This window comes from Haliotis rubra, unplaced genomic scaffold (genome assembly GCF_003918875.1).
Source record: "Haliotis rubra isolate DU_JTF1 unplaced genomic scaffold, ASM391887v1 Scf447, whole genome shotgun sequence".
In the NCBI taxonomy this organism is placed as follows: Eukaryota; Metazoa; Mollusca; class Gastropoda; order Lepetellida; family Haliotidae; genus Haliotis; species Haliotis rubra.
The window spans coordinates 796,374-929,272 of record NW_025767132.1 but is presented as its reverse complement, the minus strand read 5'-3'; the positions used below and the strand labels follow the sequence as shown (position 1 = coordinate 929,272).

The following is a 132,899-nucleotide window of genomic DNA, read 5'->3' as shown; positions in this document are numbered from 1 at the left end:
TGGCAAAGTTCATCATCCAGCCTTACATATGTCAGGATGTTAAAGCTGCTTAATGTTAAACCTGTCCAATTTCTGGCCTGAATTCAATGATTTTTGTCGCTCAAAATATAGTTTGGGTTGATGTGATCAAGGCAGTCCCAGTCATGCATGGAATTAACCCATGTCCCCCTTTTTGTGAAATAAGAGTAAACTCCCATGGTATATGTATGATTTAAAACTTTCTCTATTAATGCAGAAGTGCATTTTGTATAGCTTTGGTGAAATAGACATGATATAACTCTTACAGCTCTGTCAGTGCAGCAAATCCATATATTCTTGTGCCATATAGATATGTTGGACAGGAAAAAAGTATTGAAGCTTCATGCAGTTTTATATTTTTCTGAGAAGTTGCATGTATATACAGTACATAAGTCACAGATTTGCCTAGGGCAAATGTTTCTAAATTGTCCTACAGGTTATACTACACTAAATGAGAATCGCTTGCTCACTGAGCTTAGATGCGATGTAAAACAAAATGAAGAGATAAAGACATGTGACAGCTGTGATTGGATGAAATAGTGTAAGATGTTTATGTTTTTAAAAAGCATATCCAACCAGTAATTAAAACTGACCACAATTTTAAGTATTCAGTGCTGTGGATTTTCATCACCATGACTTATGCTTTATTGTGTGTACAGATATTTTCCAGTAGGTGACATTTGGTGCGGATCTGGGGTTGATGTGTTCCGCTCCTGTGCTCGCAAAACGAGCCGGACAAGTTGGCCAGATAGTGTGTTTTATGGTAGTTTAAAGGCCAGAGTGTACCCATGTGCACATGGAATGGCTGTTGATAGCCTGGATTATTTTAAAAAAATATAAGGCTACTATAGAAGTCTATGGGAAAACATTTGGTGTTGTGTAACCTGTAGGGTTCGAAAGCACTTTTCAGTAATTCATACTTTACATGATTTCCTGTGTTTATTTCACCATGGAAACATGTTAGCATTAATGTAGAGGCAAATTTAAAGGTACTGGGAGTAAAGATAGGGCTGTTTTGAGTGGAATAGATTGTTTTAGTGTCCAGAATATGAACGCTGCTTCGCTTTGTGGTCTAACAGTGGGAAAAGACCCTCACGGTGAGTCTTACCATCAAGTAGTGGTTCCCTGGCTTCTAAATTTGTTGGAACTGATGAATTTGACAACAAATTAGGTTAAAATCACCACTGCCACAACAATGTGAGTGTCTAAGTTAATCTCCTGAGGGTCAATTTGAAGTCAAATGATAAGAATATCATGAAATTTGTTCACTGCTGACAGCAGAACATGTCACAAACCCTTGTTTTAAATGCAAACAGTGTAGCATATGATCAATTCTTTCTGCCTGTCCCCTTTTGAATATGCAACGACCTAATTTTCTTTTCCTTTTTTAAAAATATACCCCTTTTTTCACCCATAGGACTTTCAAAATGAATTTCTGTTTTATTAACAACTGTCTCATTGCTGTTATAGATTTTATGATTTGACATTTAATGTAATCTCAACACTATTTTCAGCTTGTAGAATGCCTGTTGGTGAATGGGGAGGTGTATCTTCACAAATACAGCAGAAAAAGAAGCCTTCACATCCAATGTGGTATTTCTCGACATACCGGCCAAGTCTGTTGTTAGCAGTGTCTAATCAAGCATACCCCTTTGCTTCGATATGCTTCACCGCCTTTGTAGAAGTTGCAGTACTTGGACATGTAGGTACATATAGTACATTTAAGTGTCCCAGTCCAGTTAAGGCACCAAAATGTCTCACTACCAAATTCCATCACTCGGTCATCCCTCATACATTAGAAATTTCTGACAGTGTCCCCTTAATGCCTCAGTGTGTAGTATTTCAGCTTCCCAGACATGAAATAAGGGCTGTGCATCAATCCCAGAAGCTGCTTAGATGTAAATAATAACAACTGACCCTTGTGGAATGTAATATTATGGGTCTGAATTCACATTTTATTGACATAAGAGTGTTCGATATCTTAAAATTATCTCCCTGTTTACCCAAATACATTGTGTCTTTTCTCTAACCCAGTAACCCATAAATTACTGCAGAGAAGCTCTGTTTTTAGCTGATATTGTCAAATACTGTTAATTGTAATTAAAAAATATTCAGTTTAGGCAGGGTAACCAATAAATTTCCAAAGTTATGTGGATTTTTCACTTTGTTCCCTCTGAACTGGCTTATACATGAAGTTGGCAAGTGTAACAGCCTCAAAACAATACACAGTCAATAGTTTTGAATTTCTGGAAGTATTTCAAAGTCTTAGCTTGATGAATCAATAGATTCAAGTGTAAGTTCTTATCATGCTGTGGTCTAAAAGTGATTTCATCTGTTGAAAGGGTCATTTGCCTTGATCGACTAACAGGCTGCAGGGTACTGTGGTCAGTGTTTCAGACTGCTAGGCATAATCCAACCCCTCACTTATTACATTCTGGCAAAGTTCATCATCCAGCCTTACATATGTCAGGATGTTAAAGCTGCTTAATGTTAAACCTGTCCAATTTCTGGCCTGAATTCAATGATTTTGTCGCTCAAAATATAGTTTGGGTTGATGTGATCAAGGCAGTCCCAGTCATGCATGGAATTAACCCATGTCCCCCTTTTTGTGAAATAAGAGTAAACTCCCATGGTATATGTATGATTTAAAAACTTTCTATTAATGCAGAAGTGCATTTTGTATAGCTTTGGTGAAATAGACATGATATAACTCTTTACAGCTCTGTCAGTGCAGCAAATCCATATATTCTTGTGCCATATAGATATGTTGACAGGAAAAAGTATTGAAGCTTCATGCAGTTTTATATTTTTTTCTGAGAAGTTGCATGTATATACAGTACATAAGTCACAGATTTGCCTAGGGCAAATGTTTCTAAATTGTCCTACAGGGTTCGAGCACTTTTCAGTAATTCATACTTTTACATGATTTCCTGTGTTTATTTCACCATGGAAACATGTTAGCATTAATGTAGAGGCAAATTTAAAGGTACTGGGAGTAAAGATAGGGCTGTTTTGAGTGGAATAGATTGTTTTAGTGTCCAGAATATGAACGCTGCTTCGCTTTGTGGTCGAACAGTGGGAAAAGACCTCTCACGGTGAGTCTTACCATCAAGTAGTGGTTCCCTGGCTTCTAAATTTGTTGGAACTGATGAATTTGACAACAAATTAGGTTAAAATCACCACTGCCACAACAATGTGAGTGTCTAAGTTAATCTCCTGAGGGTCAATTTGAAGTCAAATGATAAGAATATCATGAAATTTGTTCACTGCTGACAGCAGAACATGTCACAAACCCTTGTTTTAAATGCAAACAGTGTAGCATATGATCAATTCTTTCTGCCTGTCCCCTTTGAATATGCAACGACCTAATTTTCTTTTCCTTTTTAAAAATATACCCCTTTTTTCACCCATAGGACTTTCAAAATGAATTTCTGTTTTATTAACAACTGTCTCATTGCTGTTATAGATTTTATGATTTGACATTTAATGTAATCTCAACACTATTTTCAGCTTGTAGAATGCCTGTTGGTGAATGGGGAGGTGTATCTTCACAAATACAGCAGAAAAAGAAGCCTTCACATCCAATGTGGTATTTCTCGACATGCCGGCCGTCTGTTGTTAGTAGTGTCTAATCAAGCATACTCCCTTTGCTTCGATATGCTTCACCGCCTTGTAGAAGTTGCAGTACTTGGACATGTAGGTACATATAGTACATTTAAGTGTCCCAGTCCAGTTAAGGCACCAAAATGTCTCACTACCAAATTCCATCACTCGGTCATCCTCATACATTAGAAATTTCTGACAGTGTCCCCTTAATGCCTCAGTGTGTAGTATTTCAGCTTCCCAGACATGAAATAAGGGCTGTGCATCAATCCCAGAAGCTGCTTAGATGTAAATAATAACAACTGACCCTTGTGGAATGTAATATTATGGGTCTGAATTCACATTTTATTGACATAAGAGTGTTCGATATCTTAAAATTATCTCCCCTGTTTACCCAAATACATTGTGTCTTTCTCTAACCCAGTAACCCATCAATTACTGCAGAGAAGCTCTGTTTTTAGCTGATATTGTCAAATACTGTTAATTGTAATTAAAAATATTCAGTTTAGGGCAGGGTAAATCCAATAAATTTCCAAAGTTATGTGGATTTTTCACTTTGTTCCTCTGAACTGGCTTATACATGAAGTTGGCAAGTGTAACAGCCTCAAAACAATACACAGTCAATAGTTTTGAATTTCTGGAAGTATTTCAAAGTCTTAGCTTGATGAATCAATAGATTCAAGTGTAAGTTCTTATCATGCTGTGGTCTAAAAGTGATTTCATCTGTTGAAAGGGTCATTTGCCTTGATCGACTAAACAGGCTGCAGGGTACTGTGGTCAGTGTTTCAGACTGCTAGGCATAATCCAACCCTCACTTATTACATTCTGGCAAAGTTCATCATCCAGCCTTACATATGTCAGGGATGTTAAAGCTGCTTAATGTTAAACCTGTCCAATTTCTGGCCTGAATTCAATGATTTTGTCGCTCAAAATATAGTTTGGGTTGATGTGATCAAGGCAGTCCCAGTCATGCATGGAATTAACCCATGTCCCCCTTTTGTGAAATAAGAGTAAACCCCATGGTATATGTATGATTTAAAACTTTCTCTATTAATGCAGAAGTGCATTTTGTATAGCTTTGGTGAAATAGACATGATATAACTCTTACAGCTCTGTCAGTGCAGCAAATCCATATATTCTTGTGCCATATAGATATGTTGGACAGGAAAAAGTATTGAAGCTTCATGCAGTTTTATATTTTTCTGAGAAGTTGCATGTATATACAGTACATAAGTCACAGATTTGCCTAGGGCAAATGTTTCTAAATTGTCCTACAGGTTATACTACACTAAATGAGAATCGCTTGCTCACTGAGCCAGATGCGATGTAAACAAAAATGAAGAGATAAAGACATGTGACAGCTGTGATTGGATGAAATAGTGTAAGATGTTTATGTTTTTTTAAAAGCATATCCAACCAGTAATTAAAACTGACCACAATTTTAAGTATTCAGTGCTGTGGATTTTCATCACCATGACTTATGCTTATTGTGTGTACAGATATTTTCCAGTAGGTGACATTTGCGCGGATCTGGGGTTGATGTGTTCCGCTTCCTGTGCTCGCAAAACGAGCCGGACAAGTTGGCCAGATAGTGTGTTTTATGGTAGTTTAAAGGCCAGAGTGTACCCATGTGCACATGGAATGGCTGTTGATAGCCTGGATTATTTTAAAAAAAATATAAGGCTACTATAGAAGTCTATGGGAAAACATTTGGTGTTGTGTAACCTGTAGGGTTCGAAAGCACTTTTCAGTAATTCATACTTTACATGATTTCCTGTGTTTATTTCACCATGGAAACATGTTAGCATTAAATGTAGAGGCAAATTTAAAGGTACTGGGAGTAAAGATAGGGCTGTTTTGAGTGGAATAGATTGTTTTAGTGTCCAGAATATGAACGCTGCTTCGCTTTGTGGTCTAACAGTGGGAAAAGACCCTCACGTGAGTCTTACCATCAAGTAGTGGTTCCCTGGCTTCTAAATTTGTTGGAACTGATGAATTTGACAACAAATTAGGTTAAAATCACCACTGCCACAACAATGTGAGTGTCTGCTAATCTCCTGAGGGTCAATTTGAAGTCAAATGATAAGAATATCATGAAATTTGTTCACTGCTGACAGCAGAACATGTCACAAACCCTTGTTTTAAATGCAAACAGTGTAGCATATGATCAATTCTTTCTGCCTGTCCCTTTGAATATGCAACGACCTAATTTTCTTTTCCTTTTTAAAAATATACCCCTTTTTCACCCATAGGACTTTCAAAATGAATTTCTGTTTTATTAACAACTGTCTCATTGCTGTTATAGATTTTATGATTTGACATTTAATGTAATCTCAACACTATTTTCAGCTTGTAGAATGCCTGTTGGTGAATGGGGAGGTGTATCTTCACAAATACAGCAGAAAAAGAAGCCTTCACATCCAATGTGGTATTTCACATGCCGTCCGGTCTGTTGTTAGCAGTGTCTAATCAAGCATACCCCTTTGCTCGGATATGCTTCACCGCCTTTGTAGAAGTTGCAGTACTTTGGACATGTAGGTACATATAGTACATTTAAGGCGTCCCAGTCCAGTTAAGGCACCAAAAATGTCTCACTACCAAATTCCATCACTGGTCATCCTCATACATTAGAAATTTCTGACAGTGTCCCCTTAATGCCTCAGTGTGTAGTATTTCAGCTTCCCAGACATGAAATAAGGGCTGTGCATCAATCCCAGAAGCTGCTTAGATGTAAATAATAAATAACTGACCCTTGTGGGAATGTAATATTATGGGTCTGAATTCACATTTTATTGACATAAGAGTGTTCGGAGATCTTAAAAATTATCTCCCCTGTTTACCCAAATAATACATTGTGTCTTTTCTCTAACCCAGTAACCTATAAATTACTGCAGAGAAGCTCTGTTTTAGCTGATATTGTCAAATACTGTTAATTGTAATTAAAAAATATTCAGTTTAGGGCAGGGTAAATCCAATAAATTTCCAAAGTTATGTGGATTTTTTCACTTTGTTCCCTCTGAACTGGCTTATACATGAAGTTGGTAAGTGTAACAGCCCCTCAAAACAATACACAGTCAATAGTTTTGAATTTCTGGAAGTATTTCAAAGTCTTAGCTTGATGAATCAATAGATTCAAGTGTAAGTTCTTATCATGCTGTGGTCTAAAAGTGATTTCATCTGTTGAAAGGGTCATTTGCCTTGGATCGACTAACAGGCGGCAGGGTACTGTGGTCAGTGTTTCAGACTGCTAGGCATAATCCAACCCCCTCACTTATTACATTCTGGCAAAGTTCATCATCCAGCCTTACATATGTCAGGATGTTAAAGCTGCTTAATGTTAAACCTGTCCAATTTCTGGCCTGAATTCAATGATTTTTTGTCGCTCAAAAATATAGTTTGGGTTGATGTGATCAAGGCAGTCCCAGTCATGTATGCATGGAATTAACCCATGTCCCCTTTTGTGAAATAAGAGTAAACCCCATGGTATATGTAAGGATTTAAAACTTTCTATTAATGCAGAAGCGCATTTTGTATAGCTTCCTTGGAAATAATAGACATGATATAACTCTTTACAGCCTACTGCTCTTGACGACGTCGCTTGAATTTACGAATCTCATTTTCTTGTTACAATGTAGAAAATATAAGATTTCACGGCAGGATTTTCCGTTACGAAATGATTAAGCTGGTTTTAGTGATGATGAATACTTTCTCTCGGAAACGGGACATTTTCATTGTATTTTTAATATATGCTTGAAGATAAAGGTGTTAGACCTACTTGTGAATTTGGTCAAAACAAAAGTCTTTACAATCACTAGAATGTCGCCACGTCCAGTGAGATTTGTTTTCACTGATAAACGATATGTTACTCCTGACAAACGGCAATTAAAACAGACGGCATTTTGTGGTTACTTCGGGTGCCAAAGAGTAGATTGTACGAGCGACTCTTTTAGTTTGTTATATTACCTCCCTTAGACCGTCGTATTTGTGAGCCAAAGGTTTTGATTGTGAATGCATGATCTGATACGTTCGTATGGTTTTTGCGGCACCGTCACGATTCTCTGGAGTCGTACGGAATAAAACCACGACTAAAAAGTTCATTTTGAATGTTTTATTGAAAATGAATAATATCAGAAATAAAAACTCATTGTGCTACAGTATCTCAGTTAAACGAAGGGAACGGGTACGTCATTGCTGGTGTCGGGTTCAACACCATAGCGGCACGCTCTGAGTTCTTTCCCTTTGTTGGTTCTACCGGCTGGTTACATTTGCAGGGTTTAACTCCAGTTCCGTGGGAGTGTCTACATTCGCATCCTCCATCGGACATTGGACCTGCTCTCTTCTTTGTCTGTCTGTCTGAAGTGATTTCCGACTGATTTTGATTCCCCCTATCACGGACCTCACTGTCCAGGGAAGACGTGGATCCTTGACCAGAGTCCTCATATTCAGGGGCGCACTCTTTGTCATGCATGTCTATATCTACCGTGACTTCCGGTTCCGGTTCTCTCGCAGGCGCGCTGAGTTCATGGTTGCCAAGAAGTTTCGCGTTGTCGGTTAGGTTCCTTCTGCGTTTGAACAGACGGCGTAGACAGTTTTTTGATTGCCAAAATATACTGAGAGAAAGCAGAACCCAGCCAAAGATACATCCAATTCTCCAATCTGAAACATAGAGGCATAACTGAATCGGGTGAGATAAATTCTCCACAACACAACTCATTCTCAAGGTTTATGATGCGTATTATTTGTGCATTACATGCAACACATCATGGACCACATGTCCTCCCGTTTAAACAGCTACATATATCTTCGCAGATATCTAATATATTTAGAATTTCATACGATTTGTTGTATTTTGTAAACACCTTCAAACATATAACAAAACATGAAGACGACGAGAAACCATAACGTGTTGTCATAACAAATGGTGCATAAATCGGGAGTAGCGGCAGTCTAAGTAAACTTACGCTCAGTATTATTCGTAACACTGCTATTACTGAGTCTAACAAAAACCTAGTAGAAGGTCGCGTCAGCTAACCTTTTGGACTGACCAATCAGAACACAGCTTACCAAATCGCGAAAGGTAACATTCGCACATACCGTTTGAACATTTACCTCAAAAACCCGAAAGATTCCGAATGCTATTTCCCGAACGATCGCTTCCGAGTGATACACGCAGTGAGTAAACAGTCGCTGAACATAGCGTTTTTGTCAATATTCAAGGATGTCATCTTGCAGAAATATAAGCTAATAGTAACCATGTCATTAGAAACCCCTAAGCGTATATACTGTAGGTCAAATATCTGTGTTTTATGCGGATTTTCGTTTGTTGATAGATCAGTGTCAGCGACCAGGGAAGAGAAAATCCAAAAAACGTTTTGTAAGTCCCGCCGAACCCTAACAAGTAGTCGTTGTCTGATTGGTTAAATCCGTTCGGCCGTCTCGCGTTTGATTGGACGGTCGTAGGTCGCTCAAAGGTTGGCTGACGCGACCTTCTACTAGGTTTTGTTAGACTCAGTATAGCACTGTACCGAATAATACTGAGCGTAAGTTTAGACTGGGGGTAGCGACAATATATGTTACAGTCTCTAACCTGACCGCTAACATCCTTCTTTACATGACTACCACCCTAGTCACTGGCATTCAGTATCGTACCTGCAATTACGTTCTGGAGATACTTTATCCTCTCGGAGTGGATTTCACTGTTCCCGTACATCGACTCCTTCGGTGACTTCGTTTCGTTCTTAAGCACAGCAATTTCGTTTGCGAACTTTCGATTTTCCTTTTGCGAAATTGCAGCTTTTTGCTGTGAGTCTTTGATTTGTGCATTGAGTTGTGTATTTTCAGAATGTGTTTTGTTCAGATCTCCGCTACACTGCAATGTCTGTGTTCTGAGATTCTCGTTTGTTCCGTTTAATTCCGATAATCTCCTTTTCAACTCCACCTCAGCGCAGTAAGCGCCGCAGTCAGCGGGCATGGTGGCCTGGCCACATTCGCTCTCCCTGTCCGAGCAGTGGAAACATCTCTCTCGTTCCTCCACACAGTACTGTCGCCCTGCTACACAGTGATCCCGGTAACACGTAAACCCGTGTGTGATTCCAGTATGCATAGAAAATACAACGAAACATGTCACGTATAACACCAGCCGCACCATCTTGGGACGCAATATCTATTCTGTGGTGCCCAAATTGAAGTTGATATTTTCTTGTGTTCTAGCATGAAGTAGTTCCGATCTCTTCTAAAAGTGTGTAGTCAACATGACCGGCGCTACCTCTCATCAGGTGTCGACACGAGATCTTTCTGTGGAATGGGAAACGGGTGTAAAGTGAACTACATTTTATATGTTGTAAAGAGCCAGGAGGGGAACCCCACTTCTAAAAATAACCAGCAATCTATTTATAAGGCTTACGACGAGCCAAGAAATCCTGTCACGTTGATAAAGTTGTTGTGTAAGCGCTTGCTCCGCTTCATGATTAAAGCTTAAATCATCAGATGAGTTTTAGTGCATCCTAAACAACCATGAAAAGATGCTTCACACGCGCAGTAATAGGTCATTACTAAAGGCTCTTTTGTAGTTGAAAAGGATTTAGATTATCACTTCCATCACGTCAGGGGCCAATCATTTGGTTATTGAAAATAGTTTTATTATCTAAATATATTTACCACATGCTTATGTTGGAAAAAGGAATTAAACCCCAAGACATTAAAAAAGACATAAATGATTTCAAAACTAATACAATATCATATGTAATATTTTGTAATATATATTAGTTTAGGAATATGTTTGAAGTCCAAGTTCACGGGCTGTGATGATGATGGATTATATAAAATATTTGTACAATATACGATATATGCATAGAAACACAATAACTCACTCTCTCAGGTGGCCCCAGTGTGGGTAGTGTGATGGAAGGCATATGGAATACAATGTATACAACATAATTCTTGCAGTTGCAGTTTAACAGAAATTCTGCCTATGCTCAGCACACAATGATATCAGCAATCAGATGCTACCGGTGTGTCAGCCCCGTGCAATAATTTTGTTTCCGGTTTAATATAGCAGTCAAGAGACCGTCAGATCATTTACAAAGGGTTAAATAATATTTATCATATAATTATTAATTTATTAATAATAAGATAAATATTGTTTAATTGGAGGAGAGATCCACATAGTATTTCACACATATTATATGATAAAGAGATTATACAATTTGTACTCAAATATGTATTCACGCAACGGAAATAACCTCAGAGGATGATATTTATTGATAGACCAAAACATACTTCCACGGGTGATAGCGCCTGTGTATAGTGGACGAAAAGGGGCTTCGCTGTATCAACTTCCAATGACGGCCGTCAGAAAGCGATGTCCTCACTCTGCCACAATACCTACCTATGAGATGAAAAGATATTTTCTAGGAGATATCGCCATAACGGTATTGCTTCAAAAGTGCTTTGGAAAGCATTGCACATCTGCGTACTGTATAAACCATGTTAATTCTGATCCTTCCAATACCCGGTTGTCATGGTGTCGTAACACACGTTACTGGACTCTTTGTCACTAAGATCAGGGCTAGGATTGATCTTCAGTAACCCATGCTTGTCGTAAGAGGCGATTAACGGGACCGGGTGGTTTGGCTCGCTGACTTGGTTGACACATGTCATCGTATCCCAATTGCGTAGATCGATGCTCATGCCGTTGATCACTGGATTGTCTGGTCCAGACTAAATTATTTACAGACCACCGCCATATAGTTGGAATATTGCTGAATGCAGCGTAAAACTAAACTCACTCACTCTCTCTCACTTTGACTATAGTTTACCATTTACACTCAAGCCCTTGTGCATGTACTGTTTACGAATTTCTTACCTAGTACATGTCTTGGTTTTCAACAATTCTCCACTTGTAACTTGACAATGGGTTCTTGCCAGTGGGTAATGAGTACCTTTGTCATAGTACGTAGCGCATACCTGTCCACATCATGAAGAGTGACTCATACCTGTGCTTGCTTGATCTAAATACTGAATAGGCCAGTGGCGCACCTCAATCAATTTATATCGCCAGCGAAGTCTCCGCGCCTCAATCCATTTATATGGCCAGAGAAGTCTCCGCGCCTCAATCCATTTATATCGCCAGAGAAGTCTCCGGGAAAACCCCAACGGAGTTGTTATTGCATATCATAGGTGAGGTGAGGTTGAACGTCGTACTTGTGGATATTTCGCTCATATGACGACCTGCATGCGTGTGTATGTGCGGCTGCTTGTTCTAGCTCAGTCTTAAGCTGGTTTTATAGTGCTAGCTCACTGAGATACCATGCCGCAGTAAAGCATGACTACACCACTCAGACACATACAGACTCCGAGCCGACCAGTCCTTGTTGTACCCATTAATGCCGAGCGCCAGGCAGGGACCAACAAGTACCATATTTTAACCAGTCTTTTCGTATGAGGCGGTCGGGGATCGAACTCGCGACCTTCCGCTCTCGGGGCGGACGCTCTAACAACTACACCACGGAGGCGGTTCGCATGTTAGCATGTCATAAGTTTCTGATTGTTTTCAGATTATGTATATGACGTAGTTATGTTACATATACTGTGACAAAAGGTATTGGATATTCCTTTGTGAGTTGATATTATTTAGAAACCAATTTGTATAATTGTATATGGATTTAGAAATAATTATTCCATTCACACCATGTTTTGAATTACGTGCAAACATGCCAGTTCCGTTCAAGCATTTTTCATGTTGTGAACGTGAATATGGTCCCGGTAACTAATTGAAAAGTGTAGTGAAACGTGTCGGTGTGTTTCTGTACATTTCAATGATAAAAATCTGACTGAGAGTCGTTCTGATATTGTTTTAGACTCAAACGTGTTTATATGCGGCGTCAGTCACATCAGGAACGCGACGTACAATTGGCATGTTGGAAGTTGGAACAAGACAGGGCATTTTGGCACAAACTCTGAATGTTTCACAACCAGTAACTAGCGGATTACAACTGTCAACCACAATACCGACTCACAGATTACGTTAAAGGCAGACGTCGATCTTAGTTGACCAAAGGCCACAAATGGCGCACAAGACCGTTTCATCAGACCCACTGTGTTACGAAACTGTGATCAGAGGGCCACTCTAATTGGAGATGAGTTTCAGAGCTACAGGTGTTTGACTGAGCGGGCAGCCAATTCGTACACATGCAACAGAAGATGAAAGAAACAAACCATGAAACCACGTGTTATCCCATAACTGCAAGACGTCATGGTGTCAGAAACGGCCTCCCTCGACCAATCGTCGTTGGGCAAACGTTTTGTTTTCGGATGAATCAAGGTTTCCTTGAAAGAGGTAACAGAGCGTGTCGAAGACGGAATGAACGTTGTCATTCCCTTAAGATCAGACAGAATGACCGTGTTATGGTGGCTCAGTAAAGGAGAGGGGTGGGAAAACTGTGACTGGCAAAGTACGGACTTATCACTGGTCGGTACTACCATTACAACGTCCTGGAGCCACACGTGGTGCGCGCCAACATGGACGTCGTTTTGGATTTCAGGATGACAACGCAAGAGCAAGAATTTTTTTACTGAATACCTCAACAGGACAACATAACCACCTTACCATGGCCCGCACTCAGTAAAAACTTGTCACCCACGCCTGGGGTATCCTTAGACGGCGCGTACGTCTGTGGTGTCCTTAACCTACAATGGTCTTAAGTGCACAGTAATCATAAATAAACATGAGTGGGCGGAGCTTATGTGACCGTCACACGTGTTTCGTAGGCACTACTTCTCACTTGAACACGAAAGTGTCTCTACTTCTACTGAGTCGTGTAAAGTTGAATAGCGTGCAGTGACAATCAACAACCTACAGTTTCTTCATGAACCATTCTCAGCGAAACTCGACGTAAAAGGCTACATGTATATGTCGGTTATAAATCGTAGTTGTTGCGACATTTGCACCCACGTGTATGCTTTGTGTGTGTGTGCGCGCGCGTGCTTGCGTGTGCATGTGTGTGTTTGTTTCAGGGCGACGTAGCTGTCATGTTTTCTCTTTAATCATTCTGGACATTTTAGAACTTTACAACGACCTTTCTACTGGCCAATGTGATATCGTCCTCTGCTGGTTGCCGGGTCACGTCGGCATAGCAGGTCACACAAAAGCCGATGCTGCAGCTAAAGCAGCTCTTGACAAGCCCTTATCTCCACTGCTGAACTAGTACAGTGATTTCAAACCCACTATCAAAAGCTATACTCGGGACCACATGCAAAAGAGGTGGGACACTCAAGTAGGAAGAAATGAACTGAAGCCAACAATTGGTTATACCTACTTGGGTTGTCAGTCAAGACGTGATGAGGTAATGTTACGAGGATGTCGTATTGGCCACAGTCGGTTTACACATGACTATCTGCTGAAAACGGATGGGGATGGACCCCCCATGTGTGTCTCTTGCGATGAGGTGTTCACCATCAAGCATATTCTGCTTGACTGTGTGGACTTATCGTCTGCAAGGGACTCACACTATGATGCAACAAATCTGAAAGATCTGTTCTCCCGCGTGCGCGCTCATCTGATAGTGAACTACCTGAGGGAAGTTGATCCGTATCATAAATTGTAACTGTGTAATGTGACTAACAAATTGCCTGCCTGTAAATTTAGTGCTATGCCTTTTTTTGTCTTTAAATGACAATGTAATGAATATATGTTTTTGAAATAAAACTCATTTTGACTCTGTACTTACAATGTTTATTAATGCAGACTTGTTCTCGTCACTATATGGCTGAACTAATGCCGATGTGACGTAAAGCCCAACTCAACTCAACTAATACCCATTGATACGAAGGAGGCGAACGTGTTGGAATAAATCTATTATTACGTTCGAGTGAGATGCCCTTCATTATCTTATATGCCCAACTATTTAACGCTTCTTTTCTTCTGAACACTCATGCTCAGGTAACACTTCACATAAACGGGATATCATTCATGGTATACAAACCAGTGAAGATCCGGGTTACAATTGATCTTCAGTAACCAATGCTTATCGTAAGAGGCGACTAACGGGATCCTGTGGTCAGGCTCTCTGACTTGGTTTACACTTGTCATCGTATCCCAATGGCGTAGAACGATGCTCATGATATTGATCACTGGATTGTCTAGTCCAGATTCGATTATTTACAGGCCGCCGCCACATAGTTGGGATATTGCTGATTGCGGCGTTAACCAACAAATAAACCAAACCAATCAGGGTATACAATGTGTCACAAAACAGTCACGTCTAGACCACATCATTCTGTGTCGGTTCAGTTACACTTTCAAGGTCGTCGACACAATATCAGCTCTGTAGCACTTTATATACACACCGGCTAATCCTTAAAGGCACATTCTACAACAAGGAGCAGCATCTGTGTGAAAAAGGTAATCATTAATTACTAGACTGACCGAGATCGTACATTTGAAGCGCAAGGCGGTGACAATACTCTACTTGTGTGACGTGAATGAAAACTTGCCAACTTCTTAAATTATCACTGCGAAAACCGTCATGCTTCGAAATAGACATTGGGCATGCCCAAGGCGCACCTAACGACTATCTGGCTGACAGGTGTACCTGACCTTGACCCTATCCTGTATTAATGATATTGTGTCTGAAAAGTAAATGTCACTGACTTCCTACTGGTAAACCTAATGTAAATGTGTTTGTGTTTGTTTATAGTGTTTGCCTACTGACAAAGCACGCCCGCGTTTTATCATGGATACCCAGCTATGACACAGTAAACTGTTTCTGAGCCAGCAGAGTACACTTGTACACTTCAAACACATGACTGCTCATGTGTACCCACGTTATGTACCAGATGATACGTGTTGAAGAAAACGTGTGAAACCCATTCTTTGTGCTCCCCACCACGATATGGGGAAACTATTGCTAGGAGCTAACTATGATCACTCACACAACCACCTACTCGCTCACTCACATATTCACATTGGAGTTATGGCCATTGCGATTTCCGTGTCTAAACTATCAAGGGGTGTCTAGACCTAGTGACGTTTCTCAAACGCCACTATGTTTTCTTCATCTAATATTGTTGCCTATATCTATCAGAGACGTACTGATAGTGGCTCAATGCCACCAGAGACTGTTGACGTACGAATTTGTAATAAATTATCCAATTTTGAGCCTTTCTCCCCACAAGAAGTTGAGAAGATCATACTTTCATCAAAGAAAACAACTTGTTCCTTGGATCCTATTCCCACATCGATGTTGATGGTTTATTTGGATGAACTTCTTCCTTTCATTACTAATTTGGTGAATTTGAATATATCCTATGGAGTTTTTCCAGACTCTCTCAAATCTGCTATTGTGAAGCCTCTTCTCACGAAAAGCGATTTAGAACCTAACTATCTGAGAAACTATAGGCCTGTGTCAAATCTTTCATTTATCTCCAAAATCATCGAAAAGGCTGTGAATATAAGACTTAAAGATCATCTCACAGAAAATGGACTTATGGATGAGTTTCAGTCTGCCTACCGTGATAACCATAGTACAGAAACTGTTGTTGCGAGTCATGAATGAGCTCAGAAATCGAGTTGATGATGGGAATATTGCTTTTTTAACACTCTTAGATTTTTCCGCAGCGTTTGACACTGTGGACCATAAGCTACTACTCTCAAGACTTCAGCTGGAGATGGGAATTACAGATGTTGTGCTTGCCTGGATTGCGTCATACCTGTGTAATAGATCACAAACCGTCGTGATCAATCAAGAAGAGTCTAAATGTTTCTTACTATCGTGTAGAGTACCTCAAGGATCTGTGCTGGGTCCTGTGCTGTTTGTGCTTTATACAACTATTCTTGATTATTATTATTAATGAGCACCATAACTGCCCCAGTATCATACAGGAATCGAAATATTACCTGGATTGAAAATTACCACTAGACGAGGAGCACAACACCTCTTTCTGTCTCAGAATGCAAACATCTAAACTTAAGACGAGATGGAGGCGGTAGGGTAGCTTGTGGTTAAAGCGTTCGCTCATCTTGCGGAAGGGCCGAGTTCGATTCCCCACATGGGTGCAGCCCATTTCTGATGCCCACCGCCGTGATAGGTTAACGTGAAATATACTACTCAAAACAAGTTAAGGGTCACAACAGGATGACCTTTAAATGTCAGAGGGTCATAGAGCTTAGTGCCAGATTATACATTTTATGACAACTTTTCGGTAGCTGCACTAATTGCTGCGGAGAGATAAGCTACGTATTTTCGGCTGGGAAAAACATGGCTGATAAACGCTCGCTAATAGTCTGGCAAGAGTGGTCTCCCTTTGTGCATCAAGAGAGACTGTCCATCCATTCCCTCAAGTACACTTAGACAATAGCACATCAACCTGCTTGCGCGTTCAGTTTGTTTATAGTGTGTGCATGATTCATTTAGGAAATTAAAACCGGCAGCATAACATTTCCATCTATATTCCTGCCCATCTAAATGCCAAGGCAAGGCGTCTAGTTGTAAGGCAAAGAGCGTGATAACCTACTTTTGCTTGTAATGATCGACCTGTTCTGACAGTCAGTACTGGTTTTGGCATTGGTATTTGGTCAGTAAACCTGATCTATCATTTGGTCAGGGTGTGCTAAACTGAAACTGTCCATGGTCATAGGAAACAGAGAAGTTTAAAAAGCCTTAGATTCATTTTCAGCTTCCTTACTTTAAGCCAAAGAAAGTTACTGATTGGTCCTGTTGTAGTGAGTGAATATTTCTCAACACCACATCAACAGTTTTGCAGCAATGCGTGGCCTATGTTGTACTTGACATAGTAGTAGTAGTAGTAGTAGTAGTAGACTTATAGTAGTAATAATCATTTGTCATCAACATCACAATATATTGCATGTTAAAATCATTTTTATGCTCCGCCCAGCATACAGCTACACACAATGTTAATTTCTATTCATGACATGAAAGTAATGTGCTCCTTCTGTACATCACAGATACAGAACTATCTTCTGTCTCCACACACCCAAAAAAAATCACAACCATTACCCACTGAACCTACCATATATTAAGGGACCATTCATAACCTATGGCAACGAGGGGTGATGATTTTTATGGGGAAGCATGTACAATGTGAATTACACCCCCACCCCCACCCAATTTATGTACAAAGTAAGTGACCCCCCTGCATGTCATGTACAAAGTCAATGACACTCCCCCTTGTACATGTGTGCTAAATTGATGATCTGCCCTACCTCCCCAGAACAAAATGGGTGACCACCGCCATAAAGTATGGCCAGTACTTAAGGTACATAACTCTCCAGCACACTTTCTGGCATTAGACAAATGGTCTCCTCTACACTCATAAATAACCAGATAACACCAACGCAAGACTGTTGCAGTTTTATTTCACTGAAGCAATAAAATAATTTCAAGGAACATCATATCATATCCTGTTATCTTTAAAAACAGTTTATTAATAAGAGTAACATGATCGAAAATTGCGAGTGAATGCCCTCTATATCTTCCTGAATACCAACATGGCATGGATGTACAACAACATAGGCACTGAGCATATAACATTCTTGGAGAGGCCCAGAGATTTCTGTCAGAGTCAGAATGTTCTTTCAGAAAGTTTTTCAAAACATACAAAATGACAAGAATTATTTTTTAACCCACATGTTGCATATATCTGTCAGAAAGTCCAACATGGCCAGTTTGTCTGTTTGGGGGTAATTTTGATGCCAAATTAGATTTCATAAAATAGAACCCAGCCTGTCAAAATGCATATGGTAACAGTTGGTCCAGCCGTAACTTAAATTCTTTTATGGACACAAACTTCATCAACCTTGAAATACTGCCGTTTTTAAAATCAGTTTGATTTGTGTGTAAAGCTGATGTAAAAGCTGACCAGCCCAAACTATAATTACTCATGAACTTAAAGACAAACCTTATCACCCTAAAAATATGGCTACCCTCTTCACATTTTGTGTTATTTGTAAGTGAATAGAATTTTAAAGGCTACAATGACCTCACTTCAAACTTGCCTCTTGGCAAAATGTCCACATTATCAGTGTATGAAATAAGCCAAAAACTCAGCCCGACATCTGGGCTGGTAACTTCAAAAACTTACCAGCCCAGAAGAGATTTAACAGGTCCTTCTTAAATACTAAATAGACAGTGCCAGTGGACATGTTATCTGAAATTTTTTCCCCCTGTCCATCGGGCTGGCTAGCTGTAAAATTAGACCATCCGGCAGAAATCTAGCCCGTCTCGGCCGGTCGGCCGGGCCTTATTTCATACGCTGACATTATGATGAAAACACAGGAAACAGAAGAGGAAAAACTCATGGCTACTGCATTAATAATTACAGGGACATGAATAAAGTGTATAAATTAACAGGCAGAAGTAATCCTTTTTAGCCTCTGTGTAAGGAGTTTGTTACATGTATATTATTTACATATTGTTCTAGTCCAAAACTGTAGCTGACCTGTATACACAGTCAACAATTTCAAATGTTTTGATAGCAACAATTATCTTAATGTATAAATACTGAGAACTAAACTGACACTTACATTCTATCGATATGTACAAGATATGAAATGAAGAAAGATTTAGCTGGCAGCAACAATTAGAATTAGCTTCGAACATATATAAACAAATTCTGTAGTCATCAATGCTAGCAACAACTAGAAGTTTCCTCATATATTTCAGTTTTTAAGGGAAGATGTTTACTGTGAGTTCAATTTGACGATGCTTTTAGCAATATTCCAGCAATATCATGGCATGGGACCCAGAAATGGGCTTCACACATTGTACCCATGTGGGGAATTGAACACAGGTCTTCGGACATGTGAGTGAATGCTTTAACCACTAGGCCACCCCACCACCTGGGATGTTTACAGATACTGTCAGACACTGGACATGCAGGCTATAAGGTAATTCAATTGACACATGTGAGCTGAATGTATACAACAATCTTAAAACTAATGATTGTTAACTATAAGTCTTTTGTAATGGCCTGGAAGATGAGAATATTATTGCACAGACACTAGACGTGTTGATTGAAACAATGATAATGTCACATTGTAGATTGATTGTATATTATCAGTTACTAGTATAATATAATCCCAATACAATCACTGGCAGAAATTGGTTGCCTGGCAACATATTATATATAATCCCAATACAATCACTGGCAGAAATTGGTTGCCTGGCAAAATATTCAATAACATTTAACAATTATTTCATTTCACACCCAGGACAGACATCTAAGGGAGACAAATCACTGAGTACATAGTATTCTTGAGTAGATACAATCATAATCATGATAATATGTGACCAATTGAACTGGGGTTTTCTTCATGTTTTTCTTTTTAATTTTCAACATGTAGAAACAACATATACAAGACAATTTCATCATTCAAACACAATTTACATTTGTGGCACTGAATGGTATCCATATGCCACTGATTGCTTTCACCCATGTCCATTGCAATAACTGATCATATTAGTTGAGAGACATACATGGCATCAGCAGTTGAGACACTTCCCCTGTTTAAGGACATCCCCCTTAGACATATTCCACCACATCATTCTGGGGATATCACGAATGGGATTCACACATTGTACCAATGAATCTCACACATTACTGGTCTGATAGAAATAATACACAAAATACCAGTCATTATATTTTTCCAAACTTAATTAAAATAGAAAAAAATTATACTTGCCCTCATGCAACTGATTAATAGAAGGTAAAGGATGTTTCATCTCTGCATATCATTTAAACATGATTAATAACATCACTGTATTATTACAAGTACAGAGGCAGTGATTATTCATTCAGAATAATCATATTATCTGAATAGTCAAAGAGGAACTCTTTTCTTGATAAAGGCAAATATGGCATGTTTTGCTTCATAATATGTGAAAATGATCTATAAAAATGTGATATGAGCTGTGCATGAGCTAGAGTAAAGAGGTGATTAACTGAAAAACATTTTTTCACTAATTTTTCTTTTTCTGTCTGTATTGAAAAAATAAGACATAAAATGTTTGAATTGTTATCATCTTCTTGCAAATCAGTCATGGGTTAACTTTTCAATGGTTGGTTTTGTCTGGTAACAATTGATGTCAAGACTGTCAGTCTTTCAAGCATGTAACTTTGCCACTATGACCGTTAAGCATTTATAAATATTTTTCAGAATACTGGTAACCCCTAAGTCATAACAGACATGGCTCACAAGATAAACTACATTATTCAAAAAGTCATATAAAATTATAAGGTGATGGACAACAAAATGTTACGTTACTGTATGTGGAGAAATTTTCAAACAGTATGTAGCTGTGGTCAGAAGTCTCATGTGGTTATTAGCTGAAACACAACACCTTAAATACAGGCAATATATCAATTACAATGAGAAATATATAATAGCAACAAACAAAAATCACAACAAAATATAACAACGAAAACATAATAGGTGATTACAAAATAAGGACTGCAGGTTACTAATCCAGCAGTCTAAGTAAACTTAGCCTCAGTATTATTTGTTACACTACTATACTCAGTATAGCAGTGTAACGAATAATACTGAGGCTAAATTTACTTAGACTGACTAATCCAGCATTACGAAACACACACACACACTTAGAATTACTGACTTATTATTATTTTCCTAAATGCATATTCACCTATTTAGACAACTGCTAGAAATTTTAAAAGGAGTCTGAAATCGTTTTATAAAACAGAAAGACATTTTCATTCAACATGGCTCTCAACCTGCAATTAAGGGGAGGTAACTCTAACGGACTTTTCACCCAAACACTTCTGTTCATGTGTGATCAATTAAATTCTTGTTTTCAAAATTACTTTGCCAACATACCAAGAGAAATAATAATAATCTTGGTTGATCTGAGGTTTATTTCTAACAAAATATAAAATCCACTGTTTCCTGAACAAAAGCTCTCGACAGTAAAAACAAAAGAGAAACAAATAAATATCAACAACAAAACTAACTATACCAACCCTTCAACAACAGAAAGAGCAGTCAGACATATATTTAGGGAAGGTTTATTTTATGCGGCGGCACCATGCAGTCAGATATACATGTGGTTAAATAGAAATAATGTCAGAACTTGGAGGTAGTTTAATGTCATGAAATTTTCTTTTCAACATGACTCCAAAGTGTAGCAAATGAGGATAATACCAGAAATTAAGGAAAAGATACCTCCTAAATGAATCAAATAGACATTCTAGCAAGCCATTTTACAATTGAAGAGGAGTCAAATCTGCAACTCAGTTGTATTATCTATCCCCTGGCCTCTTATTAACTACTTGGTTCAAATTGGTGACTTTGTGGTCATCGTAAATTTGATGAACATTTAGAATTTTAAGATTTCATTTATTCTCAGTATTGGTGGTTGAGTGAAAATACAAAGTGTTTGATTCTTCAACGTTTTTTAAATGACATGGACCTCCTTTAATTTTGATCTATAGCTCTGAAATTTAATCAAGAATAAATAAAATATTCTCAAAAAGTTGATTTCATATGACTTTTCTGAATTTATTGATCAGTGGATCAAATAACAAACTAATGAGTTTCACTTTATGCTGCTGTTTGCAATATTCCAGCAATATGACCGCAGGGAACATTGAGACATGTGGGAATATACCCAGACCACTAGGTTACCCCCTTAAGCAGGCCAGAATAAACAAGAGAAAAATGTTGATGTGGCCGAGCAGGACTGATTGCTTCATAATTGCTTTTTATACCAATGAACATAACTAATGAGAACATTTTTGATGTTATCATATAATTCCCTAAACTCATACCACAATAAAAAATCTTAATTACATAAATAAGATTAAATAAGATAAATCTTCATTACATAAACATTATAAATAAAAGAAAATAATGAGCACTATGTGATGATGAGAACACATGATTATCTTTAATATACAATACAGATGTAAAAGAACAAACTATACCACAGGAACCATTACAAGGGCAAAGGGTTTACTAGGTTCCTACAGGATTTAAACCATGGAACATCAGATCCTTGGTGCGGTGTAAGGGAGGTAACTTTTCAGAAAGAATGGTACTGCATGAGATAATTAGGATTAGTGAATAGTTTCTGAAAGGCAATTTATATATTTAGTCAATTTATATATTTAATCAGTACTTAGTTTCAAATCAGCAAGTTTTAAGAGCCATAAATCTTATCCCACCATGTTGCTGATTGTTAACGTGAAGCTGGTTGGAGGCATGTATCGCTGGAGAAACCCGTTAATACATGTGCAGCCCTATCAACTAAGGATCCCAATCCTTGTAGATACTAGATTGACAAATACGAGATACGACAACACATGGTTACAAAAATTACATGCAAACAAAGGGAAATCCAAGCACAGGTATTGGCGTAAAATAGATTCATGGTACAAGATTAATATCATTGTGTGTAGCATAAATAAACTCTAGACACTGAGAAAATCTCTTGTCTGCAAGGCACCATTGTAGTATGTGACACTGTCAGTACACACTCAGTAAGAAATGCGCTATCACTGTGTTGAGTTAAGGGAATTCTGTAGGCACACATTTTGGTGCCATGTACCATACTTACTGGTCTCCTGGATGTGTTTAGATAAATAAAAATAGATGTGTACTGACCACTGACCAGATATCGCCATTCCTTTTCTAAGTTACATCTCAAATATTTGGAAATTTCAGTTTGCTGTCCCACTTCATTTCACTCTTTGAAGCTATGAACAAATGCTCCTTTATATCTGCATGAGAAAATGCTGCAGTCAATTTTTGATATAGTGCCAAAAAATTGAGAATACTGGGAGCAGAAACAGAACTGTGACTTACTGAAACAGTTAATACCATTTTCTTGTACAACCTGATCAATGAACCTCTGTAGTTTTAAAAATTTCATCTCTTATAATTTCTATTTTCACATTCACATTTATATTCATGATACTGAAATGAATTGTCTTATCAATGCATCATCTGTTAACAAAAATAAGTAAATATTTCTCAAATTCTATCTTCACATGTTCATAAATATGTAATTTTCTGACTAAAATTGATATTTTATACTTATCCTGACTCATGCTAATTATGCTTGTCTCCTTCCTCTTGCGAATGATAGTGGAACACTTGAAATCCCTTGAAGTTCCCTTTTAAAAAAGCGGACGTAAAATCACTCACCCAAGAGTAGCATCCCTTTCCTCCCTTTGGCACCCAAATGAACACATGATCGCCCATATTTGTCACTCTCTCCGTATGTAAGCCCGACACCCGGATTTACAGGGAAATCCAGAGTGCCATAAGAGGGGAGGTTGGGAGGGCTAACCTCATGAGTTAGGATAAGTATAAAATATCAATTTTAGTCAGAAAATTACATATTTTTCCTTATCCTGACTCATGCTAATTATGCTTGCAGAATCTGTCAGAAGCAGTGGTGGGTCAAGCCACATTCTGGATTCACTGGTTGTAGATTTACGTCCTGTATTACCCCCCCTTGGGAACTTATGACGGCACTGTTGAAGATTCTTTCAACTTCTCTCTGATGAGTCTGGGGGGACCACAACTTGTCAGATTTCTTCCGAAACTTCTCCTGACATTTTCGTGTGGATTTTAGATATACTAATATTCCATTAGTTATCTATTGCAACTCCATCTCTTGATGCGTGCATCAAGTGGAAATGCGACCCTTCTTCATGTACGAGTATGTCCTATACAAGTACAGGGTCTATCACTCATGCTAGTCTGTCCTAGACGTGTGCATGGACTTTAACCATTTGCTCTCCAGAGCGTTGGTTTTCACAAGTCACTCGATAAAAGGGGTGAGATTTTCTCAGCGCCTTTGTGGAACCGTTAGTTGTTGTGCTACAACAAGTGGCCCAAACTGGTGAATGCCTGAGACGTCTTCGGTGGCAATGTCTCTGAGGTAGTGGTTGGCAAACACCGTGTTCGATCTCCAAAAGCAGCCCTCCATTATAGTTGTAATCGGGCAGTTTCCATGCAGAGCAAGTCTCGACGTCAGGGCTCTGACTTCATGTGGATTGGAGGTTCGTGGAGGCTCAAGTCCTGCTGCTTTATAGGCCCTTAGTATAACAGCTCTCATCCAGATCGATGTTGTTGTCCGAGAGAGACTTCCGTGGGCGTCTCAGTGGATAAGGGGATGAATAGGCGCTTGAATTTTCGTCTCCTTATTTTGTCCTTTGTAGGTAGACTTTTAGTGCTCTGACAGGGCATAAGGATAGATCCTGTGTATCCTGTGGCCCAAGGACTGTAGAGAGTGCTGGGATGTGGAACTGTCTGTCAGGCTGGCCGGGCAGTTGGTTCTTGGCAATGAAATCCCATCTCAGTCCTAGATGTACGATGTCACGATGTGATGATTCAAATCGTGTTCGTTCGAAGTCCAGAGCATGTATTTCTGACGTTCCATAATCAACATCATCTGGTCTGTAAACTGTTGCATGAACAGTCCTGGGTTGAAGTTCAGCGTTGCCTGAAGAGACTGCTGCAGGGATGATGCATCTGATACTGAAGAGACGTCATCTAAGGCTTGCTGCCCTCGTGAAGAGTTGACGCTGCTGCTATCTCTGGTACCCGATGTCTGCGTTGAAAGGTCTTCTGTCAATGTCTGCGCTGATACCAATGTCGATGTAGCTGTAGAAGCAGGCTTCGTCTTCTTACTGACAATGGTGACTTCAGGTATGAGGATGGGTGGATAATCATAAGCATCTGCTTCTTCCGGAGGAACAATCTCGGCTGAGAAAGACCTCCTCTTCTGTGTCGAGCTGATCTTAGACTTTGCTGAAGTCTTCATGGTAGTAGCCTTCTTCTTCTGCGAAGATGAAGATTTGGCCTTCTTCATCTGCGATGAGGTCAGCTCAGTAGACGATCTCTTATGGCCTGCGGCATTCACCCCTGGTACATCGACCTGCTCCTGAGAAACGTTCAGCAATTCACTAGAATTATGAATATCTGCAGCTGTGGTTAACACACGGTTATCAGCTCAATCACTCAGTTTAGACATGACTTGTGAATACCTACGTACCCAATCCTTAGCACATCTATGGATGGAAAAAAGGTAATTAGTAAATTCAACAAAGGTTAAATTTACACAAAATTTATAGCGAGAGCTGAAAGAACATGAAACAGTGCAATTAGGACATAATAAATGAGGGTCAGCTGCAGACACTCGGTACCTACAACGAATACAAGTTTTCATGAAATGTAAACATGAAGAAAACACATGTGTAACAATGAAAAATTTAAATAAAAAATCCAACCATAATGTAGAATATAATCCTAAAAAACGTATACAGCAATAATTTTGATGTAAGGTCCGAAAATATAAAAGGATATGTGCCGTATAGGGACCCAGGTGCTCTCACAACTGTCCTCAAGGGCGAAGAAGGAGAGAGTGACAAATATGGGCGATCATGTGACCATTTGAGCGCCAAAGGGAGGAAAGGGACGCTACTCTTGGGTGAGTGATTTTACGTCTGCTTTTTCAAAAGGGGACTTCAAGGGATTTCAAGGTTTCCACTATCATTCTCAAGAGGAAGGAGACAAGCATAATTAGCATGAGTCAGGATAAGGAAAAATAACACAATTCACTGTGTAGTTAGTAATATCTCCAGGTTAAGTATGTCTGAAAAAGATGTTCCCATAGTTAGGCAATCAGATCTCTATTGGAGAAGTGACAGACATGAGCATCGCCCTGGTATTGTATGTTAGTCATGTAACACCCCATGTCCTTTCTGAAGCTATATTAGAATATTTCTGTATGTTTGATATTTCGAAACTAGATGATATTGCAGATAAAAAGTTTTCCCTCATCATGAAAAAAGAGCAAAAGTAAATATTTGCATGTCACAGATATCTGGTCATTAGCCAGATGACAAAATAAATATTTCTTTTGGCCAGACCAATTCTATTTCTTGTTTTTCGAATCCGCCGGTCTTGTTTTGTTTGAAGAAAAATAATAATTCTTTTTTTTTTAAATTCCAGCTCAAAAAATAAAATCCTAATGTTTTTAATGGCCAAAAGAGTGAACTTACAAAAATGTTTTTTTTAGATTGTTTTTTTTTTGCATTTGTCCCATATACACTTCATAAATTGCCAAAAGTAAAATATGTTTAATATTTAATAGGAATATTACTTTGACTGATGATTTTTTATTTTCCCTCCTGTCTTAGGTTTTCTGAGGACAAAAATCCGTAAAACAAGAAATATAAGTGGTCTGGCCTTGTCAGACTATACAAAATGAATAAGTAATTCCACTATTATGTAACTTACAAGTTAGAAATTTAAAAGTTTTGAATGTCAGTTTCAATCAGTGTCAGTTTCAACCAATACTCGCACACAGAATCAACATCCTGGTGTTACCCTGAACATGGCCTCTACATGTATTCTAGAAAATTTGTTTTTGTTGAAAACCAATCATATACTATGATTGCTCTGTATTGTATAATTTTAAAAATAGAATCATATCAGATGAGTGAATTTAGTCAGATAGCAACATATTTCGACTCTCCAGAAGATGCTGAACAACCACCAATCACCTACCATTAGATCAAGACATGAGGTGTTTCCATAACTCGTGTATTTGACTTCTTTCCGATTTATTGAAAACAAACAATTATTAACATTAAAAATAATCTATGAGCTTACAAAACTTCGACAGAAACAACAATGTTCATTTTTGACTAGAAATGAAGTGAAACACTATATGACTACTAGAACTGTTACCATGGTAACAGGAATATCTGTTACAACTTTTGGAAGAGAAAACAAGGAATTATACAAATAAAAAATAGGACCTACACAAAAACAACAATTGTACTACTTCACCTGTCAACTTACTGGACAAAATCCTTTACTTCAGTTAAAGGTGTCTGCTGTTAAAGGTATCTTCATCTCAGTTTTTTCACAATTTGACAAAAATAGATTGAAGAATCATAAACTAAGCATCAGATTGGCAAACTTGTTCCAAAAACATGTAATACACCCTTAAATAAATATTAACATAATGTTGCTTCTTTCTTGTGGTAGAATACCTTCTTATAACAGCTCTGATTTTACAGCATCATTGCCATGGTTACTTCACTGGATGGCACAACAATATCACAATGTTACAAATGGAACCTTATGGCAAATTCTTAAGGGAAATATCTAAAGAACAACTTTTGTCTTAATTAGAAAAAACAGCACACATCTATATCTTGAAATATTCTGATTTCTTCAAAGTTTTACCCATAAGCCATAAAGGATGTAAACAAAGTTAAACTACAATACTATTCTAAATTATTCATTTTTGAAAAACAGTAGAGATGATCCCATTGGATAATTGGTTGCATCATGCACAACATGTTTAATTCATTAATCCAGAATAAAATACACTTCAGCCCAAGTTACTGCAGGCACAGTTGGCGAGAGAGTGAGTTTAACACCTCTTAGTCTTACAGCAACATTGCTTCACAACCTGTAACCATGTCGGGCATGAACCCTGGCCTTCTGTGTGACAGTATCAGTGGGCGAGATAGAAGACATGTTCACTCATACAATACCACTTACATACCATATTACCAACATTGTTTAACTGATACTGGCTCAAAATAGCCTCACGGCTGTAGCTTTTCATCAGATCCCTTCAGTTTTATAAAAGGAAGTGGTTCTAAATCAATGTCTTCCCTTTCTTGAAATCACTGGTGCAAGTAGCAATATCTTGCCTTTAAAGCTTGGCTTGGCTGAATCTCAAATACATAGAGGAAATTTCACTTACATCCAAATGAAACTGTGATCCTGTTGCAATGTTTATAACATTGTCTCAGACTCATAGGTTTCTATGTTGATGTTTTCCACCACCAAATGGTTTTGGATAACACACATCTAATCAATAATGATAAAAACACTGACTAGTCCCACAGTTGTCTTAGGCATTCTAATCTGGCAAAACATTAGTGCACACACATAAAATCTTATTTCTTACAAAATACTATTAAAAAACATGTACACTCTTTATCATACAAATCATTGATACACACCTACATTTTCTATATTGCACTCAAGACATCTCACACACACTGATCGATTTAAGCAGCCGTAAGAAAAAGGCTCTTGACAGTTCGAGGCCTACATTTGTCCACATCAATCCACACCATGCATACTTGTGTGTTCCACTAAATATCTTAGGTAATGACCAGAAATTAGTTTGGTTTTCATGGTAGATCCAAACAGGAAACAAAACCAACAAACTCATTTGATATTTTTCCGAGTCTCATGAATTATAGACCAAAGATTAACCTACATCTTCATCTCTACATTTTTTCAGGTAGCAAAATAACATCATGTTGCCAAATGCTTCTACTTATTTCAAGCCCTCAAGTATCATAACGCAATATTGTTAGGAAAGATTCCTAATAACATGTAACATCACAACAATGCTACATTATATAGATATTATTTGGTAACAATGTTACATCATAATCACATTACTTACTATGTTATAAATCACTGTGTTACATTGTAGTTACAGGTTATGTGTGGCGTGTGGTCCTGTGCACAGAGCGCAGGTCACGAATCAGTTGAAGTTACGAAACGTTGAGCTCGGATAGTCCTTGGATGGGTGACCGTGTTTGACAGCTTGACTCCTGAGAGTTTCTAAGACTTCCATCCCCACAACGAAGCACATGTGATACATGTGGTCTCACCTAGGCAAGTGCGTTTGTTCAAAATTGCCTCTGTTCACCCAGCAGAAAATGGGTACCCGGTTGGATAAAGTCACGTGACTATAACCTTCTAGCGCCTAACAGGCAGCTTGGGTTATCCGGGGTAATAATAATCAGGGTGTTAGTGCTTAGAGCATGCTTTGTTGCGTGGAGATTAGCGCATTATAAGACTTCTCATTATTATTATTATCATTATTATTGTTACTGCATAACATGTTACTTCATAACCATATGGCCATGCCAGACATACTGAACTTACTCAACATTGGAACACACAAAGTAACCAGAGCTGACTTAGCCAGATACTGAAATTCTATATTTGGTACAGTAGAAATCCAATTTCATCATTTCTTGACAGTGCAACCATTTCACACCAAAGAAGGGTACACCTGAATACAGGAAACTAATATTGATGACACCACGGCATGCATACACATACATACAGATTTCATGTCCGAATTAACATATAATTTGAATAGCTTTTATGATTATGAAGTAGCTTATTGAATATATGCTGTAGAGTCATCAAAAATCATATAAAAACTGAATGGTATCCAAACCACCATACTTTCTTTCCAAAACGCTAAATGCAATTATGCTGAAAAGTGAGTACCATCGAAACAATGACACTGTATACAGGGAGTAAAACACTAGGAGAATGAAAACAGACCAGAATGCAATCACTTTATAAAGGTATCTCCTAATAGACTCTTCACTAACAGTTTCAACTGTGTCATAGATCATATCTTTTGCTTGGTTCTCAAAGGGAGAGAACTCTCTTTTTTCGTAATATAAGCGAAGTTGTTCTTCTTTTTCTGACCACCGATTTTGACACCAGTTGACAAGGTCATCAGATGAGGTAGGGAAATCAACAACTGGTGTGGAATTAACATGGAAATGTATTTCTTCAGGGAAATTCCCAGTAAACACATCAAATTCTCCAATTGGCATTGTTTTGGGATATCCGATACTGACGTTGAGAACAGAATCTAGAAGGTTTTCTGAAAAATTGAGAAAATACCGTAAGGTTAGAAATAAAATGACAACATAGCCAGTGAAACTCTAACAAAAAATGTTGACAAAATGAATTAACATTTCATGTGAGGATAGAGTGAGTGACTTTAGATTTATGCTGCACTCAACCATATTCCAGCTATATGGCGGGGTCTGTAAATAATCAAGTCTGGACCAGACAATCCAGTGATCAACAGCATGAGCATCGATCTACACAACTGGCATACAATGACATTTGTCAACCAAGTCAGCGAGCCTGACCACCTGATCCTGTTAGTCGCCTTTTACGACAAGCATGGGTTACAGAAAATCAATTCTAATCCGGATCTTAACTGGTAGGTGAGGATAGAACAGATGTGAGGGAATTAAACCAAGTACATCTGATTACATATACTGGTATTACCCACAGTATTAAATATTCTTAAATAACCAATTAGGATACCTTTCACATCAACAAAACTGGTCCATATCATAGCTGGGGACAGCAGCAATTTGCTTTACGCATTACTTGACCATATCAGAGCAGTGAACAGCAACAATTTGCTTTACACCTTTACGCAATACTTGACCATATCAGAGCTGGGGACAGCAACAATTTGCTTTACACCTTTACGCAATACTTGACCATATCAGAGCTGGGGACAGCAACAATTTGCTTTACACCTTTACGCAATACTTGACCATATCAGAGCAGGGGACAGCAACAATTTGCTTTACACCTTTACGCAATACTTGACCATATCAGAGCAGGGAACAGCAACAATTTGCTTTACACCTTTACGCAATACTTGACCATATCAGAGCAGGGAACAGCAACAATTTGCTTTACACCTTTACGCAATACTTGACCATATCAGAGCAGGGGACAGCAACAATTTGCTTTACACCTTTACGCAATACTTGACCATATCAGAGCAGGGGACAGCAACAATTTGCTTTACACCTTTACGCAATACTTGACCATATCAGAGCAGGGGACAGCAACAATTTGCTTTACACCTTTATGCAATACTTGACCACAATTTGCTTCACACAATTATGCTGACACAGTACTGCGAAACATATATTTGATACAATATAGTGAGACAAATTTTAATTTGCAATGACAGCTTTTCCATCGACTTGTTGACACTTTGTCCCTTGCTGAAACTACTAGTCTGTGGTGCGTCTATTTCAGTTTTAATTCAGAATTCCATGGCAACTTTGTAGAGATGATAAACTGAGATATTCCTGACAAAAAGAAACCTAAGATTGCCATTATGTACAAACAGCATGATATTGTTAAAAAGCTCCAGTTTGACCACTGTTGCCTTGTTCCATGGACAACACCTAAGTCTCAACAATGCTCTGTCCTCTCTTATTGTTGTCTTCAGGTTCTGTCTTGGAAGATGTTTACAGCATTGGTTGCCATGGGTTTGTTCAAGAGTCTTGAAATGATGGAAGGATTGTGCCCAACTTGATGTCCAATTTGTCTGAGGGACATTCCTGCATTTCTCATGCCAATAATTTGCCAACTTGTAGCCTCGGACAATTTACGACGTGCCATGACAATTATGGTACTGAATATTCAATCCAAATTGAAAAGAGGGAGTGGGACATGTTATCAGTAAAAACTGCTTTACGCACCGTTGCACATGTTTGTAATATCTACACAAAGCAATCATGCTATACAGCAAGATGCAAAATATTAATAAATCATTCAGAAAAATGGTGGTTTCTTTATTCACAGAATTGTGAGAATTCACACTTTATGAATTGAGTGTTCTTAATTAATTTCCATATGTATGGATCTGGCTTTGAAGAAAATTGTCCTTTGCTTTACAATATAATATTGGAGCAGATTCATGAAAAGATGAAGGTCATTATTTTCAGTACATCAAAAAGACATAAATAGACATGAATACAAACCTTCCTTCATCTGTTGCACAAGAAACACGACGCCGGTTGTTCGAGGGTGAAGGACGTATCTATATTTAGGGAAGCCATTCTTTTCTGCAAACTTGTCACTCTTTGACAAAGTATTTGCAGTGAAGTCGGTACCCTCAGGAAACAACAGAAACTGAAAAAGAATAAATGTTTTTTTGGGTGTGATTTGTTTTCCGATTTACCAATTCTTTTCTTGATCTTATAATGAAAATATTTTGAAAACGGAAGACCTCAGACCACATTGCAACTAACAATGAATTATCCAGGGCTATATGATTATGCTTCAAACTCAAATTGTATTAGAACTAATATGATTATCACTCTTTCCTAAAAAATACAATACCCTCATAAATGTTTCCATGTTTACCAGGCTTATTTATCTCAAACTCATAGAGCCATAAGTGTGATACTTTACTATGAAGATAATTCTTAATCTATTTTTTCCAAATTAGTATTGAATATTGAGTGAGTAGGTTTTCATGCTGGACAACCCCATCATAACACACCAAGGTACACCAGTGGCATCTCCTTCACATGATGTGCTTATGTGGGGAATGAAACTAGGTTGTGAATGCTTCTTTTGCTTTAACCTCACTGGCCCATAATATCCTAGAGAATTTACATCATGCAAACATGGTACATGTCTTCACCTGCAACCTGTAGTCAACCTTGTGGAAGTATTTCAGTGCCGCTGTTATAACTGGCTGGTCTGCCTCCCACCGTCGCCGTAAGAACAGGAACGCCGCACACTGCATAGCCCAGCCTGAGGAACAGATGACATGGCATGGATTGGTATACCTAGTATTTTACTAGACAGCTGCTTAAAAAAATGCAAAATGCAAAAAAATCACTCTAAATACTTATAATGCCGGTATAATCGCAGAGTCTGAGGAACAGATAAAATGATATAAGACGAGTATGTGGATGGCAACTTCTTGTTTATTGTATAACACAACCTTTCTGGGCTACTTCTTGTCCCTTCTTCAGGTGATTGAAGAAGGGGCAAGAAGTAGCCCAGAAACATCTTGTTATAAAATAAACAAGAAGTTGCCATCCATATACTCGTCTTATACATTCACCAACTTCTAAATGCCTCTCAAGAATCTCAGATAAAATGATAGTGACTTGGGACATTTTTGAGCATTAGGACACTTCAAGGCCAGGAACAGATGTCATTGATTATTGCTGTACATATTCTACATGTCCCAGCCTGAAGTGAAATGCCATTGATTGGAACATAATCTAATAAAGAATAGTTACTTTCAGTTGCTGGACAGTTGCCTTGTTTTGTCAGGAGACCATAATTACCATGATTACATACTACGTTGAGACACTCTATTTTACATCTCCCAGCCTAAGGAACACACCAAGATCTTTCTTTAAGTAATTACCTTAACAGAAATTCTCTCTTAAAATGATTTCACTTCACATTTACACTTTTGCATGAAATCTCTTGTTGAAAGATGCTTTGACAAACAGCACACAAAACATGTCTGCCAAGCTAGATATCTTGAAATCAAAAGTATTAGTTTATCTAAGTGATTTGAAACCTCTGGTTATCAGTTATATGGTTATAAGAATCTACCTGGTCCAGGTACAAACTTAAGCTGGTCCTTGAGTGAGATCTTGTAGTGCATGAGGGAGCCACAGCGGAGCTGGTAGGACATGAGGAACAGCCAGTCAAGTCGTGTACGATGGTTCATCAATATCAACACGCTGTCTGTTGGCTTGGAAGGTCGACCTTGGATCTTGACCTTCACACCCAGCATCAACTCATACATGGCCTGGAGGAGACAGAAACATGGTTCTTGTAAATCACTGCATTTTCTGTCAGCTCAAGGGGAACTTAAGAGAGGTACTTCAGTGTTCAAAGTTTAAAACTGAGGCATGACCCTTAGCCCCTAAATAAACATTCTGTCAACATGTTCCACACTTAAGTATTCATAATTTATAATAATACTAATAACAGCTATTTATACAGTGCCAGTTTCCAGGCACTTGTGCATGCTCAAGGTGCTCATACAGTATTACCCTCGATAACCCAAGCTGCCTGCAGGGTGCTTAAACAGTCACATGACCTATCCCACCAGGTACCTGCAATTTCAGCAAACTCTTTTTGCCGAGGGTGAGGCCACATGTGTGATGTGTGCTGTGTTGTGGGGCAGGACTAGTCTTAGAATTTCTCAAGAGTCAAACTAACAGGGATATGTGATATATTGGCTGCTTTTAGCAATATTCCAGCAATATAACGGCGGGGGACACCAGAAATGGGCTTCACACATTGTCACGATGAAGACCCATGTTAGATTCCCCACATGGGTCTTCAGCGTGACGAGCGAACGCATTAACCAGTAGGCTACCTTATAGAGGGGGCAGCTGAAGATATCTGAGCCTAGCTACAAAGGATTTACAGTTATGTATTGTAACTTAACAATTTGAACGCATTAATATATACTCATACAATATTTACCACGCTTACAGGCTGCATTTGAACCAAATACACAAACTGCAGCAGTTTGATGTAGTAATGGCTACAATTCATGAATGTGACTTTAAACTCATTGAATATCATCCGTAGTCATCAGATTGGATGCGGTCATTTTCCCACTTCTTCCAAAACCAAGAAATGACTGATGGGCAAATAATATGCAGATGATGATGTAATTTCTGCTGTGGAGGATGGTTTATGCCACCAAGAGGAGGCCTTCTACACCAGTGGGATCAGGCACTCCAGCATTGGTGGCAGACTGCAGACAATGGAGGGATTATGTTGAAAAGAAATCATCGACCAACCCCATCACTGCACTTCATTAGGTTCAGAAGTAACCTGGTAACACAAAGAGTGTACTTTCCTGTATGATTAAGCAGTTGGTGTATTGATCTCTCAGCAAAGCATCTAAATACATGGAATTCGTGTGGCAACATCTGTCAGCTCTATGAATGAAATCAGTGAAATGTCCCACTTTGAGCATGGCATTCAAACATACCATAAATGTTGTATAAATCAACCCACTCCAATAAGCCCCCACTGATCAACCTCTATAGTCTATAGCGATCTGTAAGTATTCTTAATTAGCACCCAACATTCTTTGAAAAACAGTCAATACTTAGAGTAAGGTACAGGGCACCAGTAGAAGGCACATAAAGTTGCCCAATACTATGGGAAACCAAGTTTGTGCTTTACCTCACTTTTTCAGGAAATTATATTTGTATTAAATCATGAAGCTGATGAATCTCATTAATGACAAGACAGGTACTTCAATAAGCAGTGTTCGCTGTAGGTTTTGTACTAGTGCGTGCAGTTTTTTTTTTATAAACATGTAGTCCAAATCTTTTGCGTGTGAAATTTGCATTACAATAACATCATTATCACAAGAAGTAATTATATTTACAAGCTTTGACATACGTTCCAGTGTTTGAATATAATGAACGATCATGATGTGTGTAGTATTTGCCACCCTGAAACGCAGGAATGCCATAATTTCTTGTAGTTTCATAATAAAGGAAAACTTTCTCTTCGGCATTTCCCCCTTGGCAATGTCATAGACTGTGGGCAACATCACTTTTTAATTTCTGAACAACTTGATGAAGATTTAAGCCCATTAATATAGAATCGGTGAGTGCGTCACTGGATTAATCATCTATCCTGCCCGCACTGAGAGCTGTGTCTTTCTTAGTGCATGTATCAGCATCAGATCTACTAGTCAAGACAAACCATAACATGGACGCCTGTCGTTTTGACATGATGACTGCGTGGTGTCACATCACTTGTAAATTGCAGATGATAAAGATCAAACAATGTGTTGCCCAATCATAGCCCCTGTTGGTTGTATCCCATTACCCCTACATCCCAGTACCCCTACAATTAGTTAAAACAACACACAGCATTTACCTGTCTGGCATAATGAACTTACCCATGGGAGCGACTAAAGTGTTGTGTATACAACTTAGAAAGGATTAAGGTCTTCTTGGTTAGAGAAAGTTTGTTAAGATGAAATGAAGTAAATGTTAAAATTGACACTGAGATGAGACAAGTAATTTGAGATGACTTAGTATAGTAAAGTGTTGTGTATACAAACTAGAAAGGATTAAAGTGTTCTGAGAAATGAGAAATGAAATGAAGTAAATATTGAATTGACACTGAGATGAGACAAGTAATTTGAGATGACTTAGTATAGTAAATGTTTAGAAACAAACTAAAGTGTTCTTGGTTAGAGAAAGTTTGTTAACATGGTAAATATTGAAATTGACACTGAGATGAGACAAGTAATTTGAGATGACTTAGTATAGTAAAGTGTTGTGTATCAAATTAGAAAGGATTAAAGTGTTCTTGGTTGGAGAAAGTTTATTTGAGGGTTATAAATTTTGAAATTGACACTGAGATGAGACAAGTAATTTGAGATTGTGTACAATGGAAAAAACTAACATGACATCAACATGGCAACTTGCAGAGTTTGTTATGTCAGAGTAGCAACAAGTCCTATTTGAGGTTATCTACACACTAAGAATGTCGAGACAGTCTTGTCTACACTGGAAGTGTGTCATAACTGCAGAGTCATCCAGTCGCCAATGTTTTGAGGAATGCGATAGCCAGAAGGTCAAAATGTTTTGAGTTTGTCAGCAACCTGAGGAAGAGAGCGAGGGAGGAGTCAACATCGATGCACACCCTCTACAACAATGAGATTACGAACTTGGACGAACTTAACCGGCCGCTTGCCCCATCCTGTGTCCAGACAGACTTTGAGCTGGCGGAAAATTCATGCTATAGAGAGAGAGTTTCCGACTGCTGAAGTGAAGGGTTGCTTCTTCCACTACTCTCAGGCCATTTGGAGGAAGGTCCAGGATCTGGGACTTGCTGTTGCTTACAGAGAGGATCTGGAAATATCCAGATGGGTAAGAAGAGCGGCTGGACTACCCCTTTTACCCCAGAACAGTATCCAGGACACGTGGGTTGACGCCATTGACGACGCTCCCGATGTACCACGACCAGGAAGATATCTGTGTATTATATTCATTTATTTGTGTAATTAAATCCATAAATTAAAACATTAAATCTTGTGTTCATGTGTTTGGGCTAGTCCATTGTCCAGGTAACAGGTAACAGGAAGGGGATTAGCAGTGCATTGGATCGTGAACTTTGTTGTTATAAGCTGTAGGGGTAATGGGATGTAGGGGTAATGGGAGGATACCCCCCTGTTACAACGACGCGATTCAAGGCGGCAGGATATGTTCTGTTTTTAACAATGGGAATTTCCAGGCTTCGATTTATATTTTCATCTATGAGCAGCCTAATAAATTGTTTTAATTGCTGTTTAAAGGTACTTTTTAAAATTAAGTAGATCAGAATCTGTGCACAATATTTTTTGCGTGTTTTTATGATTTTTTTTGTGTGCGTTAACTCAGAGTCCAAAACTGAACTCATGGTATGTTAACTATGGTAGTACATTACCTGTGTCGGGCTTAAGTAACAGTCACTAAAACCCACACAGAATAATCATGAAGGTAAATGTAACTGATACATAAAAACTGTGGTCTTACAAACAGCTATTGCTGTGAACATGCCTAGATACTGGAACATGCCTAGATCCTAGAACAGGGTACTGCCCTGGTACTTCATTGAAATCAATGTTCATGAAATGCAACCCCAGATAGCATTCGGACGTTGGCCCAACGTCTGAATGCTATCTGGGACAGCTGTACATATTCATTTTAGTACTTCCTCTGCCTACTGTACATTCACTTCATTGATTTCATTCTACTGCACATTGTATGGACAAGTTATGAACATTAACATATTGTCACACAATAATAATTTACTTAAGAATATCTATAATGCGTCTTTGCAGGCTTCATATCCTGCTCAAAGTGAACAAAGGATATTCAAAGCACACAATCTGATTATTATTACCCCTGATAACACAAGCTGCCTGTGAGGCGCTAGAAGGTTAATAGTCACATGCCTTATCCCACCGGGTACCCATATTCTGCTGCGTGAACAGAGGCAATTTTTAACAAACTCACTTTCTTGAGGTGAGACCACATGTATCACATGTGCTTCACTGTGGTTCAGGACTGAAGTCCTAGAAACTCTCAGGCTGCCAAACGTTGCTCAACAAGAACTGATTTGTGACCTGAGCTCTATGCAAGGACCACACACCACATCTGCATGGTCCAACAACAGGAGAGATGTTCATGTTTCTTTCAGATCACAGATTCATGATAATGTTCACAGCATTTGTAAAAACAAGTATAACCAAAACTAAGATATAACTAATTTGAATTCCATTTTAATTCTATCAAGTGGATGGCTCTAGGCAAATAATATATGGCACGCCTAATATTGAAATGGCATGGATGAAGTATTTTCAATGTGCCCTGGCGGCATGACTACACTTATAAATATAATATACATCATGATCCATTTAATGTAAAATATGATGACTGACTGACTGAGTTTGGTTTTACGCCGCTTTTAGCAATATTCCAGCAACATCACGGCGGGGGACACCAGAAATGGGCTTCACACATTTTACCCATGTGGGGATTCATCTTCATTTAATGGAAAATGGAAAATGTGATGAATCCAGTCAACTCAAATGATTGCACTCCATCATACTGTTTATTCGTGGCACTCTCAATCTCACAGCTTAATATGGGCGTGGTCATGTTGAATGCCAGAGTGCATAACATGAAATCCAGTTTTGGACGTTACCATAGCTTGTGGGTTAGTTGATGGGTCCTGGACAAATGAAGCTGAACTATACTTGCGGTCATGATAATGTTCATGAAATCCAGCTCTCAGGTTTACATGTTTACATGATGTTTACTGATTCATTAAACAAACTGAAATGACATAACTGGTGTGATGTTTTAAGTTTAATTGATCAACAAAAGGTATGGGCACATCTTTCACAAAGGTACACCTAAATTATCTGTCTGGTGCCCAATGGCTTGCTCCAACCATCAGCTTCTGGGTTAGATGATGTCTTCAGAAACCTGTAATGCTCCAACCATCAGGCTTCTGGGTTAGATGCTGTCTTCAGAAACCAGTCCTGCTCTATCGTGCTTCCAGGCTGGGTGATGTCTCCTACAACCTGTAATGCTCCAACCATCAGGTTTGTGGGTTAGATGATGTCTCCTACAACCTGTAATGCTCCAACCATCAGGCTTCTAGGCTAGGTGATGTCTCCTGCAACCTGTAATGCTCCAACCATCAGGTTTGTGTGTTAAATGATGTCTCCTGCAACCTGTAATGCTCCAACCATCAGGTTTGTGTGTTAAATGATGTCTCCTACAACATGTAATGCTCCAACCATCAGGCTTCTGGGTTAGATGCTGTCTTCAGAAACCAGTCCTGCTCTATCGTGCTTCCAGGCTGGGTGATGTCTTCAGCAACCTGTAATGCTCCAACCATCAGGTTTGTGGGTTAGATGATGTCTCCTACAACCTGTAATGCTCCAACCATCAGGCTTCTAGGCTAGGTGATGTCTCCTGCAACCTGTAATGCTCCAACCATCAGGTTTGTGTGTTAAATGATGTCTCCTGCAACCTGTAATGCTCCAACCATCAGGTTTGTGTGTTAAATGATGTCTCCTACAACCTGTAATGCTCCAACCATCAGGCTTCTGGGTTAGATGCTGTCTTCAGAAACCGGTCCTGCTCTATCGTGCTTCCAGGCTGGGTGATGTCTTCAGCAACCTGTAATGCTCCAACCATCAGGTTTGTGGGTTAGATGATGTCTCCTGCAACCTGTAATGCTCCAACCATCAGGCTTCTGGGTTAGATGATGTCTCCTAAAACCTGTAATGCTCCAAGGCTTCTAGGCTGGGTTAGATGATGTCTCCTGCAACCTGTAATGCTCCAACCATCAGGTTTGGGTGTTAGTGATGTCTCCTGCAACCTGTAATGCTCCAACCATCAGGTTTGTGTGTTAAATGATGTCTCCTACAACCTGTAATGCTCCAACCATCAGGTTTGTGTGTTAAATGATGTCTCCTGCAACCTGTAATGCTCCAACCATCAGGTTTGTGTGTTAAATGATGTCTCCTACAACCTGTAATGCTCCAACCATCAGGTTTGTGTGTTAAATGATGTCTCCTGCAACCTGTAATGCTCCAACCATCAGGCTTCCAGGTTAGATGATGTCTCCAGCTACCTGTAATGCTCCAACCATCAGGCTTCCAGTATAGATGATGTCTCCTACAACCCGTAATGCTCCAATCATCAGGCTTCTAGGCTAGGTGATGTCTCCAGCAACCTGTAATGCTCCAACCATCAGGTTTGTGTGTTAAATGATGTCTCCTGCAACCTGTAATGCTCCAGCCATCAGGCTTCAGGGTTAGATGATGTCTCCAGCAACCTGTAATGCTCCAACCATCAGGTTTGTGGGTTAGATTATGTCTCCTGCAACCTGTAATGCTCCAACCATCAGGATTCAGGGTTAGATGATGTCTCCAGCAACCTGTAATGCTCCAACCATCAGGTTTCCAGGGTTAGAAGATGTCTCCTGCAACCTGTAATGCTCCAACCATCAGGCTTCAGGGCTATATGATGTCTTCAGGCTCCAACCATCAGGCTTCCAGGTTAGATGATGTCTTCAGCAACCTGTAATGCTCCAACCATCAGGCTTCCAGGCTAGATGATGTCTCCAGCAACCTGTAATGCTCCAACCATCAGGCTTCCAGGTTAGATGATGTCTTCAGCAACCTGTAATGCTCCAACCATCAGGCTTCAGGGTTGATGTCTCCAGCAACCTGTAATGCTCCAACCATCAGGCTTCCAGGTTAGATGATGTCTTCAGCAACCTGTAATGCTCCAACCATCAGGCTTCAGGGTTAGATTATGTCTCCTACAACCTGTAATGCTCCAACCATCAGGCTTCAGGGTTAGATGATGTCTCCAGCAACCTGTAATGCTCCAGGGTTAGATTATGTCTCCTGCAACCTGTAATGCTCCAACCATCAGGCTTCAGGGTTAGATGATGTCTTCAGCAACCTGTTCTTGTCATACAGGACCAACTAGATCAGATGGTCACGCTCCTGTCCTGACAATGTGACCTGCTGGTGTGGAGTGTTGGTCATGACATCACTTACTGGATTGTCTAGTCATGACTCAATTACATACACATGATACAGCTGTCGTCCTTAAGCTGGAACATTGCCACATGTGACGGTGAACTGGGTGGGTGGTGACACTGACAGTTGAACATCCAACCACAAACAGGCTGTAGCTAATCGCTTACTAATCTTTGTTGTTTCCAGGACACCTTTCACAGTGGAGCTGAAACCAGTATAATCACGACAACAGTCTATCACATGTACAGATTCTGTCAAAGTACGCTGAACAGGTTTCTCATTTCCCTTTATCAGCTTTCATGAACCTTCAGCTTATCATGCTTATGTGAACTCATAAAACGAGAAATACAACAAGACCATAATCCCAGCAAAGCCTCTTGTACGGCTTAGGCTGTTTGGGCACTTGGGAAATAATTATGACAGATCTACAATCACTCAGGATAAGTACCTATTAGATCAATTTCAGGCTACAAACTGAGGGTGTTGTTCTCACATTTATGTATGCAACATCCTATGTAAATAACCCTTCACAGTCTGACCTAGTCCAGATACGCAGTTAGGCTGTGATCTTTGTTAGCATTGAATGGCCAAACTGATACTTATTTAGAAGGAATAAATAATAATGACTATGAATGCAGCGTGAAAAACATGCCAGTAGTAATCAGACTTACACTAAACTGCTATTCACATATTAATTATGCAGCATATGAACAGGTTAAGATTAAAGATAAGCCTACATTCATTAAAGTATATTTCTTAATAAAATTTCTTGATTAAATATGTTGAACATGCAGTATTTTTCAGGGTACGAACAGTCCCTGCAGTCCACCTAAATCTTTGAATACAGACTATGGTGATAACAATTAAACAGAGACTTAGTTGGCATTCACAAGAATTAGATCCTGTTTAGTTACAGCAGTAATGGGATCATCTTGGGTAATGATTGGCATCATTCATTTTTTTCTTGAAGGTATAGTTATGTAACTGCCAAAACACAGAATAAAACATTGAAAATGTTTTAAATAAAAATAAAAATATTTTTGATAGCAATTCAGCTAATCATATGTCCACACTTACACACCCATTGCTATATAAAATACCAAAACTGTATGTACCATGTTGATCTTTCCAGTAACAGTTATAATTGAATTACAAGAAAAATGGCAAATATAACATTTTCAATTGTTCAGTACGTACAAACAGGTGAACATATCAATGACAATTTGACTTGGATCATCCATGCAAAGCTTTTAGCTAGTTTAGCATGTCAGCATGTGCATTCCCTGTAGTTTTAGTGGAGACAAGATGATGTAAGATGGTGCACATGCAACATACTTCCTGAATCACTGCATATCAAAATGAAACAATGCATAAATGACCAAGTGCTGTGCATCATAAGCATGATGGCGTGTGCCAAAATATGATCGTTGTATGTTAGGGGAAATGTTAGTAGATCAGGATCAGAATTCTGTCGGCACTTTTTAGACACAATTTGCCATGTTTGCTGAGATTATCCTTGCCAAGTTTCACCAACTTACTTCCTTTTGCCTTCAATCTGTTCACATTCAGGATATTCAGCAAATGTGAAAGGAGATGCTACGAGCAAAGGTTGTATCTTATCCAAGATTTGTCCATTTCCATTTATTATTCAGAGTAATAATAAGTGTCAAGCTCCTAGTCTAGATTATTACCATGGCTACAGATGACTTGTCATGAATTAACACAAATAATAAGTTACATTAGGTTTAAATATACATGTAATCCATAACAGTAAGTTGGTAACTTTTAAACTCACAATACTTAGATATATAAGTAAGACTTTTACAGAGTCCTTGTCAAAATACAACTGCATAAAGAAAATTATTTTGACATTTTGAAAAGAATCCCCAGATATATATCTATATGCATGATTGACACATGACTTGGCAGTTTCATGTATTTGGAACATTTACGAGACAAAAGAATACAATAAGAAAGTCGTCATTTTACAAATGTGTCCCTCTACCAACAACACATATACACGATGACTACGTCAGCAGCAATAGAATAATAAAGACACAACACTATCGGTGACGATCAGTGTATGCCGCATTTATCACGAACTTAAAGGCACATGCCGAAAAACACCAACTTACCACTGCAAATGAGAACCACATATACAGGAAAAAATCCAGAACATTCCTTGCCCATTTTGGCTTCAGTATTATCAAGGGAAGGAACGGCATCAATAGCACTATGGAGCCAAAAAAAGCTTGAAAAATACAGGATCGTTGTGAAGACGATTCCTCCCGCTAGATTCTTCGCTCTCGGCATGACTACTGTTTCTTGATTCACCACCAGAATTCAAACGCAAACAGGATGTCAGTTGGAACGAACATTAAGTCATGCTGCCCCCAAACATACGATAGATGCTATTGATACCATCTTTACAACTGTGAATGGTTAATAATTCAAATCATATCTGTAGCCAATGCAACCATCGAACCTTCCATTGATTTAAACAAGGTGAAGAAATAAGAGTGACCTCCCCTTGTCCTGCATATTAAGCAAAATGCCGATAAGCTCAGGTTTCAGCAAGGCCACATTCCGGCGTTCGCATTACATTGTCGACATTTAAAGGTTCAGATTTGACAATTATTTTTAGCAGTGCGTATATACCTAAATATCCATTTATTTATTTTTTAAGAGAAGCCGAAGACACAACATTTATATTTCGTATTGTTTTCAATATGATCTTCAAAATTGTGACATTATTAAATAATCACATATTTCGTTGCAGTGTGTTACAATGTATATTCAGTTAAGATGATACAATTATACTCATAAAAGTAACCTATTCACATTACACATGTGCCACATCACACTTTAACATTTTCTGAACGCCAACAATGACATAATGCCATAAAGAACAAAATATTAATTTGTTACAAAGGATTTCTAAAATATGAAGATATAATTTACAAACGTTTCGCATGGGGATTGAACATATAAGTACAAAACAAAGCATTGCATGATATCTTCTACAAATACTTCGACACAATTAATATCTTCGATAACTTAGTGACAGAACCTTCTTAAAAGGTGGAATTCCCTTCCAGGCAATCTCAGGAACATTCAGGAAACATCAGACTTTAAGTGTAATTTGAAGACGCACTACTTTGTCACACCTCGTTTTTTTTCTTAAAAGCGCCTTTAAGCAGACTTTCCTGACTGGAAACAAGTACTATATAAACATTAACTAATTGGTATCATTGTAACGTTGTATCTTGTGAAGCCTTGTCGTTCAATTTATCCCCATAATATAAATGTGCCATTTTGCTGATTGACTCAAGAAGCTGTTTACTAGAATTTCCAAATGAACAATATTTTGACATCACAATTATTTTATCTTCATTACTTATACTGCCATGTATGTATGTATGAATGTGTGCGTGCGTGTGCGTGTACGTGTGCTTGTGCGTGTGTGCATGCCTGTAATACATACATATAGTAATTTAAAAACTGAACATACTGCACTGGCTACAGGGTAGATTAAAGCCGCTCACTGACAACAAGGTAGATTAAAGCAACTGACGCACTGGCTACAAGGTGGTTTAAAGCCACTAACGCACTGGCTACAAGGTGGATTAGAGCCACTGATGCACTGGCTACAAGGTGGATTAAAGCAACTGACGCACTGGCTACAAGGTGGATTAAAGCAACTGACGCACTGGCTATAAGGTGGAATAAAGCTGCTCACTGGCTACAATGTGGATTAAAGCTGCTCACTGGCTACAAGGTGGATTAAAGCAACTGACGCACTGGCTACAAGATGGAATAAAGCTACTCACTGACTACAAGGTGGATTAAAGCTGCTCACTGGCTACAAGGTGGATTAAAGCAACTGACGCACTGGCTACAAGGTGGAATAAAGCTGCTCACTGGCTACAATGTGGATTAAAGCTGCTCACTGGCTACAAGGTGGATTAAAGCAACTGACGCACTGGCTACAAGGTGGAATAAAGCTACTCACTGACTACAAGGTGGATTAAAGCTGCTCACCCGCTACAAGGTGGATTAAAGGCACTGACGCACTGGCTACAAGGTAGATTAAAGGCACCGACACCCTGGCTACAAGGTGGATTAAAGAGCCACTGATGCACTGGCTACAAGGTGGAATAAAGCTACTCACTGACTACAAGGCTAGGTGGATTAAAGCTGCTCACCCGCTACAAGGTGGATTAAAGCCACTGACGCACTGGCTACAAGGTGGAATAAAGCTGCTCACTGACTATAAGGTGGATTAAAGGCACTGACGCACTGGCTACAAAGGTGGATTAAAGGCACTGACGCACTGGCTACAAAAACTGAAGAAAAACAAGACGCCTGGCTTAGACTTGATTTCAAATGAGCACTTATCTTCAGCCGTGCCAAAGCTGCTCCCATTTTATGTTGAATATTTTAACGCTGTACTTCAGACTGGAATTTTGCCCGAAGCATGGCTTACTGGTACTATCAAACCTATCTATAACAAAACTGGTAATCGTACGGACCCGACTTATTATAGACCAATCTCTATCTTAAACTGCTTTGGTAAACTTTTTACTGGCATCCTAAACGATAGATTAAATAAATTTTGTGATGATAACGATATAATATCGCATGTCCAATCCGGTTTCCGAAAAGGCTTCTCCACAACAGATAATATGTTTATTATTCATAATTTGTTAAATCATTTGAAGAAATGTAAAAAGAAACTCTTTTGTGCCTTTATTGATTTTTCTAAAGCATTTGATAAGGTTTGGAGAATTGGACTGTGGACCAAATTAAGACAAACTGGTATCAAGGGGTAAAATACTGACTTTAATACAAAATATGTATAATGATATTAAATCTTGCGTGATGGTAGAATCTGCAAGATCAGATTTCTTTGACTGTCATTCAGGAGTTAGACAAGGAGAAAACTTGTCTCCTCTTTTATTTTCTTTATTTCTAAATGACTTAGAATCCCATTTAGAAGAACAAGCATGTGTCGGTATTGAATTAAAAACAAATAATGATGAGTTTATTATTTATCTAAAATTGCTAGTTCTACTTTACGCTGACGATACAGTCCTCTTAGCTGAAACTCATGATGATTTACAACATACACTGAATAAATTCGCTGTATATTGCGACATATAGCCGATCTTGGTATGAAGGCATCAATAGCGTTACTAAAACGTGCCAGAAATGTTAAGTTACCACTGGACCTGCTCCTTTCTGCATTTGATAGATTAGTAGTACCAATATTGATGTATGGATGTGAAATATGGGGACATGAGAAGACTGACATGATAGAAAGAGTACATCTAAAATTTCTTAAATTAGCAACTGGTTTAAAATATAACACCCCTAATTTCATGGTGTACGGGGAGCTTGGTAGGGAACCTATTCAGCTTCAAATTTCAGAAACGACTAATCTCGTACTGGTGTAAATTGACATTATCAGATCCAAATAACAAAATAGCAACTTTCATTTTCAATATATTACTAAACAAAACAAAACATCGAATAACTATGTCTGGCTAAGTCATATTAAACATATTTTCTGTAGGTGCGGATTGCCTGACGTTTTTGACAACCCTCATCTATACTCAAATTCATGGATCATTTCAAATGTTGAATCTATCTTAAAGGACCAATTTTACAATCGTGGACGAGCGATATGCAAAACTCCTCTAAATGAATATACTATAAAGTTCTGAAGCGCTCTCCAAACTTTGAACAATACCTACTTCTCTCAGATGCTATTTCTAAACCGATCCTAAAATTTAGAACATGCAACCATAAACTTCCCATAGAAACTGGGAGATGGCAAAATATACCAAAAGAACACAGAGTTTGTAACTTATGTGACTCACATTTGATCGGAGATGAGTTCCTCTATTTGTTTAAATGTAATTATTTTGCAGACATACGTAAATCGTTGTTAAAAAGAACCTTATAGTTCCTGGCCAAATTTATCGAAATTCCGTCAACTGTTTTCAAGTTAAATATCTACCCTTAAAATGTATCCAAGTTCATCAAGATTGTTTTGCAAACACTTTAATTGATGCATCATTTAGTCATCTTGTTGTACATTCTTATGTAACATTCTTCTTTGTTATACTCATGTACCACCGATGGTGGATTATTTTGAGTAATAAACGTGTGAAGGTAGATTAAAGGCACCGACACCCTGGCTACAAGGTGGATTAAAGCCGCTCACCGGCTACAAGGTATATATTCTTCTGAGTCACTTACTCACTTGATATTATGTGTCGCTAATCAAGACAGATAATAGACAGTGAACATACATACTATCATTGCCTGACAAGTTGAATATACATGTATTCAGATGATAGGAAGCGAGTGCCAGAACATGAACAGATATCAAACTGTGGTTATCGTATCACCAGACTATATTGGCGGTGAACAGTGCTTGTCGTATCACTGACAGACACTAATACACACAATAAATAATCCTAGCACGAAGAGGATTGCAGCAGCATGTGGTTTCACATACACATCCACAATGCTATCCCAGCCACACACACCTGTCGTTGTGCCCAGGAAATGGAGATCGGTTCTTCCAGTTCAACTGATCTCTCCCTAAATCATAACTGGGCTCCTTCCATAGTGGTCAAGGTCGTTGGAACCTTGAAATATTTCTCTTTGTCTATGCCACACCAGGGAAAGAGGATCTGTAAAGTCTAGACAGTATCTGGACTTTATCAGTTAAAAGCACTGAAGCCAAGTCCTGGCCTGACCAAAAGATCTTCAGTCTAATCCAATCGTGACTTCTTGTGAATTCAGGTCTGTGGGGTGCAAACGCATGTCTTTTGTGAACAGCCACACAGACAATTTTAAAACTTGAGGATCTGACTGACGACACTCATTTGATTTTGTTAATTATCATCTAACTTTAAACTTCGAAATTTTCCATCTACTGGGTTTCGTTGTTAATAATATTATCCAGTACTTCATTGCTCTTATCTGACTGTCAACAAACATTACAATGACCGGATTCAACTAGCACATCCTTTACTGACCTACACAAAGATAAATGAAAGGTATCTGACAACGTTTAGCGTATCGGCTCCTCTTTCAATTTCAATTTCAAGACCGTGTCAATGTTCATCACGGATCTAGACGGCATCAGTGCGTGACGTGTCAAACCTCATTTCCACGTAAACGAGATTATTCTTTCCATTTCCCACTCTGTGGCCAAGGTGCTAACTGGAATGTGACTGGAATGATTGGTATCTGGCGGATCTGCATTCCACACCATTCCACCTGGGGCGGCTTTCGTGGAGCAATACTATTTAGACTACTAGGTGTATATTTTGGAATATTATGTATCTGTGTGACTATGACAACTGTAGTACTCTGTAATGGCAATGTACATTCTGATATCACGAATAGATTCTCTTCCGTTTTCCGTGAATAATATTTAACCTCCATGTGAATGAAATTATTCCAGAATATTTACACACAGAACTTCCGTACAAATGATAGCTTTTGCCGCGGTTACTAAAGAGAATACAACCCTGCTTTTATGACCGTTTCCGTTCGTTGTTCGAATTACCGGTATATAGTTACATTTAGAAATTTATGAATTTCCAAAACATACTGCTCTATTTAGGTTGTTCAGCTATTTGAATTAGGATTTAGCCATATAATTTACTCGTTTAACAGTCCTTGTAAGAATAATACAGACATAGCAATATTGAGGTTATGAAGAAAGAAGTGGGATACGCTGTCACATGATTTCTTACAAACTTTGATCGGTAGTGTACCAAGCCGCATTCAATCGTGTATATGCAGGACAAGGTGGTCTCTCAAAGTACTGAAAAGACACTTAGACTGTAAGAGAATCATATGTCAAAACATTCATTCAAGTAAAACTTCTATGGTTTATATACATGTATTAGATATTTGCTGAAACAACTTTCTCAATAATTTCTGGGAATATTATATAGTTGATCTTCCAACAGTAAAGAGAAAATCAAAACCTGATTCATATGGTTTCAGAATATTTGTTTAAACCATATGAATCTGCATCAGGTTTTGTTTTGCTTTCAAAATCATCTAAAATCAGCTTTCTTTTCTCTTCTGCTATCAAATCTGACATGCCAACAGAGGAAGCCGTCTGCTACACCAGGGGAGATAACTCTTGACGTGGTTAGGTTCATTCTTAAGCATACAAGAGTTGCCTCCCATATGGAATACCGCCCATGAATGAATAATGCAGGTGTCGTAATAATAATATAATGTTGATACTCAGTGGTAATTTATCACTTGATAACATGTATGTAGGTGTTAAATATTGATTGTAAACAAATAGTGAGTGTTTTCCGCAATCTGATTAGTTAATTACCCTTGTCGAATAGTGTTCGACATACCTGAAAATTATGGCCTAATAACCGCACATTAATACGTTGGCATACCGTACTACTTTCGCTGCATGAATTTGCATAATGGAGGAACATTACCACCTCAATTTCTTTCCCAGGGATTTTGATATAATCTTTGAAAGACGACTATGTCTTGGAAGAATTATTCAAAGATGATGGTGTATACAATCACATAGCACATGGTCATATGTGATAAGATAATAGTAAAGTGATTGAAGAGACATAAAATAATATCCTTCAATGATGTTTATTCACAAATGAACTGCTCTGCAAATCTCAAGCATTCGTGTATTTAATTTGGTACAATATTCTAAGTTTAAAGATTATTATTCAGTCAAAGAATAAGTTATTGATACTTGTTTCTAGATTATTATTATTTTTCTTTCATAATTTTATTGTTTTCAGAGATGTTTTATACAGTCTATTCTGAAATCTCAACAAAGGACATTCAGGTTGCAATACAACAAGAATATGATGTACAAATTATGTGAACAGATCATGACATGAAGACCAAAACTTATAAAAGGCGCTGATATTACACTCCATTAAAGAAGAGCACTTTGTTATCATATAATAATGTCTAATTTTGTCTGGAAAACATGGAAAGGTGGCACAATGTTTTTTAATCTGCTTCCAAAAATTAGGTTTTTAAAGATAATAATAATAATAATAATATTGAGAGGGTCATTGTTTTTTGTATGGGAAACCGAGCAATACCTGTTTTCATGATATTTTGATATTGACAAGAGCTTTATGATTTAGCCAGATTTCAAGTTTTTGCCAGATATGGTTGACTTTATTGCAAGACCAGAAAACGTGATCGAGTTTCTAGATTATGATCTTCCAAAAGACACTAATCCCAGCACTCCGGACGTTTCCACTTCCATTGGAAATTCCAGCGCTAACGCTGACCCAGCTCTTATTGTTTCGTTAAATGATGTAGTGAGTGAGTGAGTGAGTATGGTTTTACGCCGCTTTTATCAATATTCCAGCAATATCACGGCGGGGTACACCAGAGATGGGCTTCACACATTGTGCCCATCTGGGGAATCGAACCCGAGTCTTCTGCGTGACGATCCAACGCTTTAACCATAGGGCTACCCCACCGCCCCTTGAATGATGTAGGTATGAATAGGGGCTATATTATGGGGCTATATTATCGTTAAACGATATTGCTGATGTGCAGTGGTTATCGAACAATCTATTGTATTGTATCGTACACGATAAAATATTGTTATCGTTCTGTTTGCTGATACTGGCGATATCGTTGTTGTCGTATGCATTAAAAGATTACATTATGGTGACAGTGTTGTTGATGGAGAGCACGAAGTAATGCCTGTCTCAAAACTTTACTACTTTTGTGAAACTCTGGAGCACGGGTATGGCGCCGACAAACTAGAAACATTATCATTTAATGGCGGTATAGGTGCTAAACGATCGTAAAGTCGTACTGTAAAGTGTAGGTGGTGATACAGTACTACTGAATTGTATAATTCATTATGTTGACATTATGAACTATATAGTACTTTATCACTACAAAGGAATCATTTTCTCAACATTTTCTTCCAAATTACTAGCTTTATCTCGGATTACATACGATGATTTGGTTGAGTTTGTGTCAAAGTACCCAGCTACCCCTATTTGTTGGACTTTCAATCACTAGCCGTGAGATTGTTATTATGTACTATTCTATTTTTTCTAATGTTTGTGCAGCCTAACATGGAAAATTACCCTTCATTACGTATATATGGTCTTTAGGCCAACAGTACAACATGTGTAAAACAGTAAGGTAAAGACATGCATATACGCCACACTGAGAATGTAGATCTTACTACAATTGATACGATTATGTGCTAACATGGAAAATACCATAGGTGTGTCAAACCTGTAGTGGCTGAGCCATTGCCCTCCATGTACAGCGGATGATGACACTGTTGGAGATATAACGAACGCTTCAAGTGGATCCAATCGGGTTTCCCCTGCCGCTAAATTCCGTCCTAGCATTTCAACAAATATCATATTTGTTAAATCTGTTAAGTTCTTGGACTGCTTTGTTGGGCATTTCGCGAGTACATATATTTCAATAATAAATTGCTGAATCATGAATACTGCTCCACCCCTTTCATTGTACAAACTACACAGTATATAGCTCTAGATATAAAGCAAACACGTTTTGTGAGGTTTGGTATGGACCTCATGTAATATAAGAATATAATAAGAAATACCAAAATATTCCAGCCATTAACTCAATACTTATTGTGCAAACGACCGAACTCTGTTTTTAATAGCGATTAATTAATGGCAAATAGAAACCTCATAAACACGAACTCATCTGAGACATTATCGAGTTGTCCAAAGTTCGCGACTAACTTCAAAGCAGTTTTGCAGAACCATGTTGCATTGTCTTAAAATTTATAACGAATAAATGAACAAAGAAATAGTCCTCTAGAAATAAATATGTCTTGAAAAATAATGTTTGAACCTACAATCTGGCTTCAATAGACGCATGCCAAATATAACTACAACCCACAACGGATTCAGTGACGCTGTATCTGAAAGTTATTACCGAAATTCTAAATGTAGATAGGCAACTCACTTGTGACGAGATAAGAACAAACCTTAAAAAAAACCTCCCCAAAGAACGAAGCACCTATAATGAAAGTCGAAAAGATATTGAATTACATACTACTGTTATAATTGCTAGGTCGGACATGACCTTGAAACAGACACCCCTGCCTTGACAAATGGAACTGTCTCCGGGTCCACTCAAGCTGAAAATACAGTGTCACCTGAAATCGTGTTACAGAGTTCATCTGACATGGCTACGAGTAAATTCATTCATCAGATAAGGTCTCATCGCAAATGTCCTTCGCTTTAACCATAATTTCCCCCTAATTGCATTACTCCCCTTGATTCTCTGGTTCACACTTCGAAGGTAACGTATGTTCTCGTGTGACATGTGTCTGGGCTGCGGCCCACGCACAACAGAGATCACAGTATCGATCCGCTGCCCGAGGCAACCACGACTGGTAGGAGAAGCAAAACAGATATAAGGAAGAGAGGTCGGGATAGAGGGGTGGGGTAGAGACGGAAGAGTGGGCAGGGAGAAAGTGAGGGACAGAGGTGGTCAAGTAAAGATAGGGAGATAGTCCGGGTGGATGGAGCCAGAAGACGAGGTAAATAACCGTTGATGCGTATTCCGGAATGGTACAACAATAAAGCACTGTCATCTGTATGGAAAATACCGTGTGTTTATTCCATTTTTACATTTCATAAAATCAGGAAAAAAAATTCTATTCCCTGGACAATGAATTGAGCTAGCGAGGGATTATCCACTTATCACCTTGTGATTGTCGGTCTGTCCAACGATCAGGCATGCTCTCAGTGACCACAGTGAAAGCCACCATTACATATTGGTCATCGCCCTGGCTGAAGTGATATGGCACATCAGTATATCGCCCACTCAATGTACAACACGGAAATAGATTTAAACGATGCTTGAAATCTAGGAAATCCAAGAATGAGTTTCACATTAAGCATGTAGTGTTGACAGTGTTAGGCTGTGCGTGCAGACATCCCCCGAAACCTCCATCCAGCCCCAGCTCTGCATGTGGTTCCTCTATAAGGATGGCTGTTAAGCGAATAACTATAGTCCTCGAGTGAAAAGGATGGCTGTTGGTCGAACTGAAAATGGCTCTCGTGTCAAAAGGATGGCTGTTGGAAGAATGAACCATGGTCCTCATGGCCGCCTGTTGGGCGAATGGACTTATCTGTGTTGTTTCCAGATCTACGCTGGCGAGTAGGGAAAGCCATTCCGATAGCGCTTCTTGCACGGTTCAGCGTCATCTGTCTCTGTAAGTCTATGTTTAAGGAAGGGCATTAAGACAGGTTTAGTGCTTTGGTTGCTTCATGGAACGCTGCTCGGTGGTTAAGGCTGAAAACAATCAAAGAGATCGAAAAAATGACAGCTATCCTTTTGGAACTGCTACACGTAGATACTTGTGTATATACACGTGTGTGCTCACTTAAGATAAAAACATCAACAGTGTGCAAGTATTGTCTCAGTATTCTATCTTAATGTATGGCAAGGATCGAGTGTGACTGTACAAGGAAACAAGACAAGACTGACATGTTCCTAACAGCTCCTTAATGTCAGTGCATGTTAACAAGTTCAAGTTGTACATGGAACGATGTACATGCTGCAGTGCTGAAACTGAGTGTGGGCTCCATATTAAACCATACTGATTGGTGGTTCATGTTCACATTCATGAGTACACGAATTCATGTTCACTATTCACGGTGAAGATATGGTTGAGTACTTGAAATGTTCAGTAAAGTTCATGTTCACTTCATTACAATTATAACAGATGCTCTGGCACATTCATATTTGGTATTCACAGTACAACCAGGTCATAACAAATGTTTAACCTATTCACAGTCTATATATGGCAAGTGACCTAACAAGATCATGTTGTATTCCTTCAGATCCATTCTAGCTGATGGTCACACCGTCAAATGTCACATCCAGTATTCACGGTACAAGGCGTGCAAGTTCGCGTTCATTATTCACAATTTGCTATTTCAAGTTCTCGTTCGGTCTGACAGTTAAAGCTTGTGAGCGAATAATTCACAGTTGAACTATAGCTGATCTTCGAACAGGTTCACGTTCGGTATTCACAGTTGAGTTATAGCTGATGGATGAACAAGTTCGGTATTCACAGTTGAGTTATAGCTGATGGATGAACAAGTTCGGTATTCACAGTTGAGTTATAGCTGATGGATGAACAAGTTCACAATTCACAGTTGAGTTATAGCGCATGGTCGAACAAGTTCACGTTCGGTATTCACAGTTGAGTTATAGCGCATGGTCGAACAAGTTCACGTTCGGTATTCACAGTTGAGTTATAGCGCATGGTCGAACAAGTTCACGTTCGGTATTCACAGTTGAGTTATAGCGCATGGTCGAACAAGTTCACGTTCGGTATTCACAGTAGTTATAGCGCATGGTCGAACAAGTTCACGTTCGGTATTCACAGTTGAGTTATAGCGCATGGTCGAACAAGTTCACGTTCGGTATTCACAGTTGAGTTATAGCGCATGGTCGAACAAGTTCACGTTCGGTATTCACAGTTGAGTTATAGCGCATGGTCGAACAAGTTCACGTTTGGTATTCACAGCTGAGTTATAGCGCATGGTCGAACAAGTTCACGTTTGGTATTCACAGTTGAGTTATAGCGCATGGTCGAACAAGTTCACGTTCGGAATTCACAGTTGAGTTATAGTTGATGGCCGAACAAGTTCGGTATTCACAGTTGAGTTATAGCGCATGGTCGAAAAAGTTCACGTTTGGTATTCACAGTTGAGTTATAGCGCATGGTCGAACAAGTGCACGTTCGGTATTCACGTTCATGTAACTAACCTTCACGCTTTATTCCCACAAAGGTTTCTTGTTTACCTTTTACACAACTGACTTGACTTGTGCAAGGTGTTTGTGTTATTTGTCTGCTCAGGTTAACGAAGTTAAGGGTTGGTGAAAGAAACAAATGATACTGATGATAATCCTCATATACATGAAGTCTTTTCAGTATAATTATTGTATTACGTAACGCGTCCAGCATTATAAAATGCGCTCTTGTTGATGCCCCGCGTCTATTAGTTGTAATCCAGACATTGACTCGTGGCTCCAAACTCAATTTAGCCCTTTAACGACTCCCGTAGACAATATAGCTGAAGGCTTTGTCTTCATCATTTTACAATTTGGTTGTGAATGATGGCTGAATCTGCTCTTGCCCAAGCATTCTGATCCGAGTCTCATCAACAGCAGACGTGTGGACGACGCCAGCCTGTCTTTGGGAATCCCCACGACATGAACGGCAACCACAGCAGCATATACAGTGGAATCCTTTCTTAATAGCCGGCACAATCAACCACAGGGAGGGCGTAACTGCAGCGTTTGCAAACCCACTGTACTTCAGTAGGTCTGGGCAGTATCCTTTGTTGAAAAAAGACATGATGGGAGTGCAATGAGCTGGTAACCACATCACAATGAAAAAGAGGGCAACGAGGGTACTTGCAGTGGTGTGGCTCATCGGGTTTTCTACAAATCTCTCACTGTACCGTCTTTTCAGCATACACATAATGACGACGTTGGCCCAACAAAACCCGAACACGAATGCTGATGGTAGCAGGAATCCAAACACTGAAAAAATCCATTGTTCCGACTGTCCCAGTGTGCAACTGTCCTTCTTGTTCCCTTGCAAGAAATCCAATAAGTTTTGCAGATCACTATTACTTGTGTAGAACAACAGTAAGGTAAACGCTGTTCCTAAGATCCAGGGTGACACCAGCATCAGGCAACCGAAACAGGTATTGGAAACTACAATAGGGGAGGTGAGGCTTAGAAATCTCTCAAACATCAACATAAAGATGAGTAGGATTAGAATAACCGCTAAGGACAATTCTGTTACGTGCCAGTATTTACAGACATCTGGAAGGTCTTTAAACAGTTCAATATTAGACTCGGCAGCAACACGGAGTGGGATGACCGTGACACCTTGGATGAAGTGCACCACTGCAATGGAAAGGATAATCTTGAAGAACAGCTTCCGTCTAGCCTCCGAGTCCTGAAATATTGCGATGATGACGAGTAGGTTCATGAGGACGATGTAGGACACACAGGCGATGGTGATGCTCAGAAGCAAGATCATCATCACTAATTCTTCTTTCATGGTGAGCACCATGGCGGTACTGTATAGTGTCTCTCTGTATTGTGAATCTGGAAAATTCAACATCAGTCATTACTTGTTTTGTGAGCTGTCTATAATCTGTACTAATACTGCATATAACTACTATGTCAAGCTATACATATAATTATTTAAGTGTTTTTGTACTTTAATTTAATTAATATTACAGCCACATTATAACACTGATAATTGGCTTCACAAATTTCACCCATTCGGTCCGCACAGCGTGCCGAACCGATGCTTTAATCACTAGGCGACTCCTGTTACGGTTGACGCACTGTGGTTAGTCTAGCAGTTAAAGCGTCTTCACGAAGACACGGGGTCGATCCCCCACATCTGTACAATGAGTGATACCTATTTCTGCAGCCCCAGTTCTCATTGCGGTGTGGTATGGCTGGACATTATCGAAAAGCGACGTAGAAGCCTGCCTAACATAAATATATATGCACCATGTGCCAGATGAAGAGAGCTACATCTCTCGCAAATATCTGTATGTACACCTCTACGATCCTCTCCGCGAGAGATCGTCATTGATGAACTGTGTTTACTCCAGCTTAGGTATCGATCCCTCAGTACCACAGCGCCAGTCAAAATGCAGTCGATACTTCTCCAAAATGGCGACCCAAAGACATCACCAGCATTCTGCGCCGTTATTTCACGGCACTTTCAACATACATAGCATGGGTAAACAAAAAGTCAATTCCCAATACATAGACAAAACGCAACTACCACCGTACAGAGCGTTGGCAGACAATCACTGAGAGGCACCGGTCAGCATGCAAGAGGGAAATATTCACTTACAACAACTTGAGGGTTGTATTCCCCCAGATTCCACAGCGGCAGCGATGGTTGCAGCTAGTTTCTTGAATGTGCACTGGTGAAAACGCCGGGTTCTTTACGTAGGCTGCCGGTTCGGTTCATGGCTGCATCGAATTCCTCGCTAACGTTTCGATAAGATATGTTTCTCCTCGCTGCTTCTCCCCACCACAACATCGGCGTCTGAGAGTATGAGGCACGCTTGACTGCTGGCGACTGACGTAATGTAGGAGTCGTTCGGCAGACACTGGCGCCGCCCACATCCAACGGTGTCGCTAGCTCCAAATTCACAGCGCTGTGGAACATTGTAAATAATTATATGCATTGGTAAACACTCATGGTCCAAGGCTGGTTCTTGGAGCTCGTTCTTGGAGCTCGCTTAACAGCGGTACGATTCCAACAGACTGAATGCTCGGCGGGAAATTACATCTTGTTATCCAGTTATATGCATGGGTGACTGTGCGCAGTTCTGCTCATATAATAAGAGGACTTTCTTTTGTTCCATGTTCTGCAAGTTCAGGAAATAATAGAATTTTGTTTATCAGACCGAGAACTTAGAAGGCACACATGTCGTTGTCTTTGTGCGACGCAGTCAAAAGTGTCAGGAAGATTCATTTGGTCTGAAAATTCGTATGGGCATTTTAGTGGTCGGTAGCATGAGCAACATCCGCCGTACTTTTGACAAAAGGCCTGTATTAACGCCTACACAACCACATTTTAAAAAAACATGATTTTTTTTTAGAAAATACAAAAATACAGTGAGTGTGGTCTTACGCTGCATTTACCAATATTCCAGCAATATCACGGCGGGGAACACCAGAAACAGGCTTCAAACATTGTACCCATGTGGGGAATCGAACCCGGGCCTTCGGCGTGACGAGCGAACGCTTTAACCACAAGGCTGCCCCCCCCCAAAAAAAAAAAACAAACCCCAAATAATAAAAAAACCCAAAAAAACCCAAAAAAACAGCAAATGATAACTAAGCCAAATACACCACAGCAAACCGATACCCATGATAAACGACACCAAAACAAACAATTCCATAAACAGCGGAAAGTAAAACCTGGGATTATATTAAATTGTCGTTGTTTTGGAATATCATTCTCTGTTTTCTCAGCACATGTCTTCTTGAATGAACATGTATCTCGACGGACGTTCTATAAGAAGTAATTTTCCGGAAAAGAAAATGCATGCACATCGCCCAAACGCACACGAAGCCAGATTCCTAGAATGAACTCGTCACAGAGCTGCGTCAGCAGTTGTCGATATAGAACCGGTAATCAACTTCGAGTTAATTCCAAGTCACGTGACTACTACCCCCATCAGACCACGCCGATCAATACGACGGACATGCACAGCGCAAGGAGGTACATGTATTTCCATGGAAGCGTCAATAGTGAAGTGGTCCATTCTGGACACAAAATCATTAATTTCATTGAGATAGTCACGCAGCGTAAATGCGATTAGTGCATAGATGTACACAGTGATAACAGCCGTATGGCGAGAAAATGCATAGTCCTCAAGTAGCCCAAGACGTGGCCTTGCTCCAAGGCTGTACTGAATGCTAAGTCCATGTATGTATAGTAATTCTATCCTTTAAAGAGGCCTGTCTAGATATGCGGACCTCTAAGGACCCCAGTCTGTTATTTATTATCGCTTTAGAAATTATCATTTAAACTATACTGAAAGGCAAAAGAAATGTCGTAATATTGGAAATGACATTTAAGTATCATTTGAACCTATTTTTTTAAAATAATACGCCACTGAAATGCAGTACCGACATTCATCAGAGAAGATAACCCCTCTCCATTGTCCCCCACGACAGTTTTGCCGCTGTTGTGTCCACTTGGATACGTTCCCGGCGGTGACGTTGGGTGAATATGGATCTCTTGGCAGGACATCGACAAAACAGGTTCCTGGCTTGGAGACGTCGCCGAATGGTAGGTCACTGACTGGTCGCTGGTGGTTTCCTATGGTCACCCAAGCTGTTTCTCTGGCCCTTGCGAATAGGTCTAGCACGTGTTGATGGACGATATGACGGTCCTGGCGACGTGTTGTTACACGGGGTTGACCACTACGTGGACGGTCATCAGTGCTGCTGGTGGCGTTATATCGCACTCTAAGATGTTTTATCGTTCGTACGCTGCAACTGAAGTCATTAGCAATGACTCGAGCATGTTGACCAGCGTGCAGACGTCCAATAGCTTGTTGTGGTTGATCTCTCGTTAACTTAGTCATAGCTGCTGTGTTCAGAAAACAAGTGAACGATTGCCATTCAAGCCGGCAATTTATGCCTGAATGCATTTATGATGCACGTGCATCTCGATTTCAATGTTGTGTTTGTGGGAACTTTTCCCTCTCCAAAAAACAAAAACATTTCTAACTTCAATCTCAAACAATACTTTATTGGGCAATGCAGGCTATACGACCACGATGCATGTTTCCTCAAACTTGACTTCTGGTGTATATTTAAAAAAATAGGTTCAAATACTCCATTGATACTCAAATGTCATTTCTAATATTACGACGTTTCTTTTGCCTTTCAGTATATTTATTTTGACCTTAGAGACTTGTGCAAGTCTACCCAAGACGCTGCACTTCACAATGCAGACTTTTGTGTCTTAGACGACCATTGATCACCATAGTCTGCATCGACAAACAAGATCTTCCGGCATGTCGATCCTATTTTACCAGCATCATACCGGTGTTCATGGGTTTTATAAACACCTACCACCAGCATCACTTCTGCCACTTGACAAGTGAAGATCCGAGTTAGAATTAATCTTCAGCAACTCATGCCTGGCGAGCAGTATTACAGGGTGGTCAGACGATGGTGCATTACATTTCTGCCTATGATATAAATCACTGGTTTGTGTAGTACACACTCGCTTGTTTACAGACTGACGTCTTATAGCTGAAATGTTATTGCTGAGCGTGGCGGTAAACAACAAACCAACACCCATGTCTCCCACTGGCACACTGTGACGACCATTTCTGGTTTCCCCCGCCTTGATATTGCTGGAATATTGTTAAAAGCGGCGTAAAAGTAAACTCACTCACTCTGACATAACTGGCAATACATTCACAAGGGCGTTAAACCCGACTCACTCACTCATTATATGCAGGGGGGAGTCAACTGCATTATGATTGGTTGGTTGGTTTGTTGTTTAACGCCACACTCAGCAATGATCCTGTTAGTCGCCTCTTACGACAAGCATTGGTTGTTGAAGACAGTGTATGAAATAAGCCAAAAACCCAACCAGACATCAGGGCCCAAAATGGGCTTAATCAGACCAAATATGGTGAATACCAGACCATCAGGCTTGCTAGCTGTAAATTTAGACCGTCCGTCAGAAATCTAGACCGTCTCAGGCGATCGGACGGGCCTTATTTCATACACTGCTGAAGACCAGTTCTAACCGGATCTTCACGGGTAACTGCATAATGAAACGGGGTGAGACGACCACAGAATAGTCCTCGCAGAGATTATCATTACAGCGTGAATCAGTGCTCATATTATTGATCACTTTTTCGAATAGAATACTTTCAGGCCGCCATAATATAACTCCTCTATCACATAAAGCTATACTCTGCCGCTCACTAAACTGAATTATTATTCCTGAACATAAACTCAAGCAAGAAAACACGCCCCCGTTAGTCGATTCTCACATATGCATGCGTTTGTGAACTACAGTATTACTTCTAAACCGAATCTTCGCGGGGAGTACTGATGTAGTTACTAAGATCCCCGAAACGTACTTTGATCGAAATCATATGAGTCTATTTATATATTGGGGTTTCGCAATGACATTTTGATTACACGAAAGAAATCCACCAAGACATGTGACATTTTGCAATCGCTGACAATGTGATTATGGTCCTGCTGCTCACAGGCAAATATTGATTTGGTATCCCTTATTTCAAAACAAGAGTCAAATTTGATGCAAACTCTTTAATGTTATTTGTGATTATTGTTTTCAAATAGCCAATTTATGGAAAGAACACAACCGTTATACAATGAACAGAGTCGAATGGTGTTAGTACTCATTATGTGTGTCTCCATTCAGATGTGGACCTTTATAACTGTGATAAAGCCGATCCATATCAAGTTTGTTTACAAGGTAGACAACTACAGATGACTAAAATGCGTGACACGCGTCATTGCGTATTGCGCAATAGCTTGTCTACTGTCCCTATCTTTCCCAATAGTATCTGTTACTTACAGCAATAACTACAAGCCACGTTTGGCCCAGTCGCCGTTGTATAACTGGCATTCGATTGTAACTGTCAGCTGAGTACGAGGATATATCCAGGCTCATTCCGCATCAGCCCAGGTGAGAATAACGCCCGCCTGTATATAATCTAAGTTGATAACGTGATTGGTAGGATCTACAAAAGTACATATTGTATGTAGATGATTGTTATGTTATTGACATATCAGGCGGAAAAGGTCACGGTTGAGCAAGTAACGCAAGTAAACGCGGGCGTTTATGGGCAGTTTGTCGATAGTTTACACTCATTCGTATGTGTTTAGGCAAGGGATTCGCTGGGTTTCGGCGTTTGACACCGGGACAGAGTGCGAGTGACAGCCTAAACCAGCTAGTCTATTTTTTGTGTGTATGGGTACGATATAACACTCATATCCTTCGCTTGTAGAAACTGCGATGCCATTACGGAAAGGAGCGAGGTTGGCCGATTGATGACGGTTACGAACTCAGTGAACTAAACAGGAACGGTAACTCTTCCATTTGCGCCAAAAGGATTTGACGTTTATTGTTTAACAACTAGCTTAGCAATACTCCGACTCCATGGGTCAGACAATCCAAGACTTGGGATTATAAGCAACGAGTCTGACCACCCGGAAGTCGTCATTTGTGGCAGGCATGGATTGCTGAAGACCAATTCCAAACCGATCTTTGTAAACTTACTTTTCCGGGTGCCGTTGTACAAAACAACCTGAGTGCTAAGGCTGTCTTAAGTCTATGTTAAGGAATGGAAGTCACCATCACCTTAGTGCTAAGGCTGTCTTGAGTCTATGTTAAGGAATGGAAGTCATCATCACCTTAGTGCTTAAGGCTGTCTTAAGTCTATGTTAAGGAATGGAAGTCACCATCACCTTAGTGCTAAGATCACTTTGTACAACCGCACCCTGGGCTCTACTGCTCAAAGCGATCTTAGAGCTACGATTATCTAAGTCTATGATAGAGTAAGGGAATTGCGGTCTCCTACATTCCAAATATATGATATATGATGCTAGAACAAATAGAGGGTCAGGTAGAAGAATTGTTATAGGATTGATTTTGAAAGGCCTGAAAATCACAGTATATTCTTCTGTATGTTTGTGTCGTAAATTTGACTGGCGATGTGATTGGTAACATAAGTTTACACGTTCTAATATTACACTATATGTCGTAATCGGGAGCATGTATTGCCTTTATTTAAGTCTTGATTAATTTGAATATTAATCGAAGGTGGGTTGTGTTTATTCATATCACAAGTGGTGAGGTGAGGTGAAATTGGGCTTTACGTCGTGCTTGAGAATATTTCGCTCATATGACGACGTGCATGCGTGTGTATGTGTATGTGCGGCTGCTTGTACTAGCCCAGACTGAAGCTGGTTTTATAGTGCTAGCCCACTGAGATACCATGCCGCAGTGAAGCATGAATACCCCACTCAGACACATTATACTGACTCTGAGCCGACCAGTCCTTGTTGTACCCATTAATGCCGAGCGCCAGACAGTGACCAACAAGTACCATATTTTAACGTCTTTTGGTATGACGCGGTCGGGGATCGAACCCGCGACCTTCCGCTCTCCGGGCGGACGCTCTAACCACTACACCACGGAGGCGGTCCATATCACAAGTGAGTACGGACGCAGAGAAGTGGTTGCCAGCTCAGGTGGTAATGGCACCATCTGTCATGGGGCGAGTACTCACGAATACATAATAACAGTGTCAATACAGTCGTCTCACTTGACTCCTGTCAAAATTTGTTGTAGGCTCTCTGAACATACCACCCATTGGTCTTTGGAAAGGAAAATGAAAAAAAGAAATACCGGACTACGTTAAGTTTAATTTTAAAGGTCACATGCAACCAAAAAATCAAACATATTTAAAACACAATTATCACTTATTCATGACTTAAAATATACATTGCTGGTTATGACATACAAACAAATTTATAAGCGTACAATCGCAAATCAAAAGTGCAATATTGTGTACCCGCGGTTTACTTCCCAAGAAACGAAGCAGCCGGGATACCGAACCCAGTCAGAGCGGGTGGGTGTAGACTCAAGTGTAACGGCTGGTTCATTTGCAGATGCCCTCACGGCTCATTGTGTGTGTATATATAGAGATGTTGGGTTTTGTAAATACATGCTCATTTTTTGTGTATAACATGTTGCAATCAACAGACATCATAACATGTCATGTGTTCAAGTATCACACCTGCCTGTCTGTGTAATTACATAATGTGACAGAGACCGAACTCGGACCATAAATCAATGCGTTTTGTTTATGGTGTATAGCCTGATAGGTGTTAAGTTCAAATTGCATGTGGTCAGTGATCGCAGTTGTGTATTGAATATTATCATTAGCAGACAGGCAGGCAGACACACAGGTGTCAATAAAACAAGACATTGAGGTTTGTCTGTGACAACGACATATCTATATCACAGTTACAAATTCTGTCAACGCTAAATAATGACATTGCTTTTAAGTATCGAACTGAGAAAGTGACTCGGTAAGAAGAACGTGTGGTGAAATAGACAAATGAAATTATATAAACAGTTTATTTACTGTCATAACATATAAAAAGCTCGCGCCTGTGAGATATCAACAAAACATTAGGAAAATAACTCACACCAAAGCCTTCACCGAGTATTCACCGGACAGCCCGCTTCCAAGTTGCGCGAACCTATTTCACTGCGCACGTGCTATGAGCGCAGCCCAGCTGTTGAAACCAGTTTTCCCCCGAAAAGTCGGGGGAAAATTAGTGAATCGTTTGAACTCCCATTTCGCGCGGTTTTTTTCATCGCGTTATTTTTCAACTTTATAAGTTGAATTCGCATTTTTGATGATTTGTTTCGGTAAGTCCATACCGAAAGGTATCAGAATCTGCAAAGTTGTGTTTTACGTTGCATGTGACCTAAATAAGTGTCTCGACAGAATGAAAGAGAGCATATTTTTGTGGTGAGTTTGAATTTTATTTTGAAGAACACATAATATTATGCTTGCGCATCTAAAACGGGATATGGTACCCATTAGTGTTGTACCATTCTCTCCCTACCTCCTTCTCTCTCCTTGCGTTTAACTACAACTTTAAACACGATAGGCCTGTTCTGCTGAAAAATCACCTGTGGCCTGATTTGAATCCATTGTTAGACGAATTTGACTCATCGATTTGTTGGAATTATATTATAAAAGGTTGTATATATTGGTACATTCTCTCTCATTTGAAAAAACCCAATTATGATAAAAACGTCCAATTCAGTAACTACATGTATATGTATACATACGACACACGGACTTCACTCACCCATGCACAATATATTAGCGCACAGAAAATGTGTATCAGCGAGCGTGTTTATGTTTTGATATATACAGTTGTATGATGAATCCCTTTTCTTTATTCTCAGCCGAGTCTTCTTTGTGGCTTTACGGATAGGAGCGAGGTTTGCCGATTGTGTTTCATCAGGCATTAAGACTGGTACCATGTCTTTCGCTTGCGGCTGAAGTGCGGCGAGGAGCGCAAGTGCTCTCGGAAAGGCAAACTAGTCTAAGAGGCACTGAGTGCGAATTGACATGTTGCAACACTTCGTGTGAAAGTTGCGAGACGAACAAGACTCCAAAAGAGGTAATATCAGAATCGCATGCGGTATAGGAATGAATATCAAAAACTAAATGACTCAAAACAGACCAGTGTAAAGCTGATAATCGGTACGATGCTATTTAGCGTGTATCAACGTAGATTACACCGTGAACAGACAGTAGTTTGTGTCAAAGTTGTCATGACTCATAGTGTTATGTCACACACCGCGATGCCGTTGATCCTGAAAAATCAGTTTCCCTAGAGGGGCTTTGTTTTTATCATCAAAACTTGATCAATGTCACAAGCACACTCCGTGTGTAACACTGGGTGTGAGAGTGTGGTCCGAGAGTGTGTCAGAAGTTGTTTTTTTTGTGGAAGCTCCTCGCAGCGACAACAGAAGCGTTGCTAAGCTGGGCCCCGTCTCGCATATCGCAAGGTGGAGCGAGCAAAGGGAGCCGAGAACCAGCTTACGTTGAAGTTTCGCCAAAGCTCTTCACAGCGATAGTGAAACAAGGATGCACTTTGTGTCATGATCGATGGTAGTTCATATGAATAAACTCGTATTCCAGCCAAGCCGTCGAGCACACCTTGGTATAGTGCAAAGTCGTCTAGTTATTAGTGTTGTGAATTGGTTAAAATCTAATAATTGATGATTGGTCCATTACAACCGATCAAACATCGAAAATAATTGGTTAGCGTCATTTATCAAATGTTCCTGTTAATGTTATCTTTACTAATGCACACAAAAAATAAAGAAAAAAACATGTAGTAATTTGTCCATTTGCAAATTTCACATATTTAAATGATGATTAGTATGTTAGGAACACAGATTTCCTGGATTCTTTAAGATAAATTCAATCATGACTTGGAACAAGCTTGTAGTGCTTATGAAATGTAAATTTAATGACACAGACAAAACCAGCCTTGTGAAAAATATTGTTAATGCAAGTGTTCCAAGATTGGTTGCATTCGATTATGAGAAAACATGATCGATTGCTTGGTCGTTCAGTCACTGCGACCAATCTTCGATTATTTCAATTAATCGGACCACCACTACTAGTTATATGCTGGACTAGATCGATGGTTTCCTGCTCGCGCTGATTAATGACTGTATAAACACTTTCCTACCTTGTTTGCGGGGATTACAAAGTTAAAGGTCACATGCAACGTAAAACACAACTTTGCAGATTCTGATACCTTTCGAGATGGACTTACTGAAACAAATCATCAAAAATGCAAATTCCGCTTATAAAGTGGAAAAATAACGCGATGGAAAAACCCCGCGCGAAATCAGGGTTCAAACGATTCACTCATTTTCCCCAAGCGCTTGGGGGGAAAACTGGTTTCAACAGCTGGGCTGCGCTCATAGCACATGTGCAGTGAAACAGGTTCGCCAGTTTGGAAAGTTGTCCGGATTATAAGGTCGCGAGCAGGAGTAGTCTAATCAAAACAAATAGTAAATAATGTACTCATTACATAAAAGAACCTTGTTAAGATCTAGATCTACTCAGCTATGTGTCAACCAGTGAGGCGTTCGACATTTAACCTTCGCTGGTGGTGAATACTTGGTGAAGGCTTTGGTGTGAGCTATTTTTCTAATGTTTTGTTGATATTTTACAGGCGCGAGCTTTTTATATGTTATGACAGTAGATTACCGATTTAACTGTTTATATAATTTCATTTGTCTATTTCACCACACGTTCTTCTTACCAAGTCACTTTCTCAGTTGGATACTTAAAAGCAATGTCATTATTTAGCGTTGACAGAATTTGTAACTGTGATATAGATATGTCGTTGTCACAGACAAACCTCAATGTCTGTTTTATTGACACCTATGTGTCTGCCTGCCTGTCTGCTAATGATAATATTCAATACACAACCTCGATCACTGACCACATGCAATTTGAACTTAACACCTATCAGGCTATACACCATAAACAAAACGCATTGGTTTATGGCCCGAGTTCGGTCTCTGTCACATTATGTAATTACACAGACAGGCAGGTGTGATACTTGTACACATGACATGTTAATGATGTCTGTTGATTGCAAAATGTTATACACAAAAAATGAGCATGTATTTACAAAACCCAACATCTCTATATATACACACACAATGAGCCGTGAGAGCATCTGCAAATAAACCAAACAAATTGGTCACTTCCTCTTATGTTTGATTTCGTTGGGCAGGTACTCATTGTGGTATGTCAATGAACATGGTGTTTATTAAGATGGTCTATTATTATTTAAATAGCGGCTGGCTATTGGTGACGGTGTTCACAGCATTCGCTTTTGACTGGTATAGGACACAATATTAGACTGGTATGTGCTTGGTGATTTACATTTGTGAAGTATGTGCTATTACATATGCTATTTAATGTTATATTATATTGTATTCATTTGGGAATCAAAAAAAGATTTGTTGGTATTCTATTACATCTCTTCATTGAGGACCTTTTGTCCTACCCATTGAGGGCTTTTTGTCATGGGGGCATTTAGCCTAGGGGTGTTTTGTCTGAGGGTGTTATGTCCTTGTGGGCCTATTGTCCTACCACCGGTTTTGGCATTCTGTGACATATGCATATTCTGTGATGAAATACAATACACAAACTTAATTTATCAACCTTTTGTAATTTAAAATGATTAAATCCTGAATTTAAGTTGTTTAAGTTTTCACATATGATTCTTCATGTTGGTCTGCAGGTTCCAGGAGTGGTTTCCCTTAGAGCTACCCTTGAAGATTCTGTTGGAAAACAGGTGAGCTTGCACATGGCCAGTCTTCAAACACCCTATGGGTTCTTTCTATGTTCTGTGTGTCTTTAGATGTTTTGTACAGTCTGTTCGTGTTACAATACCTGACATGGCTCTTTGAAGATCAATCTTACATTTTCCATATACATTACCCATCAAAATATGAGTGTCTCTGTGTGTATTTATTAAATGATTTTATGTGTGCTTTGTTAAGGCTACTCACATGGTTAATTAGCTTGTAACAGTTAGAATATGAGTGAGTAAGTATGCTTTTAGTAGTTACGCCGCGTTTAGCCAGTCATGCAGTCAAATTATAACATTACTCAAGAATTTAAAAATTGTGTGATCCACACACTTAAAGTAGTACATACTGCCCTGAAAATAGCTTTGATTTGTTAAACAGAATTTTCAAGTGTACAATTAAGAGAAATAGATTAAAATTCTGTATGGTTAAAACACAGTACATTATGGGTATCAAGTATAATTATCAAAATGTTTTCTGATGCTTTCCTATAGGTACAATTAGGCAGTCTATCATGTGAATCAGTGAAATTGTCAGGCAAACAGGATTTGGGTTTGGGTCAGGGTTGGGAGTACTGTCATATATCTCAAATACTGCTGAGTGCATCATTAAACAACAGAAACTGATCAGCTGATGTTGGACCAGCATGTTGTGTCATGGAGAAAGGATGGATTTTGGGCAGGCATAGAGTTTGGGGTATGGGTCTTTGGGATATGGAGCTGGAGTTAGAGGTAGAGTAGGCAAGTGCATCCATGGGTAGCTGTGGAGTTCAGTGTTCTTGTTTTCAACACTTACATATTTATCTTAAAACAATGCCAAATCTAACTAAAAATAATGGGGAGGCTACTATTTGTTAAAAAGTCGATTTCCTGGAAAAAATTGATCTTTTCCGAACTTTTAACACAAACTGACATAAGGCCAAATAAAAAAAATGTTGTGGTTCCGATTACACCTCTTTAAAATTTAGGGTAGGTGGGTAGGAATTCTTTTTTTTTACATTTCTTTTTAGAAGTGAAGTATGAACTAATAACACATATATCAATGTATAATTGTTTATTTAATCAAGCTTGCGGCCATCATGTCGACTTTCTCTATCGGAATGACCAATGTCCATTGGGGCCGGACAAAAACAATGGTATCTGAAAGCTTATTTCATTCATACCTCTTAAAAAAACTAGATAAAAAACAACTTTATTTTTAGGCCTTAGTTAAGATGCAAAGGTAAAATGTGGTACATGTGGTAAACATTCATCTTTGGTCGTTCCTGGTAGTTGCATTCCCTTGAGGTTGAGTATCACCTTTATTCACCATTGTCCTGCCCTTCAGCCTTACATTTCTACTTTATCATGTCATAAACCAAAGCCAAAGTTATGTAGCAAAGGCCAGTCGTCGGTCATTTGATATGGATATTGTTTTCAGTTTTCTGTAGCTATGAATTACACAGTGCCTTTCAGAAAGTGCTCAAACGTAGCTTGAAATGTCTAGATATCTGTAGGACCAAAAAGGTTGTTAGCATACCTCATCCTTTACATGTGCCTAAATTCTATAATGTGGCTGCACCTTTGTACATGAATCGACATGCCATCAATTTATATTTTAAAAAGACCAACGTCTTGACCCAGATTCTCTGGTTTTCTTATTCACTGCATCATTTAGGGTGTCATTCACACACATCTGTCAGGACTTTGTGGATTTAAGCTTTTGGATCATGTTGAAAATTATCCTTGGTTTAAAAGCAATAGCCTGTCATCATTTTGAAAAAACTGAACCACTTGTTTGTCTTGTTGAATCCAACTCGTTTACATTTTTACAAAATAATAACTATGAACCATTTTTCAGACTCTACAATGGCTACAGCATCCAGTTTCCAAGATGACTTCCTCACTTGCAGCATCTGTTATGATGTGTATACCATTCCAAAGTCCCTGCCATGTCTTCACACATTCTGCCTCAAATGTTTATCATCATACATTGTCGCTGAAGATGAAAACTTTGGAGTGAAACGTAAAAAGGGTTTTCCGTGCCCACTCTGCAGAGAACTGATCGAAGCTCCTTGTTCATCTAAGCCTCTTGAAGAATGGGCCTCTGATTTCAAGACAAACTTCTACATTGAAAATTTGATGAATGCTTTGAAGGTCAAGGAGTCAGAGAGCCAGCAGTTAACAATAGTCAACATCTTGAGCAATGTTAGTTCCAAGCAGTCTCCTGATGCTCCCGCATCCATGGATCTGTCGTGTCAAGCTACAAACTCAAATAGGTCTGGAAACCTCAGCAGCATACCCTCAATAACTAGTGATGAGCGTAGACGTTTTGAGACTGGTATGACAAAGAATTCTTCAGTGCCTACTTTAAACCCTCTAACCCCGGAAACTGTCAACATTTCTCATCTAGCTTGTATGCCATATCAACGACGGTTTCACCTTCTCAAAGATCTTTCAGGGGAAATGCAAGATGACAATACCAAAGTACAGTTGAGTGCAATATGTGTTGTTGGAGGAGTCATTGCGGTTTTGGACTTTGGAAATCAAAGCCTTAAAACCTTTTCCAACTTGAATGAACATGATGTCAAAATGCAGTCTCTTCATCTTGCAGGTAAGCCCAAATCTGTCACCAATGTGTTAGACAGCTTTGTTGCAGTGACGGTTCCATGTCTGAAATCTATTTACATTATCTCAATTCAGTCAGAGCTGGAAGTTGTCTCGGTCTTGCGCACTGAACGATGCTATAAGAGCATACATGATTCCGGATCAGGAACCTTTATAGCTGTCACATGTCAGATTCGTCAAAATGAAAATGACATTCTAGGCCCAATAGACATTATCAATCATGAAGGAAAGAGGCTGTCTTCCTTACGCATCTGCAGGGAACTGATTCGGCATGACTTCACCAACATAAGCGTGTCTCCCTCTGGTTTGATCCATCTTATTGATTCTACAGCCCATTCATTGGTCTGTTTGACTCAATATGGCCACGAATTGTTCCGGTATGCACCTGAAAACGAAGAAGAAAACTTTCTTTCCCAAAATGGATTATGTTGTCGTACTGGTGATATATATGTTACACATTTTGAAGCCAACAGTGTGTTTGTAATAAAGTGTGATGGTGGACTTCCTATTCTTCAGAAGAAGATTGTGTCCATCTCTGATGGTGTGAAGCAGCCCATGGACGTCCATGTAGAACCTGATGGGACTGTGTTTGTTGCATGTTGGGATGGTTTTGTTCGTGTGTATTCTTCTGGAGCACAACCTTCAATATTGAAGAAACATATGGAAACTGCTGTCACTCCTACATCAATGGATCTGCCGTCTCAAGCTACAAATTCGAATAGGTCAAGAAACATCACCACATCCTCAGTAACTAGTGATGAGCGTAGACGTTTTGAGACTGGTATGACAAAGAATTCTTCAGTGCCTACTTTATACCCTCTAACCCCGGAGACTGTCAACATTTCTCATCTAGCTTGTATGCCATATCAAAGACGGTTTCATCTTCTCAAAGATCTTTCAGGGGAAATGCAAGATGACAATACCAAAGTACAGTTGAGTGCAATATGTGTTGTTGGAGGAGTCGTTGCGGTTTTGGACTTTGGAAATCAAAGCCTTAAAACCTTTTCCAACTGGAATGAACATGATGTCAAAATGCAGTCTCTTCATCTTGCAGGTAAGCCCAAATCTGTCACCAATGTGTTAGACAGCTTTGTTGCAGTGACGGTTCCATGTCTGAAATCTATTTACATTATCTCAATTCAGTCAGAGCTGGAAGTTGTCTCGGTCTTGCGCACTGAACGATGCTATAAGAGCATACATGATTCCGGATCAGGAACCTTTATAGCTGTCACATGTCAGATTCATCAAAATGAAACTCTCAATGGTGACATTCTAGGCCCAATAGACATTATCAATCATGAAGGAAAAAGCCTGTCTTCCTTACGCATCTGCAGGGAACTGATTCAGCATGACTTCACCAACATAAGCATGTCACCCTCTGGTTTGATCCATCTTGTTGATTCTACAGCCCATGCATTGGTCTGTTTGACTCAATATGGCCACGAATTGTTCCGGTATGCACCTGAAAACGAAGAAGAAAACTTTCTTTCCCAAAATGGATTATGTTGTCGTACTGGTGATATATATGTTACACATTTTGAAGCCAACAGTGTGTTTGTAATAAAGTGTGATGGCGGACTTCCTGTTGTTCAGGAGAAGATTGTGTCCATCTCTGATGGTGTGAAGCAGCCCATGGACGTCCATGTAGAACCTGACGGGACTGTGTTTGTTGCATGTTGGGATGGTTTTGTTCGTGTGTATACTGCTGGAGCACAACCTGCAATAGTGAAGAAACATATGGAAACTGCGGTCTGAAAATGTTGGAATTATGTAAAGAGAATTGCCATGCTTAAGAAGAGGCTCGGTTTTACAGTATGTTTAAGCATTGCCCTCTTGATCTAGCCAAGATTTGTAATAGCCCAGTGATGATGTGAATCCAAATTTCCAGTGCGTATCAGGCAACTTTGGTGTTTTGTCCCCAGGAATCTCATAAAGCAATATTATACAATCATGAACACATTTACATTGGATGTGGTAAAGTCTGTTGATATATTTATTTGTATTATTCTTTTGACTTATATCACTTTTATGCACTTTTGTAGTTATTATTTATCATTAATATTGATGTCTGGTATAGATATAATGATACACTGCTGTAAAGACTTTGACAATCTATAATCCAAGTGGAAACTTACAGATTTTTACATGGACAATAAACATGTTATAGAGAGAGTATGGCATGTCGTGTACAGTACAACCAGAAATTATTGAGAATTTAAAGATTGTAATTTTTTATATTTTTTTCACTCATTACTCACATATTAAATGTGAATATTAGCAGAACATAACTTCAGATTCAAAGACAGGTGAACAGTTAGTATTTTGTCAAGTCACCAGGGGCAGCAATGCATACTACTGATCAAAGAAGTTAGAAAGTCGTGGTCCATGCTGTCCCAATATTGGAACACCTCTTCTTTCATTTCAGCAATATTGTCAGATTTTTCTTATTGACACTTTCCTTCATAAGTCCCCAAACATTTTCTATTGGATTTAGGTCAGGGCTATAGCTTGGCCAATCTAATAATGTCATATTTTGGGTCCGAAACCAGGCCTGTGAATGCTTTGAACGACGTTTTGGGTCGTTGTCCTGCTGGAAAATCCAAAAATTTCCATAGAACACGTGAGCAGATGGAAGTAAATGTCTCTCGAGAATATCTGTGTACCGCTCACTGTTCATATTCCCTTCAAATACACAGTGGGGCATTGCCCCTAACACAGATATGCCACCCCACACATTAAATTTCGGCTGTACTTTGGGCGCTGATACAAAGGTTTTTCAGTTTGTTTGGTCCAGAATTTCAGTGTATTAGGAAACAACCACACAGAACTTTCATCTGAGAAAATCACATTGTCCCAGTTAAAATTTCTATGCTGTAAGCACCAGTTCAACCTTCGCTCCTTTTGTTCAGGTTTCATGATCGGTGATGGAATTCCTCAACTTTTCTGCCAACCCATTGCATGCAGCTCAGTTCTAATTGTCTCCTTACAGACAGCCACAGTTCCTCTATCAATCATATCCAGCCGTAAGTTTTCTAAACTCCTTCGGTTGTTTTTAGAAACAAGAATAACAAGCCGCCTCCTGTCACTAACAGTCAATTTTCTGGGCCTTCCCAGCCCTGTCTGGTGCTCAATGCCCTAATATCCATTTGCAATATTTTTCAAAACACGATAAACAGTGGACAAAGGGATGCCTGTTCTACTTGAAATCACTTTAGCTGATCTGATGACCTTGTTATAATACTCTAAAATCAACTTCCTCTTTTCTAAATCATCCATACTGAGGATCACTGAAAATGTCGTCTGCTAGCAAGTAAACAAAGGGGGATAACTCTTCACAAACTAATGAAAAAAGGATTAACGGAGTTGTCTCTCTTGAATGAAACCAACCACGTCATAGCTGGTCAAGGTTGTTTATACTAGAAATTCAATTAAACATATTCCTAAAATTCTCAATAATTTCTGGTCATATCATATAGAGTCATTTTGTGTAAAATATGAAGTATCAGGGATTTTATCAGGATCTGCTCAGAGCCCAATTAAAGGCATTTGAACCTTCAACTGCCATATTTCAGTACAGTTTTCAAATCCATGTTACAAATGTTGTGGCTTGTAGAATGATAATAGACCAATAAGACAGAAACACAAGTGTGAAGGTAGATTGTAAAAATACCTCTGAATTGAAGAAAATGTGCAGTTAATTAAAAGTTCCAAGTTTGAACATTAAGGTATAACTTAACATTGATTTCTCAATTTGCTTATCAATGGCACTTTACTTAGAATCCTACATAGATCCCAGAGAACTTCCTGAATTTTTGTACAACCCCTTTCTGCAACGCTGTCACCATGGTTACAGCAGTATGTCGTGAAGGGGGAAAATAAAAGAATGCATAGACTCACAGATATTACTTTGTGTAATATGAGATTTCAGCCGGGGTGGGGGTACATAGGATAAATATGCTTTGATATTTAAAATATATACTCTCAGTCAAGTATATTGTAACATGTAACATCCTTATAAACTGACGTATCTTACTTGGACTTTTCATTCATAAACATGATATTCTCATATTCTCATCCTCAGTATCATTACTGCCAAAGAAGTATTGTTTCTGTTAGGAATAGATTATCTTCTTTTTTCTGCCATAATATTATGTGAAGTTAATTATAATACAGTTAATGCTCTTCTTCATTTAACAATGTGTGTATCTATCAAATACACAAAATCATCTGAATTTGATGTGTCTCATATTGCCTTGTTTACAGTATCCATCCTGGCAGCTTTTCCAGGCATCGATCCCCTAGCTGAATCAGGCAGACCTAGTTGCCTCTTGTGACATATATCAACATGATTGTGAATACTGGTACCTTTCAGTCATAACGTCTTTGAATGGCATTTGGAATTGATATAGAAACGGGGAAATGTTTGGTGGGAAATTTCTGAAATACGAAGAACATGTTGTTTAGGAGTATATTCTTACTTCTCCATCCTTTCAGTAATGCTATTTATGCCTCAAAATTGGAGACAAAATACTTTAATGCCTTGAATTTAGGACAGTTATTATTATTTTATTTCCTTTGAACTTCTTTAATGCCTGTCAACAGAATAAAAATCTTAAGTATGTGTTGTTTTTATGAAAACACTATTTACTAGTTTTGCAGTACTAATAAAGAGTACTACCTGCTGTTTGATTGGATTATTGTAACATTGGAATAAGGATAGACTTAAACCTCACAGAAGCTATTTTCTCTCTATATAGGGGGTAGTAATGTTTTCAGCTTGAGGCCAGCAGTTGCATTAATTTGGAGACACAGACAAAGTTCAAGATTTACATCACGTTTCTATGCACAAAATAAGTTCTACAATGCAAGTACAATCTTCATGATGTCATGTTTAGTCCACATATGGAAACAAGTTGGGTATTCAAGATGCACCCAAAATCACAGGGCAAGGATGAAAGCTGGACCGGATGTATTGAAGTTTAAGGAGATGTGTGATTAATATTCATTCTCAGATATTTTCTAATTGAGAGCCAAACCATTTCAATTGGCGTTTGTACATATGCAGTCTGTACATTGTCTTTGTTTTGATATATTATTTTCTTATTGTATTATTAATATCATATGCATTATTATGAATTGTTGTGATATAAATCATATGATATCTGTGATGTGTTAATGTTTGTTCCACTCACTCTTCCATTCTTGTTTGACTAATGATTGTGCTGATGCCATGCCTTTGTGAACTTCGTGTAATTTAGTTAGTGCTATTCTATATTTAACAATGTCTATGTCTTTCAAAGCACAAAGTACTTTTGCTATGCAAGTTTTCCTGTGATATTTTGTTTGGCATCATACATGACTCGAAATATACATTTGTATTTATTTCAAAAGATTTGTTGACCTGATGATATTTTGTATTAAATCTTGGATCTTAAATCAAGTCTTTCAAGTGACTTTCTTCAATTTTTGTTTCATCAGTGTTTATTACTGTAGGTTAAAGGTCACATGCAACCAATAAATCAAACATAATTAAAACACAATTATCACTTATTCATGGCATATAATATACATTGCTGATTATGAAAAAACATTAAAAAAAATTACAAGCGTACAATCGCAAATCAAAAGTGCAATATTTTGTATTTGGGTTTTTCCATCGAAACGAAGCATCTTGGATACCGAACCCAGTCAGAGCGGGGTGTGTGTGCACTCAAGTGTAACGAGGACTTTCATTGGCTGGTTTATTTGCCGATGCCCTCACGGCTCATTGTGTGTGTGTATATAGAGATGTTGGGTTTTTTTAAATACATGCTAAATGTTTTGGGTATAACATTTTGCAATCAACAGACATCATAACATGTCATGTGTACAAGTATCACACCTGCCTGTCTGTGTAATTACATAATGTGACAGAGACCGAACTCGGGCCATAAATCAATGCATTTTGTTTATGGTGTATAGCTTGATAGGTGTTAAGTTCAAATTGTATGTGGTCAGTGATCGAAGTTGTGTATGGAATATTGTCATTAGCAGACGGGCAGGCAGACACATAGGTGCCAATAAAACAGACCTTGAGTTTAGTCTGTGACAATGACATATCTATATCACAGTTAGAAATTCTGTCAACGCTAAATAATGACATTGCTTTTAAGTATCGAACTGAGAAAGTGACTCGGTAAGAAGAACGTGTGGTGAAATAGACAACTGAAATTATATAAACAGTTAAATCGGTAATCTGCTGTCATAACATATAAAAAGCTTGCATTTGTGAAATATCAACAAAACATTAGAAAAATAGCTCACACCAAAGCCTTCACCGAGTATTCACCGCCAGCGAAGGTTTTCCGTCTTGAAATGTCGAACGCCTCACTGGTTGACACAGATCTAGAGTTGATCTAGATCATAACAAGGTTCTTTTATGTAATGAGTAGATTATTTACTATTTGTTTTGATTAGAATACTCCTGCTCATGACCTTATATTAAATCCGGACATCCCGCTTCCAAGCTGCGCGAACCTATTTCACTGCGCATGCGCTTATGAGTGCAGCCAAGCTGTTGAAACCACTTTTCACCCCAAGCGCTGGTCTTCTCTTCAGAAAAGCCACGTCCGTGGTGTAGTGGTTAGAGTGTCCGCTCGGAGAGCGGAAGGTCGCAGGTCATGCAAAAAGATGTCAATATATGGTACTTGTTGGTCCCTGCCTGGCGCTAGGCATTAATAGGTACAACTAGGACTGGTCGCCTCAGAGTCAGTATAATGTGTGGAGTATTCATGCTTGACTGTGGCATCTCAGTGAGCTAGCACTTTAAAACCAGCTTAAGTCTGTGTTAGTACAAGCAGCCATACATACACATGCGTCGTCATATGAGTGAAACATTCTTAAGTGCAACGTTAAACCCCATTTCACCTCACCTCACCTCTTCAGAAACCTCTAAGCAAGTAAGCTGAACTTAACATGCACGTTGTCACTGATGATGACTACAAACATTCTGTATGGAATGATTTTAACAAAGATCTCATTATGATTGTAGTTTTCATGTACAACAAATAAATCAAGTGCCCATTATGGTGTTGATAGTTGTAATTAATTCCCTCATCTTCTTCCCTTGATCTAGGCACCCTCTAATAAGATCAATGTTATAATCTGTGTAGTTTATTGTATTGAAGGACTATTGCCAATTTACAAGAGACTATACACATGCATATGTTTAATTGTTTATAAATGACAATTTCGGATCAACAGTTTTCTCAATAGTAGAAAAACAACAACGTACATGCAAAGTTTGAATTGAGGAAGTGAATTATATGATGATGATACTCTTCACAAAGCAGCTACTAACTGTGCAAGTAACTAGCAGGAATGCATGTTTTTGTTGCACACACGTATTATCCATGTACTGAAGAGTATAGTTTAGTTACAAGTGAACATGTCATATCGTCCTTTGTAGAGCACCAGGGCGGTGGGGTAGCCTAGTGGTTAAAGCCTTGGCTCGTCACGCCGAAGACCCGGGTTCGAATCCCCACATGGGTACAATGTGTGAAGCCCATTTCTGGTGTCCCCCGCCGTGATGTTGCTGGAATATTGCTAAAAGCGGCGTAAAACCAAACTCAGTCAGTCAGTTGTAGAGCACCATAATTATTATGTAGCCTATTTGTGAACTTAATGCATTTCATCACTGTCCCTTTGTTTCAAACATGTGAGCTGTATGTCACTGACATAATTATGTTGGAATCAAAGTTGATTGGTGTTTTTTATTTATTTTTAATATATAATAGATACATTTTTATATATAATCACAAAATAATCAAATATGTTTTCTATTTTTTTTTCATGATTTCTAATGTTGCCACATATTGTGAAAAGATGATTAGATTTTTATGACATATATTGTTTTCAACACCAGTGACATTTGTGTAAATGAAACAAAACATCCCTTGTCAATTAGTTTGAGTGTGTTCTTTTCTCTGGTTTGTTGTTTTATGATTAGCACAGCAGTTGTTATTATCATTTTAATTCAGTTTTACCTTAGCATGGGATCTCATACCCAGAAGTGTCAGAACTTCCCTATTTTCATTGATGACGCTATGGATTTTTTGGAACAAATTTGTAATTTAAATTTCAAATTTTGGCTGAAAGATGTAGCTTGCTTGTTTTTTCCACCAGCACAAGTCCAGGCTGCATTCTGTGCATGGGTGGTACAACTAAAGCCAGTAGCCATGTGCTGTAGAGACACCCAAAAGTGCAATGTATACTTGTTGCCCATGGTTGTGCCAGGAACCGCTGAATGTGTTGCAATCTAAAGTCTGCAATACATCTGTGCTTGTAGATTTCATGAAAGCGGTTAATGTCTGTAGGTTACATTCAGAAAGTGAGTGAGTGAGTTCAGTTTTATGCCGCTTTTAGTAATATTCCAGCAGTTTCACAGTTGGGACACTAGCAATGGGTTCACACATTGTATACATGTGGGGAATCGAACTAGGCTACCCAAGCAGCCCTGCATTTAGAAAGGATGACAGAAATGATATATTGTTCAAAGAACAATTAAGCCGGTAAGTCAAGTATGTGAAATTGGTTGCACTGTCGTGTTGGCACCTTTGAAAACCATGTCTGCTGATCATAACACGACCATGGCTGTGTACTTTGGAAAAGCAGTATGCCAAGCTAGTAGCTACTGAAATGTGAACAGTACACAAAAGTAAGTGAATGCAAGGCATAATCCTCTACCACAAAGGAACTCACAAAACCCACAAGTTCTGGTATGGTGCCAATAGGCCTAACCCATTAGATATAATCAGGGCAAATCCGAGACTCACACCCACAAGTATCCTATGGGATGCCAGCAAATCAAGATGGCTTACATGACTTACATCACACAGGGGCGGATACAGCTTTTTGAGAAAGGGGGGGTGCTCACTCTTGAGAAAGGGTGTGTGTGTGTGGGGGGAGTTGGAGGGAATGCACACTTCAATTTTACAAGAGCTTCAATTGGTCATTAATAACGTTCAGGACAAGGAGGGTGGGGGAGGGGTGTACCCCTGCAACCCCCCTCTGGATCCGCCTGTGTCACTGGATCACCCATGCCTCACCATGTACAAAAATTATGAAACCTGTTGAGACTGGCCACAAGTGATCTGTAGTTCCTGGATATTTGATGTGGGTAAGTACAGTGTGACATCAAAGCATCATTATCTGTGATTCTTAATAAATTTGTAAGTTACTAAGAATACTATTGTCCAGAATTGATCAGTTTTCTGTACTGTAATTTCATTGTGTGCATTTTTTTTTGTGTGTGTGTATGTGCAAAAAAAAAAGGATGAAGAGTATAGATGAGATTGAGGAATTTCTGTTTAGGTGGCTGAAGTCAGTGAATAATGTTGTCATTGGTAAAGTGCACAGAGTAGAAAATCAAAATCCCCAGTGTGGCCACCATACATGACAGTTCAGGTGCAATTACCATCATGCAGGAACAGAGAAAGTATGTCATATGAAAAATGTAAATAAATACCTGTTGCAAGAAAAGGGGAGAGGTTTGACAGTACAACAAAGTCAGTCTGTCCCTCACAACACGTTGACATCATCCTGTTGTACTGGGAAGTTACCTTGTTGCACTTGCACAGGGGGTAGAACATTAGCTGACGTGACGTTGTAGACCCGACAGCATACACAATACAACAATGAGATGTCATGACACCATATATACTATTCACACTTTGCTAAGGATCAAATCGTGGATTCAACAGAAAACTATCATGTGGGGTCAAATTTGGTTTAAATATCTAAACTTATTGTAAGCATGGTTCCTAGGTTTCAGTATGTCATTGTATCCTGTGGATCCCGTACCTGATATTGACAGGTGTTGTTTATTTGTCAATGACTCTTCCATGATTTGCAAAATGGTTGATTGGTGCCATGAAAACCATTTTTTATGGTTACTCATGTATCAAGTGCATAAGGTTAGAATAATGTGGCTGTCTGCCTAAAGAAGGGTTGCCAGATTTATTTTTTATCCAGTTCTAAATGGATACGATTTCAAATCATAAATCTACGTTTAAGTAAAGTTGTGAATTTTTGTGATCCCTATCAAAGCGTGAGTAGTATATCATTGCACCACTACTCCAAGGCTAACGACGTTGAGTGACGCAAGCGTCGCTAAAATCTCGCCTAAAGATTACCGTTCAACTTGTAAAGCAAGATTGACAGAGGCCAAAATGGTAGTCTTGCTTGACAAGAAGTCAGCCAGTCTTGCTTCGGGTAAAGTCCAAATTCTGAAGCAAACATAACATGAAATAATAAGAAAGAAAGCGTGTTCACAGTGTAGGTATCATTTGCATATACAGTTACCATTACCTTATAACACCAGTCACAAACACAAAGCACTTTCTACTTAAACAAGACATATAAACAGTGCCTACAATTTGCAATGTTTGAAATAAACCAAAAACCCAGCCAGACATCTGGGCTGGTAACTTCAAAAACTTACCAGCCCAGAAGAGATTTAACCAGTCCTTCTTAAATAGACAGTGCCAGTGGACACGTTATCTGAATATTTTTTTCACCCGTCCTTCGGGCTGGCTAGCTGTAAAATTAGACCGTGGGGCAGAAATCTAGCCCGTTTCGGGCTGTCGGACGGGCCTTATTTCATACACTGTCAGTACAAATAGTGTTTTATTAACAGTGCTGATGTACAAGTACACGAAATAAGTGTTTAGTGCTAAACAGAAAGTAATCGCCGGTTTCAAAACAATGCATTACTGGTAAGATTTTAATACGTATTCACCATAGGGCACGTTTTCAAAATATGGGATTATAATACTGATACAATTGCATATTGTTGCTGATACATAATGTATAAACTATTATTACTTATATATTTATTGCTCATACAAAGTATTTTAACGTTTGGAGAATCTACTGTTATCTAATCTAACCTAATCTACTATAGATTTCTTTCTTAAAGTTGATAAAATTGGTTTGCTTTTGAGTGTTCATTCAGTTGAGAGAAGCCAGAAAGTAGAAACATGTAATGCATGATGGCGTAAGCAGTACGGCGAATTAATATACTATTCACACTTTGCTAAGGTGTGCCACAGCAAGATGTGTCACTTTAATACAGCTCAAGCACGACGTAAAACCCAATTTCACCTCACCTCACCTTTAATACAGAGCTATGGTCTTTTGATTTAAAATTCACTAATGTCACAAATCAACTAACACTGTGGTAAGATAACCCTACCATACTGTATAAGCAGTTAAATTTCTCATTTCCTTTTGCACGACCAGACACAACAATGATCTGTGTAGCAAGGACACCATCCCCACGAGTTCAAATGTCTCTAACAACAGATCAACAACAATAATTTGTTTCTCTGTCGTTTAATCAGCAATATTCCAGCTATATGGCGGTGGTCTGTAAATAACTGAGTCGGGACCAGGCAATCCAGTGATCAACACATGAGCATCAATCTACCTAATTGGGAAAGACAAACGTTCATACTGAGGAACCCGATACGTTATCATTATCGAACTTCCTGGTATTCTTTGTCTGGTAACATTTACTGATCTGTTGACATGGAGCTCAGGTGTCGCCTGATTTGACATCCACACGACCTTCCTTGATTTACGTCTGTACATCGATATTGGTTTTCATTTTCACCAAACCACATGTATTGTACGAGCTATCATATCAACAGGCATCAAGTTACGAACAGTGTTTATGAGCTGACTGTATGGATAACTTCCTTATACCTCCCGGATATAATTGTTAAGTTTTTGTTTGTGATTGTGAACTGAGATAAATCTGTCACATGCTACAGTGCTGGCGTTACCTGATCAAAAAACTGTGAATAAGCCAATTGCCATAACGTTAACATCATGTACTGCATCCATGCATTGGTGACACATAGAGATCACAAAGAGCACACAAAGGTGTTAATCAATATAATGAAGACACACATAGAAAATACAGTTTAGCAATGGCAGTGTATTTTATAAACTAAATCACACATTTTTGCTATTAGCAAATTAAGGTATACTTCAAATGAAATACAACATATATACAGATAGCAATATTATATTTTAGATTGCTATATCGTCACGTTGCAAACTGAAGTCAATGTTGTACACAACGTCGAAGATGGGGCAATCGTTGCTTGTTATGTATCCTATTTTCAGAAAAGTTCCGATTCCCTTTGCACTGCCTTGATAGGCGTCGTCATGTCCAGTGACGTCGAAATGAACGTCAAGCCAATATTAAACAACCAGGCGTTCCGGATGACATTCTTCTTTTTCTGGACGTCAACGCCCGTGTCCACTATCCACGAATCGTTAATGCTTACCGCCAACAGCACAGCACCCACTGAATAACAGAATGCGCTTAAAAGGTAATGGGGCAAATGCTGACAGTGTGAGGCCAACTCGCAGTATTGTTCGAATATTCGACAAAATGTTGCGTCACAACTGATACTTGAAATTCCCCCCATCTTACCCCTTCCGTCCTCCACATCACCGGCAGTCATAAAATGGGCTTTCATACCTCACGACCAGTTGTGATGTGTTCCCAATTCGTCCACTATTATCATACAAGTAATACCAGATAATAATAACCCTTAACATTTTAATTAGAACATATTGAGTTGTCTTTAGAATATACCCCACTTTACAAGAAACCACAAGGATATACACCATGTAAATTTGGCCGATCAATAATATTAACTTCATACCAAACTGAACATTTTGAACTCGATATTAAGTTCAACATTACGAAATGGCAAACAGATGTAATGAGTGAAATTCGTTCACTTTAAAATGTTCACATAAATTGCAAGTACACGATGTATATCAGACCATCAGCCTCGTGGCTCCAACCTTGGTGCACTCAACTCAGCCAGACATGGGGAAACTAGCAAGGAAGTAGACCGCACACAAGGGAAAGACAAAACGTGTAAGGCATTACCTGTGAATGTTATTTTGTACTGTCTACAATTATGGTAGTTGACCTAATAAAAATTCTGTCTTTATGATATGTTGAAAAGAGTTGCAAAAGTATGGAGTTTTCACAAGCCAAACAGACACATGTATCTCGTAATATTTGAACAGAGGAAAGAGATAAATCCCTCCACTCCTTTAGCATCCTGGTGTGTTTATGCATAACAGTGCGCGTAACATTCACCATTATCGTTTACTTTGTCATTTAAGAGGATCTTCCCTGTACTCTGTTTCCCTATCTGATTGTGTCTACTCTTTGTATGTGTTCGTCAACAATGTGACTGGTGGAACAGGATGGGCCTACATCTGGTATCAGTTTGATAACGATTCAGAAACACATGGTATGATCGAATAAATACAATGTACTCTGCTTTTATCAGAGAATTCTTATGGTCATTGAAAGGGTTGTATCGTTTTATTGTACTTGAGTGAACACAGGTACTCTTTCCTAAAACAGAGAACCTACAGACAGTTTGGTTAATAACAATTCATTTAGAGGTAACCGAGTGATTCTGCTGCAAATGTTAACAAAGATAAAGCGTTTTAAAGTGCTGACATATGGCGATCCTGAACCACACATGTATGTAAGTATGGATATGCATACTGGGCCTTGTTAACTGAAATAGCAGAGTCGATACATTCCATGACAGGATTTTAAGAACATCTAGATGCAATATGTATTAATCAACATAAGACTGTTTGATTGGTGTAAATTTTATTCATATTGTTTCACAAGCTTAATGTGTCAGCAAATATCAAACGCAGCCTTCTCCTGGCACCACATTATTTACAATGTGCATTAAATGTGCATTCAAACTTTCAGTCCCCCGGGCCAACCCAAACTATCTTCCCTATTAAATCACAACACTAGTGCAAATGATAAAGGAGGCAAATGCAAATATACAATATAAACACAGTGTACGTATCTGTGTGTGCAATCAGTCCTTTAAGACGGGTTAAACTAGGTCCATGTAGTAAACAAACGTTATGAAAACACAGAAGCAGCCTGAGGGTGACATTAGTTTGCGAGGGGGACGTTTGTAGTAGTACAGAAAAGTAGATCACAACTAGGAACCATCGTGTTGTGAAATGAGTCAACATGCAAACATTGACTGAAAGGTATCTAATAATACCAATCACATGAAAATATCAACAAACCGCTTTGCATGACTATAGGAGATGTGCGGACAGATTCCTTTGTTAGACTTAGTCATAAACATGTGTTTATGAATCTCTTAGTGTTCTAAAACCACACCCTTTCCCGCCCCATCGGTAATTATCGTCACAAACATATAGACAAATCAAATGTAAAGCCGTAGAGGTTAGGTGATGTAGGTTTTTTAAGGGAACAAGATGCTCTTGTCTGAATGAACCCCATACTATAATATCAATGGAAATCCTACAATCATTCCCTATTGTACGACCAGATGCAATGCAATATCTGCTACCAAGTACGCCATCACTACAGTTATCTGATTATGTGTTATAGTTATCAGTGGGCCTAACATTAGTATCAGACGTATGGTTGTAGGTGTCATCAAACCTGTTGACAACCAGTCCTGCATTAGCGACATCATAGTCACCGTCTTCAAACCCCTTATTTATCGCGCCGATGTGACTGTACGATCCTTCTGCTTTTCTCAACCTTTCCTCTTGTCTTGTGGTGTCGTAGTGTCCTTCCGCTGTTTCCGTATGTTCATACAAACTAACGTCACTTTTTCCTCTTTCTCCAGAGCTGCGCTCCTCGAGGATGTGGTACTGAACCTCCCCGGTCTCACGGTTGTTGACGTAATCTTTGCCAGTGTGAGCGTTGAGGTTCACTGTCGCCCCAAGAACAGCAGTGAATGGCTGCCCGTCCAGTGTGTCAGGGGTTACAACCGAATATGCTCCACTGTCTGTCTGTATCCCGAGACCATCGTAGGTCGTGTTTTCTGTGGAGTTCATCAGCTGATTCCTTTCTTTTATGTTCAAATTCAGTTTGCGTTGCCTGTAACATAATTTGCAGTCAAACTGAGTAAGGTTTACACAATGTCACGACATATTTAATCAGTTATGTAATGTTAGTTATGTTTACTTTTTTGTTGCTATTTAGCACGGAGACTGGCTGATTAACAAGTTTCCACCATGAATGATTTTTGTTCTATTTCATTTAGTGTCAAATGTTTCAGCGAGAAGTAATGTATGAATAGAACTTCACCCCAACACCACAGGGCATGATCATCTCGGATGGAACTGAGAGAAAACCATATTGGAACTAGATTTAGTAGTTCACGTGACTGTAATTTCACTGGCGGCAGTCGAGGCCATTGTATGATTGCTGCTCGATATCAAATTGGCAAAAGCAGTGCCTAATTAATGCCTCTCTCGAAATCATTACTGTGGTGTACGAGGAGCGATGCTATGAAATATAAAATAAATTCACTCCTTTCCAAGGTATCATGATCTGTTTTGGCCGTTTAGACCCAAATTGTGTCGAAGCTACTCTTCCGAATTGACACTGACATTATTCGTTGACAGTTAATATCCAAATTTGAAAAATGTATTTGTGAACATTAGCACCGGAGTGGAATGTGCCAAACTTTGTTACAGATGATTTTCACTCAGACATATATTGTTTTTACATATGAACAGGAGGAGAGATAGCTGAATTATTAACCTAGTTTCAGTCTCAATTTCAAATTTGAGAGGTTTTACGTTTCAGTTGCCTTAGCAATAAAAGAGGAAAGGTTTCTAAAACCATCCTGTCAAAATATGGGAGGACCATTGAGACAATGATATATATTATGTATATGTATTTTCTTTTCTAAATCTTATACTATCCGTTGAAAGTCGTGCTGTTTGGAATCTCACCTCTGCAGGAGAATCACAACAGCGATAACTGTCAAGAGGAAAATCACATTGCCCATAGCCAGTCCGATGATTACACCTTGAAATACATAGAGACATGGTTGCCAACAGCCTTAATAAACGTAAATCCATGAAACATGCATCATAGTTTACACAAGAAAACATGGTCATGTCCAATAAGTATGTGTAGCCTACCGGAGCAAAATCTCAGTGTCGAATGCACACTAGAGACAGTTATATGGCAACTGGAAACACCACGTATAAACACAACTATACTATGTCATGTAAACAGGACTCGGGATACGTTCCAAACATCAATGCTTCTACATACAATTTTCAATTTGTAATTGGCGGGAGAGATTTGCTGTTGGCGATACTGTAATTGGTAATTGTGATGGGTGATCGACTGCAGTGGATACTTACCCCTCGGACCATCAGCACGTACACCTGACTGACTGTCGGTTGAAGGGTGGGAAGGTTCAATCGTGGAATCTCCCCTTGACAATGGGGACTGAGTTGATGATAGTGTTGACGTTGACACTGACGTGATGTTGACAAGTAATATTGTCTCTAAGCAAATAAATAAATCCAATATTCGGTTATTTCATTACAATTGTTAACAAAATGATGCAGTATCGACTGACTCATTTAAAGGATATTTTATCATTTTCGAAACTATTTGTATGTGATAATTTGGATGTTAAACAAGTTTCTGTTTGATATGTTGATATTCAAACTGAATACACCGGTGTCTATCTGTTCCCGTCAAGCTGCAACTGATGTGAGATAAAACCCATCCATAACAATGTCACCGAAATGTGTGTCTCCACCTCAAGCGGAGTCAGGATGGACGGAGAAGAGTGAGTGAGTGAGTTTATATTTACGCCACACTCTGCAATATTCCAGCTATATGGCGGCAGTCTGTAAGTAATCGAGCCTGGACCAAACAATCCAGTGAACATCCAGTGGCAGCATGAACATCGATCTGCGCAATTGGGAACCGAGGACATGTGTCAACCAAGTCAGCGAGCCTGGCCACCCGATTCCGTTAGTCACCTCTTACGACAAGCATGGGTTACTGAAGATCAATATTTTCACCCGGACCTTCACGGGTGTGGTGGGAAAAGAAAGTGAATGGAAAAGAGGGAGCTTTCAAATACGAGTTGATGAAAGAAATGCATCTCTTTAATTGGAAAAAAAGGACGAAGTCATTTTTCATTTAAATCATACTTTGTAACATTATCTATGTATGAGAATAGATTATATAGAATCCATTCCTATTTACCATTAAGGGAACCAATAGACTAAGGTAGATTTTCGCCTCACATGATATTTACCTTCACAAATAAAAGCAAGTTGTAAATGGCATGGAACCATGTACGTCATCCAACGTCCATTATTTCTCAAAGCTAGGCATGTTGATGTTGGTGAACGAATCCACGGATGGTGATCTTCATATCCAGATTCCCCTGGAAACATATAAGCAGTTCAGACAGTTGATATAATTGTGCTTTCATAAATAGTTGTATTAACTTGACTGAAAATGACGGCCATGTAGCTGGAATATTCCTGCTTGCGGCGTTTAACAAAAAACAAACAAAAGACAAACTCACTTAAAGCAAAGAGATGAACATACTTGGTTTTTCAATATGTTCATGCTATTTGCTTTGGTTAAAGGCTACCGTATTCATTAAATACAAATCAAAGACCTACTCCTGCATGATGATATGTTAACACTCGTTTCTGTAGGCCAGACTGCATTAGATACTCAGACTGAATGTTCTTACGATGCATGTGTACGGTATATTGTATACTGATTATTGGTTATACGACGAAACTCCGTAAATCAGGACTTTTACGTTCCAAACCGTCCGTAATTCCTACAATAGTCCCAGAAAGCGCTGGAAACTGGAAAGTCGAGTTTCCTGACTAACGCCAGAATCTCCAATCCAACCGTCAGAAACATTAATTGGAGCTTGTTATGACCATCAACTTCGATACAAATGTTGCCGGTAATTATCATGGGTGGCCTTGTACAACCCCAATATGTAAAATCAAGACAATATGTAAAAACTAACGCAATATGTAAAAACTTAACGCAAACGTAAAATATAACGCGATATGTAAAAGATTAACGCCAAATGTAAAATCAATTTTTAACGCAATTTGTAAAAGATTAACGGTATCTGTAAAATACAGCTTTATTGTTGTTTATTGTTTTGGCGACTGAAATTCATTTTTTAGAAACTTTGCTTTATTGTGTTTCAAAATAACTAAGCTATTGCAATATTTCTGACAAAACTAATCTCATTTCTAACTTAACTGATATCTGATCTTTTGGGTCGTTTAACATCAAAGTAAAGCCGATAATTGTGTAATATACATGTATAGCGATACTTGATATCATAATCTATATTCGGCAGTATCCAAGGAAATCATTTTATTCTTCATAGTTATTTTACATAAATGGTCATATGGGTTGTATTTATTATGTCCTAGGAGGATTTACCTTTTGTTCTTTTTTTGTCCCACAACGCGCATGTAGCGTAAAGTTGGGGACATAAAATGACCCTCCGCATTGGGTACGGTGACCAAGGTTCAACTTGGAATTCGGTAGATAGAAGGTTTTGTATTTTTATTCTTTTTCTTTTCATTGTTTTTGGCTGGGAGAATTTGTCCTATTTATTGGTGAATAAATAGCAAAACATGTTCCTTTATGGAATTAATGCATAAGTTATTTTCCTGGCAGTGTGTTTTTTAATCTCACCTCAAAATACTTAAATGAAATGCAACAAATCCTGATAAAAAGTTTGAGCCATCCCATAGACATTACGAGAGACTTTGTCTGAATTTGTTTCAGAAACACTTTGAATGAATTTTAGAGAAAATATAATATTTATGATGATGTATTTACAAATATTATATATCTCCAAAATGTGAAAATTACTGTTTAAGTATAAATGTGTCGCTGGACACAAATATCTTTGATTTAGAAATGGTAAATCCATCTTGCAGATTTAGGTATAATGGACATGCAAGATGCATCACAGTGATTCGGGTATTTGCATTCCAATCACATCTGATTTCCTTCAATCAAGTCACAGGTAATATTGCTGCCAATGAAATCGAATAATACCAGAGACATTTGAGATTGGATCCCGATGTTGATCGCTCAAATTTAATGAAATAAAGTTATTGTATTTGATGCAATTTAAGTAACATGATATATTGATGTAAACGGGTAACATGACTTGTTCAATCCATCAAACATGCCAATGCCAAGATCAATGATACCTGAATAGAATTGCAAAATCACAAACCACGCCTAAGAAATTATAATGGTAATTCACCATTTGACCACATAGATTGCCATTCGCTGTGTATTCTGTGACATTCATGTGATTATTTGACGTAGTACGAAACATTAGTATAAATGGAACCAGAGAGTGAGAGAGAGAGAGTGAGAGAGAGAGAGAGAGAGAGAGAGAGAGAGAGAGAGAGAGAGAGAGAGAGAGAGAGAGAGAGAGAGAGAGAGAGAGAGAGAGAGAGAGAGAGAGAGAGAGAGAGAGAGAGAGAGTCATATAATAAATGTACACATTGGTTTACTTGAAGTTGTTTCCCACCCGCAATTGAACCTATGACATCTAGGTACTATTCTAGTATTCCCTTAAACCGCCCATCTTTGTCTAATGTACATAGTCAAATCATAACTTTTGGCGCTCTCTCCTAGATCAGTTGCTAGGTCCGAAGTGCAATGGTCAGAGCTACCATCTCGATGCCAAGTACCAATTGCAATTAATTCCAACCCTCATACACAATGAATTAAAATTGGAAACATTACTACAACATGCATGTTATTTCAAACCAAATTAAGAAGGATCAACAAGTGGTTTTCTTTAAAACCCAAATTCGGTAATCACAGATTATAAGCAACGGAATGGACAGTTTCAAGAGAAGGTCCATCCTTCTTGAATAAGACATAATGAATATAACCAAGTTTTATAAAACAAGTTTTAAGAATAAAATTATTCCTTTAAAACTTTCGAAAATAGACTATAAGATCGATTAAAATATCTCTATATACAAGGAAATTATATGTTTATCGACTCTGCTTACATGTATACCGAATGAGGTAAAATTTTACATAAAAATGTAGTATGAAGTTTATTTTGTAAGAAACATTGCGATATCTTAGTTTTTGTAAATAAAGTAAATATTTGCCAAATTTTTGCCAAAGATGGATTTCGATTGCAACCCTTATATACAAACCTAAAACTGGATTTTACATATTGCGTTAATTTTTTACATGTTAAGTTAAAAATTGTTTTTACATTTTGCGTTAGGTGTTGTACTTTTTGCGTTAAAGACATCTTTTACATATCGCGTTAATATTTTACATATAGCGGTATGTTTTACGTTTTGCGTTAAGCTTTTACATATTGCGTTAGTTTTTACATATTGTCTTGATTTTACATATTGGGGTTGTACAGGCATCGACAGCGATGCAGCGCGTATATTCCCAGTGATGAATCGATATTGCTCCTACGAGTTCCATATTTGACAACACGGGTATACAGGCCACGTATATATAACGTCAATGTCAGAATAAAACCAGATTATCTGCCGAAATAGAAACCATTGAGCGTGAAAGGCAATATACATGTGAAAAGTAAATAAATAATTTACGGGAAATCATGTTGCGTTGGACAAGTGGACAGGTGGACAGATTTGTAGGTGGCAATGGTATGGTGTCATTGGCCATCTATTACACTGATAGACCAACCATAATGTTCATCAACATGGAACGACAGACAACACTCAATCACAACTGATTTCCGAGCTTAGAATAACATCTCTGTTCCCGGCCATCCAGCTCGAGATCTAAACCCACTGAGCCTGAGACATTGTATTTCGTGTTGTTAACTTTTGCAATGACAGTGGAAAAACATCATGTTCATACTGACTCCTGTTGATTTTATGGTGTCAAGCTGAATTAAGGTCATAGGTCATTATTTAAACCCTATAACCTTGACCTATAACCCTATAACCTTGACATTGGTATTTTATATTGCGTAATGAATGTTTCAAACACATACATAAAAAAAGGTGATACAATTTTGAAACCAAATAGGCAACTCTTTCTGTAAGTATTTCTTTGCATCTTTGCATATCATTTTTCAGTAGAAAACCATTCAAAGTGAGAGATAAGAGCAAAAAAATTAAAAAAAATAAATACAAAAACACACCATCGACCCATTTCGTTGTGCTTTTCAATGTGAGACCAATCCAAAAAGGATATTTAAATCCAGAAGAATTTAGTACATCTTTTGCTGTCGAAGCGTTTAGTTTGATCAAATCATTTGACTTATGGGCCTGTATCCAGGATTTGACTCCCGCCGACACACACACCCTCCCGCTGCAGCTTGCTGGAAGACTATCTACAAAACATGAATAACCATGTGAGAAAACTCATTCTTATGTTGTAAAAGGTGAAATTAGTCATAGGAACACGTATTAAAAATCAATCCAGAGGATAATTTGAGAGCTGAAAACATTCAAACCATTTTAATGATATGCTTTGTTGTGACCTGTTCTCATGTGCATTGTTGGACGTTTCGGGTCACTCAGATGAGTGGATGATTGAATTATATTCTGAACCCAGTATATGCTTCTCAAGGTTTTTTGTCTTATTTTAAATCTATCACTGGTAGAATGCAATGATATTCTGTGTCTGCCACATTCATGCACGTGATAGTTGGGAGTTGTGTTAAATCTGGGTCAAGTGTGTCACTGCGTATATCATTACAGGATACAGGAAATATTGATTACGTACAAAAGTAATGTAATCAGATCTTTATAATGCTTAAGATAACTTAAGTAATACTCACCGTGGGGATAATATGCAGATCTACGCTTTCTTCCTTGTATACAGTTGAAGTAATAGTCAAGCTTAATTGTTGTTGCTCGTTTCCTTTGCAAATAAGCACATACTCCAGTCCTCGTGGGTGTAAACCCGAGCCCTCCTAAAACAAGGAAAGTGACGTAAATACGTGCACAAGTTATTTCTGACCCCACTTACCGTTTATATCCTAACGATTACATACACTACACTTTCCTGGTACAACTATATTTCCATATAGCTAGTCTGTTGATTAGAATACAATCAGAACAACTTAGAGCAACCGGTATACGTGCACCCGGTATAACATCCAGAGGACGACGTGGGTGTCAGATTGTCAGAATGTCAATGTGAACCTCTGAAATAAATCAAGGTGACAAAACAGATAACATGAAACATGGTACCATGGCCACAAGTATAATCACACGGATATTCCAAAATGTTAGTGTAAGGCGCACTTGCCAGTATCACGTGTATAGACTGACATCCCACCTGCGTCACCACACATTTCATCTGGGTTTCCTGGACACGGCATCCCGCCTGCACTCTTATTGTTTACTGTGTGAGATTGTTCGAGACAATAACACTCTTGTCCCTAAAAAACAATCACAAAATGAGCTGAGCAGTCCTGCCACAAAATAACAAAAACAAAGAAAACAATACAGTCACAAAAACCAATGTACAAAACATTTGTATTGCACAGTGATTCTTTTGTTATTATTGTGTCTGCACAACATTGATTATCATTGTGTGTCTGTACAACATTAATTATCATTGTGTCTGTACAACATTATTATTGTATGTCAGTATAACATTATCATTGTGTGCTTGTAAACATTGATTATTATGTGTGTCTGTACAACACCGATTATCATGTGTATCTGTATAACATTGATAATCAATGTTGTAGAAGCACACGCTGATTGATTATCATTGTGTGTCTGTATAACATTGATTATCATCCTGTGCTTGTAAACATTGATTATCATGTGTGTCTGTGCAACATTAATTATCATCGTGTGCTTGTAAACATTAATTATCATTGTGTGCATGTACAGCACTAGTTATCATGTGTGTCTGTACAACATTAATTATCATTGTGTGCTTGTAAACATTGACTATCATGTGCGTCTGTATACCATTAATAATCGTTGTGTGCTTCTACAACACTAATTATCATTGAGTGTCTGTACAACATCAATTGTCATTGTGTGTCTGTACAACATTGATTATCATTGTGTGTCTGTATAACATTGATTATCATTGTGTGTCTGTATAACATTGATTATCATTGTGTGTCTGTATAACATTGATTATCATTGAACGTCTGTACAACATTAATTGTCATTGTGTGTCTGTACAACATTGATTATCGTGTGTGTCTGCACAACATTGATTATCATTGTGTGTCTGTACAACATTGATCATAATTGTGTGTCTGTATAACATTAATTAACACTGTCTGTAAAACATTGATTATCATTGTGTCTGTATAACATTATTAGCATTGTGTGTCTGTACAACATTATCATTGTGTGTCTGTACAACATTGATTATAATTGTGTGTCTGTACAGCAGTAAATAATATTGTGAGTCTGTATAACATTGATTATCATTGTGTGTCTGTTCAACATTACTTAACATTGTGTGTCTGTATAACATTGATTATCTTTGTTTGTCTGTAAAACATTGATTATCATTGTGTCTGTACAACATTGATTATCATTGGGTGTCTGTACAACATTGATTAACATTGTGTGTCTGTACAACATTGATTATCCTTGTGTCTGAAACATTGAGGTGGTTCTGAAGGAAATCTCTAGTATGACGTGCTGTGTGGGGCCTGGCATTGTCCCGTTGAAACAACTCCCTCTGGCGATCAATGATTGGAAGGAGGTGTGGGCGTAGGATTTCGTCACAGAAATCGTTGTGTGCTTCTACAACACTAATTATCATTGTGTGTCTGTACAACATTACTTGTCATTGTGTGTCTGTACAACATTGATTATCATTGTGTGTCTGTATAACGTTAATTAACATTGTGTCTGTATATTATTAATTAACATTGTGTGTCTGTACAACATTTATTAACATTGTGTGTCTGTACAACATTAATTGTCATTGTGTCTGTACACACATTGTTTATCATTGTGTGTCTGTATAACATTTATTATCATTGTGTGTCTGTATAACATTAATTAATACTGTGTGTATGTATAACATTGATTATAATTGTGTGTGTACAACATTGATTATCATTGTGTCTGTACAACGTTATCATTGTGTGTCTGTACAACATTGATTATCATTGTGTGTCTGTACAACATTGATTATAATTGTGTGTCTGTATAACATTTATTAACTTTGTTTGCGTACAACATTTATTATCCTTGTGTGTCTGTACAACATTAATTGTCATTGTGTGTCTGTACAACATTAATTACATGAACAAATTGTATCCCTCCTCTTAGGTTTCATTTATGTGTCATTAGTGGGTTTTAGAATGAGAAATATGTCATCTAATTCCTTTAATCGGTTTGTGATCAAGATGTTGCATTCGTCTTACGCTCAGGCCCAGTGTACTGTTGGAAGCACATCTTAGCTGACACTCGTAAATGGAATTATAAAGCAACGATTTTGGATTCTTCGCCAGCCGTAGACTTGTGTACCCATCATACTTGTAGAGTGGAGTACCATCTTCTGAAATATCATGCATAAGATTCATCAATAATAAATTAACACTACAGATCCATACCCAACGTCACATTACATATAACGTAACATATGTTATATTTGGGATTACACTTTCTTAGTAAAGTACAGTCTAGTACTTACAAAGAAAGTGTAATCCCAAATATAACATATGTTACATCTGACCACTTTCTAAAATGGCATTGTGTATGTCACATTACATACATATATATACTCTCCCAAAAAAGAAACGCATATAGGAATTTCAACTGTATTTTTATGCCTATTTTGAAACATCTTGTAGGCTATATGAGTCAATGAAATATAGCAAAATTGCACACTGGGAATGCAGACTTATCCGTCTTTGGCACCAACTCGAGTAAAGTCAGTTTGAGTGTCACATGGAGACGTGTGGTGGCGCTGAAGTCAATACCTCATGTGACCACAGTGGGCATCCGGAACTGCACGGCATCGCCTCGGCATCGAACGAATAAGTCACAGAATCTCGTGTTGCCCAATCGCAGCCTATTCTGCCAGCTGTAGTGCCTGTGCGAGTTGCTGAAGCGTCTGGGGCTGAGGGTTACGGCGTCGCACCCGTCTGTCCAGGGCATCCCAAAGATGTTCGAACGGGTTTAAGTCCGGTGATCTTGAGGGCCAGGGGAGCACATTGATGTTGTGGTTCTGGAGGAAATCTCTAGTGTGACGTGCTGTGTGGGGCCTGGCATTGTCCCGTTGAAACAACTCCCTCTGGCGATCAATGATTGGAAGGAGGTATGGGCGTAGGATTTCGTCACAGTACCGTTGAGCTGTCAGGTTGCCCTGGATCATCACCAAATTACTTCTCCTACGGCAGGTGATCGCTCCCCACATCATAACACTTTCCCGGCCGAATCTGTCCACCTGGGGAACGCAAGCGTCGGCGAAACGTTCACGTCGACGTCTGTACACCCGCATTCTTCCATCGCGTCGTTCCAATAGAAATCGTGATTCATCACTAAACCAGATTCTACGCCAATTCGGTAGGTTCCAGGCCTAAACGTTGGTGCACCATTGAACTCGATGTCGACGATGTTGTTGTCGAAGCACAGGGCCAAAATAGGGTCTTCAGGCACGTAAACCAGCCTCTCCCAACCTGTTTTTGACGGTCTGTGCAGAAAGCCTCCTCAATCCGGGTATTTGTCGAGCAGTACTGGTCGCCGTAGCTGTTCGATGACGCAGGTGATGTACCCGGATGTAGCGATCCTGCGCCGCAGTGATCGCTCGACGTCGCCCACTACGAGGGGCATCTGCTACCGCATTCTGCCGGCGATATATCTCCCAGAGCCGTGAAATGGTGCTTTGGTGAACATTCATGCGTCGGGCAACTGCACGTTGAGACTGGCCAGCTTCAAGCAAACCAATGGCGATATGACGGTTGGCTTCACTTAGACGTGGCATTTTGCGTTCGTCAACAATATTCCAAATACAGTGAATAATCTACAGACAGCGATCTACCTTTTATACCCACCATTGAGACTATCTGATCCCCAACTTTCACGTGCATTGCATGTGAATTGTGTATTCTGTGACACTACACGCCGAAATTGAAAATCATGCTGTTAAATACGGGTATTTTACGGATGGTGCGTTTTGTTGTGATGTTTCAAAACATAAACAGCATAGGACTCATAAACAGAGCAAAACGTTTTGTAAAATGAATCACGTTTTAATTCATTGCTACATGAAATTGCTATTTTATGATGCGTTTCTTTTTTGGGAGAGTATATTATCTAAGTAGCTGTAGGAAGTGGTCGCAGTCAGACTTACCTGTCCATATCCATGTTGAATACCTCATGGCTCCTAACCAGTAGGAAGTATTGCTGTGTAGGTTCTGAGGGAGGAAGTGTGTATCTGAGATATACAGATCTCTCCCCGGTTCCATCCTGCAGCTTTTCCTGGCATCCCACCAGTTGCTTTTCGTCTCGTTGACAGAGATGCGTTGTGTCTCAGCGGCTGAAAATGGTTAATAAACGCCTGACTAGTTCAACTGCAATTGTGATTCAGTATATCACGATTATTAAATTTATGGTTTGCGTGACCTGAAAAATTATACTACTTGGTACTCAAGTTGGTTCTCATTCCACCAGAAATCAGATTTGTAATAGTGATGTGAGTTCATCAGTTCGCTAACTATTACTTACGCTTAATGAAGAATGGGGATCGACGTGGACAGTTGGAGGTGTAGAATTTGGTGTTTTAAGATGTCCAGGGGTCACAGACAAATTGAACATGCTAGCAAGTACATGTCGGAGACAACATGGACTCCAGGTATGGATCTCGCCTACAGGCTGTACGCAGTTGGTGTCACGTTAACTGTCATTATGCTAATGAGTCACAGTCTACTGATATACAGTGTTAATCCTGAACATATTTTCTCTAATTTACCCAGCATAGACAATTTTAATTACTGTCAAGAAATTTCAACCATGTGCACGTGCGAGATGGGTTGCACGGACTCTACAATGTTTTCATTTGATGCAAGATGGCAGCTTCTGTTGTCGGGTGACATCGAGTCCAACCCGGGACCAGGCCCCAACACAAGGGGAAGGGGGTCCCAGCCGGACACCGAGGCGGACAACAGCGTGAGTGAGTCTATAAAAGCACTGACTGGCCAATTTGATGCGTTGAATAAGACAATAGCGTCCATGAGTGAAATGCTAACGACCCTGAAAAATACAGTGGACCAAAACAATGCCAAATTAAATAATCAGTTGGAACAAATTCAAACCGAAAATAGAGATCTTAGGAAGATAGTGACGTCTCAGGCAAACACTATCACTGCTTTAGAGGCCAAACTTGATAAAAGTGAGAACTACTCCAGAAGAAATAATTTGATTTTATTTGGAATGGAAATGGAAGGACGGTATGAAGAGTCTGGTGAATCTACTGTCCACAGATTGGGTACAAAGCGTGAACAGGGGGGGGGAACCCGCCTATCATGATGAAGTTCGTCTCCAGAGACGACAAACTTAGCGTCCTCAACAAGGCTAAGGCAGAGCTGAAAGGCAACACAACATTGAGAATATCTGAGGACTTCTCTCCAAAACAAGACTCAGAAGAAAACAACTCATACCCCACCTCAAACAAGCCAGGGACCAAGGCAAAACAGCATACATCAAAGGCGACTTTCTAGTTATAGATGATGTTAAGTTCATGCCGGATAGTTCTGGGGCTCTAGTCAAATTCGCCGGAGATATACATGGACCACACTCGCTAGGTCATGCTGACCCAAACCACAGTGTTCTGTAGCAGGTTGGCCTTGACCCTGTGACTGATATCGACATTGACATTGACACCCGATCAGAAAGCTCGTGCTCCACGGGTAAGCCTATTGTGTTGGAACGTAAACGGCCTATATAGTAAAGTAATCCATCCAGACTTTTGTGACTTTATCTCTAAATATGATATCATATTTTTGACCGAAACCTGGGCCAAATGTTATGATGACTTTAGTAACTTAATTGCCTGTTATACAGCATTTCAATCAGTTCGCCCTAAGATAAACAACATCGGCCGGTTCAGCGGTGGCGTTGCTATACTTATGGGTGACAGTATTTCATCTTTTTTCCACCGTATACACGAGGAGTGGGTGGACGCCGTGTTTCTTGTTTCCATTCGGCGCATACGGTCAGGCAAAAGGCTTATTCTGGGTTGTGTCTATATAACACCGGAAAAACCTAACAGTAACGATGGGGTTGAGCGATTGGAAAGTTACATTGTGGCAATGAAAAACGAATATCCAGATACTGACTTGTTTATTTGTGGCGATTTTAATGGCAGAACTGGCGCTGAATTAGACTATATTGTTGATGATAGTGTTGATTTTCTACCTATGGACGAGGATACATTCGAGGAACTTGATGCCCCACCTGTGTACCCAAATCGTAAAAATAAAGATCTTGTTGTAAATAACTATGGAAGAGAATTACTAGACTTATGCAAAACTTTTGGATGGTACTTGTTAAATGGCAGATTCTCAGATGAGGGGGACTATACATATATTGGTCCAACCGGATGTAGCACACCGGACTACATTGCAGTGTCAGCATCGTTATACCCTTATGTGGGGGACTTCAAGAGCGTTTCTCGGACGGAGTCTGACCATCTCCCACTCACAACCACAATCTCATCCCTGTTCGATGTGGACAGGCCAGCCGATGATAAGTATTTTCATTGTAGTAACAGAAATAAAGTTAAATGGAAAAATGAAATATCACAATTATATCTTGATAACCTGCAAAATGCTGATACAAGTGATTTGTTTCAGGACTTTATAAGCAGTCTACATGTCAACACTGACAAAGCATTAAACATACTGCAGCGCATTCTGCAAACCTGTGGGCGGGATATGGAATGTAGACAACCCAAAACCATCAACGCTAAACAACAACCAGAATGGTTTGATCAACAGTGTCAGACACTTAAACATGAAAAGTATAAACTGCTTAATGTGTTTAGAAAAACAACATTTGAGAATCTGAATAGATACAAAGACATTAGATCTCAGTTCAAACAGACTTGTAAAACTAAGAAAGATAGTTATAAACGTTCCATTACTCAAAACATACATGATGCAGCTTGTTCCAGAGACTGCTCAGCATTTTGGCGACTTGTGAAAAAATATACCACAACTCGCGCCATGGAAGAAAGTGTAACGCCATCAACATGGGCTGAATACTTTAAGGACTTGTTAAACCCAACGTTGACAGAAGATGGAAACTTTTCAGAAGATGCCAAATCATATGTTGATAAACATGACTTTAATACATGTGTTGATTGTATCAATGACGATGATATTCTGTCATGTGACTTTACAGATCAGGATGTAATAAACTATCAGACATCTAAAATGTAACAAATCCCCAGGCGATGATGGTATTCCCGCAGAGTTTTTTAAAGTTTCTGAACATATAATAGTTCCCTATTTAGTATTACTGTTCAACAAGATACTCTCATCCGGTTTGTGGCCAAATTCCTGGTCTACTGGCATTATTATCCCACTACATAAGAAAGGTAGTAGATCTGACCCGAATAATTATAGGGGGATCTCTCTTCTAAATGTAATGAGCAAAATTTTTGTTTCGGTTCTAAACAAAAGATTGGAGTACTTTTTGCAACTTCGTGAGATAATTGGAGAATATCAGGGTGGATTTAAGACAGACCATTCGACTGTGGACAGTATCTTTATTCTCCAGACAATCATTCAGAAGTATTTAACACGTAAAAATGGGAAGATATATATTGCATTCATAGATTTTCGCAAGGCCTTTGACATGGTGAATGGGGCGGTGGGGTAGCCTAGTGGTTAAAGCGTTGGCTCGTCACGCCGAAAACCCGGGTTCGATTCCCCACATGGGCACAATGTGTTAAGCCCATTTCTGGTGTCCCCCGCCGTGATATTGCTGGAATATTGCTAAAAGCGGCGTAAAACCAAACTCAGTCAGTCAGTCAGTTGACATGGTGAATAGGTTTAAATTACTGTATGTTCTTTTGCAAAATGGGATCCATGGAAATTTTTTCAAGTTGATTAAAAATATGTATACTAATGTCAAGGCCACTGTAACCTATGAGTATGGTAAGAAATTAACTGAATATTTTGATAGCACCTGTGGGGTTCGGCAAGGCTGTGTCCTTAGTCCGGTATTATTTTCTTTATATATTAATGAGCTCGTATTGACCTTAGAAAATAAGTTTGATGACGGTATATTTATCTCCGAAAATATGTTGAATATTATTGCTCTGTTATTTGCAGATGATTTGGTTTTGATAGCTGATACTGTTGTTAGATTACACCGCCGCCTTGACGCCCTACATATGTATTCCCATAAATGGGGCATGGATATTAATACGGATAAAAGATAAAATAATTGTTTTTAAAATGGGTGGACCCTTGTCCAAACACGAAAAATGGTTCTATGATGGCATTCGAATGGAAACTGTAAATATTTATAAATATCTAGGACTTATGATAACTCCCAAATTGATTTGGACTAGGGCATGTAAAACATTATCTGATCAAGCTAATAAGGCACTGTGGCCGATCAAGTCATTTATAAGACGATATGATATGTCACTCTCAGAAGGATTTTATATTTTTGATAAAAAGATTGTACCAATTCTAACATATGGTGCTGAGATATGGGGTTTTAAAAAGAGAGAAAGTATTGAAATTGTCCATCGAAAATTTAGCAAATTATTACTTAGGATTAGTTACAGATCATCTAATGCTGTTGCATATGGGGAATGTGGGAGGGCACCCTTAAGCAATGTGTGTTATGTCAAATGTATTAAATACTGGCTAAGATTATTGAGAATGCATCAAAGTAGATATCCCTATCAATGTTATATTTTTTTATTATCTGTTGAATTCAGGAAACGTCCCACATGGACTCGGCATGTCAGTGATTTGTTATTTTATCTTGGCTTTGGTACAGCTTGGATTTCACAAGATGTCGGTGATACAAAAATGTTTCTATATATGTTTACTGAAAGAATTAACAACTGCTCTATGCAAGAGTGGCATTTGTCCCTAGATGTTCCTTCGCTGTCCTTCTATAAGTCCCATAAATCTCTGTTGACCTGTGAAAAATATTTATCATTGAACATAAGTAATAAGTGCAAGCGTCTGTTCACATTATTTAGATCAGGGTGTAATGCACTAGGTATCAAATATATTAGAAGAGGTACTGCCTCCTGCAATGATGATATTGTATTATGTAAACACTGTAAAAGTATTGAGGATGAAATCCATATTGTCTATATTTGTAAACGCTATGAGGATATGCGTCGGCGTTACATTCCGAAAACGGTCCATGGATATTATTATTCACTCCGCAGCATATGTACATCATCCGACAATAACATCATAAATAATTTTGTCAAGTTCTTAGAACATGTTTATTCTGCTCCTGTTAGCGTTGTTGTATGAAAATGGTAACCAAAATCACTATTGTACCACCTTGTACGATGGGTCGTATGGCCTTCTTCTTCTTCTTCTTCTGAATGAAGGCAGATGAATGCTCGACGGACGCACAATGAAGGCAGAGAGAAGGCAGGGGCAACGCCGCAATTTACGAAGTTTTAACGTGGCGTCCTTTCGCTAACCGGTGTGCCTTCACTCTGCCACCTCGGCGATGGTTCTGCCTTTGCTCTGCCTTCCCTCTGCCTCCTGTTATCAATCCACCATGACGGCGATCGCCCTGCGTTTGTTTTGAGCAAGTTCAATACAGTCACCACCACAGTGGCGTTCTGAGCCGTTCTTGGCGTTGGCTCTGCCTTCTTTCTGTCTTCATGGCGATGGCTCCGCCTTCTCTCTGCGTTCTTCGTGTCTCCTTTAAGCGTTCAGTGGCGTTTTGAAAGTTTTTAGAACGCAGAGAGAAGGCAGAGCGGTCGCCGTCCTGTGTAAAGGGGGCTTAAAGGATGAGCTGGAAACACGAGTGAGTGAAGATGTAAGGTGAACCAAGCCCACGAGGAAGTCACACTCGAGTGTTCCGACATGTTCTCCTGTCACGAGGAGGTCACACTCGAGTGTTCCGACAGGTTCTTATGTCACGAGGAGGTCACACTTGAGTGTTCCGATAGGTTCTCCTGTCCCGAGGAGGTCACACTCGAGTGTTCCGACAGGTTCTCATGTCACGAGGAGGTCACATTCCGATAGGTTCTCCTGTCCAGAGGAGGTCACACTCGATACTGACGCCTTCTGTTCCAAACGTTTTACCAATGTGAAATCATGGAACATCATGCATTATTCTTGCAACGAAATAATGGTGCATCCCTTTTCATCGTCTGTAATGTTACTGTATGATAGCAGTATGATGTATATCTAATTTCATAATAATGCACACGCTACTTCCATTTTAGGAGTAAATTTAACAATTGTCACGTTTTTGAATTTGGTTGAGTATAAATGGCTGCAAATTCGTATCAGGATTATATTTTTTGGTCAATTTAGTTGGTTTTGTGATGGACCTTGTATGAAAATGCATTACTATAAGTGGTTGCTTTTCCAGATAAAACTCAGAGGTTTTGCAAAGGACAAATGGGACAAAGAGACATCACTGAATTCAAAGTCAAATGTTGAATGTGTGAAAGGCAATTCAATAAATGCTGATACCGAGCACTAATCTAGTTCCTAGTTGAATTCTGAAACGAGTGAATGGTTTGATATCTAACAGGTTTAATAAATATGGTATTACACGGGACATTCTTTAGTATTATATTTACTACTCACCCAACTTTATCAAAATAATATCTCAGAATTCAACTTACAGAACGAGTGCATTACGCCGTCATAACAGGGGTCATTCGTGTGAATAGGCCTACATTTCATTGATGATTGTCAACATTAGTGTATTTAATTTGATTTGTTTAATAAACAAGGGGGTATGAAAAAGGGACTAAATGACTTCAACAAACGTATTATTTTTTACTATAAATGCTATATAAATTACACGCAACCAAGCAAAGAACAGTTGAATATCGCGACTTGTTGTTTTGTGACATTTTGTTTTGATCACATTACTTTGGTCATGCGTAATGACATTGTAGATTCATTAAACTGTGATATCTTCAACGGGTGAGTAATAATATAAGGGTAATGCTATTTTTGAGGGCATTATCATTTGCAGAAGCCCGAGGTCTTCCATTAACTGCCCGACGAAGGAGGGCAGTTGAAAAAGACCGAGGGCTTCTGAAAAATGATAATGCCCTCAAAAATAGCATTACCGTTATTATTGCTAAAATACATGGAATTTGTGTTGAAAAGAAAAAGGATATTATTAGCTATATTATTAGCTATATTATTTACACCATCCCTTGTGATGTTACCGATTGTAGACACATCTTGCCATAAGTTAAAATAACATATATCCTACGGTTAAAGAATGTGGTAGATTTAAATTTGCTTTGATCATGAATGTTTATGGACTAACGTATCCTCTCAGGAGGACAATAATTTTACAGTACTTTAACCCCCTTTGAGGATACATCCACTAACAATCTCAGTTACTAATCTAAACTACTACTAATAAATCACATCTATTTATAAAACATATTAATCAGAATGTGTCAATCAATTCTGTCTCTTTTAATATTGAAAGATAAAATGGTAATTAACACCATGGCAGTTAATGGAAGACCTCGGGCTTCTGCAAATGATAATGCCCTCAAAAATAACATTACCCTTATAATAACGTATGCACTATCAAAACATGTTCAGTTTCATTGAGACTCGATAATATTTCACTTATACTCATAATATTAGACGCAAACTAGATATTGGCGTTACCTGATCAGAGCTTTAACCAACTGCCATTTTATCAAATGTTCTTGTGGATAGCATCAAATTCATGCAGGAAACACATTTCATGAAAGGCAATGAGTATCACAAAAAGACTCAACTGTAAAATAAATCAAACATTCGAAACTTAACATACACCTGTCCTCGTTTTATAAACTATATAATTATATTAATCGCTGTGTTCAGTTTATTTGTCAACAATAAACTGAAATAGTATAGTAAATAAGTACTATTCAGTAACATTGCACAAAACGCTCAATAGGACTTCTCCCAACTTAATTCCTTAACCTTTAGTCATGAAAGTCAAGAGTGAACCTCGATTCCTCCGAAACTATGACATAAAGCCCAACGTCCATTATTCCATTGCTGACGTTTCCCACACCACTGATGCCTCAGGCTCAATTGACGTGCAGTAAGTTATAGAATGTCACGTATAAGTAGTGAACAAAAATACCATCTCTGCTGACGATGTCGCACCGTTAACTCTTACAGTAGTTGCCTGTTGCAACTGTTCCCGTTACCAGGGGAGGGGGTTCGACGCCCCCTTTTTTGGAGACTTAAGACCACTTTGAAGTTAATGTTTTGCAATGGCGGAGCCAAGGTGGGGTTCAGCCTATGCGTTACTGATTTCTTAATGCCATCGTTCTGATTAAATTGTCCCTGGCTGAAGTGTTGTCATATGTAGTCAACAGCAGAGCCGATTATTATTAGCTATCTGCATGGACCCAAGCAGTATTTACACCATCCCTTGTGATGTTACCGATTGTAGACACATCTTGCCATAAGTTAAAATAACATATATCCTACGGTTAAAGAATGTGGTAGATTTAAATTTGCTTTGATCATGAATGTTTATGGACTAACGTATCCTCTCAGGAGGACAATAATTTTACAGTACTTTAACCCCCTTTGAGGATACATCCACTAACAATCTCAGTTACTAATCTAAACTACTACTAATAAATCACATCTATTTATAAAACATATTAATCAGAATGTGTCAATCAATTCTGTCTCTTTTAATATTGAAAGATAAAATGGTAATTAACACTATAAAAAATCCTTTACTGTTTTGATATTGAAATATTTATCCCTTGTGATGGAAAAATCCAAACAGTAAAGCAGGACATGCTTGATCATGATTCTTCCATCGCAAGGGATACAAAACGGAGGATCCTCACCTTTTATCAAGTATTCGTGTGTGTATCGCGTATAGCCAATGCAACATCATCGCATAATGCCCTCTTCAAATCTGGATTGATAACTCAAGTAGGTGTAACCGACAGTTGCTTATGTTTGATGTAATTTAATGATACCTATTAGGGTGTCCCACTTCTTTTGCATTAGATGGCGGATATATGATCCAATGGCAGCTTTGTAATCAGAGTATGGGATGAGAAGTGGTGTCACAGATTTACTGAGTGCTGTCTAAGCGGTAAAATGGGCCATTGTGTTACCAGAAATTCCCAAATGGCTGGGTAACCAACAGATGACGATGTCGTATTGGCCAGTAGCAAGATCATTAAGTAGTTCAATTTTATTTACATTAAAAGTGGATGTTTACAAGAAAGATTTTTTATAGCCTGAAGGCAAGAAAGAGAGTCTGAAAATATGATATATTGTTTATGTTTAGGGTGTCTGTTGATATATTTAAGAGCTGTTAGTATTGCGTCTGCTTCTGCTGTGAATATTGAGATGCCATCTGGTAATCTAGTGGATATTGTTCTGGTTCCAATGACAGTGGCACAAGTCTCTGTGCCACTGTCCTTGGACCCATCTGTAAATACGGATTTGTATGTATTACATTTACTGTTTAATTGATTAAATTCTTGTTTATATTGTAATTCATTAGTTTCTGATTTTTTAAATGTTGTCAATGTAAGGTCAACTTGTGGCCTCACTAACTGCAAGGAGGAGAAGAAAGAAAGCGGGAAGAAGATATATACTCATGCCAATAATGGTTGTCACCCTCTTCAAATTTTTAATTGGAGAGGGTGTGTGGGTTGTGAGTGTGGGGTTGGGGTGGGGTGGGGTGGGTAGGGAAGGGGGGTGACAACCATTATTGGCATGAGTATATATTCTAGCTCAATGTCAGCAGCAGAAAGGAAAAGGTTTACTGTATTGATAATTTTATACGGCGTTGGTTAAGGGATGGCTCATCAGCCTCGACATCAGACTGTCAACAGGAGAAGTTCTAAAAGACTGAGGACAAAGTCTTAGACCTTGGTGGTGGACAGAATCTAATAGTTTTAGACTGCTTTTGCAGGCTCCACCACATACGGTGGAGCCACAATCAAGTTTCGAGCAAACCAATGATCTATATAAGTGAAGGAGGGTAGCATGATCCCCTCCCCACTTAGAATTGGAAACGAAGGCCGAAGAACTTGGCCTCCTGACAGCTTTGATTGGAGTGCCAATTAAAATGGAGTGCCATCGATTGAATCATTTAAAACCTTTGATAAACTGTTGATCTTGATATTAAACAGTGTGACAGGAGAACATTCATAAATTATTTGAACCAAATGGTACAGAAAATAAATACATTTACTCACATATGATGACACTAGTTGCATATACATAATACAGGTAACAGCCAAGCAGCCTCACGGTCCACATATCCCCGGCCTGTGTTCTCTACATAGGGTAGTCAACAAGGAAGTAGAACAAGCACATGAGTGGAGAGGAAAACTGAGAGTATCATGTGATAACAGCATGTCAGTTAGTGCACACCTGTCTGTATCAGATAAGGAAAAGTTGGAAAATTGGTAAAAGAGGACAAGAAAACTAACACTTCATGATCATCTTAAAGAGAGTCACTACATTTTCAAGCGCTTGCCACATTCATCATTACGAAATAATAATCTAACTTGTTTTATTATTTATAAAAAAAACCATGTCAGCAGTAACATTTTCCTGTTGACCAATGTTTTCGGTAATTTTTGAGGCACTCTTTTGGGTTTTGGCCTTTCGTCTAGTAGCATACCTTCTTGGAGGCATGGTGAGACGTCTGATCGCAAGCTCGGCAGTTCTCAAATACCGTGGAAATCGGCAGTACCAGACCTATATATATGTAATCTGTAAAGGCAGAGTGGAGGAAGTGTAAAGGCAGAACGAATGCCGTGTTTGTTCAAAGGGATGCGCTAGTCGCTGAATGAAGGCAGAGTGAATGCTCAACGAACGTCAATGAATTAGAAGATAAATAGTTTGGTTTGTTCAATTTCCGGGATTCATTGGAATTCAACATAGGCAAATTTAGTTTAAAACCCGGAAATTGAACAAACCAAACTATTTATCGATATTGTAAACCAATTTGTAGTGAGAAGCCTTTTTCCAAGGAGTTCTTTGAATGTAGCGCGATCGTGTGTCGCAATGCGGTTAGCCTCTCGTGGTCAAGTTCGCTGTCGCCCCAGATACGAGAAACGACAAAAGAAGGGTTACGCTATTATCTAATGGGGGAGATAGGTTACGTCATGTTCGAAATGAATAACTGTCAATATAATACACAAAACAAAATGTATTCAGTCATTTTTAAAATTAAACTTGATGAGTAACATTACAATCTCAATTACTGCAATACCACTCGAATTGCAATGACAATGAAAGAATTCCATTTTATGCTACCTTCTCAATCTCATGTAATCTTACGTAGACTGGTCCAATCAAGAATGACCACAAGGATTTGATCGTGTAAAGTTAGGCCTACTGTCGATTAACGAAGCTGACATTTATGGTAGAATTGTGTATGCCCTGAAACATTCCCATCACGGATACAATTGAAGAACTTTGCAAGTGTGAAAAGGGCCAAGATGATGAAACAGTGGCAACGGCACGAGAATCGACGCGTTGGCGATCAGATCCCTGCAAAATGGCCGAGTACGACCTCTTCTGTACACTGCTGGATTCGGTGCAGTATGATTTTAAACTTTCAACTCGATTCCGGCATGGGATAGCAGAATGACGGCTGTTGCGCGAAGGCAGTGATTTGTGTATGTGTGTGGCAACTTGGCATTCTTGGAGATGTTTTTCATCATTTGTGACAGTGAATTTTTGCCAACGCATCGTGACTGAAGTGAGGTGTACCCAACAGAATCGCGGATATCGACGACAGATTTCGGATGAATGAAAGAACGATTCATTATTGGGATTCATGTGGGATGAAACCGGACACAAAAGGTAAGATTTCAACATTTTTAATTGTTTTGATATGGGATTTTTCTAGACTGCATTAGTACCTTTTCATTATTACCGATTAGTATTTATTTTTTGCTATTTTAGTATATCATAATAGATCTATTATCATTCAGTGTTAGATCAGATGTAAATCTTGTTGAAAGCTGTTTTTGAGAAATAATAACTACATTTGTTTAGAAGCCTTGTGACAGTCTAGCGAAAGGGAGGTAACTTTCATGTATCGTGTGATCATATAACTTCGATCGTAACATAACTTCGATCGGCCATTTTGAATGCTTATTCTCGCGGAACCTGACGAGATATGACGTTACCTGGCGCTTTGATCTTCTGCCGACACCGATTTTTTTCGCCTGGACCGAAATATGCTTCGTGTCAAGTTAACCAACGTAAGTTATTGCTAATATACTACAAAATATACATAACCAATCATAGATCACTAATGTAACTTTTTCGACCCATATAAAATGCAAATAATTACGTAATGACATGAAGTATATCTGTGTGAGACCCATCTCTGCTTTGTTTACCATGTCACTATAAACGTCACGTGACCTGGGTCCGGCAGCTCTTGCCGAATTATAAAACTATGGAAGCCCAGTAGGGCCATCTCTTATCCTCTTTGTACATACATTTGGTACATTTCATGCGAGTAATAAAGGAATGCAGGTTGGTATAATTTTATTTTATAGGTTCTGCTTGATGGAGAAAAGACTGGGAGAGGTCAATATAGGCAATATTTATCTGAAGCGCTTGATAAGGCCTACACTGCCGTTTTGGATGGCATGGCTATCAGGAAAGCTGCCAGTACATTCTTCGTTTCCTTTGCAACACTCCATGATCGTATAAGTGGCAAGATTTCTATTGACTGTTGTACAGTTGGACGGGACCCGCTTTTGTCTATGGAAGAAGAAAAGGGATTGGTGTCACATATTGATGCTATGGCCAACTTTGGATATGGGTACACTCGAGCTGAAGTTACCACTTTAGCTACAGATCTTGCCATTCATCTGGGAAAGAAGTCACATGACGACAAGCCCCTATCACTTCAGTGGTTTTACAGTTTCATGAAGAGATGGCCTGACCTACGTGTGAAGAAACCACGTTCACTAGAACTACAGCGGGCGAAAGCAACATCTGAAGAAACTGTAACACGTTACTTCGATGAGCTTGGACACATAATGAATAAATATAACTTGAAGAACAGCCCTCATCGTATCTACAATGTTGACGAGAAAGGTCTTGTCGAGAACCACTCTCCTCCATCAGTCATTTCATCCAGCCAGTCTACACCAGTTGCAGTTGTATCCCCTCGATCAAGTACAACAACCGTTATTGGTTGCGGAAGTGCTTCTGGACAATGCATTCCACCATACTTTGTCTTCAAGGGGCAACGGATGCGCGATGAACTGATGACAGGATGTACACCTGGATCAACCGGCACTGTTAGTGATTCTGGTTGGTCAAACAGCGAGATTTTCCAGCAGTACCTACAGGACCATTTCTTGAAACATGCTGTCGCGGCATCTGCTGATTATCCACTACTTGTACTGTATGATGGCCATAAGTCACACGTATCTCTTCCTCTGATCAACTGGGCACGTGATAATCACATAATCCTGTTTGTATTGCCGGCACATACATCCCATGTATTACAACCTATGGATGTTGGCTGCTTCGGACCCTTTGCCAAGATTTATAACAATCTACGCCACAAACATATGCGGGACCATGCATCAAGCTCTGTTGACAAGCATTCTGTGTGTGAACTGGGTTGTAGAGCATATAATCTCGCACTAACACCAGCAAACTTGCAGTCTTCATTTAGGAAGTGTGGTATATATCCCTTTGACAAATCGGCGACAGCTACGATCAACTTTGCGCAGTCTACTGTTTTCAAGTCGCCAGTTAGTGATTCTAGGATGTCTCCCAATGAAGTCAGTGGAATCAACAAGCAGGGATCTAGGTCACGTGATGAGACAACTGCAGAGGAATTCTTCAAAGACAAAGAAAATGTACTCTCAAAGAAATCTGTGCCAACTAAAAAAAGAAAAGTTCTGAGTGCCGTGGTCGGGGGAAAGGCGATTACAGAAGACAGCGTTTTGGAAAAGATCATTTCCCACAAATCTGATAAGCCTGCACCAAAGAAGAGGGTCGGCATTTCCAAAACTAAAACCAGTGCTAAGAAGTCTGCTCGGAAATCTACTGATGTCACGAATTCTCAAAAGCCAAGCACTTCGGGTGTTACTTCACGAGTGTATCATGACGACTCCGATAGTTCATTGGACAATGACATCAGTGAGACAGACTTATGCTGTAAATGCAAGAAATTTGTACCCGATGCACTTCGAGATTGTGTCTCTCTTGTTTTTACTCCATGGGCACAGTGTACACACCCTGCGTGTCAACACTGGGTACATCTTCGTTACTGTACCCCCATTCGTTCTGTGCGTCGACATTCAGAATTTTGGTGCCCCTGTCACGACGAGATCGAAGAGTGACTATTTTCTCAGTGTTCAAACATGTATGTAAATTTGTGACTTTTCATCACTTATTTGCCGTTCTGGTGGAAAACTTGTTATTTCACATTTTTAATTAACTTGAAATAACTGTGGACGTTGTGATTGATAATTCTGACGACAAGAGCCTTCCATACATTCCTATCCGAGAAGGCTGCAGCCCAGCCAATCAGATGATCGAAGTAATGTGACATCACTTCCAGCAACACTGTTTTGATATCGACAGTGGCGGGCACGCCATGCGAGATTCGCACAATGGATTACTATCCATTTTGGACATTGAAACCTTGAATAAACCTATATGAAGGTAAGATACCCGTGAATGGTATTTATCAGTTAGTTTTCTGCGAATGTTAGCTTATTGCTTATGTGATCGAAGTTATATATCGCAAGGATAACTTCCTTTTGGTTTGTTTACAAAATGTTAAACGTTGCACACCTCTGAAGAAAATTGTAATTCTCTCAGTTGCTTTCGATAATGACCCATCAATTATTTCCCTCAGGCCATTCTCATCAACCTTAGCAAAGCGGGACTGTGGAGGGACGCTCGGTGTACAAGATGGAGCCGGGTCAGCGTTAACGCTGGAATTTCGAAGTGGAAACGTCCGGAGTGCTGGCATTGGTGTATTTTGGAAGATCATTATCTAGAAACAAGTATCATTTACTGATTCTTTGGCTGAATAATAATCTTTAAACTTGGAATATTGTACCAAATTAAATACTCGAATCCTAAAATTTGCGGAGCAGTTCATTTGTGAATAAACATCATTGAAGGATATTATTTTATGGCTCTTCAATCACTTTACTGTTATCTGATTACATATGATTATGTGCCATGTGATTGTATACACCATCATCTTTGAATAATTCTTCCAAGAATTTGTCGTCTTCAAAGATTGTATCAAAATCCCAGAGAAAGAATTTGAGGTGGTAATGTTCCTCAATTATGCAAATTCATGCAGCGAAAATAGTACGGTATTAGTGCCAACGTATTAATGTGCGGTTATAAGGCCATCATTTTCAGGTATGTCGAACAATATTCGACAAGGGTAATTAACCAATCAGATTGCGGAAAGCACTCACTATTGGTTTACAATGCTCAATGGACGCACAATGAAGGCAGAGAGAAGGCAGGGGCAAAGTTTTAATGTGGCGTCCTTTCGCCGACCGTTGTGCCTTCCCTATGCGTCCTGTTATCAATCCACCATGACGGCGACCGCTCGCGTTTGTTTTGAGCAAGTTCAATACAGTCACCACTACAGTGGCGTTCTGAGCCGTTCTTGGCGTTGGCTCTGCCTTTTTTCTGTCTTCATGGCGATGGCTCTGCCTTCTCTCTACGTTCTTCGTGTCTCCTTTTAGTGTTCAGTGGCGTTTTGAATTTTTTTAGAACGCAGAGAGAAGGCAGAGTGGTCGCCGTCCTGTGTAAAGGGGGCTTAATGGATGAGCTGGAAACATGAGTGAGTGAAGATGTAAGGTGAACCAAGCCCATGAGGAAGTCACACTCGAGTGTTCCGATAGGTTCTCGTGTCACGAGGAGGTCACACTCGAGTGTTCCGATAGGTTCGTATGTCCCGAGGAGGTCACACTCGAGTGTTCCGACAGGTTCTCATGTCACGAGGAGGTCACATTCCGATAGGTTCTCCTGTCCAGAGGAGGTCACACTCGATACTGACGCCTTCTGTTCCAAACGTTTTACCAATGTGAAATCATGGAACATCATGCATTATTCTTGCAACGAAATAATGGTGCATCCCTTTTCATCGTCTGTAATGTTACTGTATGATAGCAGTATGATGTATATCTAATTTCATGATAATGCACACGCTACTTCCATTTTGGGAGTAAATTTAACAATTGTCACGTTTTTGAATTTGGTTGAGTATAAATGGCTGCAAATTCGTATCAGGATTATATTTTTTGGTCAATTTAGTTGGTTTTGTGATGGACCTTGTATGAAAATGCATTATTATAAGTGGTTGCTTTTCCAGATAAAACTCAGAGGTTTTGCAAAGGACAAATGGGACAAAGAGACATCACTGTATTCAAAGTCAAATGTTGAATGTGTGAAAGGCAATTCAATGAATGCTGATACCGAGCACTAATCTAGTTCCTAGTTGAATTCTGAAACGAGTGAATGGTTTGATATCTAACAGGTTTAATAAATATGGTATTACACGGGACATTCTTTAGTATTATATTTACTACTCACCCAACCTTATCAAAATAATATCTCAGAATTCAACTTACAGAACGAGTGCATTACGCCGTCATAACAGGGGTCATTCGTGTGAATAGGCCTACATTTCTTTGATGATTGTCAACATTAGTGTATTTAATTTGATTTGTTTAATAAACACGGGGGTATGAAAAAGGGACTAAATGACTTCAGCAAACGTATTATTTTTTACTATAAATGCTATATAAATTACACGCAACCAAGCAAAGAACAGTTGAATATCGGGACTTGTTGTTTTGTGACATTTTGTTTTGATCACATTACTTTGGTCATGCGTAATGACATTGTAGATTCATTAAACTGTGATATCTTCAACGGGTGAGTAATAATATAAGGGTAATGCTATTTTTGAGGGCATTATCATTTGCAGAAGCCCGAGGTCTTCCATCACTGCCCGACGAAGGAGGGCAGTTGAAAAAGACCGAGGGCTTCTGAAAAATGATAATGCCCTCAAAAATAGCATTACCGTTATTATTGCTAAAATACATGGAATTTGTGTTGAAAAGAAAAAGGAAACAATGACGGAATTTGACTGTAAGTTTACCCAAATCAACTTTTGACGGGGTTGACTGCCCGAATGCAATTACGTCATCGAACAATTCAAGTGACGTCACAACAAAAAGTGACGATATTCGACCTTGGCCTTTGACAAGACCATAGCCTGCAACATGTGTTCGGTTTTGGTCCATCAACAGTCTTAATAGTGCAATTGTTAAGGTTAGCACCAACAAGAAAGCCTATATTACCGCTATTTAAAGCGGGAATGTGGGTTGCTTTGACTTGTTTGACAGTCGAAAGCCAATTAATGTCATTGTTTCCTATTTCTTTTCAACACAAATTCTATGTATTTTAGTAATAATATAAGGGTAATGTTATTTTTGAGGGCATTATCATTTGCAGAAGCCCGAGGTCTTCCATTAACACTGCCGCTGTTACAGGTCATTGGCTCCCTCCCTCTGCAAGCATTCTGCGTTCTGCTGTTTATTTTGTTGACAGTTACATAGACAGATTCTTTAATACAAATGCATAAAATCGGTGATTTACAACGTGATTAGGTTGTCTGACAAAACATCTACTTGCACAGTTTGAGATCGATTGGGTCATTGGATGAAGAGATATTTACAAAAAACCGGGTCCACATGCATTTCATGCCAAACTATACATAATACAGGTAACAGCCAAGCAGCCTCACGGTCCACATATCCCCGGTCTGTGTTCTCTACATAGGGTAGTCAACAAGGAAGTAGAACAAGCACATGAGTGGAGAGGAAAACTGAGAGTATCATGTGATAACATCATGTCAGTTAGTGCACACCTGTCTGTTTCAGATAAGGAAAAGTTGGAAAATTGGTAAAAGAGGTCAAGAAAACTAACACTTCATGATCATCTTAAAGAGAGTCACTACATTTTCAAGCGCTTGTCACATTCATCATTACGAAATAATAATCTAACTTGTTTTATTATTCGTGATATATATATAAAAGTGAATCCATCAATATATATACTAGTATTTTCAGTGTAATATCTTCATCAATCTCGATAGCGATTTTGCCGACATGTTACTGAAAGGTAAATATTCAAAGAATACATAACATTTAATGACTGTCAAATTGATTCATCTGATAACATTGACAACATCACCCGAACACAACCACACTCAGAAACAACATGCAAAATGTGTGGCATGAATGTCCTCCACTCTTCACACATGCACCCTGATCGGTGTAAACCTACCTGTAATCTTTCCTCTGGTACAACAAGCGGGTCCTAACTTCATTTTTATGGATGATAATGCCCGTCCATGGATGATAATGCCCCTCCATGGATGATTATGTCCGTCCATGGATGATAATGCCCGAGAAAGAGTTTTTAACGATGTTTTTAACATCACATATATGGACTGGCCTGCAAGGTCACTTGATCGTAATCCCACTGAAAATGCTTGGGACATTATTGGAAGTCGTGTTTACGGTCTCCATGTTCACCCCCAGACTCTGGATGACCTTGAGCAGGCGTTACAAAAAGAATGGCAGAACATTCCACAACAGCAACTTTAATGCTTCATTTGGTCAACGCAAAGACGTGTAGAAGCTTGCATTTGTGCTCATGTTGGTCATACGCGTTACTGAACACTGCTTCACTGTCCAAAACTGACTTGAACTTTAATGTTAACATTTTGCTCCATCAATGCAGCACATTTTGCACGACTGTTTCACGGGTACATGCTTTTGATGAAGTTTATTATTGCTCAGTACCATATTATTTCATTTTTTTAATCGTGTGTACATGTGTTTCATCTTTCTATTGCATCATTCCATGATTTGCAATTTCAATAAATGAACATGTAATGTGACTACAAATTTGTGTTGCTTAACTTTTTGTGAAGAGTATATATTTTATTGTTACATGGATTTCAACCTTCAATTCTCTTGAAACCGCTTTACAGAAATAGTTAAAAAGAGTTTTCACAAGACTACCAGTAGCCGATAAACATACCCTACTGATGACCGGACAAACCTGATGACGGGACACTCCTGATGACGGGACATGACCGATGACGGGGCATTGCTGATGGCGGGACACTACTGATGGCAGGACATTACTGATGACGGGACACTACTGATGGCAGGACATTACTGATGACGGGACACTACTGATGGCAGGACATTACTGATGACGGGACACTACTGATGTCGGTACATTACTGATGACGGGACATTACTGATCACAGCTATTCACAGGATATTACTGATGATGGATACTACTGATGACGGGACATGACTGACAACAGGACACTACTGATGACAGAACATTACTGATGACGGGACACTATTGATGACGGGACATTACCAATGACGGAATATTACTGATGGCAGGACTCTACTGATGACGGGACATTCCTGATGATGGGGCACTACAGATGACGGGACATGACTGATGACAGGGCATTACTGATTGCAGGACACTACTGATGATTGGACATTACTGATGACGGGACACTACTGATGGCGGGACATTACTGATGACAGGACATGACTAATGGCGGGACATGACTGATGGCAGGATATGGCTGATGACAGGACATGACTGATGACGGGACACTACTGATGACAGGGCATGGCTGATGGCGGGACATTACTGATGACAGGACATTACTGATGACGGGACATTACTGATGACAGGACATGGCTGATGACAGGAAATGACTGATGACAGGACATTACTGATAAGAGGACATGACTGATCACAGGACATGACTGATGACGGAACATTACTGATGACAGGACATGGCTGATGACAGGACACGACTGATGATAAGACATTACTGATAAGAGGACACTACTGATGACAGGACATGACTGATCACAGAACACTACTGATGACGTAATGGGACAAACAGATGCTGTTGAGTATCATGAAGCGCTTATTATCGACAGGCTGAGCCTTTTTAAGGAACAATATTGTCTTTGTCTCATGCACCATAACTAGATGATATTTATTATGAATAAAGTAAGCGTAGCCTTTTCTCATGGGGTTTCAGGGATACAGCCAGTCGCCACATTACCAGTACTTGGTGTAAGATACGTCTAACGATCTAAAAAGATCGGGTGGTCGGACTCACTGACATGGGCGATTGCATGTCCTTGTAGTCCGACAGCACAACGTATGGTACCAAGCGAAAAACGGCATGGGATTTGGTTATCATCAGGATATATATTCTCATGTAGCCTGACAGCACAATGTATGGTACCAAGCAAAAACGGCATGGGATTTGGTTATCATCAAGATATATATTCTCATCCATATGGTATGGGCGAATGGTTTTAAGTGGTTGATGGGGTGAGGTGTGTGCGCATTAGGTGGCTAAAGAGGTCAAGAGCCAAATTCAGAATTTGCATCTTGTAGCTAATTTCACTACTTTCGGATAAAACCATCTGTTGGTCATTCTGAGAGGCATGCTTCGAATGTGTCGACTAATGTCATCTTTACTCAGCAGTGAGATCAACACCGAGTTCTTTGAGAACAGTAAGGTGATTTTGACGTTGACGTGCACTACTGCCCGTGATGTCGCAGACGTGTTCAATGGATGAAAGGACAGGACAGACAGCGGACCACTGCATGACATGGGTGTTTTGCTGAGGGAGGAAAAGGGTCACAAGCCTGGAATACAAGCACGTATATTACCATCCTGGGAGATGAACCAGACCGTTGTGCAAAGGTCACCCGATGAAACACCCGATTTGATGGCAGCAATATTAGCAAAGGATATATTTTAAAAAGTACTCTATTTTGTTGGTAGGCATTATAAATAATATACTATTCAACTCTAGGTCCTGAAGTGAAGATTTGCGTGACTATGTTTTTAGCGCATTGGTGTATGTTGGGATTTGCACTATTTCCTTTAAGTTTGGCTTTAGGAAGTATACACTTTCCAATGGTGAGTATAGTATAATGATGCAACCACAATTGCTTCAAGGCGAGTATTGGTGTTTCTTCAAACCGAAAGCCATCTCAAGATATTGAACTAAACCAATGTCGCTTCATTTCTCCGCTTAATCCCCATATGTCACTAATAATTATGCCATGGTAGAATGTAGAAAACCATACTATAAGTTCTGGTTACAAATTCAGTTCAGGGAGATTACAACCATAGATAATCTAGCGCTTCATTAAAACACAGTGTGCTTATCTACTGAGGGCCGAGAAACAATAAGGTGTAAGTTAGGGTGTTTTGTATATAGTCATGCGGATAACATGAAATGTATAATCTTTTGACTGCTGAGCTGCTTCATTCAAAAGGTGGGAGAGCTGTCTAAGGCGCCGCGCTAGTAATCGAAAGGTGTTCATAATGTTTTGATTTCTTCTTTAACACTAGTCGTGCGCGCAGTGACGTCCGTTGTTTCGATCACGTGGTAAACTATGCGCACTGGTTTTCATGTTACACTTCATAGACCCAAACTTACTCTGGTTCATACATACTACTATAAGGAGTTTTGTGAAGGAAGTAGCCGGGTCGATTGTTTTCTTGGCACGATTTTAAGATCGTCTGGATACGATATTATTATAAGGTTATTTCACAACATTAGACGTGAAACGTTGATAAATTTTATTCAAATAATTTCAATAAACTGACTTTACCATTCAAAATCAAAGGCAACTTCGTCATGACACCACATGTTTTTACCTTGATCATTAGATAAGTGTGCTTACACATTTCATTTCAACTCCCCTCGGAGTACAAAGCCTATGCTGCCCCATAAGGCGCAAAGTTTACAAACATATAATGATCCGATCCTGAAACGTGCCCACCCACTCACTCAGTTGCCCGATAACACATGCCATACTTCAAATGAAAACAGAGAAGCATCCAAACGGCCCATGTTTTTGCAAGGGAAAACATTTTAGCTGTAGAGATTGACCGTTATACACTCTCTCAAAAAGAAACGCAACCCTATCTAAATATCTGACATCATTTCTAGAATAAAGATGGTGAATGTAAATTAGAATTTTCTTCAAAATACTGTTAATACGTTCCCATCTGATCAGTATAAGCTCCCAAACGGAACCATTTTCACACATGATGACCTTTGTATCCGTGTTATTTGAGAAAGTGCAGAAATTGTCATGTACAAAATGCTAAAAGCCTGTTGCACGTGCAAATCGTTGAAAACACAGTTCATGTAGAGGGTTTTAAAAGCACGTGTAGTTTGTAATTTTTCTCTCATAATTTGCTCTGCAAATCAAGTTCGAAAATGCCCCGTTTGAGTACAGCAAATCGAAATATTGCCATTGGTCGCATTGAGGCCGGGAAAAGCTTTGGAACAGTTGCCCGTCATCTAAACGTACACAAAACAACAATCTCACGACTTTGGAATCGTTACACACAGTTCCATGCAATTGAAGATCGTCCCAGGGGCGGTAGACCTAGGATCACCACACCGGCTCAGGATCGCTTTATTCGACTCAGCCACCTACGTAATCGGCATGCCACACCCACCATCACTGCAACACAGGTGCCAGGTTTGAGGAGAGTATCGGCCCAAACCATCAGGAACCGTTTACATGAGGCAAATTTACGTGCAAGAAGACCAGTTGTTGGGCCCGTCTTGAAACGCCAACATCGACGCCAACGTCTCAGGTGGTGTACTAACGTAAGGAGATGGACCCTAAGAAACTGGAGAAGAGTCTGGTTTAGTGACGAGTCTCGTTTTCTTCTTCAACGACGTGACGGTAGACAACGTGTCTATAGACGAGCAAATGAACGTTTTGCACCGAACTGCGTTCGACAGGTCGACAGATTTGGAGGAGGAAGCATCATGGTATGGGGAGCCATGTCTTACAACCAACGGTCAGACTTGGTCATCATTCGTGGCAATTTGACGGCACAACGGTACATTGATGACGTCTTACAGCCACATCTTCTGCCGATAATCGCCCAACAGAGGGAGTTGTTTCAACATGACAATGCCCGCCCTCATACAGCTCGTGCAACAGTGGCATTCCTACAGAATTCAAACGTCAACGTGATGCCGTGGCCCTCCAGATCGCCAGACATCAATCCTATCGAACATCTGTGGGACCAGCTGGATCGTCGTGTTCGTGCACGTACACCACAACCGCACACGTTGGTTGAACTGGCCGCAGCACTCCAGGAAGAGTGGAGAGCAATCCCCCAGGAAAACATCCGCCGTCTGATTCGTTCTGTTCCGAGGAGGTGCACTGCTGTGATTAGAGCTCGTGGCTCTACAACGAGATACTGAAGACAACGCCCCCTAGCGTAAATTGAGAGTTCGATACTGACCTGCATTAACTGTTACCTTATACCGTGCTGACCTAAGGTTCACCATGTCAAATTTCATGGCATTATCTTTAAAAATACAAATGTAATAACCAGTTAAAATTGATATAAACATTACCAAAAAAAACAGGGGTTGCGTTTCTTTTTTGAGAGAGTGTATTTTGGAAAGTTGCTCAGTAAAGCAATACGGTCTATTTTAGGCACCAGGTTTAAACCTGATAGTGTCTCTATGACATCAAGAGTATGTACATTGTCGACTAATATGACGTTTAAAAAACAGTGAATAAGTAATTAAACTTCAAAACACGGACATGTTGTGTGCATATTCCGAAGAAAGAAAAATCAATATGTCTTTTGATCTATTCGAACAAAACTTCACATAAGATACTCAAGTGGAAACATCATGATAATACATTTCCCCCTGAATCATTTAAAAAGATAAATAAAAACAATTCTAAGATGAACTGAAACACCCTCTACACACGTCAAGACTGTAAGATTTCCAGAAGTGAAATATCTTCATTTTCTTCCGTTTGGTTTACCGTTTTACAATTGCAAATCAGTCCTGTGATCCAAACGTTCCACCTTCAGTGAACATGACACTGGGTAGATAAACCGTCATATGTACGTTTGATTAAACTGTCTTTGTGGATCTTACTTTAACTACACCCATATATTATAAATACTACAAATATTCTATGACCACCTTCAACCCTATAGTCATCACCCTAATACATCTATTTCTAAACTATCTATTACCTTAGAAATGTTACTTTAATCTATTCTGCCACAGTGGCGTTGTTTCCCTCAATATATGCCTGATACTGAAGTAGATAATTTGCTTAAATCTACTCTCGTGGAACTAGTATATCTAAAACAACACTGTGTTGGGATAACCCAATCTTACTATACAATCAACGCAATTTCTCTTGTCCAAGAATAATGTCCTTTTACACGACCATCTACAATATCATAAGATTCTAAACCACCAATTACACCACTATCACGGTTTTAGTTGTCTCTGACACTAATTCTAATGTATAGAGTATATATACTAATCAGACGCCTAACTATTGGTCTCAAACGTATGGTTGTAGGTGTCATCCAAACTCTTTACAACGATCCCGGCATGAGCCACGTGATAGTCACCTTCTTCAATCTCCTTGTGTATCGCGCAAATGTGACTGTACGATTCAGCTTCTTGTCTTACGTTTCCCCCTTGCTGTGTGGTGTCGTAGAGTCCCTTTGCTCTTTCCATGTGGTCATACAAACCAGCATCTCCTTTACACTTTTGCATGGAGCTGTGGTTCTCGAGCACGAAGTACTGAACTCCCTCGGAACTGGCTACACCAGTAACTGCTGCAGATGCATCTGGACCAAGACTGACAGCTCCTTCATCTCCACCTCTCGGCTGAACACCTTCCGCTGTGTTGTAGTAGTGAAGATGCATGTGAGGGGCTCCTGCTGGCATCCCGGTGTGTTGTTTGGGGGCCGTCTCTTTCTCGACATCAGTCACTGAATTGCAGATATTCTCAATGTGGCTTGTGGGGTTTACTGTCGCCGTTAGAGCTGGATGAGTGAATGGTTTCCCGTCAAGTATTTCTGGGTTTATATAAGTATAGTCACCATTTTCTTTCGGTACATCGGGACTACAGGTCGCGTTTTCTGTGGATGTTTTGATACTCGACTGTTGATATATTTCCTTTGTTCCCAAACCAAGTTTGCGTTGTCTGCAACATAATTTGCAACACTGAATACAATGTAAAAATGTCCTGAATAGTTAATACAAATCAAGTAAATGGTTAATGTGTTCCAACCAAAGGAGATTAATTGTTGTAATGCTTGTCATGTCATAACTCGAAGTAGCTTTAAAGTAAAAAAATCCAAAAATACGAATAGGGGATCACCCCACACATCAGATCAGCCAGAATTGAAGGTTACCATTTTGGTATTGAACTCAGTCATACTGTTGGCAGCAACTGTTGTATAGATGCTGCTGGATATCAAACTGAAAATGTATTCTTTACAAAATAATTATCATATTGCAGGAGTGAATGGTTGGTGTACTATGTTTTGTTTGTTTGTTTGTTATTTAATGCCGCACAGCAATATTCCAGTTATATGGCGTCTGTAAATCGAGTGATCAACAGCATGAACATCGATCAACGCCATACGATTACATGTGTCATCTAAGTCAGAGATCCTGACCAACCGATCCTGTTACGACAAGCATGTGTTGTTGAAGACAAATTTTAACCCAGCTCTTCACGAGTCTGGTGTACTATGAAATTATGCAATATCTCTTGTCCCATTCTTCCTGAGACATCATGATTTATGAACATTTGTGGATGGCAGCACTAGTGCTAAAGGAATGTTCAGTTTGGTTCTTTCTATATTGCCCGAAGGTATGTGTAACATGTCTTTATACACGGGAATATACAGCACTGGCAGCTCTATAGCAGGGTATCTAAAAGTAGTTAATTGATTTCTTTATAGTATGTAACAGTGATACGTGTAGAACATATATTTTGCTTCACAGACACAGACTACAACTACCCCTCCCATGGAGTGGAATGGAAAAGTTAGAATTATGTCTGAAATAACATTTCTTCATATTCTGTGATCTGTGCGCTTATTGGAGAATTGCTGGTTGGATGTTCACCTTTGCAGAAGAAGTACAAGAGCGATGACTATCAGTAGGAGTATCGCATTGCCCACAGACAGTCCTATGACTACACCTGGAAATAAACAAAAACTTGTATAAAACATCCTGATAAACTCGTTTACTCAACAAATATTGGGAATGTAAATTTACGCTGAAAACTGTCAACACAATAACTGTAAACGATATACACTCATGTGCCCTGTAATGACAAAGGGCCCGTTACAAGAGATCTTACAGATAATGGCAACTCACATACTATAACATACAGCAACAATAACCATAGAACCAAGTCATATTGGTTAATACCAACTATTACTAAATTTATACTCTTCTCAATATTGTGAAGACACGGATATTTGTAACTGTTTTCTGTATAATGTATTCTTTTATTTGGGACTTTTAATAATACTATTGCTGGTAATTGTACGACATTTAAATTTATTCAGAATCGAACACCGGTTTTCATTGTGACGAGCGAAACCTTCTCTGACAGGGCTACCAACGACTACTGCAGTGGATGCTTACCATTCCAGCCATCAGCATGTCCATCTACATCTGACTGACCTTCGGTTGAAGGATGCTTACCATTCCAGCCATCAGTATGTCCATCTACATCTGACTGACCTTCGGTTGAAGGATGCTTACCATTCCAGCCATCAGTATGTCCATCTACATCTGATTGACCTTCGGTTGAAGGAACGGAAGCATCTCCCCCTGATGATGGAGACTGAGTTCATGATGGTATTGACACTGACGTTAGTGCTGGTATTGCTTATTGTGAGGTAAAAAGATAAGAAATACATGTGTATTGTTTCTTTCAGCAAATACACATCTGACTTTCAGCATGTCCATCTACATCCTCCTGACTGACTGTTGACAAGGATGCTGCTGCTCTTTCAGCTAAGCTGCTTAGGTGACATGACAAGTGAAATAGTCTCATGGAATTGTCAAACATTTGATTTTACATCTTTAAAATGATGTGATTAACTGTTTTGTAATGGAAAATTGAATTCATTTGAATAACTACTTGTAACAACCTCCAGACTGAACTATTTTTCAAAGCTGACATAGAGTAGACTTGGAATTGTCTGTGGGTTCTCTTCAACCAACAACCATTGTCCATTAAAAATCATAACCAGTAGGTGCGTAATAGTTCGGCTGAGGCGGAGGGTAAAACTGACTGAAAGAAAGGGTGCGTTCACGTATTTTAACGCTGATGGACAATTTGAGCTACGTTCAATACGTTGTGAAAATACAGAAAATACCAACTAAAATAAATGTCAAACCAAACGTCCTCCTAAACATTAAATAATACCATATAAAGTATATTCAACAAGGACCGTTTAACTTCACAAGTGAGTATAACGGTAGGGAAGGTCATATATCGAGGTACAAGTATCATCTACTTAGATGTGAGTATCATCATACGACATGATATAAAGTATGGAGTTTGGTACTGATGGTGTATGGTGTAAACACGTGAGATATTATGGCACAAAACCAACATTCAGCAAATACAATTCCTTAAGTTTGAAATGCAGTGTGCAGATACACACTGACTGCAATATCAACAATATGGCGGTGTATCACATTCATTGATAGAACCTGTTCATTTTTGTCCAAGAAATGCACCCTCACTGGACAATATGTTACTTTTGTTAGGGATGTCCACTGGACTGCAACTATTATTTCCTATGACTGTTCAAGTCTCTGGTCGGGGTCTTTTTTCATAGGCGCACACAAAATTCCGATCTCATGTACTAAATATAGAAATCACGTAATGCATTATATCAACCATGAAGGAAGGCATTTTAAAGGGTCAGGGCGTCTACATCCGTTGATTGAGGACAGAACAGATCCAATATTTTGCTATCATACACACATTAATCACACCCATTTATCGTGAGAAAATAAACTTTGGCATTTCTACTCAGAGTGAAAATCTGAGATTCTAATTATACCTGTAATCAATCTTGAAAATAAAAGCGGCATTGTAAATAAAAAAACCCATCCGTCTGCCATAAGGAATCTCTGCTATAGTGTGAGAGAATATGGTTTCATGCAACTTTTAGCGCTATTCCATGTGACGATAAAACAGTGTGAAACAGTAAGGATATCAGGTGTTCGCGAAAAGGTAAGCCTATCCTGCCGCAGCATAACATTCCTTCACTAAAACATGCAGAGGCAATCAACTGTCCAGACGTAAAGTAAAAGAAGGAAGACAAAACACACTGGAACATAATTGTGCAAGTCAAAACACGGAACTGTGAGATGATGTGCCAAATTTGAAACAGTTCGTTAAGCACTGATTTGACATAATTGTTACCTTCACAAATAGAAGCAAGATGGAGAGAGCACGGTAACCAGTACAACTTCCTTGTTCTATTGGTTTTCAAAGCAAGGCACATTTGTATAGGCGAGTTCAAAAACGGGTAGTAATCTTCATATCCATAGGCGTTATTTCCTGGAAACATACAGGCATAGTTCACTGTAGAGCACTTTCACCAACATGTATAAGGCAACTGAGTGCGTTAAATCAAGTAGGGACATCGATTTATCCCAACAACTGTTTATCGCCTTATCACTAGTCATATTTTGTCGACGTATTTTAACACCACTTGGGAGCTACTGATATTTACAATGTATGCCATGAAGAATGAGGACTATTTATATGCATGTGAGGGGCTCATAATTCATTTTTGGAATTTTCCAGCATGCATGGCATACATTGACTTCTTTGACTGGCATTCTAGAATTTCGGTAGATGAAGAAAGAAGACTATTTTTATGGATATACAACTTCTTTATTCTGTATAGACGACGTTTCGACATAGATTCTAATGTTGTTGTGAAGCAACGACATTAGAATCGTATGGAAACATCGAAATCGTATCGAAAATGGCTTCACACATTGTACCCATGTGGGGAATCGAACCCGGGTCTTCGGCATGACGAGCGAACGCTTTAACCACTGGGCTACGCCACCGCCCCTGATCTGAACAGATTGCTGTAAATGCAATTAATCAAAGGATCCAATTCCGTTATACTTGCACACTGGGATACATGCTAAAACATTCTGAGACATTTTTGCACATTTCGACATATTTTACACATTCGGACATAGTTGAACAATTGTCAATCTTTCCTCTACTGAGTGTGATGGACGAGGCTCACGTGGGCGATGACTATTTATTCAGTGAGAGACGCGGCATACATTCAAGGGAGATCACTCCGACAGCCTTATCTAGGTCAACACGACCTGGCTCATGATACTGTCATTACAACTACTCCACACTGAGCAAATCGGATATAGTGCACTTCTTACACTCTTCGAACATGCTACCGTCCTCTGATGTCTGTCTCAGTGGTTTTGACAGAGTATCCTTTGATGATAGTGTGACTTCAAAATCAGGCCAATCGAGATTGTGTCATATACAAAATGGTTTCAACAGATATCTCAATCTGCCACGTTTGAGATATTCCGCTACAGAATAAAGACCCGTGAAGATTCGGGTTAGAATATTGATCTTCAGTAACCCATGCTTTTCGTAAGAGGCGACTAACGGGATCGGGTGGTAAGGCTCACTGACTTGGTTGACACATGTCATCGGTTCCCTTGTGCGCAGATCGATGATCACTGGATTGTCTGGTCCAGACTCGATTATTTATAGACCGCCGCCATATAGCTGGAATATTGCTGTGTGCGGCGTAAAACTAAACTCACTCATTCACAGATTAGAGACGCGAAAGAGACTAGATCGGAGTCGTAATGTATGCTACTCCTTCAGCACTGGCATGGTTTCGATGTAGGAATATTTTCCAATTTCCGCATTTAGATCTAGATATGTACATACAGAAAACATTTCTGACGAGAACCCTGTTATTATGCAAGTACTGCAGCATAATTCGAGCCATAATTTGCATGTTCTATTATCATATCGTTAATACTGACAGATGTACAAGAGCAATTCTGGAGGAACCTACCATTTATCCATTTCCTTGAGACTTTATATGCAAGACCAATCCAAATCCTGTTATTCGATTGACTTTTCTCTAGATGTTCTATAGTAGAATTGTCCAATTTGACCAAACGACAATTGTGATAAGCCTGTATCCATGACTGTCTGTCCTTTCCTGACGAAACACAGACGGCCTCATTACAGTTGGTTTCCTGTGATGCTACAACACAGACGTAGGGGAAATGTAAGATTGAATGACAGAGGCGATGACACACGGGTGGTTTATGGACTAACTGTTAAAGAAAACTGTTGGAGTAATGATAGCTTCGTTATCAAACCAGGAAGTGTTGCTCTGGTTGAAAAGGGTGTGTTTTGCGGTTTTTAGTTGGTCATCAAAATTATTGTTGAGAACATCTACCTGATAAAATTACACTTTAACCCATGTGACAACAGCTGAAGGAGAGGTAATATCGAAACATGAGGAAATTGCCAAAATGTTCATGAAACAGAGCTCGCACTGCATCTGTAAAATGTCTACATCTTAAATAAAATTTATGATTTGGTTAATTAAAACATTCTTCTTATTTTTTTGTTCAAACATGTTTTACAGCCGATCCAATTAAGGCTTCTGTAACCTACATCCACCAATTTTGACAAATTTATAGTATGTTGACTTTGATAAATTATGATATCTTAGTGTTCGTTGATTTTCAGTCAGTATATTGCCAGTACGTACTATTTTGATAACATGCAGATGTTCTGTTTTGTGTTAAACAATGGCGGTAATGGTTGAGGCCTACGGAGATAGAGCCATTGACAACCGCATAACCACATGCCCCATGTTGTGTCGGTCGAAACTCAAAGTGTCCTGAAGATAAAAAACATCGACAACATAACATGCAATCCTTCTTGTGACGCAAAAAGATGGAACACATTTTAAGAAACATATGACACGATCATTCGATTTTTACCTGAGGAACCTTATTGCAGACAAACGCTTATTTTTCCCATGACGTTTAACAATGATTCAGTTAGTTTACAGAGTGATAGGACTCACATACCTGCACCATGTGTATACACTGACATCCAAGTGCTGTTCCCACACTTTTCATCTAGGTTGCCCGGACACTGCATCTCTCCTGCACTGGTGTTTGTAGCTTCACACTTTTCATCTAGGTTGCCTGGACACTGCATCTCTCCTGCACTCGTGTTTGTAGCTTCATATGTCTCGTTAAGACAATAGCATTTGTTGCCCTAATTACAACAAGGACACTTTCAGAAAATAATATACTGTATCGCGATTTAGTGCTGTGTCCAAAGTGGCGACATTTTCGATGAAGCCTATTTTGAAAGGTCATATTCAGCACTTGAGCTTTGTCTAAAATAATAGTGGATGGTATCAAGAAACAGGAAATTTCCCGCAGAATTCGAAAATGTGAAGTGTATTTGTGTGCGTGGGATATTTTGATTTTTATTGGACTTGAAATTGAGGGTTGAAGGGGAAGGACATATATGTCCCTGTGGCATCCAGGGGTTTAAAGGGCTATTTTCAGCTCCGCCGAACAGGCCCTTCTCCAGCATTCATCCATTTCGACCATACTCCACTAACCAGGTATCATAAGTTCCATAAATATCAAAAGCTTTTCTTCTTACTCATTCTGAATTGGAGTAGCCATGAATGGGGTACCCTCACATCTCGTCCAGCACTACGGCAGGTGGAAATAACAATGCTATCAGTCTTATATAGGACTACCGGCAAAATTATTTATCGTGTCAGATACCTAAATTAAATAAAACAGAAATAATGACTTTCAATGTCACTTTAGCATATTTCTTTCCAGCCTGGATGGTAGGATCAAGCTGCTTGTCGAGAGCTTTTGCCACAGCTTCCGCTATTGGTACCCTACAAAAAAGATTCTGTGGCTAATGAGGTATTGCCTTGCAGTGGGCAGAACTGGACCGGGTCATTCATGCTGAAGTCCATGCGTTGCAGCGCTGCCCTAGAGCTGTGGTGATCCACCTGGGCTCCTATGACATGTGTTCAGTCAAGACAAGCCATTAGACATTGATAAAGCTTATGCAGAATCACCTGCCAGGGACCCATGTCTTCTTTTCTAACACCCTTCCACGTCGCTACTGACCCATATAAGGTACACCGTACCAGAGTCAACCTAAATAGGTGTCTAGCCAACCGTTTAGTTGGCATTCTGAACTCTTCATCAATCCCCATCCAAATATAGTTGTCCTTTTGAATAATATCAATGAAAGTATTTATATCAATGCGTTTTCAGTCCCTTAAGACACAGACGTGTCTGACATGTGATTCAGGTGAAACATGGCAAATATGCAGACCTTGCATATAAAATAATATGCTTGCTGGTGCATTAGGTCCGGTACTCCCAATCTCTAGCTTAACACTGGGAGAGTAGCTGGGTTTGATGCCAGAAATACAGCCCTTGTGATACTCTGGGTAATACAGAAGGCTGTTTTTGAGAGTCTGACAGTGCCGGGATCATCCAAACTGTCTTTACTGCATTTATTTATCCTTAATCTGTGAATAGTAATAAAGGGATTGTTTTTATCATACTTTAGCGACCACTTGTTTTCGTAGGTTAATTAAATGAGTGCCAACATTGCCAAAAGTTTCGTTTCATAAAATTTCTCTATAAACAGTAAGTGTGACCCAGAAGTCAATACAATATTAACTCTTACGCTCAGCCCTGTTCTGTCAAATGTTCTGTTCTTGTACATCTTTGTACATGCAAGATGACACTCATACACAGAGTTATAAGGCAGGTATTTGGCGGCTGAACCTGGTCCACTGCCGCTGTACCCGACATAGTAGACTAACAACTAGTCTCTGAAATGAACATATTATACTGAAAAAAGTTCATAGTAAAAAAAATATATATAATGAAAAGGAGCCCTGAGACTTTCTTCATTTTGACTGAGGAAATCTAGACTTGCCACATTTTCTAGACTTGCGAGGGCTTTCTTTGATATATTTGCTTCAGGGTCTGTACGAGAGACTACCGACATAGCTGTACAGCGGACTTTCATCGGCTGCAATATAACACAAATGTGAATAAGAGACATTATCTTTAGAAAGGAAAAATCATAGCGTCAACACATGCACATTGTTTGTTTGCTTGGGGGAGGGCTGGTTAGTAAATCGGTGCTTAGTTTATAGTTGTATGATCCCCAGGGAGTTGATATTGATAATAAGAAGTGCCGTTGAGATTGACATCCAATGATCGAGGGAAAAAATACCAGCGCCTTGAGCATGCTCTTTGCGTGGATATGTGCGCTATGTAAATATCCAATAGTAATAATAAAACATAAATAATAATTTTCTGACCCGCAGTGGGGGCCTATGATATACATGCCTGCATGGATGCCATCAGTGTTACCACTGTCATATGCATTGGTTCCACGTCCTAATACTAACCTGTCCATATCCACGTTGAATACCTCATGGCTCCCACCCAGTAGAAGGTGTCGTTGTTGAGAATTCCATCCAAGACTGAAGGAAGGGGTTCTTTATCAGCAATATACAGATCTCTCTCATGCTCCGTTGTGCAGTTTCTCCGAGCGTCCCACCATGTGTTCTCAGTCTCGGTTATGTTGAGGTATTTTGTCCCAGTGGCTGTAAAGGATTACAATACAAGTTTCTCTTGTTCAGAATTTCACTGCGCAGTTATTTACATTGCAGATGAGTCGATTCGACTTAGTAGTAGGTATGGTTAAGTAGTAGTAGGTTAAGAACGTAGCTAATTTCGAAAATATTCTGTTACTGTTATGTGTTTTAACAACGGTCATTTCAGCATCTACAGTTTGTCATTTTGAGACGAAAATGCTAAATGAACAACATGGTTTTGTATCGCAAGGTTGATGAATAAAAATGAAGAAATGGCAATGATTTCCATTGGCATAAGACATCGTAAAGTCCCAAACGACAGAAATGACTAAATTATTAAGATTATGTATCTGAAGTGTCTTTAAAAACAAGTATGCTCAAGTCGGCATGTCTGGAATAGTATCACAATTACGACACCAGTTCTGAGATCTAAACTTCTTTTGCACAGATATAAAATATAATTGCACTACATATAATTTTACAAGCGATATTACAATGACAATGGATAAAAATGTCATAAACAACCATTTTTGACTACTCCCATTATCGCTCGTTGAATGTTATCTTTTTATTTTTATTTCACCATTGAACTACAATGCAACGATATTTTGCATAGTCGCTTCATCTGAACTTTGGGACAATGTGGCGCTGGGACAGATTAGTTTGTGTTGCAATGCTGTCACTTGAATGCTGTTCAGGCCGCGTCATTCACTCATGCGATCAACCTTGGCGACCATGCGGTTAGAGAACTTGAAAGTGAAAATTAAATCACTGCTAACCACGTCGCGTAAACACCGTTTCACCCAAAAAATTGATACCCATCCACGGTACAAAACACGTGCCGCTTGGGCAGACATAACTACACGCGCAATCAAGGTACAGAAATTATACAGACGGCACTGGAACCTCACCCTGAACAACGCGTACCTTGGTATGTATATATACAGATGGGAGCCATCCATGTTCACATTGCTAGAACATTTGATTGCTTTCATGTTACTGTAACTAGAGACTATCAAATAGCGATGAAACAGGTGTTCGCGAAAAGGTGAGCGTCATAAACATAGGCAAAGGCTTGTCAAAAGTTCACCTGAACAAATTCGGGAACGTATGGTACAAGTCAAAACAGGGAATTGTATCTGACATAAGTTTTGTGCAAAAAATGTTTAAACGTCCTTCACATGTCAACCATAAAACATTTTGAAAGCTTTACTGACGCCTTGAATGTGGTAACCTTGATCGAACAACTTCTGAGCTAGAGTCGTACGACGCTCTTTGAAATTTTGGTAAAATGAGCATGTTCGATTGTACCTGAAAAGTTGTGAAATGTAAACGCCAAAGGCGGTAGCTGTTGAAATATTGCTCGGCATAAAAGGGAAGTTGAAACTGAATATTGGAAAGTTGCAATGACCCCTTTTATCTTTTTGGGAGCGTTTTCGTCACTCTGAATGTTTATGCGTAGATCTAAATACACTCTCCAAAAAGAGAAATGCATAAGCCGTTTTAGAAGAATTTATTGCGTTAGTTTAAGAGCAATTATTTCATGTAATTTCAATGGTAAAAAAGGTGGAAATTCACACATCTGTAGACAAAGAGTTCGCCAAGACAACAGCATCCTTTATTGTTGTATTTCTGGTTACTTGAGTCCACAAGGTGGCGTCAAAGTCTGTACTGTGTATGGCCACCATTGTCAGCAATTACTGCTCAGTATCGTCCCGGCACAGACTGGATATGTCTGGATATATACGCGTACCTTGGGTATACATACCCCACTCTTCCCCACTCTTCCTGCAATGCGATGGCTAGTTGTGGAAGCGTCTGACGTGTTTTGACGTTGACATACACGTCGATCGAGTTCATGCCATAGGTGTTCTATCGGCTTTAAATCTGGTGAACGGGAAGGCCATGGCAAGACATTGACGTTAGAATTGGCAAATTAGCGGATCGTGACGCGTGCTGTACGTGAAGTAGCGTTGTCATGCTGGAACAACTCCCTGAACCACAACTAAATCTGATCTCTGAGTGCTGGATATAACACCCCACACCATGACACTTCCTTCGTCGAATCTGTCGACCTGGCGAATGCAATTAGCGGCAAAACGTTCATTTCTCCAACGGTAAACATGCTGTCTTCCATCTCGCCGGTGAAGAAGAAATCGTGATTCATCACTGAACCAGACTCGCCTTCAGTTTCTAAGGTTCCAGACTCTACGACACCACCGCAAGCGATTGCGCTGATTCCTGACAGTTTGGTCGGCAAGTTCTTCTCAAACCAGGGATGCGTTGTGCAGTCACCACGGCTGTGGCAATATGATGAGGCAAGTGGCTGTTCCCCTATTTTATACTATCAGTATATTAAGCTGTTACGTATTTTACGTGGATTAGAAAAACTGAAAAATTAATAACAGCGGAATTCTTCTCACTTATCAAATTCCCACGTAAAATTATGAAACAATCGACTGAAGATGTCACGAGATGCCTAAAGTGTTATGTCTTTCGCAGTACATACCTCTGTTTAACAATGAGTTATGAAGGTTAATGGTTTTACTCACATATTTCATTGTATTACCGAGTGCATAGAGCTAGAATCACCGGGTGCAAAGGATTTAATACAGAGAG

At 39.2% G+C, this 132,899-nt stretch overlaps 8 protein-coding genes and 1 long non-coding RNA gene across 18 annotated transcripts in view; 3 read left to right on the top strand and 6 right to left on the bottom strand.

The window, feature by feature from the left end:
* The first annotated feature begins 5,995 nt into the window (after positions 1-5,995).
* LOC124289697 lies at positions 5,996-27,380 on the top strand. The gene is made up of 3 exons (XR_006901735.1): positions 5,996-6,155; positions 16,615-16,620; positions 27,370-27,380. It is a non-coding gene; the product is annotated as an uncharacterized LOC124289697 (long non-coding RNA).
* LOC124289696 lies at positions 7,715-11,636 on the bottom strand. 2 transcript variants are annotated; one of them, XM_046726324.1, is made up of 4 exons: positions 11,486-11,636; positions 10,900-11,008; positions 9,271-9,915; positions 7,715-8,277 (listed from the first exon to the last, which is right to left on the bottom strand). In XM_046726324.1, exons 3-4 carry the CDS (start codon positions 9,767-9,769, stop codon positions 7,781-7,783), a joined length of 996 nt encoding a protein of 331 aa, XP_046582280.1. In that variant the 5' UTR covers positions 9,770-9,915; positions 10,900-11,008; positions 11,486-11,636; the 3' UTR covers positions 7,715-7,780. The 2 variants fall into 2 exon arrangements, with proteins under 2 accessions (XP_046582280.1, XP_046582279.1); XM_046726323.1 differs by lacking the exon at positions 10,900-11,008.
* Positions 27,381-29,631: 2,251 nt separating the features above from the next.
* On the bottom strand, positions 29,632-43,862 carry LOC124289705 (lysocardiolipin acyltransferase 1-like). The gene is made up of 5 exons (XM_046726332.1): positions 43,487-43,862; positions 33,863-34,061; positions 32,928-33,040; positions 32,260-32,410; positions 29,632-30,338 (listed from the first exon to the last, which is right to left on the bottom strand). Exons 1-5 carry the CDS (start codon positions 43,574-43,576, stop codon positions 29,863-29,865), a joined length of 1,029 nt encoding a protein of 342 aa, XP_046582288.1. The 5' UTR covers positions 43,577-43,862; the 3' UTR covers positions 29,632-29,862.
* Positions 43,863-54,804: 10,942 nt separating this feature from the next.
* Positions 54,805-57,709, bottom strand: LOC124289706. The gene is made up of 2 exons (XM_046726333.1): positions 57,313-57,709; positions 54,805-56,543 (listed from the first exon to the last, which is right to left on the bottom strand). Exon 2 carries the CDS (start codon positions 56,506-56,508, stop codon positions 55,519-55,521), a length of 990 nt encoding a protein of 329 aa, XP_046582289.1. The 5' UTR covers positions 56,509-56,543; positions 57,313-57,709; the 3' UTR covers positions 54,805-55,518.
* A 3,820-nt stretch (positions 57,710-61,529) lies between these two features.
* Positions 61,530-72,800, top strand: LOC124289709. 3 transcript variants are annotated; one of them, XM_046726337.1, is made up of 4 exons: positions 61,530-61,662; positions 61,985-62,063; positions 67,845-67,898; positions 69,754-72,800. In XM_046726337.1, the coding sequence occupies exon 4, from the start codon at positions 69,762-69,764 to the stop codon at positions 72,273-72,275; it is 2,514 nt and encodes an 837-aa protein (XP_046582293.1). In that variant the 5' UTR covers positions 61,530-61,662; positions 61,985-62,063; positions 67,845-67,898; positions 69,754-69,761; the 3' UTR covers positions 72,276-72,800. The 3 variants fall into 3 exon arrangements, with proteins under 3 accessions (XP_046582293.1, XP_046582295.1, XP_046582294.1); XM_046726339.1 differs by lacking the exon at positions 61,985-62,063; XM_046726338.1 differs by lacking the exons at positions 61,530-61,662; positions 61,985-62,063 and adding an exon at positions 64,419-65,186.
* A 12,180-nt stretch (positions 72,801-84,980) lies between these two features.
* Positions 84,981-106,919, bottom strand: LOC124289682. Its single transcript, XM_046726298.1, has 10 exons — positions 106,831-106,919; positions 96,748-96,933; positions 94,817-94,950; positions 92,713-92,845; positions 92,240-92,374; positions 91,598-91,789; positions 87,689-87,820; positions 86,775-86,891; positions 86,355-86,430; positions 84,981-85,491 (listed from the first exon to the last, which is right to left on the bottom strand). The coding sequence occupies exons 1-10, from the start codon at positions 106,892-106,894 to the stop codon at positions 84,981-84,983; spliced, it is 1,680 nt and encodes a 559-aa protein (XP_046582254.1). The 5' UTR covers positions 106,895-106,919.
* Positions 106,920-109,251: 2,332 nt separating this feature from the next.
* On the top strand, positions 109,252-114,575 carry LOC124289681 (MFS-type transporter clz9-like). The gene is made up of 2 exons (XM_046726297.1): positions 109,252-110,764; positions 114,550-114,575. The coding sequence occupies exons 1-2, from the start codon at positions 109,252-109,254 to the stop codon at positions 114,573-114,575; spliced, it is 1,539 nt and encodes a 512-aa protein (XP_046582253.1).
* A 5,602-nt stretch (positions 114,576-120,177) lies between these two features.
* LOC124289686 overlaps positions 120,178-132,899 on the bottom strand; it is a 21,000-nt gene continuing 8,278 nt past the window's right edge. Inside the window, exons 1-8 of one of the 7 annotated variants that reach the window (XM_046726306.1) lie at positions 127,705-127,799; positions 127,380-127,511; positions 126,669-126,863; positions 125,012-125,149; positions 123,374-123,399; positions 123,331-123,343; positions 122,683-122,758; positions 120,178-121,750 (exon numbers count right to left, since the gene is read on the bottom strand). In XM_046726306.1, coding sequence (XP_046582262.1) covers positions 121,087-121,750; positions 122,683-122,758; positions 123,331-123,343; positions 123,374-123,399; positions 125,012-125,149; positions 126,669-126,863; positions 127,380-127,511; positions 127,705-127,777 — 1,317 coding nt within the window. In that variant the 5' untranslated portion in view covers positions 127,778-127,799 and the 3' untranslated portion in view covers positions 120,178-121,086. Of the gene's footprint in view, positions 121,751-122,682; positions 122,759-123,330; positions 123,400-125,011; positions 125,150-126,668; positions 126,864-127,379; positions 127,512-127,704; positions 127,800-132,899 lie in introns of those variants that run through there. The other 6 variants (XM_046726304.1, XM_046726307.1, XM_046726305.1 and 3 more) reach the window with 6 other exon arrangements.
* The window catches only part of LOC124289687, a 4,032-nt gene continuing 155 nt past the window's right edge, over positions 129,023-132,899 (bottom strand). The window contains exons 2-4 of the mRNA XM_046726312.1: positions 130,092-130,289; positions 129,681-129,706; positions 129,023-129,481 (exon numbers count right to left, since the gene is read on the bottom strand). Coding sequence (XP_046582268.1) covers positions 129,260-129,481; positions 129,681-129,706; positions 130,092-130,289 — 446 coding nt within the window. The 3' untranslated portion in view covers positions 129,023-129,259. The remainder of the gene's footprint in view (positions 129,482-129,680; positions 129,707-130,091; positions 130,290-132,899) is intronic.

Coding starts and splice junctions, on each gene's coding strand:
- LOC124289696 (XM_046726324.1), bottom strand. CDS start 9,769: ATGGTGCGGCTGGTGTTATACGTGACATGTTTCGTTGTATTTTCTATG. Junction 8,278..9,270: donor TCTCCAGAACGTAATTGCAG/GTACGATACTGA, acceptor TCTATGTTTCAG/ATTGGAGAATTGGATGTATC.
- LOC124289705 (XM_046726332.1), bottom strand. CDS start 43,576: ATGCCGTTCCTTCCCTTGATAATACTGAAGCCAAAATGGGCAAGGAAT. Junction 34,062..43,486: donor TGTGGTTCTCATTTGCAGTG/GTAAGTTGGTGT, acceptor TGTCTCCTCCAG/GCCATGTATGAGTTGATGCT. Junction 32,411..32,927: donor AGGTTGACTACAGGTTGCAG/GTGAAGACATGT, acceptor ATTCTTTTTCAG/TTTCTGTTGTTTCCTGAGGG.
- LOC124289706 (XM_046726333.1), bottom strand. CDS start 56,508: ATGGTGCTCACCATGAAAGAAGAATTAGTGATGATGATCTTGCTTCTG.
- LOC124289709 (XM_046726339.1), top strand. CDS start 69,762: ATGGCTACAGCATCCAGTTTCCAAGATGACTTCCTCACTTGCAGCATC.
- LOC124289682 (XM_046726298.1), bottom strand. CDS start 106,894: ATGTGGACCGTGAGGCTGCTTGGCTGTTACCTGTATTATGTATATGCA. Junction 91,790..92,239: donor ATCTGCATATTATCCCCACG/GTGAGTATTACT, acceptor CATGTTTTGTAG/ATAGTCTTCCAGCAAGCTGC. Junction 85,492..86,354: donor GTTGTGATTCTCCTGCAGAG/GTGAGATTCCAA, acceptor ATTATGTTACAG/GCAACGCAAACTGAATTTGA.
- LOC124289681 (XM_046726297.1), top strand. CDS start 109,252: ATGGCTATCAGGAAAGCTGCCAGTACATTCTTCGTTTCCTTTGCAACA. Junction 110,765..114,549: donor TTCATTGGACAATGACATCA/GTGAGACAGACT, acceptor TGTCTGTTTCAG/ATAAGGAAAAGTTGGAAAAT.